Source organism: Lepisosteus oculatus, chromosome 1, assembly GCF_040954835.1.
Source record: "Lepisosteus oculatus isolate fLepOcu1 chromosome 1, fLepOcu1.hap2, whole genome shotgun sequence".
NCBI classification, from domain to species: Eukaryota; Metazoa; Chordata; class Actinopteri; order Semionotiformes; family Lepisosteidae; genus Lepisosteus; species Lepisosteus oculatus.
Window position 1 is genome coordinate 2,015,249 of NC_090696.1, and position 121,896 is coordinate 2,137,144.

The 121,896-nt window shown below is 44.1% G+C and overlaps 3 protein-coding genes and 1 long non-coding RNA gene across 10 annotated transcripts; 1 reads left to right on the forward strand and 3 right to left on the reverse strand.

Annotated features, from left to right (window-relative positions):
* Positions 1–14,479: 14,479 nt before the first annotated feature.
* ap5s1 (adaptor related protein complex 5 subunit sigma 1) lies at positions 14,480–21,072 on the reverse strand. 4 transcript variants are annotated; one of them, XM_069188862.1, is made up of 4 exons: positions 20,646–21,072; positions 18,312–18,506; positions 16,586–16,858; positions 14,480–15,250 (listed from the first exon to the last, which is right to left on the reverse strand). In XM_069188862.1, the coding sequence occupies exons 1-4, from the start codon at positions 20,829–20,831 to the stop codon at positions 15,122–15,124; spliced, it is 783 nt and encodes a 260-aa protein (XP_069044963.1). In that variant the 5' UTR covers positions 20,832–21,072; the 3' UTR covers positions 14,480–15,121. The 4 variants fall into 4 exon arrangements, with proteins under 4 accessions (XP_069044963.1, XP_015199286.1, XP_006629156.1 ...); XM_015343800.2 differs by having other exon boundaries at positions 16,586–16,886; positions 20,646–21,061; XM_006629093.3 differs by lacking the exon at positions 20,646–21,072 and adding an exon at positions 20,282–20,351 and having other exon boundaries at positions 16,586–16,886.
* Positions 21,073–26,114: 5,042 nt separating this feature from the next.
* cdc25b (cell division cycle 25B) lies at positions 26,115–36,565 on the reverse strand. Its single transcript, XM_015343880.2, has 15 exons — positions 36,016–36,565; positions 35,391–35,473; positions 35,129–35,183; positions 33,108–33,149; positions 32,588–32,624; positions 32,093–32,218; positions 31,562–31,681; positions 31,260–31,397; positions 30,560–30,643; positions 29,968–30,159; positions 29,709–29,807; positions 29,245–29,307; positions 28,949–29,047; positions 28,261–28,506; positions 26,115–28,178 (listed from the first exon to the last, which is right to left on the reverse strand). The coding sequence occupies exons 1-15, from the start codon at positions 36,213–36,215 to the stop codon at positions 28,038–28,040; spliced, it is 1,725 nt and encodes a 574-aa protein (XP_015199366.2). The 5' UTR covers positions 36,216–36,565; the 3' UTR covers positions 26,115–28,037.
* A 7,149-nt stretch (positions 36,566–43,714) lies between these two features.
* LOC138239449 (uncharacterized) lies at positions 43,715–62,771 on the reverse strand. Its single transcript, XR_011189950.1, has 4 exons — positions 62,467–62,771; positions 54,700–54,930; positions 52,180–52,385; positions 43,715–44,240 (listed from the first exon to the last, which is right to left on the reverse strand). It is a non-coding gene; the product is annotated as an uncharacterized lncRNA (long non-coding RNA).
* On the forward strand, positions 59,705–118,093 carry znf638 (zinc finger protein 638). Of its 4 annotated transcripts, none has more exons than XM_069190362.1 (26): positions 59,705–61,023; positions 93,931–95,473; positions 97,632–97,693; positions 99,305–99,343; positions 99,985–100,388; positions 100,767–101,104; positions 101,328–101,480; positions 102,023–102,133; positions 102,364–102,407; positions 102,711–102,766; positions 103,589–103,641; positions 103,757–103,876; positions 104,822–104,953; positions 105,523–105,564; positions 106,245–106,376; positions 107,259–107,387; positions 107,662–107,699; positions 108,170–109,856; positions 110,016–110,081; positions 110,659–111,795; positions 112,434–112,548; positions 113,016–113,207; positions 115,400–115,813; positions 116,171–116,293; positions 117,338–117,459; positions 117,869–118,093. In XM_069190362.1, exons 1-26 carry the CDS (start codon positions 60,911–60,913, stop codon positions 117,914–117,916), a joined length of 7,413 nt encoding a protein of 2,470 aa, XP_069046463.1. In that variant the 5' UTR covers positions 59,705–60,910; the 3' UTR covers positions 117,917–118,093. The 4 variants fall into 4 exon arrangements, with proteins under 4 accessions (XP_069046463.1, XP_069046919.1, XP_069046704.1 ...); XM_069190818.1 differs by having other exon boundaries at positions 113,019–113,207; XM_069190603.1 differs by having other exon boundaries at positions 112,437–112,548.
* Positions 118,094–121,896: the final 3,803 nt, after the last annotated feature.

The following is a 121,896-nucleotide window of genomic DNA, read 5'->3' on the forward strand; positions in this document are numbered from 1 at the left end:
ATCTCAGTATTTTTATTGTGATTACAGTATGTATGATTACAGTATGTATGCTGTATATACATCACCATGGTGTATATACATATTTGAGGGATTTTAATACTGACTTCGGTTCCCCTAACCCCTATTTTTCCATGAAGTCTTAAATTTGCCAGCAGTAAATTTATTTACCATGGGAGTTTTCAGGAACGTAACCCTTTAAGTTTCTTGATGGTCACAAGCACTCACTCAGCCCATACCCTTGTAAGACTACCTGAATTGGTTCTCACACTGAATTAATTTGCTTTCAACAACTTTTTCTACCATCAGGTCAGCAGATTTGCCACAGGTTCTGGAACAGGACCAAGTTATACCAACATCTTTGTCTGCTGGGAAGAAGAATGCTTCTTCTCCTCCTATTCCAGCTTTGCTTCTGAGCTCCACAAGTGTACATTGATGACAGTGTCAGTGCTGCAGCCTGGTCAAACAATCCAGCAGTCCCTCATCATCTCATCAACCTCCATCCAGCTCTCAGATTCACTGGGAACGTGATTTTGACAACACACTAGACCTTAAACATACCAGATCTAGAACATATTAGACCTAAGACTACCAGACCTACAACACACTGCACTCACAATAAACCACACCTATTACACAGTAGATTAACAATATATCACAACTACAACACAGTAGATTTACAATACACCACACCTACAACACGCTAGATTTAAAATATAACAAACCTACAACACACTAGGTTAACAATATACCACCCCTACAGTAGATTTACAATATATCATACCTACAATTAATTCATTTCACATGAACCTCAGAAAGGTCCTAATGCTGAGGTTTCAGAAGTTTAAGCATTTTAAATCAGGATTTCTGAGTTTAATTAGCATAATGGTCTTGTCTATATTCACCCATTCACTGCCTTGGAAAAACATAATTTTTCAATTACCACTTTAAAATTGAATTACTGGTGTCCTTTTGGGAGCCCGGAGACCCTGGAGACGAGAACTGGTATAAAAGAGTTCTAATAACCATCAAAATCACTCTCCAGGCAACATACTCCCACATCTTGTTTCTCGGAAAAGTGATCATAGCTCTGCATTAAGCTGAAACAGAGCTCCACATGACATTCACCCAACACCTCAGTGAATGTGAAAATTATTTCCATTGCTCATCGTATCCAACACCTCAGTGAACGTGCAAATTAGTTCCCTTACTCAACATATCATATCAAAATCAGCTGTCTTTTTCAACTGCTGTCATGAAACATCGCTTATAATTACAGCAGAAAAACGACTGGCGATCTCATGCTCTATACATTGTGAACTAATGCCTCTCATACATCAGGAAGCTCAATTGTTTTGTTTATCTGTTATTTTATAGGCAATGTTATTTCCATGGCCTAAAGAGAATCACATTTCCCTCAGTCAAAGAGTTATATAACTGAACATAACTTTAAAGGCAACTGAACTAAACAGAATTTCTGGTTCAGTGTAGGTCAGTGTGTGTTTGTTATTCTTATCAACCTAAAAATGATGAACAAATCAACTGTAGCAAAAAAAGCTAACTGTTATTTTGAAATGATTTTAAAGCCAATTAAACCATTTAATTTGGTTCATAATGCATTATTGTTAAACAACAGAAGGTCCACTGCCTTGATATTTGTTAGTATAGAACTGCCACATAATCGCCATATTTTGTCCCTCTTTATGACCACAATGGCTCTCAATCACCAATGTGAATCACTATGACTCCCACTGATCCTCCATTGTCATGGCAAGGAGCTGGGGACACATACAAGCATCTGTCTCAGAGGAGAAACAGGCCTGATCAGACAGGGTCACACAAGGGTGAATTAGAGGAACAAGCAGAGGTTTAGTCCAGCTGAAAAGAGAAGAAAAGAAACTAAATGTTCCCAGCTGTGGAGCCGAAATCTGGATTTCCCTCTCTTTCTCACACCTGAAGAAGGCTCCACAGCTGAAACATTGTGTTTCTTTTCTTCTCTTTTCAGCTGGAATAAACCTTTACTTGTTCCTTAGCAGCCTACGCATGCTGACGCAGCTCCCTACTTGAACTACAAGGGTGAATTAGCTGCTTATTAGGAAATTAAAACCCCCAAAACTCGACCTAGTGCAGCCCATCCCTGTAGTACTTGGCCAGTTTGCAGTTTTATGTTTTCCCAGGTAAAGTGAGTTGAGCAGAAATAGTTGAATATCAAGATATATAGTATGAGTCATAAATTTTCTTTTAAAAAAATCCTATAACTTTTTTATCCTTCCAATAATTTACCAGGCAAGTCAACTGAGAACAAATATAATTTCTGGTGAGGAGCTGGAGACTCAGTCGAAATTTCTTGTTTGAGGGTGTATTAGCAAGGCTTCATCCGGGCTCAGAGCTAATAGCTTTCAATTTTAAATGCACTTCCATTTAGTTTCTCTTGTGTCCTCTGGTTCATGTTTCAGTATGCAGTGACTTTGTCCATGCCTTTGAGGATTTGAAATACTTTTATCAGGTCCCCTTGTAGTTTTCTCTGTTAAAAAGTAAAAAGATTCAGCTACTTCAGGCTGTCAGTGTGGGACACTCCCTTCAGACTAAAGAGACTCAGTTCCTTCAGCCTGTCAGTGTGGGACACTCCCTTCAGACTAAAGAGGCTATGAAAATATTTTAGTCATGTTTTGTCCTTTAAGTCCTGAAACACTATGTTTCGTAATTATTCTTCCACACAAAAATGTAGGTTCCTCAAATAACATCTGAGCCTTAATGCTTTTCCTACCCCTGCAAGAGACTTCCCTGGGATAAGAGATTAATGTACTAATTGCTTCAGTCACTTTCCAAACTGTGTTTCAGGCCTGGAATCTGTTTTAATTAACTCATACACAAAGTGCTGTTAAAGACAAATTAAATTTATTATATTTTACACTAAGTTGTTTCTGTTTTCTCACATATACATGAATGTGCCAAAATTGGCTTAGTATTAAATTCTCCTCAGGCTGGATTCTATTTTCCCTTAGGTAATAAGTTAGACTAAAAAGGACCAAATGAAAATGAGAGCCTCATTTGGTTTTCTAACAGTATTTAACTTTAAAGCAAGGATTCATTTTGTGTCATAATCAGGGTGTCTATCTTCCTACATGCTGTTAAATGTATTTTGTATTCACATAACTTGCTTCTCAACTACTTTCCTGTCCATACTACATGATTGATCTAAGGAGCTATGCTATAATCACTAAGTACTGCAAGAAACGTTGCAGGAGAAACCCACTGATCTCACACTCAAAAAGAAAGGGGCTCTTCTCCCCTGGGACAGGCAGGTCTGTGTTCAGGCAAGTTATCGTTTTCAAACTTGAATTTGTCTTTACTACCTGAGAGAATAAGTGTAAAAGGAGGAGGGCAGAACTAACAATACATGGTGTGCATGTAGTTGCAAACAGCATGTCGATCTCAGGACCCTCAAGAGGTTTGTGTTACACCTGGGTGGGTCCGAGATCTCAGCTCCCTGTCTCCTCACTGCCGCCCATGAACTCTGATGGGCACGGTATCTGACAACACCACTGCTCGGGGCTCGGTAACTGAGCTGCTCTCAGTCACGCTCGGACTCCGGCTTCCCATCTCATTCCCACTCCGGCTTCGCGTCTCCTCCTGTTCCTGCTTCCCACCTCATTTCTAGTCTGGTTTCCCATCTCCTCCTGCTTCGGCTTCCCGTCTCATTCCCACTCTGGCTTCCCATCTCGTCCTGCTGCTGGTGGTCTTGTTCAAGTCCACTTCTGTCCCCGTCTCCAACCAGCACATCTCCAGCTGCCTCTACCTGCCTGTCAGCTTCAGCAGACCAGCTAGGATGAGCTCTTCCCTCTGGACCACAGTTTCCATACCAAAGCACCATTGTGGTTCTAACTGTGTTCCCAGACTTTCTATGCTCTTATTCCATTGAGATTGATCATGACTGCACATGTGGTTTTCACCATAGGAAGGATTCCAGTGGTCGAAAGCTGACGTCTGTCGTCAGCCATGTGCTGTGTTGAAAGATTTCCATTTCCAGGTGTTCACACTCGCATAGTGCAGGAAGGATTCTGACTGAGTCCTGCCCTTCAGTGCTTTTGCCACTGTCATTTAATGCTTCTCATTTGCAGTGTTGTGATTATAGAATCTGTGTGTCCACAATCTGGCCTTCCTAATGGTCCCTTAATCATAAGAAATGACTGGAAGTCATTTGACACATCTAGCCCATTTGACAGTTAATTGAATCAAGGCTCTCATCCAGGCATTCCCTGAAAGACGCCAGGATATCAAATTCAACAGCATGGCTAGGCAGCTTGTTCCAGAGTCCCACTGAGTGACTCGGCTGCCTTGTGTCCCTGTGTCAGCAGGTAGGGCTACACTTTAGGAGAAGTGGCTCCTCTCCTGAGTGTGAAGCTCTTTAGGATCCTTTAGAATGGAGAGCCATTTCGAGTGCAAATGTAACCAGTGAATTAGTATTAGTGCAATATCATACATACACACTCATTTGCATATACGCTCCACAGCCCTGTCATGCTCAGCGCTATAGTCCCAATAGGGACCCATTGGCAGCACTCAGCGCTGAAGCAGTGCACTTCCTAAGCATTTGATTTTCTTCATATTAAAGATATTCAAGCAAGATATTACTGAAGGGAATGTTTGTCTTAAACACAGCATGCCCAAATATTTTCAAATCTTTTGCAGAACTTCACTATTTTCAAACTCACAGGGTTTTTTTCAATCTAATATGCTTAAATGTTTTCTCGATACTGAATATTTGTTTATTCAATATTTTGTGAGAACACAAGTCATTGATTTTGCCATGGCTCTGGAAGTGATCAAACTTTCCTAAACAGTTGGGTCTGAGCGAAGAAAGAACAGCACTCAGCCTGCAAGATCGTGAGCACAGCACAGAAGCCATAAGGAGTAGGGGATGCACCAAATAAATACCATAAAAGTTTATCATTAAAAAACAATCTGTGTTGCAAAGAAAGATTATCTTAAATCTAATGTTGAAGGGATAAAAATGTGTGGCATTAATGAATATTGTGTTAAGGTCGGAGGAAACATCAGAAGGCTTGTGCTTTTACAATCTCATTAATAGGATTACTGCTTGGGTCCTATGAAACCATATGACATTTATTTTTTATATACATTAGAATTACCAGTTATTTTTGTCATATCACCTGATTTTGGAGTTGTGTGTTTTTCAACTGTGGCTTGTAGTTACTTATCCATTAAATGCACCTTCCAGCCTCTTGGCCTTGGTGGAATCATAGCCCTGTAGCGGCGAGGCTTAATAATAAGACAGAATTAAGTGTTTCTGAGCTTTCCCAAATTAGGCCTCATTTCTCTGTTCATCTCTGTGGTGCAGCCACAGAGAAACCATTCATGCAAGGTGATTTAAGGTCCAAGGACAGCTCCCAAAGGGGGATGCACTTAGCTAAGCCTGGCTATCATGATCAATGGTCACCCATTGGCGCCTATCTGTCTAGGGAGTGCCAGTTGGACATCTGGACTGCATTACTAAGTGTCAGGACTAAGTGACTCATATCACACCTTGATCAACCAATCAGGGATTGGTAGGGCCGAGTAACCCACGTGGGACTCTGATGCCCATGGAACTTTCAGCCAATCAATGAGCTGAAGTTCCTCCAGGTAAAAACAGGCAACACAGAGAGCCTGGGAGATTCAGACAAGATTCAGAAGGAATTCAAAGGAGAATCCCAAGGGCAGGACATTCTCGCAGTGCGCCTCCTGACCATCCTGAGACTCAGCCCGGACAACCACGGAACGGCCAGTGTGTCCGAGTGCCAGAACTTTCCTTTGTTCTAAGAGTCTAGAGTGGAGGTTGCCAGAGAGTAACCAGCAGCAGGCCTCGTGAACAGGTCGGAACTGTGGACAGCTGAATTACTATTCAGAACTAGCTCTTCATCAGGAACGAACCGGTCCTCTTCCTGACTTGCTGGGACCCACAGTCATCTTTTCTCCTGTGCACAAACTTTGCTAGTTAAAGCCAACAAATGAGCATCAGCAGCGCACCGTCGCAAGCCGCACAGCACAGCCTGGCACCGAGCCAGAGAGCGCGGATTGGACAGCAACAGCCTGCAACTGTTCCTTTGTGCCCGCAGGAGATCTGAATCCCCAAAGATTGGATGAGTATTCAACTTCAATGCATTACAGCTCAAGAATTCAATTGTTATCCCAACCAGTTGATATCAATTTAATTCCTAAGAGTTATGTACTTGTTTCGAGTATCTAATGTAGAAGTTATAACCAAGTTCATTTATGAAACGGTCTTAATGAATGATATACTGAACGTATGTCCTCTTGATATATGTAACACTTCGTAACTGATTGAATATATATCTTTTGTATTCTGATAACCCTCTCGATAAGATCTGTTAGTTTAAGGCATATTCTATGTATTAATAAATGTATCCTCGTGTATTGGTACCTGTGTGTGTGCGTTGTTTGAGTTATGTCGCATGGTTGGACTCTAAAGCCATCAAAAGAATCAACTTTGTGATTTACTGCTACAATTAATAATTGTCTCAGTAAATGCCCAAACCCTACAGAACTGGTGCCTTCAGAGAGCCACTAACATTACATATTTGGCGTCCCTGAACCGGCTTAATCTACAGCCCCTTACCCAGACTCAAACCCGTGTTCCTAGAGCTCGCCCTGCACTCAGGCAAGTGTCACTGCTGGTTGAGCCAGCTGGGCAGCCACTACACATGACATTGTAACGATGCCTCAGGCCTGGATTAATCTCTTTATAAACTGTGGATCGATTTGCAATCAATCTGTTTGTAGTTATTGAATACAGCATCTTTATATAACAGGCATTGGTTGAAAGTGTTTTACAGCCCAGTATTTCTAGATAACATACATTCAATACTAGATTACAAGAGCACAAGGCTGATATATTAGTGTTTATTACATATTACATTAATGTAGCAAACAAAGGCACTAGGACTCCATGATTATCTTCAGACCAATGCAGATTCTAGAAGCAGGACCAGAAGCATCCTGTAAAATGAAGTTTGCAGCCTTATATACTGTAACCAGAATGTTATTATGTATGACAGAACTTGCTGAGTGGACCTATGTCAGTTCATTTCCTAACACCGTAGGAATGTAGGAATGCTAAAAGTCACTGTGCTGCTCAGTGAAGTTTTGAAAAGACTGAATTTTTTAATGAAAATGGCCCTTTGGAGTGGTTAAAAAGTGGCTAAAATAGTCACTCTGGCTGAACATTTAAAACAGTTTTTATACCTCAGAACGTCCTTCTTAGTTACATTGTGTTTAGGAGAGGAATGCCTTTGCACATGTCTTTAGGACCAACATACTCATCTCCATAGAACATAATACAATAGTATTGATGGAACGGAAGTGGAAACAGTCACCAGCTTTAGGTTTTTGGGAATTCACATTTCCAAAGATCTTACCTGAACTGTGAACACTGACTCTATCTTGAAGAAGGCTCAGCAGCGCCTTTATTTCTTGAGGTGCCTCAAGTGATGGTGGATGCCAGTACCTGTGTTGGTGAACTTCTACCGCTGCACCATCGAGAGCATCTCCACCAACGGGATCACCGTGTGGTACACCAACACCTCTTCTCGAGAAAGAAAGGCACTGCAGAGAATGGTGAATGTGGCCCAGAACAAGATCGGCTGTGGTCTCAATGAGATTAAACAGCTCTATGAGGACCACTGCCGTGGTAGAATTCTGGCCATCACAGAGGACAGTCACCACCCCGGGCCTGAGCTCTTCACCCCACTGCCCTCAGGCAGGAGATACAAGAGCATATGGACACTTACCACCAGATTCCTCAATAGCTTCTATCAACAAGCAGTGTGATTGGCGAACACATTTAGCCATGCCCCTCGGACCACACCTACACCCTCTACCTCATTATGATTTCTTATTTATTGTACATCTCCAGTCGTTGTTTACACGTCTGCATTGTTTACATTCAAACTGTTTACTTGTTTACTTGTACATTGTCTACTGTTTGTTTGTATATTGTCTTGATGCATTGTCATAACTTTGTGTTTTTACACTTGTTTTAACAATCGAGAGACTTTGTGTCAGTAAGAATTCCATTGTACCAGTACATGTACCGGTTACATATGGCAATAAAGTTCAAGTTCAAGTTCAAGTATTTTTGATACAGCTTATTTCCCAGCTTCCAGTTGCTCTGAAATGCTGCAAAGTTCCAAACATTGCACACAACCAGTGTCTGTCATCCTCTGCATGTACAGAGCTCATTCAAATTAAGAGCAAACCCTACAGAAAGAAAATGATTTGTTGTGTTCTGAAAGATGATGGCGTTTGTAATGTAATGCTGTCTTAACTGTGTGGGTCACTGTTTGAAATCTAAGTTCATTCTGCTGTTGCAGTTACTGTATGTTGTAGGTCTTTACTTGATCTCCAATCGAGGTTGGAGACCCTCTGATTCAGGAATAAGTGGTTTTGGGCCCTTCAGGGTAACATGGCTCCCTTTCCTAACAGTGCTGCTGCTGAGTACTGCCACCCTAGTCACAACAGGGAGTTCCAGGAGCAACACCCTGGGAACCCCCAGATATAGGACTGTTTTCAGCCGACCTCTCAGTTTATCATTTAGATAGAAGATGTACATGCAAGAAAGATATACAGGTTGCCTCCTCTTATTTCTTGCCTTTCATGAGCTTCCATCATTTACCATCTAGTAAACACAAAAAGCACATCAGAAAGGCTATTTCAGATGTGTGCTGGAGAGTTCTTGCTAAAAAAGTGTTAACTTGTAGTGGTTCTATAAATTGCTCATTGACAGTGTGTCTTAGTCTTAGGATGCTGAATGAAAAATGTGCCTTTGAAGACAGGAATGAAGAGAAAATTTGCTTCTTACCACCAAGAGTTTCCATTCCACATGCTGCAAACACTTTGTTCTTAAGTTACATGTCCCAAAATAATAGTGTCATTTTTCTGTACACTTACGGCACAGATAGATGAAACATTATCCTTCCTAACATTTCAGAGGCAATTTCAGACTCCTGTTTGAAATTCAAAGGGCCAGACAAAAATGGCAGAGGGAATTGAAATTATATCCAATTCATGTTAACACAGGACTTTTGGGCATAATGTTAGCTGTAAAAATGATCAGAGGTTGTCCCTGCTGATGGAGTGGGACATTAAGTTTTATGGCACCTTATCAGAAGAGAAAAGACAAAATGAGAGTCCGATCACATTACTGCGAAACCAGAGAGGAGTGTGTTTGCACAATAATCACACTATTCAGTAACTCTGCAAATCATTGGTTCAGTTTAAAAAACATCCATGTTTTCAGTTCTAATTTTTCAAGTCTTTATTTTTAAATTTGATTCAGACTCAGTTCAGCATGTTTTTGTCTTCTAACTGGGCCCACCACAGGAAGAAAGCTGAGTCTACAGCAGAAATTTTCACTCAATAGAAAATACACATTGAAAACAAATACACAAGTAAATACACATTAAAAAAAACAATAGTCCAAGACATGCAACAATACATACAGTATATATCCACACACACATATTTCTCTCTGCACATATTATATTATCATTACACTAACGCAATAGCTTCAGACAGCGAACAGTCACTTTACTGCATTTAATATACAGATTGTACAAGGAACAAAAGAGTCGTGTAGACATTTGTCTTGGCCACAGGCTTTCTAAACTGTCTCCCCGAAGGTAACACTTGGAAATGGGAATGAAGAGGGTGGGAGAAATCACCAACAGTAAGCTGACCTTTCCTTTGAACTGCAGTATAATAAGCTCTTTAAGCTGTTTCAGTCGGTGGTCAGTTGATTTTCTTGCAGTATTAACAATTCTGGCCAATTTTCCTTTTCTCTTGATGCTGAGGTTAAAATACCATACCATAATACCCAAAGTAAGGATGCTTTCTAGCAACACTCTATCACCCTAAACACTTTCACCTTCGTGATCAAAATATACTCTGACTACCGTTATTTAAAATGCAATTGGTATTCTCTGCAAAGTTTAAATGTTCTTCCATTACTGTTTCTAGGTATTTGAAACACCTCCAGAGTCTGATTAATAAGAGAGAGAGGTTGAAAATCTAACAGAGTACTATCACAAGTAGCCCTTGGTTTTATCAACATTAATGTCAACCATGCTTGACTGACACCACCTTTCCAGTATAGTTATCTTTAGTAATTCTTTAAATAGATCATTCTAAAAAATAGATAATTCTTTAAATTCTTTAAATAGATCAACAGAAGTTCCCTGCATTTTCATTTCATTTTTATGGATGGCAAATAGCAAAGTTGACAAAACACAGCCCAATCTTCCCACAGAACAGGAACTGTGTTTGAGTCTTTTCTTATGAAAACAGACTGAAACACATCTGTAGGAGCTCTTTTTTTTGCAGTGCAAGAAAATTATACAAAAAAAAAACTAATCCTAACCTGTTCTTTGCTTTTTTAACTAACGTCTCTGTAGTCCCTCAGTAGGACAGCAACAGGCAGGTGAACTTCTTACAAGCCTCTAAACAACAGGATTTCACCTAAAACTCATGTCATGAGTAGGGCTAATTTCAGGAATAACTTTTACTTTTTAGACAACTACGCCTACCAGTAATTATAAAGGGTGTGAACGCTGCCACAGGTTTTATTGATCTCCCAGAATCACCAGTGAACGCAAAGACCAGCAACAGACTCTAGTATTGTTTAAGTCCTTCGGCTGAGACATCCTTCGGATGAGACGTAAAACCGAGGTCCTGACTCTCTGTGGTCATTAAAAATCCCAGGGCGTTTCTCGAAAAGAGTAGGGGTGTAACCCCGGCGTCCTGACCAAATTTCCCATTGGCCCTTACCAATCATGGCCCCCTAACAATCCCCCTCTATGAATTGGCTTCATTACTCTGCTCTCCTCCCCACTGATTGCTGGTGTGTGGGGAGCGTTCTGGCGCACTATGGCTGCCGTCGCATCATCCAGGTGGATGCTGCACATTGGTGGTGGAGGGGGGTCCCCATTACCTGTAAAGCGCTTTGAGTGGAGTGTCCAGAAAAAGCACTATAAGTGTAAGCAATTATTATTATTAAATTATTATTATTAAGTGTCCTTTTTATTAACACTTTCTATCCAACACCAAGAGCACATTATACAAAACCAACTCCAAACAAAACACATTCTGAACCAACACGAGTACCCCACTGGACCCCCGCTATCGAATACATATCCCAATGTACTGCAGCCCGGCAGTTCTGTCCTCTGCTCTGGTCCTGGTCGGCCCAAACAACCTGGTTCCCTCATGCTCTCCCCCTCCCTGATTTCTCTGAGCACAGCGTCAGGTAGGGGGAGAGGAAGATGATGCCAGACTCTTCTTCAGCTGCCTGCCTGGGGCTTTTGAGAATGAAGAGCAAGACCTGAAACTGCATCAGCCCAGGGTGCCACTCGCCCATCAATGCAACTTAACTCCCCACAGCCCTCGAGACCTGGCGCCCCCCACACCCATTCCTGCAGTCAGACACCTCACACAGACCCAGCGGCACACAGGCTTCACCAAGACTTTACCCCTCGGTCACGGCTCCAAACATCACCACTGAATCTAGATCATTGTTTACATTATGGATTTGACACCTCATGTTATGGGTTTGACTCCTCATTAAATTGGGGAGGATCTGTGACATTGTAATCCCCTCTTTTGAGGTTTGCAGGTGAATGATGTGTAAAGATATAAACGCAAATCCTTGCACCAGAGAACTGCCTGGTACTTTGCTTCACATTTCTTAAAGTGACAAGCACAACACTTTAAATGTAATTTTCAAGAGAGATACTTATAGCACCAAGCACGCCAGAGTAAATTCCTTGTACATGAAATCCACTTGGCTGAATAAAGGCGATTCTTTTTCCCGCACTCATTCCGACTGGAAGGTTTTCTTCAGCCCACAATGACAAACTGGCTCACACTGTCCTGTTCTGCAGTCTCATCTCTGCGGCCCAACTGTTGCACCAGACTCTTCCAGTTTTTGACCTGCTAAGTCACCAGACTGCCAGCATAATTAAGAGTGTGTGTGTTTTCAGAGGGTCTCAGTGAACTTTGCACATAATTTTTCTGCTAATGCTGCAGTATTTTATAAGGAGGACATTCAGAAATAGTTTGAACTTGACTGGAAGAATTCTAGACACAAGCGCTACTATGTAATTGTATACTGTGTTATACAGAAACGTGTGCCACGAGACTATGTAACCAATTGTGCTAAAAGAGATTATCTCTGGGAAATAGGGAAGAGGAAGATGAGCGTAATCCTGGAATGCTGCCCATCTGATCAGCACAGGGACGTGTGACAAATAACAGAAAACTTTAACGCACTGAGTGACTTTTCCCTGCTCGCTGGCAGAAACTGAAAGCCCAGCTGAGGAGCAAGACCTGTGTGTGAACCAATGAAGAGCAAAGCCTTCGAGGAGAGGGGGATGGTCTTCAGTAGCTGGAACAGAATCACAGAGCTCATCCCCTGTGCAAACACACTGCCGGCCTCATCGAGCCTCTGGCGCAGGGAGTCATTGCGCAGCTAGCTGGGCTGCTTCCTCAGTGAGGAGATATCTGGATCTCTTGACCTTTCACAGGAGGCAGGAGAGCACAGCTGTGTAAACATTTGTGCACATCTTCTCCCTGGCAAACCACTAGAGCTCTGCTTTCTCCTCTTCGTTCACTGACCTGCCTTCCAACAGTTTTTAAACCAACACCGTTTTCTTGAGTAAAACAGTCAATAAGTAATGTTCAACCCAGTTAAGTGGGAAAGCAATAATAAAGGCAAACAGAATGAGAGTGAATTTAAATCAAGGGATGTTGATTTAACAATGCATTAGTAAGACCACTATCAGAACACTGTGCACTATTTTGATCCTCACGAAACTAAATGATATTGCCGTTCTGTCCCGAGAAGAGCAACTGGATGCAATCCTAAGCTCAAAGAAATGACCAACACTGACAGAATAAAAGAACTGAATCTTTTAAGTCTTAAACAGAGAAGACTATGAGGAGACCTGATTCAACATCCTCAAAGGCCCCAACTAAGTCAACCAAGGGGGTTTCTTCAGACCAATAAACCACAAACCAGAGGATACAAGGAGAAACTACACATGCGGAGACACTTGTTTACACAAAGGGTTGTTGGAGTCTGGAGCAAGCTCCCCAGGCGATACCCTGGCTTCTTTTAAGGTACAGCTGCATGAGATCTTTGGATGAATTTGTTACTAATTCCGAAACAAGCTAGACGAACAAAACAGCCTCCTGTTGTTAGCAAACATTCTTGTGTTTCTACGCTGGATCACTCTAGATTGTGAAAAAAATCGGATCCGAGTGTTGACATCCCAAGTGTCTCAGGACCACCACTCCCTGCCATGTGAAAAGAGCACAACATGGCTTCTGGGAAGGGTTTTGTCATAGTACTCACTACATTAAAAAAGGAAAGTAACTCCACAGCTCGGTAGGAAGACTGATATTACAAAAATAAACAGCTTATTTTATGAGCTTTCCAATTCAAGGGCTGGTTCAAGGTCTGGGAAAGACAGTAAGCAAGGTTTTAATACATTTCATGAAACACAGTTCAGTTTTTGTGTGGTTCAGTCTGGCCCATATAGATGAGGTCAGGACAAACATCACATAGCTAACAGACACAAGCACGCAAGTCCAGCCTCAAGGATCTCCACGTGAGCATGCTGATTAGCCGAGCCACAGGGCAGGCCCTCTCCTCCTGTTATATATAGGCTTTTGGAGGGTATGTAAACTGCTATTTTTGCTTTACTGTAAAACAATTTGTAGTATTGATCATAAGATCAATATGGATGAAAATAACAATATACATAAGCAGACAAAATGTTTGTATAGAGTTCAGAATTCATTCTGCTGCTGTGATCATTAGTCACATCATCAATACAGATGAGTGAGCCAGTTCCAGAGGTGGCCATGCATGTCCGGGCCATGACACTGTCTCCATCAAGCTTCTGAATTCGCTTGGAAGTTTGATGTTTTTATGGTATCTGGTAACATGAAGAAAAATCATGGATCCATTTAGTATGAATCTCAAGATACAATAAGAAAAACGTGATTCAAAGAATTTACACAAGGAATAAAATTCAGGCCAATCTGGTTATTTCTGCATCCACAGCTCCCATTTCAGGAAAGACCACCTAATTTCCTAAAAATTCATGGTCAAACACTGGCCTCTTGTGGCCACTTTGTATGAAGACGTTCACTGAGAAATTTAACTTCACATATTAATCTGCAAAGTTCAGACTTTGCAGAAAGGCCAATTCTGCCAAAATCGACTTACTATCTTCCAAATCAAAGTTTCTTAAAATATTATATAACAAAAAGATGGAAATTCTTGTTTTGAAACAGAGTCAGTGTCTCTCTGGGGACAAGGCTCACATAGAGCCAACCTGTTTCACTCAGACATGATGGCTCAATGGATCTGAGTGCATGAAAACTCACAAGGATGACACTGTACAGTGTGGGAGGATTTATTGTAGACATCAAGCCATAAAGAAAAGCTCTCTTCTCTCCACTAGAAACAGAAATCACCTCAACCTGCCTGCTTCCCTAAAGCCATTCACTTCTTACACTACGAAAGCCCCTTTTATACCAACACACATCGCTCATTAACACCCGTGTGTAAATGTGTGATCTACACCTCTCCAATAATACTAGAATTAAGTGACACCCCATGTAAAGATTTCCAGGTGCTGGAGGCTAGCGGCAGGTTGGCTGTTCCTACAGTCCCCCCAGAGACCAGCCTGTCCCTCGCTGGTCTAGAGGCTCGGCCCTTTCTCGCATGGCTGTGGGCTGCAGGGATATCGGGGTTCAGGTATGAGATATACATTTCTTCAGTTACAGCTGTAATTTGTTAATGTTAATAGAGAAGTTGTGAACGCAATAAGGCCAACACTTTGAATCGTTTAAGCTAATATTTCTAACGTGGGAAAAAAAAAACAGTAAATGGCAGAAGGGTTTTATTCAGAATAGGGCAGTTCAGTTAATTTTATTTTTGTTGAGTCGACCCTTAGCTGATAAGATTCCATTAAGATCAGAGATCGGAGATCGGGTCCCTGGCCGACGTCGCCGGTCCTGGAGGCTGTGGGCAGCAGCCTCACCGGGCCAGGCAGGCGCCGAGCTCCTTGTCCAAGCTGTGCTTGAAGCGGTGGTTCAGGAACAGCAGCTGGCCGTGGGGCAGCAGCCGGTGCAGCAGGACCTCGATGCGGTCGGCCTTCAGCAGCACCTGGAACGAGGTTCTGTCCTCAGCTACAGCGACATCCGCCTCCGCCGTTTGAAGGTTCACGCGGTTAACAACTCGTTTACATTTACATAAATAAATCCACCCTTCACCGGAGTTCACCGGCTTAATACTGGTTAATACTTAATACAGACTTAATACTCCCCAGCACTCCCCTTGTCTCTCAGCAGTGTCTGACCTGTGAAACTATTTGCATCTTCAGGACTTCAGTTCTGTCCCTAGCGATTAGCTGGGTCAGCTCAGACTTCCACCTGAAGCCTTCTTAAAACTGAACGTCAAAGACTGAAGTGGGTCACAGACAGCGCCCACAGCGCTGCACAATTCCACGCCGGTGACAAGGACCTTACAAAGAACCAGAGGGACCACCACATCGCTACAGTGATTACTCCTTTCTCAAGTGTCACATAATATCTGCATATTTAATTACGGTGATATTGTTAGACGAGAAGGACAGCAATTTCAGACTGATGCTTTTCTTTCTGTTATTAACCAGACTTAACAAGAGTCACTAAATATTTTCAACAGACGACTACATTTTATATGCAAATTCCTTGTACTTGATCTGTAAACAAAGGACTCACAGCCCTTAAGATGTAGTATTTATAATAAGCAGTAAAAGCAGTGGTATTATTATTTTAATCAGTTATTATTTCTATCATCCCAAAATCCAAAAAATAGGTGGAGTCAGAACTGAAACACATTTCTTGGAATCATTTAAGAATGTGAACACTTTTAATTTTAAAAAACATTTCTTTTCAAAGGATATAGCTACTTGGCTTGGTAGGATAGGGTTTCCCAAAATATGAATAAACCCCGTAATTCTAATATCATTCAATTCTGTAAATTAATGTTGGATTATAGAAAAATTATGGTGTGAAATTTTAGAAAAGGTCCCCAGTACATCTTAGGAAACCAACTGGAAGAATGGGACTAAATTTACTTAGCTAATGAAACATTTTTTCCCTGGAGAAATAAGACTCTAATACACAAATGCACACACAGTCAGCATTTCCTTAACTGCTGTATGTGGTATACAGCAGTAAAATCTGCCTTTTTAATGTTCTTTGCAGTTGAATCATAGTATAACATAACAGTGTATGTTATAACCCCCCCCACCTCGTTAGAGAACTTCAGAAGTGCTCAAAGTCATGTGAGAAATGTGTGCTGTGTATTATTTTTAAAAACACTGAATATAATTTTAATGAAAATGCTACAACTCCCTGGATGGAGGTCAGCTCATATTGCCCAAGAACACTAAAAGCACGTTTTCTGAAACACCTGTCCCTTTACAGAGCAGAACGCTATGGGTCCAGTACCTACCTCACTTCCTGTGCCCAGCAGGCGTAAGTGCTCCAGGCAGTGCCGTGCCAGGCTGCGCAGGGTGCCCTCTGCAAGCAGCAGGTTTTCATGGGCTTCACAGACCAGCACGAAGCCCAGCGCCTGCACGCCCAGCCACACCACGGTGTGCTCGCGAGGAAAGGGGTCCCCTTCTGCCAGCCGCAGAACCCCACTGTCCGCCTCTTGAAGTGCCGCCTCCTCCTCCCCCAGAACTGCGCCCGTCTCATGCAAACCTGGCCGTCCTGCTGCCTCGCGCTGCAGAGCACACACACTCCTCACCTGTCTGAGAGACACAGAGCCCAGGTGAGCTCTTCCCTGCTGCACAGAACACACACACTCCTCACCTGTCTAAGAGACACAGAGCCCAGGTGAGCTCTTCCCTGCTGCACAGAGCACACACACTCCTCACCTGTCTAAGAGACACAGAGCCCAGGTGAGCTCTTCCCTGCTGCACAGAGCACACACACTCCTCACCTGTATGAGATATAGAGCCCAGGTGAGCTCCACCCTGCTGCACAGAGCACACACACTCCTCACCCGTCTGTCTGGTGAGCTCTGTCCTGCTTGTACCAAGCAGTACAAATTATACCTTTTTACATTTTTATTTAATGTAAAGACTGGAAAAACCTAAGACACCCATCTGGAAATAATCCTTCCATTTATAAAAAATAAATTACAATTTATTGTATTAACTATTTTCTAACTGCTTGATGCAACTGAAGGTTGTAGGCAAGCCAGAGTCTACCTCGGAAAGTAATGGAACAAGGTAGAGCACACCCTGAACAGAAAACCAGTCCCAGAAGCTAATAACATATCAGTACAGTATGTCTGTGGGAGGAAACCAAAGCCAACAGAGGAACCCCATGGGTACAAAAAAGGAACATACAAACTCCACACAGACAGCACCTTAGGTTTGGATTTGAACACAGGGACACATTGCTGTGAGACAGCAATGGTAACCAGTGCGTCTATATTGAAATAGTATCCCAGGAAATAATCAGGCATGGATTTGTTAAGAGTTCTTTGAATGTGCAACAAACAGTGGACATGATATGGTATATTGAGATTCTCAGGAGGCCTTTGATAAAGTTCATCATAAATTATTATTTTGTATACTGAAGGTCATAGGCATTCGGTGAAATGTGAGAGTTTGTATTGACAATTTGTTATTAAACAGAAAACAGGGGTACAGATAAAGGATGATGTAATTAGTGGAGTACCATCGGGATCAGTGAATCCTAATTTATATCAATGTTGTAGATTCCAGTATCGTTAGAAAACAAGTCAATTTTGATACCAAGGAGGTCAGGATTAGGAGGATTTCTACAGCAGCAAACAATATTATAAATAATGATAAAAATACATGTAGCAAAACATATACAGTGCCTATGTCATTGTAACATACAACCTCCAAGTGAAAAATGAATGCTCAAACATTCTGAGTAATTACAAATGAAAATCTAGAGAAATGGGTCAGGCAAATGTACATACACCTGCAGCCTCAAATTGTGCTACGCTGGACAGGATGTGCAGACTTTCTATAGGCAGTGTAGGCTCACATTGGGAAACGCTGAGCTAATAGAAGGTACTTATGAAAGAGACTCGGGTCTTTGTGTCAACGTGTCATTAACCTCTTCACCACGATGTGAGAACTCGATCAAGCAGGAAAAGAAAATGCTGGGATTCAGAGGTCCGAGCCCGGTCTCACCGCGCCACAACCGCCAGCTGCTCCTTCTGCAGCAGTCGCCTGGCCTCCGACTCCTGCTCCCGGTCCCCAGCCGGCCCCGTCTGCGTCAGATCTGCACCGAAAACCCGGGAGTACAGCACGCGGCTCTCCGTGCACGAGAGCGCCCCCACCGGGCACAGAGTGTGGATCAGGAAGCTGTGCACCATGGCCTCTCGTCTGGAAATCGATCAAAAGAAAGGGCCGAGCATCAGTTACCACACAAGTGCATTTTCATTATCATGAAACAGTCATGATAATTACTGTTCATGAAACAGCACAGTAAGAATCCCACTGTGCTGCTCTCTCATCCATTTCCAGGTTTTACAAGTTGCAGGCTTTTGCACAGCTGTATCACAAAAGCAGTTCTCAGCTTCCAGTTTAGAAAAAATGACAAACCAACTTCAAGGTGTCCAGGTTCAAGAGAATTTTGATTTTCAATGCCTTGCAAAAGTATTCAAACCCTTTCTCTGGTCTCCCATTTTGTGAAATTACAAATGCTTCATGCACATTTTAACATTTAATATTTGATTCAAAACCTGAGTGCTCAAACTCAAGACTTTTAAGGGTCAGCAAAAACTAAAGAGAAGAAGCTGAAATCAGTTGATTGCATATCAGTATTTGGTGGAAGCACCTCTGGCAGCAAATACAACTGCAATTTAGACAAATAAGTTCCAATTTTATCTTGTCTGACTATAATACATTTTGCCACATGTATGTGAGCATCACTCAGGTACTTTGGCAAACTCTATGTGGGATTTGAGATGAGTTTTCCCATTCTGCCATGAGGATCTAGTTTTGTGGAGAGACCAGAATAATGTTGACACCTTTGGGCATTTTCTCCTATCTCAGCCATTGAACTCTGTAGTCACCTCTGGCCTTACAGCTGCACCCCGGCCAGCCCTGCCCGGCTGCTCAGTATGGTCAGGCTGGTCTGGGTGAATTCCACTTCTTAATGATTGACTTCACCATGCTCAAAGAGATATTAAGGCATTTTGAAATGCTTTTATACCCTTTTCCTGATCTGATTTAACAAATTCCCATACACAGAGTCAAATTATGCTTGTTCTTATTTATCACAAGTAACAAGCAGAGTCCTCCAGGAAGCTGCACTGGGATTTATGCTGGCTTCCACACGTGTTTCCACTAGGATATCATCTGGAAACACAATGGAAACTTCCACTGTCTTACTGATGACATACAGCTGTATGCCTGTGAATCCTCATGACCCCTCAGCCATAATCTATTCTCCCGCCTTCCTGGCATCAAACAACGAATGTCTAGTCTAATCATTTTTTTCTCTTTAATTCAGGGGAAATAACATTAGGAAAAAAGAACCCTGGACTTTCTGATCTTAATACAGGACAGCCTCAGCACCCAGTGCCTCTATGTGTAATTGGAGTGTATTGTATGATCAAGAGCTCTCATTTGATTTACTTGTAAAAAAAAAAGTAGAATGTTCTCTTTTCTCCATCTTAGAAATACTTCCACGATACTGTGATTTCTTTAAACAAATGAGAATCAAGAATCAGAATCAAATCAGAAAAATACCGATAGGCTAATGTGTTGTAAACTCAAATGTAGTGCAGAATATCCAGACTTCAGCTCGTTCAAACTACGGAACAAAAAAAAACAACAAGCCTATATCTCCAAATGTATCATCCTGAAACTTTCTCCTAGTTCTAGGACTGACTTGAAGTACTCCAACTGCTGCTGTTGACAGAGCCTTTAGTTACAGGTGCTCTAATTTGTGGAGAGACGTCTGAAAAGATGAGAGTCATGATATTACCCTGGTTTGTCCCTGGAGTCCAGATAAGTAGGCTGGCGGGGGAAACACAGAAACTACATACTAGAATTGCCTTAGAGAAAAGAAATGTGACCGTCCTTATCCCTTTTTAAAAATATATAATTTCAGATTTTCCTTAATGTTTTTCTTTTGAAGGAATTCGTCTTACCAAACAAAATCATTCTATGCGCCGCAGTCTGATGACGAATGACATCATTGCTGACGAGACTGGCGCATTTATGATTGCGTCATCATAATGAAGACGCCAATAAGATTTATATTACAAAAGCAGGACGCAATGAAACACGGTGATGCCGTTTATGGAGCAGAAGAGACACAGGGCTCCCTAAAACCACAGGACATCACATTATCGTTGCCAACTATTTCCTTTGAAGTTAAATGACTTTCCGATAGTTGAAGAGTGGGTAGATAAATGCACTAGTCACGTCGAATATCGATTTGTACTGGTTCATAACAAAATTGAACCAGATTTTAAACATGGAACCTTTTATATGCCAAGAAAATGCACTTACCGAGTCGCCTTTAACAAGGAAGAATTTCAGTGCGTAGTTGAAGTTGATGAAGTCATTTACATTCGGGAAATACAGGATCTCGTTGAAGTATAAAATACTATTCCCAGAAAACAACGGGAAAATCGCTTGTTTTAAAGGAAATATGTTGGCGGTACCCTCCAGTGCACAGGCGAATGTATTAAGCATAAAAATATAAAAATATATAGAATATTACAATTTGAAATAATGTATAACGATATTTTAAATGCTTAAGGAAATTTTACATACAAAAACATCCGTTTATGATTCCGAAATGCGTGAGTGAAACGTTGTGTGTATGAAAGTATCTTCTTTAGTTTAAGAACAAGTAATAGGTTTATTCCATGCTGAAAAGAAAGAAAACGCAACGTTTCGGGTGTAAGCTTACACTTACTACTTGTTCTTTTCCAGCCTACGCGTGCTGACGCAGCTCCCCACCTGAACTACTTTTTTAGTTTATATGCTATGTTAACATATAAATTGCCTCTAGAGGGCAGCCACATATCATGTATCTATATTGTTCCCATTTTTTAAGTTTTATTGAACATTTACATAATGCAAATAAAGGAGAAAAGATATCCAAATATTACGAGTGAACAACAAAAGAAAACAACTATATGATAATTACATCATCTGAAGACGGTGTCTATTTTACTGCACAGAGAACAGCGCAAATATGAATAATAAAAAGTTTAACATTTCATTTCCACCTCATTTTATTTGTTCCCAAATTTTATTGTTTCTAAATAGACAATGAAGTTTACTTAAAAGCAAGATATAAAAAACACATGTAAGAATAATTTTAAAACATCAAAGTAAAAACCAAGTACATGTAAAAGATAATCACAGAGATGCCTTTCAAAAAAGGAGATTTTCAGCCCACATCTGAAAGCTCCCAGTGTGGCCTAGTCTCTGATTTATTTGGGGGTGGTGATACACAAGGCTCACAGAGTGAGGACACACAGTGCACCAGAGCCAGAAGAGGGCGGGTCAGGTGGAGAGGGACTGAGGGCTCACACCCTGCAGAGCATGAAGCACGCAGCAGGGTTCTGCACCAGCAAACTCTCCAGTGTAGACATGGGTGCAAAGGTAAGTTACTAGGAATATAATTATATAGAGTATACATAAATCTACAGCCACATATTTCAGGGAACATTTGTCTAAATTATCTGTCCAAATGAACTTTAATTGGTATCATTCATAAAGCAGAGTAGAAAGTGATACAAAGCAGGTAATGCAGCAGGTTCCGATGTCCAGTATGTCTTCTGGGGGAACTGGAGAACTCAGAGAAATCCACATGAGCACAGGGAGATCACGCACATTCCACAGTAAAGGTGCTTCAGGCTTTGAATCCCACAAGGAATCGAACCTGGGACCTAATCAAAATGAGGCAGCAGCACGGGCTTCCTCTCCTTGTACACGTATACAGAAACGGTAGAACCCTCAAGAACCCTTGACATCCGAAGAAGCTCCACAGCTGAAACGTGTCTCTTTTCTTCTGTTTTCAACTGGAATAAACCTTGACTTGTTCCTATATAGAGAAAATACACTTTTAACAAAATGTCCCGTCAAACAATGCTCTTACAAACCTGCCGAGACTCGTCACAGAGGTCAGAGCCGGCCACCAGCTTGGTGATCACGCGCTGGAAGACTGCGTGGGGGTGCATCAGGCAGCTGTGTGCACTCGAGCTGGGGGCTGAGCAGTCCCAGTGTCTCAGGGTAACGACACCTGCTCAGTCCAGAGACAACTGTTACAAGACAGCTGCAGGTCTCGGTGACTTCACAGGAGAAACAGAACCTCCAGCTCAGGCACCCTCGGCCACGACTTTGGAAAAATCGCTAGTTCAGTTCAGTTTTATACTGAGAAAACCCCAGTCATGTGGGCTGCAAGGCAGTTTTTACTGTATACTTGCTTCTAGTTTTTATTATGTATCAGGTATAGAATATAACACTGCAGTGCAGGTGCGGGTAAGACGCTCCAGATCAAGAATCTTCATTTCAGTCTGTTGTACCAGTATTGCAGCACTTTTTCCCTGCAATGACTCAGAGCCCGAGTGGCTCGAGAAACTGTAGTGGCGTCACATTTTGGTGAATTGCAATTCATTTTTTCCATGATTCATCTTTAAGATTCAAACAGAAGAAAGAAAAGCACTGACAGGAACAGGAAATTGCCTCAGTGCCACCCAGCTTGCAACTGAAAAATCGGTGATATCTCATAATTAAAACCATGAAAAATAAGACAACTGCTTTCATGCAGCTTCTCAGCTTTACAGGTCGATGCTGGATAAGTCAGAGATGCAACACTCCTGTGTTAAACTGCTACATCGAGTGTGGTTTTTGAGACAGGTGACATTGCATGTTCACCACAAAGCAAACTCTTCCTCCAGGATGCAGCCTGTTGAAAGGAATGTATAGACAAATGAGGAAAGTAAGGCAGATTGAGTTTTTGATGACGTGTGGAACTACACCATATTTCGCTATTATTTAAGGTAACTGAAGAGAGTAAGAAATGTGGGAGTGAAAGAAGGAGCCTGGACATTCCCAGGATGAGCAAACACCACCACACAACACAGAGAGACTCCGGAGCTGCAGAGCCCTGCACTGTCTGTGCTCCTGGACCCAGCCTCCCCTCTCCGGAGCACTGCAGGACTGAGCCCAGGTGATTCACCACCAAACCAGACTTCATTGTCTATAAATCGTGTTCATGACTAATAATTTAATTTAGTTTTTTAATCTGAAATGGAAATATCCAGCTGTTGCACGTGTAGTTTTCATCCGAGGCCTAGAAGGGTTGAATATATGGGAATTCCACAGTGAAATCACAGGACGTTTTTAAAGCTGCACCACTTTTCAAAATCATGTTAATGGGCATTAAAAGTTTTACATGATCATCTGTGCTCTACAGTGTTAATATGGGGCATGTGACAGTCAGGTCAGACTCACATTCGTAGTTTGGGTCACTTCAACAGAAGGGAAATCTATTTTCTCTGCATATGCTCTGCGACATGCGAGAGCTGTGAAACTCGTTGTTGGCGTGGCAGCAGGGCAGGAGAACCCCCTGGGGCTGCTACACCGCCGAGAGAGAGCGCCTCCCAGCGCCCCGACTCTCCGGTCGCTCCACACCTCCAGAGAGAGAGCGCCTCCCGGCGCCCCGACTCTCCGGTCGCTCCACACCTCCAGAGAGAGAGCGCCTCCCAGCGCCCCGACTCTCCGGTCGCTCCACACCTCCAGAGAGAGAGCGCCTCCCGGCGCCCCGACTCTCCTGTCGCTCCACACCTCCAGAGAGAGAGAGAGCGCCTCCCGGCGCCCCGACTCTCCGGTCGCTCCACACCTCCAGAGAGAGAGCGCCTCCCGGCGCCCCGACTCTCCGGTCGCTCCACACCTCCAGAGAGAGAGCGCCTCCCAGCGCCCCGACTCTCCGGTCGCTCCACACCTCCAGAGAGAGAGCGCCTCCCGGCGCCCCGACTCTCCGGTCGCTCCACACCTCCAGAGAGAGAGCGCCTCCCGGCGCCCCGACTCTCCGGTCGCTCCACACCTCCAGAGAGAGAGCGCCTCCCGGCGCCCCGACTCTCCGGTCGCTCCACACCTCCAGAGAGAGAGCGTGAAAGTAGCCCCTACGTCTGCTTATACACTCCGCTACGTCCCCCGAGCTCCCTTCAGCAGTGCTTGATGGCCCTGCCTTGTTCTGGCTGCTGTAGTTAGTGCAGTCTTGTCACTTGGCACAGAGACGTACCGCACAGTATCTTTTATCAACTTTTTAAGTTCCAGCTATTTATGAAAAAAAGTTGTAATCGCAAATCTTAAAAAAAAAATCATTTTAAACTATCCAAGGCAGGAAATGGTTCTGTTTTCCTCCGGGTCTCCCAGGACCAATGGCATTCCTGTGCGGAATTTGAAAAACGTTTGGACGCGCGTGTTGACACTGGGAACAGCCTCACGTGCAGCGCGCACGTGCTTTTCCAACAGACTGTGCGCCGCGCGCTGCCGTGTTTGCCCGGTCCTGCCCGAACACGCCGCGCACGGACAGGTGAAAGACACCCCGAAACCTTTGTACTGCGGATCTCATCTTTTCAGAAGATCAGCCGCCTTCTCTGCTTTGCATACATGTTGCGTTTGGCTTCTCGCCTCTGCATCTCTCTTCAAAGGGAAATAATGGCCGATGTGGTTTAGCACGCAAATCCGTAAAGGTTACGATGAGGCCGCTGAAACTATTTAAACTGGGGCGTTCAGCCTCCGTTTAAGGAGCAGCAACAGCAGTGAGAAAACGCCCTCTGTATCCTCCCCCACTGTAATAATTTAGAACCCAGGTAACTGGATTAAAAGGTTCAGTTCAGTTTGTCATAGGCACAAGTGCAACGAAATGAGTATTGCATGTATGCTCCAATACAAAGACATTAAGGAAACACCCCCAAAAAAACACTGAACAGCAGCAGCGACAAGTTAAATAATTGACAACTTAAAAACCCCCACAGTGAGCCAGTGGCAGTAGAGTTCAGTAGTCTGACAGCCTGTGGGAAGAAACGGTCTCTGAATCTGGAAGGTCATACTTTTATGCTCCTATAACAATTACCAGAGGGAAGAAAAAGGAGAAAACAGGATACTACAGCGATACTTCCAGCCTTCCTGAGAGAGCAAGATGTAAAAATGTCCACAATAGAGAGCAGCTGTAGTCCAATGCCAGACTGGTTTCACCCATCTCTGCTTTCCAGCTCTCTCAAAAGCCAAGTCCGGCTCCCCTGCCCTTTTTAAGTGTGATCAGCACTCAAAACTGGCAGGCCGCACGATGCCTTGTACAGCAGGTAATGGCTACAGCACTGGCCCGTGGGCTCCTACATCCCGAGCTCGACACCAGACTGGGGCTCTCTGTGCAGAGTCTACTCGTTCTGCCAAGTCTGAGTTCCTCCTTCCTTCCCTAAAACATGATGCCAGGTAACCTAACCAGCATAACCATCCCTACCATTGACCCTCGCTTCTCCAGCCACTGGGACAGGTTACAGAACACCACCACCTTCCTGAGCTCAGAGGAATGTCATATCCCACAGGCCTAAGGGGCTACTGCTGCAGAAGACAAGACAAACCAGTGTCTGTGAGCAGAGACGCCAAGCTTCCCAGGTGTCCTACTACAGAGATGAAAGAGAGCACCTTATCCGAGTACGAATGGGCCATTTTTATCTGCAATAAGGACTACAGGCTGAACATGAGCAGTGGACTCTCCTCTTCCACCATAACCACAAGACCGTGTGCTCTGGTTGATTCGAGTCCTCCCAATCAGCACATCCTGCATTCCTGGCCTTGTGGGTACACACGCTTGGCAACCAGATAAATTGCTTTTACAGTGTGGAGAGGTTCCCACAACAGTTTGGCAGAAGTTAGTATTTCTTTGGAGACACACAGACACCAATGTTATGCAGGCTCATATACACTCAAAAAAAAATTCCAGACCCAAAAAGATAAAAGTTCAGATGTTTATTTATCCCTGCCAAAATGACGAGGCAAGTATGAAAATACAACCAGTTTCACACAAACAGCAAACCAGCAACAAAAGCACGTTCACACATGGATAGTCACTCAATGCCTGGACACCCAACCTGGTGGGGAGAGGTCACAGTGCCACTCATTATTTGCTGTACAACTTTAATAAAATACAAGGTTAACAACAAAACAGAATCCCCTCGTCATCGCTTCTACCAGAGTAAGACCTGAAACTCATTTTTTGCTGACCGGCAGCACTTCTCTTCTCCCCTTGCAAAGCTCATTTCAGTCCTGAGCCAGGAGAGAGGGGCATTGTGCCAAGGCTGAGGGGGGAAATGAGGATGTCCAAGCTCAAGGAGGCAACATTTCATAAATGGTCTCCCAGCTGTTTTGCTGGTTTACAAACAGCCGTCATCAATGCTGGACTTTAAACATCTCAGGTCTACCAGACCCGGTAGCAGCAGTTAAAACCCAGGAACAAACCAGAGCCTCTTCTGCTACCAGCACATTTTAAAAAGTTTTCAAGGTCACAAACCAGCTCTTAAGCCGGTATAAATGAGGTGTATGCAACAAGCACAAACGGCTCATCTGTGTTCTGTGAATACAGCCCTCGGTGCCTTAGACTTAAAGATGGAGCGAAGCCAGATTACAAACCGTTCACTTTGAAGTTGCTAAAAAGCAAAACTTTAAAAGTGAATACCAGCAGGTCAAAAGCCTTGCAGAAAATTTGTAAGTAAGGCCCATTAATTGAAAGACATTAATTCTACTATAGAAGTAGTGGAAATATGGTATTAAAAAGAAACATTGCTTTTACAAAACACATTCCATACAAAACTGCCTCTGTAGTAAATTCAGGATTCTAACAGTGCAGGTCAGTGTCAAGTATGCAGGAGGAGTCCATGGATATTGACAAATTCAGAATTTCTTCCGGAAAATCTGGAGTTAAATGCCATCCATTAACCCACAGTTCAGTTGCTGTCAAGAATGGAAGTTCAGAAGGAGATCTTTATCTTGGTTTCTCCTGGTGCAGGATAAAAACATCCAGACAGGAGATATTGCACTTCAGAGGTAAAAGCACCAACTCAGTTCCAAGAGCCTTCCAGTCTGGGGCAAGAAAAAACCCTCGACTGAGGCAAACTTTTTCCTCACAATGGAAATTATCCACAGGTCTCCACACTGCCATGGTCAAAGTTTTATTAAAATGGACAAAACCTTTAAAAGGAAAAAACTCACCTTGCACCAAAACAGGCTTGGGTAAGAGGGAATCAAGAAAACCATTTTTAAAATTCAACAAATTAGGAAAATCGACCGTTTAAGATGAAGACTAAGCACCACTTGGATGGTCCGAGAGGGAAGTTAAAAACTTTCTCCAGAACAGTGACAAGAACCTGTAGTTTTGAGTCCTTAATCTGAGAGGACTAACAAGGGTCAGGTCTGTTTACATAATTCCAGGGAATCTGTCCAAACTAGAGCCCCAATTAAAGAGCTGGAGGAAGGGAGCAGGTGCCAATTCAAGTGAACGACACTGTTTGTTGTGCACAGTAACGGATACGGACTCCTAATGGCAGGCAGGACCACCGGGATGAGGGGGCAGGAGGTGTTGTCTGTGGCGAGCTGGCCTGCTGCTGTGCAAACAAGGTCAGGGCGTCAAGCAGGCACCCGATCCAGCCAGTGGGAAAGGCCCCCAAACGTCCAGCTCAAAGCAGGACGTCCGGGCAGCCACAGCAGAGACACTGGGCCACTTGCAGGTTCCAGAACACATGACCCTGCCTTCAGCTTAAAGATGTCCGACAACAAAAGACCCAGCCAGCCCACAGGGCAGATTGAGGAGCAAACGAGGCAACAAGCACCCTCTGGTCCGGGTGGAACTGTTCAAACCCGCGACTCCGAGCCCGAGGGGCCTCAAAGCTTCTTCAGCCGGCTGTACAGGTCTCTCTTGCTGCGCTCCCCCGCCCACGTGCGGCTCCGCAGCCGGCACTTGCGCAGGTGCTCTCTGAAGTCCTCGTGGTGCATCGGCCGGTACCCCTGCGGCTCGCAGTGCGCCTGCGGGGAGAGAGCGGGCGTGAGCCGAGCTGCGGGGCCGAGCGCACGGCAGGGCGGGGTGGGGCGGGTCTTCGGGACTCACCTCGTAGCGGGGAAAGAACTCCTTGTAGCCGCCCTTGAGCACGTAAAGCTCGGGGTAGTGCAGGTTGGGGTACTCGTTCATCATGCGGTCACGCTCCCGCACAAAGCGGCACATGCGGGGGCCGCGCTCCGAGGAGAACTCGCAGTGGAAGATGAGCAGCACCCTCTTGTCAGGCGAGGAGGGCATGATGGGGGTCTTCAGCAGGTGCTTCTCCACCTCCTCCTCCAGGTGCAGGTTCAGGGCGCCCTGCAAGGACAGATTGAACCCCTTTAAACCCCCCTAATGTTCTCCAGGGCCACCGTCCTCCTGTTTCTACTCAGGATTCATTTAGCCAAAATAAGAAACTTCATTAGTTTAAGGAGCTCAGGACGTACAATTACACATCAAAACTAGACGTGTAAACAGGACCCAGTTTTAGAACTGGAAAGACCTGCTTGTGCAGAACAGAGCTGCAAGTGTGCACACATCCAATCTCTCCTAGTGATCAGGAAAAAAAAAAACTCTGGACAAACAGAAATCTGCACTGTCTGCCGGAAGAAAATTAATTCTCCTGGCGAGGTTTGCAGCAAACCAGTAGATGGCAACAGGGCAGGTGGCTCTACCTGCCAAACTGACACAGGTCCTCTACCAGGCCAACTTAAAACAGTCCACACATCTGGGAGTGACGCAAGAGAAACACCAAACTCACCTTAATGTGTCCTCCTTCAAACTCGTATGGGTAGCGACAGTCGATGACCAGGATCTGCTCCACCAAGTGATTAAACTCCCCTTTCAAAGCGGCCATCATCTGAGCAGCAGGACCACGGTTCACCACAGGGGGAAGAGAGAAGGAATGGGTCTTGTGTGAAAAGGAACCTTTGTCCAATTATGTTCAATGCTCAGGTTGATGGCTAGTTTAAGAGCTGAACTGGAATGACACTGGACAGACAGCATCTCCCCACCCCACACCCTCTGGAAAATCAGATCCATATTAGGACTTTTTACCATGTCAGAAGTGATGTATTTCAGATCCTGGTGCTTCCCTTCCACCGTGGGCAGGACGAAGGGCTGTAGGGCGACAGCACAGCAGTGAGAAGCATGAGCAAGACAGCAGAGCAGATCTGCAAACCTCACCACACAATCACCTCGTACTGCACCCCCCTTCAGCACACTGAAGCGCTTGTCCCTCCAGGAAGACTCAAGTTCACAGTTGTGGCTTCTTCATGTGCCCTTTCTGTCAAGGCAGGGCCTAGTGACATTTTTCTGCTATTGTTCTGCAAAAGTGCAGCACAACCTCACCTGCCTGCAAGCCACTCAGATTTGAGACAAGCCGACCACCTGTTTCAGACCTGTGCATTCACGTTTAACAACAGACATGAAAACACTCCATAAAAGGTGTCCGTCCATAACACTGTCCCGCACAACATTGTAGTTGGGTGTACACACACATACCTGCTCCAATTCCTTACCTTAGTGAAGTCTCCAATCAGCTCCTTGACATCACTGTCCAGCAGCTTCTCAATGTCCTGATCACAGAAGGACTTGGACCTCTGCACCAACCGGCACGACTGGGGGGAAAAAAAAAGATGAGCCAATTAACACCAAAGTACAAGGGCAACAGTCAGGGTTTCAAAGTATTTTTCTACCATATCCACAATACCCAGCACATTTCTTCACTGCTGCAAACTGACTTTAGGATGCAGGTGAAGAACTGGGAGGGGTACTGACCATGCCAGGTGTGCCCTCCTCCACCTCCGTGTCCTCGGGCCGGACGGTCCCGGCCACACTGCGCCGCCGCTTCACCCGGACCGGCGTGTGCTCGTCCCGCGGGCACTCCGGCCGCTTCAGGTGGGCGCGGCCGGCCGAGGCGGGCAGCGAGGGCGAGCGGAACAGGCCGCGGGGACGGCACCGGATTATGGGCTGCAGGGAAGAGAGACAGCGTTACCACGACGAGCCAGCAGGTCACCCTACTGCACAGCGCTGCTCAGCCGCGGACTTCTGGAAATGGGCCACGTTACGTTGCACGCTCAGTGTAAGAGACTTTGCTGCAGAGAAGCAGGAAGCCAACGAGGACGCAGAGAGGAGACTGGAGAAAGGCAGGCAGGCAAGAGAGGAAGAGGCACGAGACAGCAGTGGGCAGCATTCCCACTATGTTAACATAGCAGTGCAGTGGGATGGAATGGGTTGTGAAACACTGCCCTACAACACAAACTAGTGGCCGCATGTCCAAGCTTTGCATCTAGAAAGGCCAGTTAAAATCTCTTAAAAGCTTTGCAGTTCTACATGTCTGAGTTCAAACTCACCATGCAAGTGCACTTACCGAGTCCAAGCTCTGCTCTTCCTTCTCCTGGACTAAGGGAGCAGTCAGCAGACTGGCTATGCCCAGGGGCATTTCTGCATTACTCTGCAGGGGCACAGAGGGAACGACACCAGTTACACTAAATCAACACTTCTCACACTCTCCTAGTGACAAATCTTCCCATTCACAAACTCTTTCTGCTTATCAGCTACAGATAAAGGTAGGGGAGGTTATCTTGTTTTCTGTAATAAATTGGGAATTGTAGTAAATTAAAAAGGCAAACCAAATACTAGTCTGTAGTTATCTATATGGGTAAAACAGAGTTTAAGGGATATCGTGGGCAAATTGTATGACGTATTACACCGTATACTACTAGATTCACTGATTTTTTTTAACAAGATTGCCCTTCTAGAATACGACCAGAATAAAAAACTTCAGGGCTGAAGGAACTGAACCTAAACTTAGTCTTGAGCAGAGAAGATTGAGAGGGACTGGATACAAGTATTTCAAAACCCTCACAGGATCCGGCTTCTACAGAATCAGTGAAACACGAACCCGAGCGCACAGGTGGGACGTGCTCTTGCACACAGTTAACGAAGAGAGCAGGAGGTACTTCTGTACCTCCTCAGATTACTACCTCCTCCTACTCATAACCTTCACATATATAAGCTACGCATCGCCGTCTTGCCCACCAGCCCTGCAAAATCAGCGCCAGCCTCACCTCCATGTCGCTGTCCAGGACGTCGAGGAAGCCGTCATCGCTGTCGTCGTCGAGGGAGGAGGTGAGAGAGGAGCGCCGCAGCACGACGGGACTCCCATCCTCCAAGGAGCACAGCCGCGCCACAGGAGGGGGGGACAGCTGCCAAGAGAAACCACGGCGCAGGGTTACAAAAGCTCCTTTCCCTTAACCAAGGACACCGCGCCTCAAAAAGAGGCGCTGGCCTGCTCAAACCCTGCACCCCTGACGGCAGGACCCGTCCAGCGAGGGGCGGTCGGGGGCCGAGGGGCAGGGCGCCAGCTCACCATGAGGGCAGGAGCGGAGCTGGGCCGGCGAGCGGAGGGGTCATGCGCCTCAGTGCTGTGGAAAGAGCGCAGGCGGCAGCGGGACATGGGCACGGCCGGCTTCTTGAACTCAAACGCCCCCTGCAGGTGGAGAGAAGAGTCAGTAGGGACAAAACAGTCTCGGGGGGGAAGACAGGGTATCGGCTTCAACAAGCACAGCGGGGAAGATTACAAAATGCGTACAACCCTTTTAAATCCTCTTGTGTTTACTGGTTTGTTTTACCACCAATTCTGAAGCCACCCAATGATTCCCCAATACCTGGATCAGGTCCTCAGCCCCCCCCCCCGTCAAGACGAGCGTCTGCCTTCAGTGTAGGACATTTCCCTACATTAACACTCCCTTTGACCCATTTGGTTAAGCTGATGCAGCACGTACAAGAAATGACTAGAGCTGTCTGAGTTATTAGCAGCAGCAAACACCCATCCATTTCAAAGATGTACATTGTTTGAACAGCTGATGTTGCTTTCTAACAGACTTTAAAAGATCCTCACTTCATGCAAGTTCTCTTTCCCACTCCTGTTTCCTGAAGACTCAGACCCTCCTCGGCTGAAAATGCCAAAGCTTCTGCCATCAGGGTCCTTCTGTTTGAGCGCAGGACTGGAACCCAAGAGCCGCACCTAAAATACAGGCAAGGAGAGGTCCCACGTCACTGCCAGGGGCAAGGAAGTCAGAAAAGCCAGTGTCCTTGAGGGGTACAGTGTGGACATTAGCAAAAACTGGGATCCCCACTCAACCAACTTTTAAAATGAAAGTAAACCATGACAGGTCCACACTTCATTAGAAAAATTCTGGGTATTGGTTAGAAACATTTCCTGCCACCGCATCATTTGCTAGGGGAACTAAAACCAGAACAACTTACGAAATTAACATTTGTCACAGTTTCATACAAGCATCCGCTTCTTCGTGGCGAACAGGAAGTCTTTAAATAACTACTGCTAAACTGCGAGGTGGGACAAAATAGGAAACCTCCTTTTAAAGCAACTTACCGGTAAGGAATTAATTCTTCGGATTGGGATCTTGTCACTACAGAAAGAAAAAAGTGCAAAACTTATTAAAATAATAAGGTTTGTTTTGATGTCCTATACAGATGGGTCAAGGTGAATTTTAAGCATCATATCCAAGTCTGTGCTTAAAGCAACAGCTCTGTGTGAATTGGCACCCATCTGCAGGATCTTCCTAGTAACTAGAGGTAACCTAGCACTACCATCTGCCTGCGTTTCCCCCCCAATGCATACTTCCGCCACATCTTGTAACCAGACACTGTGGAATGCAGACGGGGCTCTACTCTCAGCTTCATTCATAAATATAAACAGTGGGCAGGTTTGGGTTTTTCAACCTTTCACTTGATCAGGAATGCAAGGGGGAGATTCATCACAATGCAAAATAAGAGTTAAGTCTTTTACATAAGCCTAACAGATCAAAAGATAGATTGCACAAAAATAACATGAGCTTGCCTCAAGCACGCAATATTTAATTGCTTCACCGGAAATATTAAAAAATACTTACTCCCTTAGAATGGCACCAGACTCCAGTAAAGCTTTTTCAAACCTGTAGGAACAGCAACCAGTAACAACCCATCAGAACCCATGTTCATGTTGGTGACAATCCTAGCACCAATACTGAAGGCAAATAAAACCAGGTGCGACGTGCTCTAGTAAGTCTTTACGTGCAGAAACGAAAAGGGTGGAGGAGGCCAGGAGGCACAGTGTCAGAACCACCGACTGTACTCTTACAGGCTACATTTTAGATTGGGGTCAATTACTCAAATAAGAGCAGCCCAGATGTCCTCCCAGACGTAAAGCCCTTCACAGCCTTTAGCCACAGTTCCAGAGCAGCCCCGCTGAACCAATTAGACCTCGACCCACATTCGGACGAGAAAGAGGCCAAAAAAAAAAACAGACAAAGAGACCCCCAGGAGTGAGGGTGGCCTCCTTTTGTGCGGAGACTGGATCATGCATCCCCCAAGTCCACCTGTATGCAAAATAGATTGTGTGTGTGGGGGGGGGAGGGGTCTTTTAATCTGCCATATGCCTCCTTCAAGGCATCACGCCAACCCCCACAGCATGAGCCTTTTGTTAGGGCAGCAGGGAGATAAGAGAGCTGGGGTGCCTTTTACAATAGGAAGCAGGGCTTGGCTGGGCTGGCTCGGGCCTCTATTCAGCACGTGGATTATACAGCACCCCCGTTCTCCGACGGCATCAATCAACAGGACGCAGGGAAAGCGTGCCAGATGCCACTGACTGGAGGGGGGCAGGGCGAGTTAATTGAAGCCTCGCTGTCTGGTACAGGCACCTGTGGGTGCAGAGGAATCCAGCTTGCAAGCCAAAATAAAACGAGAGAGACAGCTGTGCAGCCACTAAGCTGGAGACTCCACCACACTGCGGAGACAAACCTGCACATCAACAGACAGACTGTGGCAAGATCAGATGTCTGAGTCCTCTCAAAGAGCAGTCCTTTAATTAAAACACAGGCACCGGGCCACCCACATTCAATTCAGAGAAGGACACTTTAAACCCCAAGCTTTCCACTTGCAGCTTGCGATTCATAGCTCAAGGTCTTCTTTGCAAGCCAAGAAATTGGCCCACAAAGAGCAAAAGGGCCATTATAAAAAAGTCCCCCTATTGCAAGAAGGCAACATGCTTGTAGCTACATAGCAAAGTCACTTCAGCTGTCACCTTGCTTCAGAAAACCGAACATGAACCACGTCTGTTGCTGGAATAAACGGTAGGCACACGGTAGATTAGAATCAACTAAAAAGTCAAGACCGCTGCTAATCGGCAGCTAGAACTTTGTCTTCCACAGCACGGATGACCAGGGCTAGGAAGAAAGGACAAGTTTACTTCCTGAAAGGCGCTCAGCAACACAGGGCCCGTCTGCTCTGCTGCCCCACAGACAGGCCACAAGTATCCCTCTCAAGTACACCAACACGCAAACCGTGAACCAGAGTCCATTCCCAGTTGCAGTTGTGCAAAGACCATCAGCACCATATTCCACACCGCAGACAAACCCGCACTGTTCAAGACGGGCACGACGGGAGGTTGCCAGGGCGCGGAACGGGCTCAGCCGGGGCACTGAAAAACAGGAAGCCCAGCCCGTCCCTGCCGCCACAGAGACGGACAGGCCCCCTGTCACCCCCGGCCCCGATGCACGACGAGCTGGCGGTTTTGCACCGGCGACCCGCAGGCGAGAGACACACCCGGCAGGAAATAACAAACCAACCGCTGATCGCAGCAAAATGCCAACTCCTCTGCTTCAAACGGGCCTCCTGTCTCTATCCTGCAATGCCGCTCTAGAGCACTCCTGATTTACTGAGTACAGGAACACGGAGGGAGACTGTAGAAACAGCTGCAATCTAACCCGTCACCCAGAGTCCAACAGAGCTGTACCCCCCAGCTCTCTCCATGTGAATCCAGAACCGGCCCCCCACAGGCCTGCGGGCCAGCGAGCCCCCAGCGGCGCCGACCCCCAAAACCTTAACCTCAAGGCTCCCTTCCCTTTGCGAGACAGCCGAGGGCCCCGGGACTCACCGTTCCTCGACGGCAGCGGGGTCCAGGGGGCTGGCGGGGGAGTCCATCCCGAGACCTGCAATCACAAGCAGCGGTGAGGCCGGGGTCCGGCAGTGGGGAGCCCCCGCCCCCAGACCCCGGCACCCCGACACTGCGCGCGCCGGCGGCGGAACAAGCTCCCCAGGCAGGCAAGAGAGGGCAGCTGAGCCCGGGTAGCGAATAAAGTAGCGAATGACGAGCAGGAGCTCCAGCTCAAGCGCTCAGACCGAGCCGCTTAACTCACCGGCGTCCGAGGAGGCGTCCGACGCGAAGGAGGGGATCTTGAGCAGCGGGACCGGGGCTCTGCGCTTCGGGGTGTCGCACTGGCTGCGGGCGGGGAGAGAGACAACACTGATTGTACCCATCGGTCACGCCAACAAAGCACCTTGAATTGAATTGGCAGGGTTACAGCCCGCAGCGCCAGACCCACCGGGCCGGCGTGCTGGCACGCAGCTGGCGAGGCTGCATGAGCACCGCGGCCGCTCGGCCAGATCAGCCGAGCACAGAGCACCAAGAGACCACGAACCACAGCGATCGGCAATTCAATTTCAGATTCTCATGCGAGAGAAAAAAAAAGTTAGCAGTGCCATGACAACACGACTGTGCCTCCACGATCAAGCTGATCCCCACTCCCAGCCGGGACACCAGCACTGGGAATAAACGAGAATACGGTTTGATGCCGACTCATCTGGTCTCGGGGACCAGGCCGGGACACCCCTCTCCACCCCGCGTCTCCTAGCTATTCGGGCGGCTGCAGCGTCACCAGCTCAGACAGACGCTGCAGCTGCAGAAGCGCCCGCTGCCCATGTGCCCCCCCGGCCCTCGCCATGAGGGCGGCCGGGGCGCCCCCGCCGGGGTCGGGCTCCTACCTGCCGAGCACGGCGAGGTGCGTCATGTTGAGCGCCAGGTTGGTGACGGGGGAGAGCACGGCCGGGGGCTCCGGGGAGAAGAGGGTCCGGGTGCAGGGCGAGTCGCGGGAGCCGAGCCCCGGGAGAGACAGCGCGCCGCCGCGGGCCTGCGGGACGCGGGGGCTGAAGTCGCTGAAGAAGACCTCGCTGTACTCCATCATCCGTGCCTGCAAGGGGGCAGATCGAGGAAGAGGGGGCGGCTGCGGGCCTCCGGCTGTTTCGAAGGCGCGATAGTCGGCCCCTCGGCGGAGGGCTGAGCGTACAGGATGGACGCACACTTTAAAAAACACTAGCTGCAGGGCGCATAGCAAGCCGTTTTCCCAGGGACAGAAAGAAGACGCTAAACAGCTGAGGAAAGCATTCTTGCAGATGTTGCAGGCCAGAGAACAGCCTCCACTTCCTCCTCTGACCTCCCCTTGAAATCTAAGTGCTGTAATTCGCCCGCATCCTCTATTTATGTTCAAAAAGAAAAGGCACACGCGCGGCAATCCTCCCGGCCAATCAGGAGCGCTTTTACATTTCCCCTCTCCCGTTCTGGCAAATCACAAAAAAGCTTTCTTTTTCTCGCGGCATTCGCGAGCTCTAAGCCAATAGAAAAAACCATATACAAATCTGACCTGACAACGAGTTCGACCGAGAGCCAATCAGATCCATCCTTCTGGCGTGCGCCCTTCCAAAGTTAGCCAATCACACGCTGAGACTTGAATTGCTGGGGCGTGGAACTATCGAACATAGCTTTATTTTTTTCCCGCGGAACATTTCAAGGGCTTCAGCCAATGAAATCACAGGTTTACGAACTCCAAAACGGAATGTGCTATTACACTTTTCTCACGATTAAAGGGGTGGAGTGATTTTTAAAATAACAAAAAGGCATATTTATTTCAATATAAAAGATAACATATCGATATATTAGTTATAAGATCTGTATCATAGGTTCGTTTTGCGTACACCGAGTCTTTTTCTGAGTAATATATTTTTTTCATAATATTTAACGTAGATTCTCCCCTCCTTCTTAAAGTGTTTCAGAGAAACAGCTGTTTATTCAAAAAAGGAGAGGGAGTTTTAAATTTGTAACACGCAACACAAAAGAAGTGTTTTATTAACTCTTCATTTCATCCATTGCTTGGAATCTAAAAAATATTACACACTCACAGCGGAATGAATACTTCCCATGCCAATCAGTTACTGAACTTTATTCCAAAGCACGAATTATCTCCTTCCTCAGACAGAAGTGGCTTCTTAATTGACATTTTTATGCGAATTTCTGCTGTAAAAAGAATTCCAATGCATTTTAATAAGATTACTTTTTAAGGATTTATAGTTGATCAAATTACAATATGTTAAAACATTTTCCATTCTTAAAGGAAAGACTATTTATAGGCCTTCGCCATTTGTTCTTCTTGCACAGCTAATTCTCCACAGCGAGGATTGTCAACTGTACCATTTTATTTGCATTTCACGTATTGGCACCCTTCAGGAAACTTAAGGCACCGTACAATTTGCACACAAGAGACAACAGAGGAAATAAGAAAGAAAATTGGGAGATTTATAAAGTGGAGCTAGTGCAGTCAGGAGTTGGACTAAATGCTACATTAAAGAGTCTCGGTATCAGTCCGGTGTTTAATGCTGGCAGCAGTAAAGGCTCGGACGGGTTTGGGCCCTGAGCTCCTGAGACGTGCGGCTCCACGCGAGATGTGTGTGTGTGTGTGTGTGTGTGTGTGTGTGTGTGTGTGTGTGTGTGTGTGTGTTGTGTTGTGTGTGCGTGGCTTCACCCAGCAGAGCTCACATTAACAGCTGTCCCAGAGTCCTGCATGAAAACCGGATAAAAACATCTATGTGGAGAGCAGAGCCTTTGTTTACACCCCGGGTAGCGCCGGGAGCCAGTGCAGCTCGGTTCTTGTAAAAAACGAAGCTCATTCTCCCTCTGCAGTGTTTTTCCCCCACGTTCAGAAAATGCGGCCGCGATTGTGGAGAGCGTCACCATCTCTTTACCCATCAGACATGTTTCGATTTGTTTCCTGGGTCTATGGTTCAGCTACAACGAGGTCTTTCACGTTTTGTTCAGTCTCTTCCTCGGAGATTAGATAAATTAAATCCTTTATGAAGCTTATTGACGTTAAATTGATTTGTCTCCAAATAGTGCCTTACAGAAGGACAAGTTCGGAAATTAGCACGATCACTGCGCCAGGTGATAAGAATCAGATCTCATTTCATTTAGCATTTTTATTTACATGACCAGGTGGAATTTAACTTGTGTCACTAAGATTGTTTTGGGAGAGTTTAATTGATAATCAGTTAGCAGTTGTTTAGGAATCAGCAAAATTTTAAAAGATACCCGGTTTAAATAGAAATCGATTTGTTACATTTCATGAAAATATACATCTACATGCCAAATTAATGTAGATTCTTCTAAAAATAAATATATAAATATTAACAAGGTAACTGACTATGAGTATGTATGTTAATCAATGTTAACGCTAACGCTGATTTGGATTGTCGTTATCGGAGAAGTGTTGAAAAAACTCAGTAAATCTCATAAAGGAACCCACTGGCTGTGGAACACACATGGGCTTTAAGATGTGTAAGTAAAGTTCATTGTGATGATTTATTCTCAGAACAATTGTTTAGACTACCTAAAAAAGTTTCAAAACGCACAACACTGTAGTCTGGGGGTGGGCACACTATTCTATACAAATCGGAATAAAAAAGTGCTCTTCTATTATTTTATTCTTTAGAATGTTTTTGCTCAAACTGGTTTTTCTTGCGAAAGTGTTTCACAGGACAAGACTGTAAGGTGGATGGGGAAACCACAAATTAAGACGTCGACTTCAGTTATAAAGCTTCCAGTTTGTGAGAAGTCGCCGGTTCCGCGGGGATGCGGTGACCCAGCCGCTCGCCGGTCGCGCCGCAGTTGTCGCCGGGAATGGCGTGTCCCCCGGGGTCAGTGCTTCTGGGGCATCCTAATACCATTAGTAAAGAGCCAGGGGCGGGGTGTCGCTGTCACACAGCTGCCAGCAGTGTAGATGGCCTGTTCATAACCGCTTTTCACCGGGACCCTGATTGGCTTTTCTCTTATAACAAGCCCGTCCTTCCACCTCACAAATTATTGTGGCATTGCCCTCCATCCTGATGTTACTGTTGGTGGAGGGCTGTAGTACAGTACGTGCAGTTTCAGTTTATGTTTAGTTTACAGAGCAAGGACAGTACACAACTCTTGAGCTGCTCCTCATGTCTATTTTGCATGTGTGCAAAATAAAAACATTTTAAACAAAAGAAACCCAAAGTCAATGCAACTTGGAAAAAAAAGTGTTTCCTTTTCCGTGCTTTTTGGGTCATTACTCACATAGAAAACTTCAAGACAGCCTCAGAACAAATACAAATACATATTACACGGTGCAACATCCTCAGAAACATTAATTATAAAGAAAGAAAAGGTGATTAGGGTAAGATTCCTGTCCTTGATGGGTCTGTCTTTAGATTTGTTAACGAGAAAATGAGAAGTACAAGTCTCCATGTCTTGTCATGCTGGGAAGCAGTGAGCACCTGCAGTTACAGGCTAAAGAGAAGATTTCTTTGCTCAGCGTGGACTATCTGTTTGGTCAACAAGAAGGACAAAGAAAAACAACCAATTTCAAAGCCTTTGCCTCAAAATCTAAACAGGACCAAGGTGGGTATTCTGTGTTGTATCATCCAGTAACTGCATTTCTAATGTCTTATCAGACTGGTTTAGTTTTAGCTCAGGCTCACTAGCACTGATGACTCATTGCCATCCAAAGGCAATTGTACTTAACTGTTAAACTAGCTCTGAAACTGGCTGCTGATCCAGGACTGTGCACAACAGCTGGAACAGCAGCTGCATTATTAAAGTGTAATTTTCCATGGCTATACTTCACCATTAATCCGTTTTCTTATTTTCCTATTCATATATTCTTTTGTTTTATTTATCATAAAGCTACTTATCCTGTTCTGTCAAAAGTTTAACTGGCACCGGAGAGCTTTGTATTTTAAGGCCAATATAGAAATCAGCCTTCGTTTTAGGATTTCTGCTGCTGTTTTCGAAGGTGGTGTTTATACAGCTCTTGTATACAGCTCTCATAAAAGGTTTGATTAAATCATCTGATTAACTCATAACTTCATCCTAGTGGCCAGGTACAAATTACTCTTGATATTTTATGTCTGATATTTTATTAATAATAATTAATAATAATTGCTTACACTTATATAGCACTTTTCTGGACACTCCACTCAAAGCGCTTTACAGGTAATGGGGATCCCCTCCACCACCACCAATGTGCAGCCCCACCTGGATGATGCGACGGCAGCCATAGTGCGCCAGAACGCTCACCACACATCAGATATCAGTGGGGAGGAGAGCAGTGTAAGGAAGCCAATTCATAGAGGTACTTATGGTACTTATGATCATAAATTCCTCTCGATACTAATTATGGTTTTTATGTCTGTCTTAGTTTGTAAAACTTATAGAAATAAGTAATAGATTTGGAAGTGACATTTAATGTATGTGACAAAATCTTTTATTTTTACCCTGGTGTAAGTTTAAATAACCAATTTAAGTCAATCAGAAAAACTAATCTTTGGTGACTTAGGAAGACCAGAGAAACACAAATTCTATTTAAAATACATTTTACATTTGCATTGCAAAAATTCCCCAAAAGAACTCCATCACAACAGGGTCATTTTCCAGAGGGCCTGAGTCAACAACTGTCCTGCCAGACCTGTCAGATAGATTTGTCACCCCTTAGTTTAGGAATTTCAAAATTGCACTAAATTGCACTTCTGAAAAATGGATAATAATCCATTGGTTGATACCTATCTAAAGTATTACTGGTGGAACTAGCTACCTTCTGCACACTGTCCTATTGTTAGTGTTGTGGTTGAGGCTGTTGTCAAGATCAGGGCACTTATCCACCTTATTCACACCGATAGCTGGCTTCTATCACTGTTAATTCTGCTTGCATCACTGTTAATTCTGGTTACTGTATCACATGTAGACAACATGGCGCTGGTAGCTCCTCACCTAAAACATTACCTGCAGATCACTGTGATTGACCGGCGGGGGCGTTTGACAGGGTCCAGCAGCACCTCCTGTCCCCTCGTCTGCACAGGCCAGTCAGGACTGCTCCTGGGCTGAGCTGCACAGGCATCTCCTGACGGTGTTTCTTAACCAATCAGGTCAACTTATTAGTCTACATTGGGACCCCTTTTTAAGTTTTGGAGAAAATAATCATTTAGTGCTAACCCAGTTAGTTCTATCCCCCTCAACACCAGGACAAATATTTTGGCAACTGAATAGATATTATGATTAGGAGAATTTTGAAAGATTGTGCAAAGGGGCACTTGAGCTACATGCCTGTTATGATCAAGGACATGGAATTCAGGATTAACCACATTTTTAGCATGTAAATCATTTTCTAGCACGACCTGAAAAAGCATGCACAACTCGATAAACTGGCGCACGCAGCCTGATCGTGCCAGCAGTTTTCTATTCACCTTTTCCCTGAGAGAAAATCAGTTTGCCCCTGGATTATAATGAGACGTGGTACACTTGCAGCAACAATACAAATGAAATTAGAAACAGTCCAGGTCTCACAGTATTACGGGGACTCAGTGCTGGATCCTGAGTGAAGGAAGATGGGGCTTCTGGAGGGGGGTTGTGTTCCCACAGCGACAGAGGGAAAACACTCTGGGGGGTCCATTTCATGACCCCTCTCAGGTCTGCTATGATTTGTTGTGGAGCCCACTCCCCCAGGCCATTATCACCCACTGGAACATTATCACCCGCTGGAGCAGTTTCACTGAGCTGAAGCCAGGAATTTGTTTTGTTTGAGACTGCAGACTCCAGCAGTGGCCTGACTGCTCGGCTGTGAGCACACACCAGGACAGACATGGAAGTCATGAGATAACTTATGTGTGGCAGATTTATGATGACAAAACAATCACTAAAAAGAGCTAAAATAACACAAAAATCATGGGTTTACTCATAAAAATATGCAAATGGACAGAATTCAGTTGGAGGGGTGTGTGTTTTATTCTTCTGCATAAAGTCAGCAGTGGTTACAAGCTGTAAACCTCAGGAGTCAAGAAGAATGAGGCCTCACTTTCCTGCGATGTCAATAACAAAGAGAATGGAGGAAGCCCTATTTCCTATATTGTTTAGGCTAGTATGAACGATAGGAGTACATTTTATAACAGTTCTTTTGAAGAGGTTTTAGGCAATATGCAACACTGGAGTAATTAAAACTCTCTTTCCTGAAAGAAGTTGAAACCCAATCAATACCACATAAATGTTATCTCTCCATCTTTTGATCTGCTTTCAAAGAATCTGTCTCCCGCTGAAAAAACATCTCCCCTTTCTCACTCTCCAAATTGAGCCCTTAATAAGTTCAAGCAAAAACATATTAATATTTTATTCATTTTCTTAATTAAATTAAATTGAAGTTAATCATAAATCCCCAGCACCCTATAATTAAGCAGGAATGTCAGCAGCCAAAACTGAAATGGTCAATGTGACTGATGAATGGTTTCCTGCTCAGTTCGAGTCCTTGTATTGATCTAGACTTTTCAATTAATCAAGGTGTGAGAACAACTAGGGAACTATGGTTATAATGTGGTGTGGTTTGAAGTGTATTTTGAAACGATACAGGTTGAATTTAAATTTTAAAAGTTGACCATTTTAGGGAAGCAGACCTTGGAGGAATGAGAAGTTAGAGGTTTGACTTACACTTTACTGAAGGGCAATAGATTGGGACAGGATGAAAATAGAGTCAGTAGAGAATGGAAGGTAAAAGCTTAAAGAGATTGTACTTCAAGAACAGAACAGATTAATCACAGTTTAACAACTCCAAAAATCACTTTTATCAGAAATGCTTAAAAAGAACAGGATCTACAGTACTTAAAGTAAAAGAGTGCAATGAACTGCAAGCAGAGGTAAAACAGATATTAGAAAGGCCAAGAAACATTGAACAGAATAATGCAACGAAGGCTGAAATAAATAAAAAGAAGTTCATTCAGATCTTTTTTACCTCACCTTAGCAGGGATACAAATTTAGTATATTTGCAAATTTTAAAAGTTTAATGGTCTATTAAGAGAAGAGGCATAGAAGAAATAGAGAACTTTTCAGGAGATTAGATGGATGATATTGTCTGGGACTGTGGAGAAAAGGGCATTAAAACTGTACTTTTCTGTTTATTTATTTTTTCCACATGAAATAATTTGTTAAGCAGTTTTCCAGTCAAGGCTGGTCAAACACTAGAACCCTCTGGTTGCCTCAGTTTTTACATTTCCCTTTCTCTTCCTGGGGGAATGGAGTGATCATGTTATGGGACGTGGTGTAAAATATTTGCCATCCAATTGTAACGTTGTACAATTGTATAAACAATTACAGGAAATATAAGCAAGCAAAAACAACCTCTAAGAATGTCCCAGACTCTAACGTCAACTCACAAAATAGTCTACCAAGCTAAATTTGCTTGTGAAGGGCATAGAAAATTATCTTTAATTTTGTTATTTTCCTGTGTTGTTCTGTTACAACAGAGTTATATTTTCTGTTTTTAAAAAAACTGTTCCACTAACAAACTGATTTCCTACTGTACATTCTAATACCTTCCAGGAAAAGATAGCAGTAACAGTTCATTATCATTATTATGTTGAATAACAGATTGGCACCCCAACAGAATGTCATTATGTTTGAAACATTACAGTTCATTGGTCATGTCACTAAAGCTCTTTGAATTTGAATTTTAAAATTTCAATAACAAGGATAGATGACATTCAAATGTTTGGAGTTCATGGTTGCAGCTCTCTCTCTGGGGATGTGAAGAATTCCTTCATCCAGCACAATTAGACAGCTGACGCACAGAGGCAGAGCTATTAACATACCTCTTCGGGATTTCAGGATTCCTTTATCACAACGTAGGAAGGTTTCAAAGTAGCACCCAGACAGGGAAGTTGAGAAACTGGGAGTGCAGGTCTCTCCTGCTCTCTATAGACCTGTTATCTTTTGTCAGTTCAGTTGTTCAGAGATGCTGACATTTAAAATATGCTCCTCAGCTGCAGGCAGTGAGCCAGCCAGGTGTTCTTGGACTGACATGGCGTGTGATAACCTCGCTGTGCACTTTGTAAGGCAGAGTTCTTGCTTATCTCTTCCAATCACTGTCCAGTTTTTTGACTGTGAAGAAAAACAAGTACGCACAAACTCTGACTTTGCATGACTTGCCTCAGTGATTTTGTTCTACTGTGTATTTTAATAATTGCTACCAACTACATAATTTATAGCCATTTGAAACCAAGTGACACAAACTATTACCTTGGTGCTTCACTTACCCATTCATACTGTAAGTAAACAGTACTACACATTTCAAGCACAAAACTGAACAAGCAGCACCTACAATTAACAAAACTCTAACATTACGGGACTACGTACAAGCACTATTACGACATACATTGCATAGCACAAGGATACAGAAGAGTATTTAACACAGCTCAATTTATTCACACATAATACTTGTGAATAACAGTGAGCAGCATCGCAGTGCAGGACAGACAGCGAGTCTTCTGTATCACAGGAAAAAGGCTTTGACAGAATGCGCCAGGCCTGAGCTGCTCGATGAGGCGAGGTGTTAGTTTCAAAAAGGAAAGCCTGGTCTTCCAGGTGTGTGTCCTCACTAGGGCAGCTTGGTCTGACTCAGCCCAGATTACAAGAATGCAAAGGAACAAGTAATAGGTTTATTACTATTACTTGACACCTGAAGAAGGCTTCAAAGCCGACACGTCGTGTTTTCTCTCTTCTCTTTTCAGCATTGAATAAACCTATTACTTGTTCCTTTGCAGCCTACGTATGCTGACGCAGCTCCCCAACTGAACTACTTCTGATTACAAGATTTATTTGAAATCATAGTTTTTCAATGGAGGCATGGGACAGGCCAGCACGTTGTTGCATCTTTACTAATTCTGTTTTCTGGCCTCAGTGATCTAGTGCTATGTCAAAGTGCACACCTCTTCTTTTACTAAAGCTCTTCTGGCCCTGCACACTTGAAGGAGGCAATAAAAGTCAATAAAAGTCAGAGAATGCTGAAATGGCTTCAAAAACAGTTACTATATGTGCAGATCCTTCAGAATATATGAATAAGTTTAACACAGAGTCTGTCTCTTTTAATGCAACCATTGATTCTTTCATTGACATAAAGTCTTTGATTGACCTTAAAGATAGATACATGTTTCCTATAATTTCTTTGAAAACAGACATTTCTGGTTATAAATGGTGAATATTGGTTGAAATTCTCTCTCATTCAAATGCTATATTCTCTCTCATTCAAGTGTTAAATGTGCTATATCACACACCTGCATAGGATGAGACGGAATAGTTTTAGCAATTAGACATTTATAAACAGCTGTCAGGCTTGTTATTCATTTTCCCTGCTAAAATCAATAAAGCACCTTTCCTTTCTCCAGATAATTCCATGCTTTCATATTTGTAAATGTTTCTCTTTATTTCTAGTTGACACAAAGCAGTGATGTCTTAGTGTGAGTGTGAAGAAGGGGATCACTAATTCTCCTGTTATTGTCCCACGTGGCTCGGGGCTCTCCCCTCAGACCAGGGGCATGTCTGCCCGCTCCTGGCAGGAAAGGCCAGCGGACACCCTGTAGCGCTCCAGAGAGGCCAGTGCCCTTGACATTTCCATATCAATTTCCCCAGCGATTGTGCACAATAGCTGCACAGACCTCAGCCCCGCCATGTGCTGTCAGAGCTGCTGCAGCTGCTGCCCGTTCTCTGTGGGAACAGCTGGCTGGGGCCCCTGCTGGCTGCTTTGTGCTTTGAGACGCAGTACAGCCGGCTGAAGGAACACCCAGCACACTGAGAGACCTGCTCCCTTTCAGAACACAGCCCTCCTCCTCCTTGCCCGAGCCCCATACTGGCTGTCCCACTGTTGAGTCACATTTCTCAGCAACTCCTTGTCCAGAGTAGAAACTGTAGGAAAGATCCCCAGGGGACTGGAGAAAAGTGTCGCTGATAGACCCTTTACTTCCAGGCACGTGTTTGCCATTTCATTTGAGTCCCTACTAAGTATAAAGGCTATTTTGTTCATTACAGCACTAGATAATGTTCTTTTGAGTTAGCAAAAAGGACAACTGACAATGTCATGGAAATGGCAGTTTTGCAATTTTTCTTTAATCAATACAATACAAAGAAGCTTCGTTGGCAGACCATGTCACACAGGTATCGCTAAAGCATTATGCACAATTACACAGTATGTTGGCAGTGTGTACAATATGCTCCCCTGAGTAATAAAACCAACCAGCTACATATTTTTTTGGCAAATACAATCTTTCATGAACAATATAAAACAAATAATGTGTGAAGTCTGGCTCTATGGTGCAGTTGTCCTGGGGTAACTGTGTCTGCTGCTTTCCATTCCAGTTGAGCTCTGATCTATTTGATTTGTTTGCTTGCTTGTTTAGACTTTTGGCTAACTTGTTTATTTCTATGCTAGGGTATTCAAAAATACCCTTCAAGCATATTGTGTCACACAGCTTCTGTATACTGAGCTTTAAACACCCTCTCCTGAACTTAGTCATGCTGATTCCTTATCAAACATGATGAGCAGACACAGGTGGGGGTAAAGTTGCATGAAAAACACCCACAATGAGCTCTTTCTGCCTTCTGCAGAATCTGCAACGGTCCAACAGTTTTGGAACTCGGAGACTGGTACAGGTTTGATACCAATTATAAATCCCTTTCAACACATTGACAGCAGCAAACAGACTTTGCAGAATGATAATGTAAAAAGTAGTTTACAGAAAGTAGTTCAAATAGGTAGCTGTGTCAGCTTGAGTAGGCTCCAAAGCAAAAGGACTGGTACTCTGACTACATCTGCTATGAAAAAAAATCTTCAGCACTCTCTGCACCTAAGATTAAAAAATCACCACAGCTCTTCATTCTGGATCACAGCTCAAGCACAGCGCCACAAGGCTACTGAATAGTTCACAGAACCGCTCTAAAAAATCATAATAAAAGACCCAGTCTTCTCACAAGATGCAAAAAAAGCCATTCAAGCTTTTAGACCAGAAAAGCAAATAGCGAGGACTGAAGATATGACCATAGTGCCTTCCACATAGAAACAAAGATTGAAAAAAATTGTAGGGAATATTCCCTGGAGTATATTGCACTGAGCTACTTTTCCTTATGCAGAGATTCAGTTAGCAAAGATCAAATTTAGTTTGTGATCAAAAAGAAACATGCATTTTGTGATTCATTCATATACAGTGTCTTTCATCTCAGGTGGGGTCCCACTCCACCTCCCACTGTAGTGCAGCTTTCACCTGGTAGTCAGGATCAGCAGAAACACCCACAGGACAGCTGGGGGAAGAGCAGCACCAGCGTATCTGAAGGGGTTTTAATATTAAAATGCCTGTGCTTTGTCTGCAGGCAGCGCAAGGGCAGGCTGTCCAGTAGAACGAATGAGCTGCATGCAGAAAGACAGGGGTCAGAGGTGCAACAGCGTGGAGCTGGGCAGAGCAGATGGCCTGGGCAGCACAGAGCGAGCAGCCATTCAGGCGAGGATTACAAAGGCAGGCGGGGGAAAATGAATGAGAGGCCGGGAAGCCTTTCAATGACAATGGCAGGGAGACTAGGGAATGGTTGTACACGAGCAGAGCAACAATAACTGCAGTTAACTGCAGTTCACAGAACGGTCTATTAAACAGCATGAAGGAGCAGCTCTGACTAACAAAAGTCTCTGTGCAGAATAGCAAAGGACCTCACACTTGTAGGACTAGTTTGCGCTCTATGCCCTGTGACTGTTGGAATTTATGTATATTTTAAATAAATTACTCCAGAGCCAGTTTCTTGAATCTCATCGTGTTGAACTCCAGTCCTGCAAAGTTAGCGCTCTTTAAAATCACCTGTCAACTGTACAATGTGAATAAATGGTCCTTCTGACCAGTCAAGCATAAAAGTTAATTATTTACAGGCCTGAAGCTCCCAGGGAGGGCCTGCTCTGCTCCAGACCTGAGGCTCTGCTCCCGAGTGCAGAGCTCCACCTCCTGGTGGATGTGAGAACAGCAAGGGGAAGACATTCTCGGCCGGTGACATTCCTGCCCTTTCCCACCACTAGCCGGTGTCGAAGGAAGCAAGATGACACGAGCTGCTGTTCACTCTCTGGGGCAGAAAGGAGAAAAACAGCTGCCAGTGCCAGTAATAGAACAGATCTCAGCTTCACAGACATCCCACTGGTGGGTGAGACAGAGTAAGAGCTGCACTGGATACTGAGCAGACTGCACTTTGGCCTCGTGCCTCATCATCAGGGATTGTGTTGCTGGTGCTACTGCGTGCACTGAGCAGTAGGGTGGAGCAGCGGTTCGGGCTCTGGACTTGTACCTGGACTGTTCTGGGTGGGGCACTGTGCTTGTGCTCTTGAGCGAGGTGCTTGACTTGAATTTCGCCAGTAAAAGACCCATCAGTAATAGGTACATGCGGCAGCCTAGAAGTGCATGACTGCATCCTGGACTGGTACTTGCTCATTACAGGGAACACAACGTTTCGGCTGTGGAGCCTTGACACCACAATAAGGCTGGTGGCTATCAGGAGCGTGTCTCAGGAGCAAGGGATCACACCTTGGACAGAAAGCCAGTCCATCACAAGACTCACACAGACACACACAGACTGGAACAATTCGGAGGCAACAAAAAGCCTAATCAGTTTGTCTTTGGAAGATTGAAGGGACTGTAGCACCTTGTATAAACTCATACAGGGGCACTAGGACACCCTAAACACCATGCCTTCCTTCTGCCCTGTCTCCTCTATTCCTCCCTTGTTGTTACTAGAAGTGTTAAACTTTAAAAGTTCTTAGTGAGAATCCTCACCCCCTTTAAGTTCTGTCCCTCAGACAAGAAGTTAAAGCTGTTCTGATATCTCTCTCAGTTAGGCCACTAATTAAATAAACGTCTAGCACAAACTTATTGACTGAACCCTGAGAGATATTTCACACAGACAAAGACAGGACACCATTTGTTAATCACAACTATCCTGTCCGGAACTGTTGTGGGTAGAGAAACATCTACATTCATAGCTTTCAGAATTTCCTTAACCAATAACATGTTATTGATCAAGAAATTCTACTCTTTTTCAAGCACCTCAGATACCACATATATCAATTCCTAATGACACATGACAACTATAAAATTAAGTTTTTATTTACTTATTTCTTGTTTACCACTACCATGCTGCATTGTACATCTGTGGTTTCAAAGTAGCAGCCCTAGAGTCTGTTTATTCTGCCTGTTGCCTGACTTGTCCTCATACCTAGAGCCCAACTGTCACCTCTTGTGCTTTGTGTTTCTTCAAACTGAGGTCTTGCTGTGAAATCTATGCCGTTAGTGAAAGGCTCTTGTAGTTGAGACTGCTGGGGTGTTGTGAGAATCTGTGAGTCCTCTGAGAGCTGTTAAGTCATCAGTTCCCCGGAGAGGAGAGGTGTAAACTAGAGGAGGCCTTTCAGCTCTCCCAGCTCTCCCAGCTCGTCAGCACCGTCTCCTCGTGTCTGAGACCACATCCGCCCTGCGTTCCCTCCCGCCCCCTGAGCCCTGGGCACTTTGGCACGGCCCTGTAGTGTGGCCACTTCATTACGTCTTAGTTAGCGTCAAAGACAAGACATACAAAACTGATAGCAGGAGACACATCTTTACACAATGAGTTGTGTGAGTATGGAACAAGCCATCCAGACATAGATAGATACTTTATTGATCCCGTGAGGGAAATCAATACATGGGACATGTTGCTGAAACAACATTTCAGCATTGTTTTTTTTTTCAAGAAACTGGATGGGATGAGATTCTCTTATCTTTCTTATGTTATTTAACCTGCCTTTGGATTAGCATGGGACCATGGAAACATGGAAACATGACACTGAACACTGAAATGATCTGGCCTTGTTTTAGAGTTGAGGCACAAGATAAAATCAATTAGATCCTTACATAATAACATCACTTCATTAGCCCTATACAATTTCTTGCATTAGGAATTTGTCTTTTCGCATACCCCAGCTTGCTCTCCATGAGACCCACAGATAGGGAGAGAGCCTGGGGTCAGAGCGCAGGGTCAGCCATTGTACAGCGCCCCTGGAGCAGCTGGGGTTAAGGGCCTTGCTCAGGGGCCCAACGGAGTAGGATTCCTCTGCCAGCTGTGTACAGACACTGACTGACTGATGGCAGTGTTGTAAATAGTTTGGTAACTAATATGTTTTGTCAGTGATACTATGCTGATATCATTGACAAAACGTGTATTGCCATGTTAATAAAGGATGTTCCCCATATTGTTCAGCCCTAACGCAAACACAGATACCTCTCAACAGCAAAACATCTTACTTAAAATACAATTTAGTTTTCTATTTCTGTATTTTACAAATACATTTTCCTGGATCCAGAGTATTTCTTCCACCGTTTTACTTTCTTAATCCATCTTCACCTAAAACTTTCCTTTCCAGGTCTGTGTTTGTGTATACAATTCAACACACACAGGTAGAAACTGTGTTCTTGATTTTGTGTTGTTGGACCTACCTGCTATCACCAAAGAGATTCAAATAGCTGTACCTAGAAAGACTGCAATTTTAAAACTCAGAGACTAGCTCTGAGTTATTTTTGTCTTTTTGTTTCTGTTTTGCTAAGTAGTTACTTTGGTAATATTGTAAACAGTCACTTGCATTGAATCGAGCCCAGTGGATCACCTGCATCTTTCATGGACTGCTGTTAACACAAAGGTCTTACTGCCAGGCTCTCTGTCCTCTGCTAATGTCTTCAGACCATCTGTTAGGAAACATCACCTGTCTTTAATGACCTGACTTCTTTAACATAAGTACATCTAAACTTAAAAAGATCACTTGCTGGGAGGCGAAGGGGGGAGGGGGGTTTGTAGGAGAGGAGGAGGGGCTGTTTCCCCTGAGCCAGCTGGTCCTGAGGCTCACCGACCTGAGCCACACCAACACTAACCAGCCTCAGGACAGCACTGCTAGAGCACCACAACCCAGACTCAACCACATCACAGCACAGATCAAACAGCAATGTCTCACACACTGGGAGACACACACACAAACACAACATAAACTGGAATGCTACAGAACCTTAAACAGACAATACACACTAGCTGAATATTTGACCAAAATAAAAAATAACAAACAGAAACAGACCCTGACGAAGTACAGGCTCAGTGACCACAACCTGGCCATAGAAACTGGGCGACACAGGCAGACCTGGCTCCCACTGCCAGCAGGGAGAAATAGAGACAGAGGTGCACTTCCTTCTGCACTGTGACAGATACTCTGGGATTAGAGAAACATTCTTCCCGAAATTCAGAAATCTAATCCCAGAGTTCCCACACCTGCCAAAACCACAACAGGTCCCAATCCTACTGGGAGAGGGAGGAGGGAACTCAGTTGATCTGGCAGCCCAGTATGTGATCTCCTGTCACAGCCTGAGGAACAGTGAGTCCGTCTCCCAATAATGCTCCAGCCGCCTACAGTATATGTCGATATTATATAATATGTCTTTGTTGTAAATGTCTGTAACATGTCTGTAGATTTTATTTTACTTCTATTTTTTGTTTTGTTCTATGTTAATTTTATTATTTTTATTTGCTTTGGCAACACTGATTGTACCTATCGGTCATGCTAATAAAGCACCTTGAATTGAATTGAATTGAATTATAACTTTAACTTAAAACACTTCAGGTAATGATGACTCCCCTCCACCACACCTGGATGATGCGACGGCAGTACGCTCCCCACACACCAGCTCTCAGTGCCAATTCATAGAATAAAGGATTCAAGATCAATAGGATACTGTATTGATCCCGTGAGGGAAATTGCAGTGCAACAGCAGCTTTACACAGACAACACAGCCACAGTGTAACGAATGACACAATAATAATAGTACTACTACATACAATACAATCAGTACAGTGAGGGGTGCACTAAAAGAGTTACTCGCAGTCCGGACACACAAAGAACAAACTAGAACAGAACAGTACGCAGAAAAATCGTATCACACATATGAATATAAATATAAATGTAAATATAGATATAGATTTAGATATAAATATAAATATAAGTAAGAATTACCTCCTGTAGCGCTCCTGTCGCACCGTGGATGGATCAGCCGATTGCTGAACGTGCTCTTCATTTCTGCAAGCCTGTCATAGAGGGGATGGGAGACCTTGTCCATGATGGCCTCTAGTTTGGACACCATTCTCCTCTCAGCCACTACCTCCAAGGGGTCCAGGTCAGACTCAATGACAGAACTTGTTCTCCTGATGAGCTTGTTCAGCCTTTTAGATAATCAGTTTAATTTCAAATCAGAGAAAATCAAACTTTAATTATTTTCTAGCAGGTTTGCATTTTGCATTTCTGGTACGACAGAAATACATTTCTCTGTTGTGCCCTACACATTATAAAATTATATTATCCACCTGAAAAATATCACAGCTCTGGGAACAAAAGCCTGCAATAATTCTGTAATTATTAAATTGACATGAAAACAACACAATGGAAAGTGTGAAAATGCAGAGTTGAGCAGCAGGAGAGGCTGTAATTAGTGCTGTCAGACACACCCCTCTCGCTAGTGGCAGCAGCAGCCTGTCACTGCAGAGGAGGCAGGGCTCAGCATGAGACTCAGACTTGTGAAATGTGGTAACAGTCATCTCATCTGCAACTGTTTTTTTACAAGGAGCTTTTGGGACGAGGATAAAGATGTGTGACTTGTTGAAATATGAAAATTAAGTGATTAAGGTCCAAGTAAATGTGAGCTAGGCATCTTCCTTTGAGCTGGCTGTGCCCCCCACTTGGTGTGATGGGACGTGTGAGTGATGCCAGACTAATCAGTAGCATTTTGTGCAGTAAAGCGATGTAACTCCTTATCAAAGCAGCAAAGGATTTATCCTGCAGCCCAGGTCCCATCCCTGTCCTGTTGATCATCAGCTATTGACAGGCTTTTGCAAAACTCACAGTAGGTTTCTGCTGTTTCCTGGCTGAACCTTAATGTTTCAGGTCAAACCAGATGAAAAGTCAGATGAAAAGTCATTATCTACTACCGTTTAACTATTACTGGGACAAACCATCTGAGCTGGTTTTATGCCGTATTTTATTTTACAGTACTGTTCTATTTTTTATGGAATCCCGTATAAAAAAAATAGTTATTTAAAAAAATGAACAATAAACCGTCGACAGCAGGAAACCTAAGCGTGTACATCGATGGCGCCCCTTGCAGGAGAGAATTTTATTCATAAAATTCTCAAACGCCGTCTGGGTGCTGGTCACCACAGGAACTCGTCACCCTCACAACTCTCAAGCAGCTTCCGACATCCAGGATACAGTACAGGCGGGGATGGTCATTGTTAATTGTTGTAAAGCAGCATTAGAGAGCAAAGATACATCTTGCTCTGTAAAAGTCAATATGAAGAGTAATTTACTGGAGCGTCTGTCGGAGCTGCAGAGATCCCGTTTGAGTAGTGTTTTGCAGTATGTGCCGATTTACAAACAGTAATCTGGTGGATGCTGCACATTGGTGGTGGTGGAAGGGAGTCCCCATTACCTGTAAAGCGCTTTGAGTGGAGTGTCCAGAAAACCGCTATACAAGTGTAAGCAATTATTATTATTATTATTAATCTCCAGGGAACGCACGAACCAACCCTTGAGAAAAAATCTTTACCGTCCTGAATGGAGGGAACCAGCGGCTCGTTGGAGCCACTAGATGGCGCCACGGCTATTCCCAGTGCCCGTGGCTGCAGCACAGGGTGGAGTGTAATGAGCGGTAATCACCTTGCGCTTTGGGGCACCGTACTAACAAGTAATGCTTTAAGGTTGCAAGTTGCTGTTGTAGGAATGACTATTTCAAATTGACAATTTGGAGAAACAAATATTAATTGACGTAGTGCGTAGTTACAATGTAATGTAATACCATTAAAAATCAATCCCCCTTATTAATGTAAAAAAAAATGCTTTACTTTTCAGACGTTTCTTTCCCCTAAACTGCACGTGCTACTGTGGAATTACAGTAGTGTGCCTAACAAAAATCTTTGTCTTTCTTATCCTAACAATCGTACTCTTGTTTCAAGATATCTTCAAAAAGTTGAATTGGTGTTAAATGGAGGTGGAATAATTCAAATTGAAGTTAGATTCAGCCCTCTGTGAACCCTGTCTGGTGACACTAGGGAACACTTACAGGCCTTGATCCAGGTGATCTTTAACGTTTAACTACTTGACAACCTAACTTATTGGAACGAGTAAAAGTTTATTCCCCCTCTGGAAAATAGAAAGGAGAAATGCACTGTTTTAGCTGCTGAGTCTTTTTCAGGGTCTCATCTTGGAAAAATACTTCTGTCGCCAGTCTGATTGTTCTTAGAATCTGAGCTCTGCGGTGTCAACAGAAGAAGCCGAACAGCCAGCCCATGTGCTTCTCCTTCCAGTCTCCAGAGAGGCGCTCAGCTTAATGTGTTCCTCTGACACAGCTCCCCACTGGAACAAGCCCTGGCCTGTCGATCACTGAAGACCAGCATTGCTGGGCCAGCTGAGCATGTGGATGAGGGGGGTCATCAGGCTGTTGATGGAAGCAGTGTTCAGGGACGAGACCCTGGTAATACTCACTTGTCCAGGAGCATCGGTGATATAACCCTGTTGCTGTACGTTGGCCAAAACATAGAAATCTGGTTTGTCTGAGGCCTTGGGATGTCAGTTCATGTCAATGTCACCATAGCTTTAGACAGGGAAGCTCCTTGAAGTCAGAAGAGTGCCCCCTCTTCTGTGCAGGATTAGTGTCTCAGTTGGGTCTTTGCGGTAAAGTTCTCTGGACACCTGTGGAAACTGCTCCAGCGCCCTCTGGGACAAGAGAAACAAAAGTGTTAGCCCGTGCCAGGTTATGCAGGATATAGACACAGGACACCATTGGACATCAGTACATTCAAGATGCTTTGCTTGTGCCTGTGGAATATAAGAGGCTCTTCCGACACCGAGCTGAATTCATCCGTAAAACACAGATAAAGGATGGAATCTTGAACAAACTGGGGCTCTTTTGTGTCGTAAACAGAGTGACAGAACTGGAACAGAAAGCATAAACAGAAACACCATTCTTCAAGGCGCGTTTATAATGCGAGTCCTTGTTCTAATCCCCTATCGTGAACACTGGGCTCTTGATGGCAGAGGACAGCGGACTCCTTGTCCAGTGGCTCTCAGGCACGGGGCCTGCAGTCCCTATCGGACCAAGCACCACTGCGGCCTGAGGCCCTTCATTACCCCAGAGCTCAAGACATGTCAGTAAGACTCAAGGACTGAGGGACAGGCTCAAGAGTCCTGAAGCACTCTGCAGATCCAGAGTGTGAGAGGCAAGTGTGCAACAGAGAGGAGTGAAATAAACAAGTGCCCTGATGTGTTTAGATAAACAGATAGATAGATATGAGATGTGTGCAGTCAAATTCACATATTTGTGTCACAGAATTACAGGTACACTATGTAAAGTGTCTGTCAGTGGCTGGAGTTGAATAATTGAAGCTGGACTTGAAAATCAGTTTATTAACTGGAATCCTTGGTGAAGATATCACAACTATGCTGGAAACTAACCTACTGAAATTTCCTCCTTTCATCCAATATGTGCAGCAATTTCTTACTTTCGTAAGAACAGTTAACTATCAAGAACTTAACAAGCTAGCTCCTCTCATTCGCAGAGTTTCTTGTACTCTTGTATTCCTTCATGTGTCAATGCAGCTCCATATTTGCGAGCTGCTGCACCTACACATGTGACCAGCAGGTGTCGCTTGAGCTCTGAGTCCAGTTTGGGCCTAAATTCTCTGAAGAGTTTGATGATGTTATCACATTGCATTCCGGCAATTCGCACAGCAATTAGCAGCATTCCAGGCTTCCCTCGCGCAGGAACACAATCACGCACATCCACCTCATAGGCCTTTGTTGTGTGTGCTCTCAGATGCGTCAGTAATCTGAGCACACATCAATGACTTCATTGTTGCGGCTATCAGAACCGCGCTTTGTTTCAACACAGTTGTAACTATAAATGAAATGCTCAATGCCTGAGGCAGGAGAGTAGGCCAGTGATGCATGTGAAAAGCTCATGAACTTCAAAAAGACATGTTTACTCTGTGGAGGTGTGACAAGTGCTCCAGCCAGCAGCCCAGGGAATCATGGGTTCAAATCCTGATTCTGATGCTGGTGGCAGTTGTACCTTGAAGCCAGGTACTTTAATAATAATAATTCCTTACACTTATATAGCACTTTTCCAGACACTCCACTCAAAGCACTTTACAGGTAATGGGGATCCCCTCCATCACCACCAATGGTAGCCCCACCTGGCTGATGTGACAACAGCCATACTGTGCCAGTATGCTCTCCACACACCAGCTCTCAGTGGGGAGGAGAGCAGAATGATGAAGCCAGGTCATAGATGGGGACTATTAGGAGGCCATGACTGGTAAAGGCCAATGGGTGGGGTTACCCCTACTCTTTTCGAGAAACACCCTGGGATTTTTGTAATGACAACAGAGAGACCACTTTACTCGGAAAGCTCTAATAAACGTACAATAAATGGGTCTTCAGGATGTTAAAGTAAATGAGAATTTGTCTTTGATTTACATACATTAGTCCAATAATTCTGTATGTTTGTATTGTAAATGTCTGTAAATGCTTTGTTAAGTGTATCATGCCATTTAGGTTTTTTTAATTTGAATTTAGAGGATTCAGTAAGTGATAGGCTCAGTGGCACAGTGGTTAGCATTGTCATCTTCATGGTGCTCTGGTTTCCTCCTACAGTCCAAAAACAGGTAATTGGCTTCTGGGAACATTGGCCAGCAAGTTCAGTCTGCTGCAAGGCCAGGTTCAATTTAAACACACAACAGGAACACATTTCTGTGGATCTGCTCGGCCGACACAAGGCACAAGCCACTCAAACCAAACAGATAGAGCTTCTCCCCGTGTCATCCTCAACAAGCCCATAGAAAACTGCTGCTGGACCTGGCACCCCCTGCTCGTGCGCTGGGGCGTCACTGTGACCCCCCCACTCTTCAGGCTCAGGTGAGAGGAAATGGCAGCTCTGAGTGGCCTTCTCATGTCCAATTTACATTGACATGCGATGCATGTAGATGTCTGTAAATGTTGTTTTAATTGTTCCCGCTTTTGTAACACTGTAACTCATCGGTCACACAGATCAAGCCCTGAGAATTTGAAAGTCCTTGTGAAAACAGTTTACCCCTTCTGTCGTTTGAAGTTGCAATCAAACAGCTGCTGTAAGACACTGAAGGGAAACGCAATCGATCAGCTGCAGGGAGCTGTAAATCTCCCCCGTCACTCCCTCCAGACACTCCCCAAAAGCGCGGGAGGCTCAGCTTCGCAGGAGAAACTTCATCTCGGATCGCAGGGCTCTGGGGTTTCGTCTCCGAGGTGAACCCTGATCCGCCCAGCACCTCTGCCTGTCCGAAATCAAACTGCGCTGACACGGTGTCAGCTCCACATCGTTCACAGTCGATTGACAGTGAGGTCTCTTCCATCGGTGATTGAATATTCAAGTGCTCCTAGCAAGCTGGTGTTACAATTTCAGGTGAATTAACAACATAGACACTGTTAGAATACTTTCCCTCACCAAGAGATTTATATTCAGGGGACCCCAGTTATTTAAAGTGAGCTTTGGGGTGTACAGTCACTCTGATCAGTGGGACCAGGGAATGCTGGAGGTCCTGAAGAGCTGTGAGCTGTTAAAGCTGATGCAGGCTGCTGTGAGCCCAGCTGGGCATCAAACCTGCAGACCCACTGATCCTCCAGTGTGAGGACAGGGAGCCTCTGATCTACACCTGCAGCTGAACTCTTTTATTAGATACATCCTTTTCTTTCTACTCAGAGCCTGGAGGTTTTAATCAAGATAGGGAAAGCTACAACTAAAAAGCAGACTCCTGCAAGTTTAGGAATCGAAAGCAATTAAAAAGATAATTAAAAAGTCAGTTGATCTCTGTAACTGAACTACATGCTAGGTTAAATATTTTTTAACCTGCTTCTGCACTTGTCTGTGTTTTAAAAACGTCTCCACTGCAGTTTTCTGCTGCCAAGATATTGAGGTGTTAAATCCATAAATTGAGAATTGATGCACATTTTGAACCCTTCAACTTATTTACTCAGCTTCTTGTTGGCTGAATAAAGGCTGAATAATCAACAGGTCAGAGTTCAGATGGTCCAGAGCAGAAGACCATTGCTCTCGTTTCGGAGTCATTCCTCGCTCATGTCTGCCAGGGTGTCAGTGTGTTGTTTGTCATGCAGAGTTGCCTTGTGTAAAAGTCAAAAGAAACAAAGACATATTCTTAGATTTGATGAATGACAGAGCACTTGAAACAATCAGAAAGCATTAATGCATTAGAACTAAATTCCAAAGGCAGAGAATTCTAACAAGCTTTGCTAGAAGAGAGTATTTAATACCCTTTTGTCCCTAAATCATGTATAAAAATGAATAAATCTCTGAAAAATAATACCAACAATTTAAAATATTTATAAAGAAGACCTTGTTGATATCTTAGTTGTTTACTACTCCCTGTGTGGCTGTCAGATTGCTGCACAACAATACTGACCAAACATTCCTCACAGTACACATCTTGTTATATGCAGGCCTAGTAGCACTCTGAAGAAAGAAAGCTTTGTGCTGTGTGACTAACAGACTGGTCATTTGCTTTGTTATTTAATTGCACATGGTCAGATTCCATTATGTTTTATATTATGATTATGATGCTAAGGATTCTCTGTGTTAGCTCTCAGGCTGTGAGCGAGCCCTTGTCACTGAACTGTGCATACATTTCTCAACACTGCAGTGTCAGAGAGAACCTTTTATCACATCAAAGAGGACAGAGCAAAGAGGTCAGGTAGGATATCACTGAGGTGCATCTCGGTGACCCCCTGAGCCACCCTGATTCTAACACAACAGGGGGCATTGATACAGCTCTGTGACAGCTCCCCAAGTCCTGATGGGTTGAAAATAGCCTCACAAGTGGTTTCTTTGAGTGGAGCAAAAAAGTCTTGATTGTGAGAACTGGTGCTATATATAAATGTACTGTTGTTGTTTCAAACACAGGCATGGTGGCACAATGGTTAGCATTACTGTATGACAGTGCTGGGGCTCTGGGTTCAATTCCTGGGGTGCTGTTTGTGTGTTCTCTCTCTATGTTCACCCCATCCTGAGAGGATCAATAGCTCTGCAGGAGACACAGGTTTTACTTTGCGTAAAAGCATTTCATTTCAAACTTCAAATGAAAAAGTACAAAACATGCCAAACATTTACATTCTGCAATTAAAGAGCAGAGGCGTTCCATAAAGTGTTTGCACAAAGATAGAAACACTCATTTCCCCTTTTCAAATTCTCCATTGAATCTTTAAATTGTTAAAGTGCAATGTTGGCCATTCCCAGGAAGCACAGCTCCCTGGCTCATAGCTTTGTCTCAGGATAGAAAGCAGAGCAGGGAGCTGCCTTTGCAGTGACAGAGGGGAGTTTAATTAGGACATAGAGACCCTGAGCTCTCAATGACAGCTGCTTAACCCCTGTCGAGTGAAGCACATTCCTGTGCTGATTAAGAGAATGTTTGGAGCCTCTGGACAACAGACTGTGCTGAAGGGGCTGGTAGGCAGCTTGTGGGGATAGACTTCACAGCAGCTCTGGCCTCTCCCACTCGGATCTGTTTCCTGGGCATCCCTGAAGACCATCAGACACGCAGGCTCAGCCCTCGCAGCAGCAATACCACCCTGCTGAGTGCATCTGTCCCCAGAGAGAGGGAGGGCACAGGCAGCACCCACAGAGTGCAGGGGGAGGGGGAGTCACTGTTCGTCCAGCAAGGGGAAAGGAACTGGGCTTGCTCTTCACAGAGAGAGACAGAAGACGTGAGAGCGTGGAGGAAGAAAAGCACGGTGAGAGAGAGAGAAAAGAAGGAGAGCTTGGTTGTTCTCTTGTGGATCTTAAGTATGCTCTGAACTGTGGAATGGCTTTGACTGGAGATCAATGGAACTCTGAAGACAGGTCCTTTTCCTTGGATTAGCTATTTAGTGTCTTAAGTCTGTGGTGCAGAGATTTCAATTCAGTAGCAGACACAGTCCATTCCTTGGGTAACACGTGGTTCGGCGATGTGAAATGACCTGGACACAACATGGCAATTACAGATTAACAAAGTTATTCTCCTTCATGGCTCCAGAAACTGCTAGCCGTAGCCAGTAATTTTAAATTGGATGTTGACATGCCAAGACGCTTCACAATGGAAATGAACACAATCACTGTGGAGTCAAAAACCAGCACCGGGATTTCCCAATCACCCGCTCTCACAGGACTGCTCATAGGGTAACATCTCCACCTTGGATTTCACGCCACTCAGAGTTTTATTGGAATACTTTACAACGTCTATTTTTTATTGTAGATATTCTTTGATTAAATTGCACTTCACTGAGGAAAATCCTTGGAGCCAGGAGGATCTACCCAGTGTAGTACTTTCACTGAAAACCTGGATTAGTCTGCAATTCCCTGCTCTCTGCTCAGCCCCTGTGCTGATGCATCACCTCACTCCCACCAGGGGTCCTGCGAGTGACGCTGAGCTGCAGCCACAAGGAGGAGGCAGAACCTCTGACAGAGTGCAGGAGCAGCCGTCCCTGGGTCTTCTTCTCCCTTGAGCTCTGAAAGAAGGAGAGCCGGGAGACACCAGCCCCGTTTGCAAAGACGCTTCTCTGGTTTAGCCTGGGCAGACGCTTGATCGCCAGGTTTTTATCTCCAGAGTTTCTTCCTTCTACTTCACGGGCACTTTATTTAAAGTCTCCGGGGAAGGTCTGGAGTGGGGAACCGATGGCATCCCTGGCAGGAGAGATGCCCAAATCCAGCAGAAAATTCAGTGCCCAGGAAGGAGTTCCTAGTGCCATCAGCAGTCCCTGCCCAGCCTTGCCAGACCCGGCCAACCGGTGAGTAGACCGCGCTGTGGGTTGGGGCGTCATCGTGCTGGCTGACCTGCTCAAGCTTCAGTAACGTGAGCGAGAATCGGTCCTGAAGGCAGGTAGCGCAGGAAGAGAAACTAACTGGTTTCTGCGAGCATATAACTTTATAACCTTTCACTCTGAAGATTTCTTTGAAATACAATTGCAGACAATATTGATAAAAAATGAAAAGCAATATCATTAGTTATTTTTTTTTTTAAATTCTAAATATAGTTAGCAATATTCTCCAATTGTATTGAGCTGGGGCCCTCTGGCATTTTTGTAGAGTATTTATATGACTGACAGAAATCTGGAAAGGATTACTTCTCCAGTTTAATGTAGATTTGAAATTGTCAGATAAATGAGTTACTTTTTATTATACTTCCATTTCTTGATTACTTGAAAAATATGATTTGATTTTTCATTATTATAGCTGAACTGTTGAAATGCTGATTGTTGCAATACTCTTTTCTTTGAAACATTAGGGCATTGAATCAGTCAGGATTGTACTTAAGATTTTTACACCTGCTAAGGAGCTAACAACGCAGATGAGGAATTCCCAGTATATTTAACAGATTGCGAGTTTCAGAAATGGTATAGTACAAATCACATTGTGTACATTTGTAGCTATTTCCTAAATGCTTTTGCCTGACTCTAATTGTTCTGAGTCTGGAGATTTGTCTGTGATATTGGGTGTTTGTGTATTACTGTTTGTCCTGCTGCTTTAGAGATCACACCTGAGTGTGTGTCCTTGCTCATCAGACTGGGGCTTTGCTGTTCTATGGAAAGAATTCCTCTGCCAATCTAGCAACACCGCCTAAAGCAGTAGTCTAGTGACAGGTTTCCTCAGAGGTCTCCCACCTCAATACTGTCCAGGCACAGCCTTGCTTATATTCTGTGATCTCAAATGTGTTGAGATGGGAATTTAAGTGTCTCTTTCACAAAGTGTAAATGTTTTTCAATAATATAACATAAGGATTTAGGGATTTAATGGGTTTCTTAGGCATTAGGAGGGTGAGAGAGGGACAAACACAAGACACACACTTCTAACACAGCATTATTAGACACACAATTTCACTGTATTAGAAATACACGGTGACATCACGTTGCATTATTAATACACTCATCCTTGCTGCCCTAGTAACATGCACATGTAACATACAGTAGCATTATGAACATGCCAATCTTGCTGTATTAGAAACATACACAACAGTGCATCGTTAACACACACATTATCACTGCATTAGATTCACTCAACTGAAACACATTTCACCATTAACACACACAACCTCGCTGCATTAGAAACAGAGCTACTCTGCATTCATAACATCAGCTGAGCTCCTCTCAGCTACAAGGCAAGTGGCTTAATGTTTGTTTCAAATATTTTTTTTAAACTATTACATATCATGTAACACGAGCTATATTTCTTACCCAGATTCTTGCTTTATACAGTCACAGGTCACATGCTCAAAAGAAAATAAAACCACTTCTGCAATGACTCCTTTGAGCACAGTGAGGAGAAATCTGTGCTGCACCAGTTTAAGCACATAGTCCTCTGTCTCTGGGCTCCCCAGCACTGCTTTTTCCCCTAGTTCCACTAGTGTGTTTCCCATGAGTACATTGTTGAATCAGCTCTGAGGCATCTTTGCAAACAGTTTTTTGGAAGAATTTATTGGAGCTAGTGTGGTGAAGCCGAAGAGCAGCAGAAAATTCTGCAGTATCTTTTTAATAGGCAGGGTGGCCGGCCCTGTCTGTATTTCAATGTGTACCCCTAAAATAGTGGAGCCGTCCAGTTCTCCTATGACACGTGTGCACTTTCAGAGCTCTGCATGCCATGCTCACGAGCAAGGCCAGGCTGCAGGACACGGCCGCTTGTGCCTGCGTCTGCTCTTGCTTGTTTTCACGGCACTTGTATTCTCAGCCTGTCAAGGCTGCTTAATTAAGGCAAGCTAATGGAGCCAGAGCTCTCTGTAGAAACGAAATCAGAATAGGAAACGCCCATCATATACCTCTGTGTGAGCTGGTCTGGCAGTTGTTTGTTAAAGAGCTGGTGCCTGACCCACCCTCCCTAACGGCCTCTTTGCCAGAGCGTGTTTACAGAGCAGCGCTGTGCTCCAGTGCTGTGTTTGTTTTTCCTGTTGGTGTTGTCTGGAGTGTTGGTGGGCCTCCGTCCCGCAGAGCTGAATGACTGCAGTGTTGTGCAGGGAGACAGCCAGCCTCGCCCACGGTGGGCAGCCGGAGTGCCAGGCCCTGGCATCTCGGTGCAGAGGAGGAGCAGTCCACTGGACGTCTCTGTGGCCTTGTTCCCATCCCTTGGACAGGGGGCTTGTGTCTGCAGATCAGCTCACAGTGGAGGCAGTGGAGTGAACATCTCAGCCTGCAGGTCTATCTTCAGTTATTGCAAGGGAGACACAATGAAAAACACCTTATCTAGCAATGCTGTGTGGCGAAGAGACAACACACCTACAGCGTATTACTGAGAGGCTTTTGACAAGACCGAAATGCTGGGACTGTAAGTAGTGTATGCGTGTCATTCCAGAAGATGAGACTTTGTTACCTGTTACCTTTGCGTTTTGGTGCTGACATTTAACACGGACTGGTGGCACACAGAAGAACGAAAGACAGTTCTGAGAAGGGGGAGGTCGGCTGGGGCCATGGGGGACAGCACAGAGACATGTGTCTGGAGAACTGCAGCTCAGTGGACTCTCCAACCCCACGCTGGTGCTCAGAGTCTGTGGGCTTTACTGCACAGACAGAGCCACATTCAGGCCATTCCTGCTGCCCACTCACAAGGGTCTCACTCACTGCAGGCCTGCTCAAGGCTGCATCTCATTATGCCACTTTAACACAAAGTGGAGTAAATTCTTACAGAAGCTCACAGTTTTGGACCTCATGAGGTAGCTGATGTGCTCCTGCTGGTCTCCCTGTCCCCCACTCGCACTGCTGTTTCCTGATGATCGTGTTCTTCAATTGCTGGGAGCGTTGAGGTTAAAATTTAAAATTGATTATTAAGACATAGCTGTTAATCGGATTTCAGACTACTTTTGGGATATAAGACAAACAATAGCAGCATTAAAAGTGTATGAAATACAGTGTATATAAATACACTCAGCCTGTCAAGGCACACATATATATAAGTACTATATACAGCATTGTTGCATAGTAGTTAGTGCCGTTGTCTCAACACTTCGATCGTGAGTCTGATTCTGGGCTTATTCGTTGAGTTTGCATGTTCTCCCTGGATCGAAGTTAAGTTTTGCCAGGCACTCTGGTTTTCTTTTACCTTCCAAAGCCATGCTTAAACTCTGGCTTTATAACTTGAACCTATGTGCTTGTGTGTGTGCAACCTGCTATGCACTTGGGTCATGTCCTGGGCATAGCCTCTTCTTGCATCTTAGGAACAAGTACAGTAAAGGATAATTCCATGCTGAAAAGAAAAAAGACAACATTTCGACTGTGGAGCATTCTCCAGTGTACCTTTCTTCACACCTGAAGAAGGCTCCACAGCTGAAACGTTAAGTATTGTTTTTTTTTCAGCAGGGATAAACCTTTACGTGTTTCTTTACAGCCTGTGCATGCTGATGCAGCTCCCTACTTGAACTTTTTGCATCTTATGCATTCAGGATAAGTTTCAGGTTTCCAATACCTGAACCAGGAATAATGGCTTCCTGATAATGGATATCATTGAATTCAGATGCAGTTTGTCAAGGAAATTTCGAGGACCAGTCATCAGATTTTCCCTGTTTTCACTCCTATAAGTTTCACCTCCCTGCTGTTGGGCTCATGTTTTTACAGACTCAGGCAGGAGCTGCCCCTGTGCTGTTTAATGGGACAGGACATCTGTCACTCTGGCCACCTGTTGATGTATGGCCCAATGAAATGCTCAGACTTAAAATAAGCATTTAAAAAAGGTCAAATATTTCAGAAGTAAAAAAAGGACATACTGTAATAAATTTGACAATGTACAAACAGCAGGCTGTTCCTAAGGCCAGCGAGGTTAAAAATAAAAACTGAGCACAAGTACCGCAAAAGTGCAAGACAGAGACTAGCTTGGACACAGTGTCTGTCTTTAAGTAACTTTTTAGTTTATTAAATTGCCTTTTTCATTGTGAGCACCACAGCTTTCATCAGGTCAAATCTACAGATTTGATCATGTCAGAGATTTATTCTGTGAAATCTGTATATTCAGTAGCTGAACGTCAGACGTCGCAGTTCTGGAGGGATTCTCCCAGAGCACTCGCTGGGGCTGTGGGTATGACAGACCTGATGTAGCCGGACCTTTCTCTCTGTTTCCTCTTGTGCCACCTGAGACTCGTCAGCTGCCCCTGAGCTTCCACTGAAGTCAGTGATTCATCCTTTTTCTAGCCTGTTTGATCAGTAGTAGTTAGTTGATCCCTGGATACCTGGATAGGAACTACTGACCAGGAGGGCACATCACATGGCCTCCTGGTGTCTGTAAGCATTCGCTGTTCTGTTCTTCCTGTTGTAGTTGATGTTCCATAGAGGCATCAGCCGAGTAAATTAGTCCCAGTTTTAGGAGACCTGCATAGCACTTCAGCCAGGAGAACTAGAAAGAGCAGAATCTAGAAAGCGAGGCTCCCTCAGGGGTGGGCAGGTCAAGTGCTTCTCCGATACTTCCCTTCAATTAGACATCGAAATGTTAGATTTTAATTCATCTATTGACCTAATGGATTACATAAATAAAGCAATGAAGGCTTGTGATGGAAGAGGAACACGCTGCTTGGGCAGGTTCAGAACCAGAACCGGCTCTCACGACACAGTGAGGTGGAGAGGAGGGCTGGAGTGGGTTACGTGTCAGAGCTGCAGGGCCCAAACAGAGCAGAGCTAATGAATCAGAGGAAATGAAACATGAGCACAGTGTTCCCCCATTCTGCAGAGACTGTGGCAAGCTCTGTGCAAGGCCCGGACACTGAGGCTGGCCCGGCTCTAAGCTCTTGGCACGTCAGTAAGCCCAGTTTTCAGTGGAGGGGAGATTGTCAAGTTTGAGCCAGCCTGAGTTTGTTTGTCCTGATCCTCCTAAATAGTTTTATTATTTTTTCTCAGCAACATGATTACAGTTGCCTGAATTTAGCTCCTGCTTGGAATGAAATATTTATGAGGGTGTGACAGAATGTGAGCTATCTTTAAATATTGCATACTGCAATCTGGAACAACATTACTTCATATCGCTTTAAATGTCAGGTTCTCCAGAATGTAAAAGTAATTGTTTTCTGACATCAACGTTTGTGTCTGTAAAGTGTAACTTTGCAAGATTATAAACTACAGAGCACTAATGTGCACTGCTGCAGACAGGGACAGTAATAAGTCACAATATGGCTCAACCCAGCTGGTCAGCTCAAATACAGCTCACCTCTTCTGAATTATAATGTAATTTCAAACATATTGTTTTGGAAAGACACATACAGTAATCTATAGGAACCCCAAGAAAGTGCCTAGTTAGCATTTACTGTAAAACATCTCTGCCTCTAAAAGACAGGATGCTGTCTGCTCTGAAATACAAGCCATTTAAGCTCCAGCTATACCACAGCCTGTTCCTCTTTGTTTGGGATTATTTGCTGGGCCAACTGGCCTCACAGTTTAAAGATATCAATCAGTACTAAGTAACAATCAGTTTTTCCCTTTATCAGGAATATGTTCTATCTGTAGTCTATATGAAGGTTTGGTTTAATAATCTGTGTAACAGTAATAAATGATTGTGGTGCAACAGTGGTCTTTTATAGTCTGGAGGGTTGCAAAACTCCTTAGTAAGAAAATATATCAGGTGTTATACAAATGCATATAATGCGAAACAAAATATCAATTTCTCAAAACATGATATCAATTAAATACAGGAAACATAACGCATTATCAGCCAGTTTACTATTCTGAGCCAGCTGTTTCAGCTACCGAGAGATGCAGATCCTTTGACTAAGATGTAACACACTTGCTTTGGAATTGGCGACTGGGGTTCGGTGTCTACAGATCGTATCTGTGGGATGCACAACTGGGCAGAGCAAGTCTGTAAGTCTGTAAGTGTAAGTCTGTCAGTGCAATGTGAGATATCCCGAGCATTTACACAAAAGATACCCTCGCCGCAGAAGCGATGCTTATCTGGTACTTTCACACACCCTGTTGATAGGTTGGTCAGGGTGAAACAAGCACTCTAAGCAGCAGAAAGGGAAAGAGAAAACAGTGCTCTTTTTATTCACCGTGTGAAGTCCAGCTGCTCTTGTCCCAGCACAGACAGACACAGCCCGCTGCAGGAAGGGGGCTAAAATGAGGGGTAAAAATAGTTTTAATAGGGCTGTTATCTGCCCGATGGAAGCACCAGTTGCCATGTATGGTGAAGATGCTGTGGCGCCATATTCTGGGCTATTGATAAAAGAGAAGCCAAATTAAACAAGTTACGCCGCCTCCCATAAGGGCCAAGACCTTTAACTCACACTACAGTGGGATTTTTCATTCACCAAATTAGATGTGTTAATTGTACAATATGCTGCAGAGGGCAACTTCTCACTGGCACTCAAGACCAGTTTAATAGAACCACGAGTGATGTGTAAATGCATGCATGTCTGATATCTTTCTTTATAAAGAAACACAAGGCAATGCCTTCCACCAAGAGAAATTTGAACCATTTGAAAGCTCATTTAAAAAAAATAAGGTTTTTTGTTATATATTGTGAACCAGGAGTGCTCAGCTGAGTTTAAGTGCTGGTGTTGAATGAATATTTAAACAGAACAGACACAGTTTTGTTTTCTTGTCTTGACTTATAAACATAGTGGACTCCAACCCTAGCAAGTCACTATTAAATCACCAGTTTTCACAGGTTAGAAACAATTTCCACTTAGAGATTGTTGAGGTCCAGGACTGAAGTACTCTTCTTCAGCACACAAGGACCAGAGTTTTCTTAATTGCTTAATCTGTTTCATGTGTTTAATGTGTTTGTTTGCTTCATTTGTTTAAGATCAGCGCAGGCTGTGCTCAGGGGGAGTGGGCAGTGGTCAGGGCTCAGATCTTGTCATTGGAAGGTTGTGGGTTCAAATTTCCAGTAGGACTCTGCTGTTGCAATTGCAGATAAAATGTCCAGTTGTGTAAATGGGTAAAAATTGAATTACTTTGGATAAAAGTGTCAGACAACTGAATTTATAGAAGTTATAGAATATCCTAGAATGGCCTTTCCTCAGTTGTTTCCTCTCTTATGTTCTTTATTCATCAGTAACTTACAGGTGTTGTCAAACTGTAGGAAAGGCGACCTACAGCTATTCCAGGTATTGTAATATGATTTGGGCTCTTCAGGGCTGCTGTAGGACAGGGCTGTTCAAACCTCGCTCTGCAAAGCCGATGAGTCTGTGTAAAGAGCAGTCTTATAGATTTCTCATCAGCTTTTAATACCATCCACACTTAGTGGTGGAGAGTTTGCTTTCAAACTTTATTTAGATTTTAATATTGAAGGTTGGATTTTAAACTTTTTGACCAACAGATCACAAAGAAATGGTCTTACATCAGAGCAGCTTTGTTCTCCCACTGGGTCTCCTCTGGGCCATGTGCTGTCTCCTGTCCTGTACTTTCCATATTCAGACAGGTGTAGGAGCCCTTTTGAGTGCAGACACATTGGGGTTTCTGGTGGCTCATACCTTAAACTCTACATGTCGAAAAAAAAAAATATGGAAAAAGTAACCACCAGCTGCAAAACCAGCAGTCACAGAGGGACAAGAAGTTGAAATAGCCAACAGTTACAAATATCTCAGGAGTATTGTTGAGGAAAACAGAGATGCCATATGTAAGAACAGCAATTGTTCTTCCTGAGAAAACTCTGCTTTTCTAATGTTTGTACCACATTGATGACTTTATTCTATAGAACTTTAATGTATCCCAGCATTCACTGTGTAGCCTGGTGAACACACACAATAAAAACTGACTGAGCAGGATTGTCAAGGTAGCCAGCAAAGTAATTGGTGCACAACAGCTACACCTGTACCAAACATACAGTGAGGAAAGAATTCTTCCATCAGGGTTAGACTACCCAGATTTAAGTGCAAAAGAACTAAGTTGGCCTTTATTCCCACAGCTACTAACCTGCTTAATTTGGACTACTGATTATTATATTTGACATTATTTATTTTATCACCATGCATGTATCTTGTATGTCTATTGTACACACTGATGACTCAACTTCTTTATTTGTCTTTCTAAATTTTGAGGATTACTTAAAAATGCTAACTTTTTTTTCTAATCTTCTGCATGTATATATACTGTATGTTACTTTTTTGAGTCCATGTTGTGTTAAATGTGTTGTGTATTGTGTCATTTCTTTTACCTGCCTGCAAAGCAAATTTCCTATCTGGGACAATAAAGTATTCATTCTAACTTAGCTCTTGACAAACTAAGTCAGCCTTTATCAGTTTAATTGAACATAATAGTACTAGTTTAACAGCTTCTCTCAGCTTTTCAGCTGCTGCTTCAAAGAGATCTTAAAAACCTGCTGACACAGTGGCCCGCAGTGGAATATTACTGACGTTGTCCTTCGGAAATCATATGATGTTAAATGTTAATGATAATGTTAAACCTCTTTAAATTCGCACCATGTTTAACTAGATGTCTTCAAATGTAACCTGACTCAGAAGGCAGTCCACCTGTTGGCAGTTAAACTTTACTGTGCTTCAGTTAACTACACTGAAATGAAAGCCAGGCTTTGTGACAGCTATAGCAGACATGTCGTATTTTAGAATGAAAGATTTATTTTCTGGGTGAGCACAGTGTGAATCTCACTAAAGCCAAATTTAAACACAGCAAATTTGTATGTCAGGATGTTGAACCTGAACCCATCCCAATTAAGAGTTTAACTTTAAAATAACTGCAGCAGTTGTGACAGACTGAGGAGAAAGACGTAAAACATTTGTGTATGTTTGAAATTCTAAAAATTAAATCATAATAAGGCAGTTGAGGCTATTCACTTTAAGCAGAGGATGGTAGGCAGAGGTACATCATTCACACTTTCAGGAGCATCTGTTGAAATATGCAGTACTTGCTGGAGGACTAATTGCAAAGAGGAGACACACAGCTTCATTCAATGACTATTTCAAAATCCTTGGATTAGTGCTCTTCTGCCCGACCAGATTTAACAAAAAACCTTTATTGTCCTTTAGTGTTGGGAGGATAAGGTTAGTTCAGTGTCATTATCTGGACGAAGGACTTAGAACCATGACTGTGATTGTTTTTTGGGTACATTATGATCCCTATGATCATCTGGGCACAGGTTCAGGGTGACAGGCCTGAAGCGGGCCAAGCTGGTGCGATAGGGCCTGGCTATCTCAGCTGCAGTGTCTGGGACTTTCTCAGTCTTAAATAGAGGCCACATCCATACAAGGCCTGGCGCTGTTGCTGATGCAATGCAGTGTCAGACGTCTGTAGAGGAACCAGGCCGTGTGGGAGAGTGAGGGGGGATTCTTGTAGTGGTCAGGTGCTGTCTGAACTGCAGGACAGAGTCCAGGCAGTAATGTGACAATCCTCCCTCTGTTTACCCAAGAGTCCTGGAAATCCTACCCACTTAAATTCTTGTCAGGGCCACTGCAACCACTGTCCCTGCACACACTAATAATAATAATAATAATAATAATAATAATAATAATAATAATAATAATAATAATGATTTTAATAACTGACCCTGCCCAGGTACGGCCATCATAATCCCACCCAATCAGTCCTCATTCACACTGTGACATTTTTATAACGGCGGTGAGTCAGTTTGTCTCCCGCACGAGGACAGTAGCCACCTGGACACCGGCTGGCCCTGCGCAAGCTGGAAACCAGACCTCGTGTGCTGTGTGAAAACATTTCCTCGTGACTGACGCACCATCTATTTATAAACCATTCAGAGCTGAACCCTGGAATATGCCTTACGCAGGAAACAAATAAAGAAACAGAGACTAAATTAGTATTAGAAATACTAGGTTACTAAACCGAGTTTTTGTTAGGTGGGGATTTTAAGCCCAGGGGCATTTGAAGTGTTGCAGGGCAGGTTGCCTGTTACCCAGCGGTTGCTGAAGTGGCTGCGGTGTCTGTCGAGAGCAGGTCTCTCTCCTGGCCTGACAGCCAATCCCAGGAGAAGCCTGCGCCGCTCAGCAACCGGCATCACTTTCCAGTGAGGTCACTGACTGCTGACACGGAGATTCATTCGGCTGCGGAGCCCCTCCAGGGCGAGGGGGAGAGAGGAGGAATCTGGTGGGATCGTGCGCAGCTATGTCCTCTGGCACCTCACATCTTCGTCTCCCGTCCCTGCCTCCTCACCCCCTCACACACTTCTACAATACTTTACAGTAATTAAACAGAGACTGAAGATTAGGTATTCAACTTGCCAGAAAACAAAACATACATTGTGTGTAGTATGAAGTAGTTCAGGTAGGTAGCTGCAGAGGAACAGGTAAAAGTTTAGTCAATGCTGAAAAGAGAAGCAATAAAACAACTTTTCAGCTGTGGAGCCTTCTTCAGGTCTATAATACAGTTTAAGAATAAACCTTTACTTTTTCCTGTATGTAGTATGTTATATATGTTTTAACAAACATTGAGAGAAAGGGTGTATCCAACCAGCCGCTACCAGAGCATGGTGTCTCAGCTGCGTTTCCTTCCTCCAGCAGTTGTCGAATTGTTTCGGTCAAACCTTTGGAGACGCGATTATCTAGGTCAGCTCGTCCTGCTATTAAAACGATATAAATGGTCCCGACACATCAGTGAAGGTTGTTTTTATCCTGATGCATGCTTTCATTAGAGTGACGCCTTGTCACAGCCCGTGTCTGTGATGAATCCCAGTGCTCAGAGAACGGAAGCTGAAATGCCTTTCTCTGAATCCCTGGCCAGGAAAGCCTGGGATTGATTTTTGAATGCTGCCTTCTTTTACCGAAGAGATGGCTCTATTTTTGCTCAGTTAAGATCAATCTTGGGGCCCAGACAGCAGTTCTGACTGTGAACCTTCATCATGAATCCTTTCCAATCAGTCGAGGAAAGATTCTCCTCCCCTTGCCTTTCGACCACATGAAGGACAGGAGCCCTGGCATTTGGTCCTGAACCCACAGAGCTGTTTGGAAAAAAAGGAGTCACTTCTGTAAATTTTTATTTTTAAATGTGTTGGCTACCGATTACAGGACAAGCCTGCAAGATGAGCAACCACAGTTCCTGTGATATTTAAAATCTGTCTGGAATAGCAGAAGACATTCCCTCCATTATGCAAACTGTTTACTCTCCAGTTTCCTTCCTCGGTTCTTTAGCAAACAAATGACATCATATAGAAATATCCAAAATAAAGAAGTTCACTATTTTGTTTCGTCCTATTGGGAAACAAAGGTTTATGTATTCCTTTCTAGTTTTCTTCGCTTTTCCACAAAAATACCATGCCTGACATTTTATAGAGTCAATATTTCAGAAAGATTTGTGTTCCTGAATTCGCTGTTTTATTACAGGCGACAAGTAAAACCGAACTAGAAAAAGGACAAAAGAGGAACATATACCAGATGGCCCTCTGCATTTCATACTACCAAAGGAAAACAGCCCAGCATTCCGCTGTCCTGCAGCAATGCTGTCATACAGACACGGGATAAAAACAATAAATACCGAGTGAAAGCCTGGCGTGGCTCTGGAGCTGACTGTGTAAGAGAAGAGTGTGTCCCAGTGTCGGGCATTTCGGACACACTGTGTTTTCTCCAGAACCACTGGCGGGTTGCAGGCCAGTGACATGAGCAGGACAGGTCCGGGACAAAAACTCGAAATAAAGTAACAATAAGAGCAAAACGCTGAGACAAGGGGAACAGCAGAGCGAGGATCCCCGAATAGCGCCGGTCTGCCCCGGAACGCGATCAGGGGCGGAGCCGAGGGCTGACGAGCTGCACGCAGCCCGCTGTCTTCCTCCCGGTTAAACAGCATCAATACTTCAGGGCAGGGTCCGGGTTTTGAGGAGCAGTCTTTTATGTGGGGTTTTATTATAAACGTCCGTAAAAAGCGAATATGCCACAGCACACACTGCAGAGTGGAGACTGACTAGGGCCCAGGAAGGATGTGGGTTCCAAGCACTGGGCGGAGAACTACTGCTGTATCTCTGAGAACTGTCTGTACTAAGACTGCTGCAGTAAAACGCCGTGCTGTACAAACAAGTGCAGAACTCACTTTGGTTCAGAGTGTTAACCAAATCCATGAATATTATCCTGGTCCATGTTGTACCCCTGATTACTGCTGCTTGCTCAAAGAAGCCTAACGTTTTCTAACCAAGACCTTCCTTGGATATTACAGGAGTACAGACAACTCTGTAGTTTAGTTCCAATTATTGTTTCCATAACATTACACGTAATAGTATTTAGCTGTATTTACTTGGTTCAGTTGTCATCCATTACAAAATGTGTTAAGGAATGAGGAATGGCGCTGCGTAAGAAAGGGACTGTTTCACAGGGATAGGACCTGTATGTCAGGTTTCCTAACTGTACAGCCCCTTGGTTTTCATCACTTGGCAGAGACGGGGAAAATGTGTCAGCAGCACCTAGTCAGTATCCCAGTCAGTCAGCTGTATCCCAGTCCCTCCACACTGGGGACCTCTATGACAGAATAACAAAAGCACATCTCAAATCCCTCATGGAGTCCAAAACAAAGCATTTACATGTAAGTGACAAACATGTGGCAAAAGGATTTGAAGGTTTCGTGGTCATTCAAGAGAAAAATGGGATCTTTTTGGTCTAAATGCAAAATAATAAACAAACACAACAGTGCATATGCCAGTCATACTTTCTCTACAGTCAAGCACGGCTGGATTAAGAAAAAGAGAGTGAAAGTCCTTGAGTGGTCCAAAATCCTGACTTCAATCCTATTGTGAACCTGCGGCAAGACCCGAAAACCTTTGTCCATAAGTGGTCCCTGAGCCAAGAAAGGGTAAAACTGCACTGAGCCAACAAGGAAAGTTAGTAGAAATTTCCCCAAAATACAGGTTTAGACAATAAGAAGTTTGTGGAGATGAATACAGTCAACACATTTTTTCTGTTTTTGCTGACATTTACTGTAAAGTATATTACCCTTAAACATCTTGAGCTAGAGCAGGGAAGTTTTGAATAAATTATCATTTGTGCATTATTTTCATGAAATGGGAGACCATAGGAAGGAATACCTTTGCAAGGCACTGAAAACTAAAATTATCTGGGAAGACAGGACGTTTCTAGAAGGTTTTCCAATCTGAAAACCTGCCAGGTGGTTTGCCATTTCTTCTAAGCCGGAAGCTGCGAAGGTCCAGTATGGGTTGTTTGCTGTGTTCGGACTGCCGGGTCCATCCTCTCCCCGGCCCTGCTGGTGCCAACTGGCTGGTGAGGGCTGTTCAGATCCCTGAGCGGGCAACCTGAGCATGCAGCAATGAGTAACATCTGACCTCTGGAGACCAGGGGGTTGTTTATATTCATTATCCAATTAATGTCCCCATAACCAGGCCCCAGAGCCCCTCATATCTCACTGCACCTGCCAGATGTTGACAAATGGTGTTACTCGATCTTTCGGCTTGAATCCCTTCCGCTAACAACAGGAGGGATACCATGTTTGGCAAGTAGGTGTCATCTATTACACCCTGTGTTTTATTTTTACTACTCTCTCCTGTAACATGAGCCGATATAAAGAAAACACAGAGAAGCTCCTACTAATAACACACACATTACTCAAATGAAAAAAGACTGGGATTGCTGATTGATTTTCTGTGATTGAGGTTAATTATAAAACCATTTTTTTTGGTCATGTTGCAACCTTGGATTTTTTCCTTCACTTTTCATGAAATATTTGTTGTTGTTGCAATGGAAAAAAGAAGAGCCTGACCTATGTTGCTGTGTCTGTGAGTTAGTTCTGGCAGTTAAACCCACTGGCTTTCAGTGTAGGTGAATCTTTGCATTTGAAACTCTCTCCTGTGAATACCTGTATCAAGTCCCCCCAGAGAAGATGATGAGGGGACCTGATACAAGTATTCAAAACCCTCAAAAGCAGTGACAAAGAGGACTGAACACGAACATGAGGATAGAAGGACAGTAATATGTCTTCTCATAAAGTAATAGGAGAGAGATCATACAGTATTAAAAGTATTTTTACAATTATTTTCTTTTTTCGTAACTTGTGTTCTGTGTTTCCTGTGATTCTCTGTTGTTCTTTTTTTATTTACTGGGTGTTTGCATGAATTACTGTAACAAGCAAAATTGGTTTTTAGCACCAGGAGGAAGGTATGATGGGGAATTATATCAGTGGTGCACACCACCTATTCCCTGTGGAGTGATGCGAAGCTACCGATTCCCCTGGACACTTCCTGGCTCAACCACATAGATAACTAAACAAACCTGCAGACAGTACAGTCTCTTCTGCCCTGAAGATTATATACTTGCCCAATTTGGAATTACAGTACCAAGTGAGTCTTGACATCTTGGATCAGTGCAACAGCTCCCAGACCCCTCTCTGCGATCACTGCGAGCTCCTGTGCACCCAGAGGGCTGCAGTCATGTCTGATTTGCAGGAGGCACTCAGGAAAATTCACTCACAGCTGGCTACTGGCATGAATTTGGGTATTAGCCATTTTTGTTCTCACTATGGTACTTCCATCCATTACAATGTATTCTGGGACTGGGAGGGATAAGATAGATCTGTAGCCTGAGGTGACTGATGAGAGGAGATTGTGAAAATCCTCTCAGTACAAGACATAGTACTGAATTGCAGACCTGCTCTTCCCCCCGTGTGCCAGTGCTGAACCCTGAGGCATTACAGCATGCACTGTACAGTGCCTGCATATGAATGTTTAAACAAAATAGTTTTTAGGTTCAGGTGGGTAGCTGCGTCAGCATGCATAGGCTGCAAAGGAACAAGTAATAGGCTTATTCCAGCTGAAAAAAAGAAGAAAGAAAACACAACGTTTCGGCCGTGGAGCCTTCTTCAGGTGTAAGCACACCTGAAGCCTGATAAGCACACCCTCACACCTGAAGCACACCCTGTGAGCACACCCTCACACCTGAAGAAGGCTCCACGGCCAAAATGTTGTGTTTTCTTTCTTCTTTTTTCAGCATGGAATAAACCTATTACTTGTTATTTTTTAAGTTTATTATTCTTATTTTTTCTATTCTATTATTCTTATTTTTTGTGTTGCATGAGTCTTGAAACATGATCACTATTTCATTTTCTTAAAGTTTAGTTAGCTGAAAGGAATGGTTTTGGATCACAAATATGTGTTTCAATAAGGAGCTAGTTTATTACTAATCCTAATTCATCTAAAGCAATTTAGATTTTCATTCATTTGCACAGCTGGGTATTTTAACTGGAGCAATTCAGGTGGAGCACTGGTGATCCTGGGATTAATTAACAACTGATTAGCAGTGATGATTAGCAGTGTCTCAGCAACAGACTTGAACCCACAGTCTTCCAGTTACAAGTCCAGAACCCTGACCAGTGCTGTGGTCATTTATTACCCTGAGCCAACTGGCTATCCATTTTATACCTCAAACACTCATGTCCTCTTGGGAATCGCACTACAACTCCCTTTCAGTTTGCTTTCATTTGGGTGGAATAAAATATTGGTATCATGTCATCCATCCATCCATTATCGTTCTGCTTCATCCAGTGCAGGGTCACAGGGGAGTCTGTCCGAGCAAGGCAGGATACACCCTGGATGGGACACTAGTCCATCTCAGCACACACACTGACAAACACATGCACAAACACATCAGGTCAATTAATTTAGCCAATTAACACACCAGTATGTCTTTAGATTGTGGAAAGAAACCCACATGAAACAGGAGAGCATACAGACTCCACCTAGAGAGCTCCCCAGGTCCAGAATCAGCCCAGGGCCCTAGTGCAGTGAGGCAGCAATGCTAACCACTACAACACTTCGCAACATTTACATCTTGTCCAATTATTAGATGGGAAATGCTGGGCTTGAAGCAGTGGCCTACAAAACAGACTTATAGCTTACAGCTTCTCAATGATGTGTAGATGAGTAGATAGGAACAAAAAGGCAAACTGTGTTTGAATATAATCCAGGAATGTTACAGTATGGTAAAATTGCAAAGTGCACTAGTAAGGCCTCATTATGTACAATAAGTCTTCAAAATCCTCAAACCCACTGAAAAGCAGATTACTTTAGAACCAACACTGAAATCAACAGTGAAGCCAAAGGTAAAAAATATAAACGAAAGGGAAGTATGTTTAAAACAGAGAACAGAAGGCACTTCTTTACACACAGGGCTTTGGGAGTGTGGAACAAGTTACCCAGCCATGTTGTTGAAGCTGGTACCCTGACTTCTCTCAATGAGATCCTGGGATTAATTAGCTACTAAATACCTAATGAGGTAGATGGACCAAATGAACTCCTCTCTTTTGTCACCATTCTTATATTACTCATTAGAATTTTAGTCTTCTGGTGACAGTAATTTGGAAAATATTGAAAGAAACCATAATGGTTAAACTGTAATGTGGCCAGTTTTTTTTCTAATTAATGTCTGTATGATTTCTGCTGCTTCTAGTGATCAATGTCCATTTTTAACTGCATTATCCAAAACAGGACTGCAAGGGTGCCGAAGCCTAGCCCAGCAAGCAACAAGTGCAATATGGGATACACCCTGGGCAGAACCCCAGTCCATCCCAGGGCTGACATACACACAAACTCACACCAGGGCCAGTTTTCCCAGAAGCCAATTAACCCACGAGCATGTTTTTGGACTGTGGGAGGAAACCAGAGCACTCCTGATGTGGTTACTCAGCTATGGCCAGGAAGAAGGAGTGTGGTCTGACATTGCAGTGCTCACAAAATAAGCATGTACCCGTTAAACCATCAGTGTTTGTGGAAAACAGTTACTGTCCAGGTTCCTCTATCGCTCTCAGCCAATGCTGAGGTATCCTGGCTGTTCAGTAACTGGCAGGACGCAGGAGTCTGGTGAGATAGGCTGAACAGCAACTGGACATTCTGGATTAGACAGACTACAATCACATAATAACATCTTATATTTCTACAAGCTGTCCTTTTCATCTAGTTTCCTGCTACTCTCTGAAACGGCCTCTGCACAGAGTTCTAGTTACAAGATGTCTTTCAGACAGCAGCCCTCAGTGGCAGGAACCGAGAGTCCCTGGTAAACAGGAATTTAAAGCCAGGGAAAAGCCAGACTACTGTAGGATGTAGGTTAAAAAAAAAGAAATACATCACTTTGCGATACTACTTAATATGCTTAATCTTTCATATCTCTAATCTTTTAATGCAGTCTTGTCTATTTCAAGGAGCTGTTTCTGAAAGGTAAAACCTCAAAGTGAAATGAAATCCAAGAGTCACAAGTGAGGGCCTTCAGCAGCTCCTGCCTGGTAATGTTTTAGCAGTTTTAAATAGCAGGGGGACTGGACTGCCATCAGAGCTGTTCAAGCGAGACGTCGGCTCATGTGAAACTCTGTAATAGCTCTGCTGTAATGTCCTTTTTCCAGGCCAGCTATTCTGTTGTGTGTGTAATGTTAGACCAGAGCAGTTTAACAGCTTTGCTCCTCCAGTGAGCCAGCCTCTTGGCTGAAACCCTGTCTGGCGTACATCTGAACACACTTTGTTCCGGTGTGCTGGTATGTCAGCTCAGCCACTTCAGAGCAGTTCGGGTTGCTGCTCTGTCGCCAACTCATCTAAGTGGTTATGGGCAATTTTCACCCTGGCCGTCCCTTGTTAGGACTTTATCTGTTAGCGTGCTGTGTCCCCTGCTGACTGGGCGCAGAGGCACAGAAAGAGAACAGCACCCCCATGTGTCTGGGGAGAGCAGAGAACACCTGTGTCACAAGAAGCATCACACTCGATCACAGCTCTCAGACAAGCTCATTACAGGCCACCCAACACAACATTCTTAAGAGAATAAGAACATTAAAATGTGAATGGACAGTGAGTGGATTATCTCCCTGATTTTGCTGCTACTACCTAATTAATTCACAGTCATATTCACTTTCCTGAAGGGTCTCTTGGAGACTTTACTTCTGCTTTTCTGTTTCCCTTGAACTGCCAGAGTTCTAGAAAGTAGTCTACATTTTTTACCAACTGTAGTGCTGTGATGCAGATTTAAACAACTCATGTCCTGTCATTTGAGCAGAAAAGTACATGTGAGAAGTCTTCTGATTGGCTGTGGGTTCAAATCCCAGGTAAGGGACTGCTGTTGTACCATTGAGAGACTTCTGTAAAATATATGGCTGTTTAAATGGATACAACATCCAGGTGCTTTAATGAAAAACATCTTCTCAAAAAACCTAGAAGTAGTTATAATAATAATAATAATAATAATAATAATAATAATAATAATAATAATCATCATCATCATCATCATCATCATCATCATCATCATCTATCTGTGTGGAGTTTGTATGTTCACCCCTTGAGTGCTCTGATTAGGGTTAGGGTTTTCACCCACGGTCCAAAAGCAGACTGGTTGTCATACTGCTGTCGGTATTGGAGTAAAACCGCAGCCTGTGCTCGTGAGGTTCCGAGGGTAACAGGCAGTGCAGTGAATATGGGCAGACAGGGGGTACAGGCAAACAGTCCAGAGTCCTGGTCTTGAGAATCTAGGATCTAGGATCAGATCCAAGCAGACACTGGAGCGAAGCACAGGGGGACCAAGATGAGGTTGAGACAAAGCTAGGTCAAGAGGAACACAAGACAGGCAACACAAAGCCTGGGAACTCAGCTGAAGCTCAGAGCTAAACTCTATACCAGAGCCTTAAGCAAAGCCAAGGTTAATATTAAACAGTCTGCTCCACCTGGGATGGATGTGGTCATAAACAGCTCACAGGTGGAACAGGGTTCCTGTCTGATCACGTAACCATGGCAGCACACAATTGAATCTCCACTTGTTGCCAGATATACACTATTTTTTCATGGTACACCAACAGGGGAGAGCTTGACACTGGTAGGTTAATTGGCTCCTAGGAAAATTGCGTGAGTGTCCGTGTGTGCCCTGCAATGGACTGGCGGCCAGTCCTGGGCGTATCCCACCTGTGTCTGTTGTTTGCTAGGATAGGCACTGTCTCTTCCACGACCCCCTGAAGGGCACCGTCAGAAGGGCACCATCAGAGTATTGACACCAAGGACAGCTCAGAGTCACAGAGAGAGGCTTTCCTTTTTGAAAAACAGTTGAGCATGTGAAAAGACAGGCTGCAATAAACACGGGGCCAGCTGTCAGTTTGTCGCAATAATGACCTTTGCAAGTAAACCCCACCCTCCTCTCCCATCACCACTGCCACCGAGAGGAGGATTAGATGTCATGGCTTGCCAGCGACTGTAAACTTCAGCACATTTATTGCTGGTTCAGATTACACACAGTCCATGGCTTCAAGAGATTCATTCCACCCCATTGGCTTAATTTAGTCTAATCGTTCAGACACCCATACCACTGCATCCCCAGAGAAAATCATGTCTATTCAGATTTTTGGGAGGAGTTTTTCCTTTGATTGCGAGCTTCAGGGCAACACTCTCCTTTTATTTCCCTCTGATTCAGCATCGGGGATGGGACGTGGCTCAGTGAGCCTGCAGGAATCTCGGAGCATCTCAGAGGGTATCAGAAGCTTCACAACGTAGCTTGGGGCTTGCCTGCTGCTTCTTGGCTCACAGAATACCTGTGTTAAATCTGAGACTGTGCTGAAACTCTGCTCAGTCCCAATATCATCATGTTATCAGTTCCTTAGTAACTCTTTGTTGACTTCATGGTCTTCACAAGTTAATGGTGTTTATTTCCTGTGATCACTTCTGCAAACCTGATGTGCTGTTAAGGACATCTCAGTAATGGAGATGTCAATAATGAAGTTTGACAAAGAGCCTAATTACCTATAGAAGGATACCGAACATAGAAGAATTTACCATTCATTTTACATTATGCATTAATTAGCATGTAGTGTATTGAAAAGCATATCAGAAAGCAAATAACCAAATATCTTTATTATTTTGGGGGGCATTTCTGCTGTGTCAATTGAGAACAGTTGTAAAACGAAAAGAAGGTGAATTTTCTACAAATTAGCTTGTTGTTTTCACTGTCACTGATGTGGATGGGAATTTTAGGACCGATTTCAAAAAGAGACAAATGAAGATGAGTGACATACCCCAGAAGACTCTGAAGGGGTCACTATAATCTATCAGCACAAAAGACAAATAGTGGGGTGCTCATGACTGTGGCCCCATTTTGCCCTACATGGGAACTGAGGAACAGGAGTGGGGGAGGAGCTGCAGCAGCCCTGGGGGACACTCTGCACCCCTGCTGCCATCTGCGCATGACCAGCTTGGCCTTGTTTTTAAATGAATGAGGCTGAACCTCCAAGTGTCTGCACTTGGACAACCAGCAGCGTGCCTGACATCCTCCGCAAGCTTGTATCTCATCGCAGGCTGCTAATTCAGGCTGGAGCACTGCCTCCGATCCAACCCTCTCCCCTGACACACAGGCAGGTCAGCAGAGCAGAGCCACACAGCCCCTGCTCCTCCATCCCTGCTCCACTCGCAGGCCCATGGTCATTCGAACCCAGCTGTCCTGCTGTTGCTCAGAACCTTCAGTGTGTGAAAGGTCATCTCACAGGGGTCGGTTTGTCATGGACGGTCTCTCTCCAGGACAGGAGCTGTGCGGCCAGTAAAAGTACAGGACCAGCAGGGACAGTTGGCCAGCAGTGTGGGTATCATGGTGCACGATACTGCTTCGTTTGAAGGCTTCTCTTCATCACATTACGTTTTAATTTAAACAATTCCCTGTTTCATTCAAATTCAATGAAAATTGAGGAACATGTTTTGGCCAAATTAATATCACATACATTAATGAGGTGAATGATAGGGAAGCTCAGCAGCGTGGCTGCTGACTCACAGCTTTTAGGTTCTGGGTTTGAATCCAGGCTGGGGAACCTTCTGTGTGGGGTTTACTTATTGACTCAGGATCTGTGTGAATTATTTCGTGGTGCACTGCTTTCCCCAAAACTTGCAGACTGTTGCCGGCTGTACTAATCTGTGTTTCTTTTATCCCATAATCAATAGAATAGAATAGAATCTACTTACAGTGGATCATTTTCCGTAAGTCTCACACAGCCAACAATAAAAACAATGTCATGCAAAATACATAAACCATCCAGTGCATTTTACAAGATGCATGCAATAAAATGCAACAAAATAGATTGATAGATACTTTATTGATCCCGTGAGGGAAATGGCAGTGCAACAGCAGCTTAACACACACAACACAGCCACAGTGTAACGAATTATATAATAATAGTACAATACATACAATACAATACAAGAGTTACTCACAGTCCGGACACACAAGAGGAAACTAGAACAGAACAGTACACAGAAAATCGTATCACACGTATGAATATAAATATAGATGTAACCATAGATATAAATATAAATATAAATGTATTGCACAGTTCCCTGGCATATATTGCACAAAAGTGGTTGTAAACGGGAAAAAGAAAAAGAAAAAGAAAGAGAACAGATGTAGCAGTAGATGTGTATATGCGTTTAGTCCAGAAACAGGTCACTGTCGCTGTTGCCTCTGCCAAGACGCAAGGTGGATGCGTTGTACAGTCTTACGGCAGACGGCAAGAATGACCTCCTGTAGCGCTCCCTGTCGCACCGTGGATGAATCAGTCTATTGCTGAACGTGCTCTTCATTCCTGCAAGCCTGTCATAGAGGGGATGGGAGAAGTTGTCCATGATGGCTTCTAGTTTGGACATCATTCTCCTCTCAGCCACTACCTCCAAGGGGTCCAGGTCAGACCCAATGACAGAGCTTGCTCTCCTGATGAGCTTGTTCAGCCTTTTGGAATCTACTGCTCTAATCCCAGAGCCCCAGCACACCACTGCGTAGAAAATGGCACTCGCTACCACCGACTGATAAAACATGTGTAGCATCTTACTACACACATTGAAGGACCTGAGCCTCCTCAAGAAGTAAAGTCGGCTCTGTCCGTTCTTATAGATGGCCTCGATGTTCTTAGACCATTCCAGTCTATCGTCGATGTGCACTCCCAGGTACTTGTACGAGTCCACCATCTCCACGCCACTCCCATGGATGCAGACAGGAGTAGGTTTGACCTTTTTCCTCCTGAAATCTACCACCAGTTCCTTTGTCTTTGTAACATTCAGTTCCAAGTGGTTCACCCCACACCACTCCACAAAGCTGCTGACCAGTCCTCTGTACTCCTCCTCCTGCTCACCCTTGATACATCCCACAATTGCAGAGTCATCTGAGAACTTTTGCAGGTGGCATGACTTTGAGTTGTACTTAAAGTCCGAAGTATAGAGGGTGAAGAGGAATGGAGAAAGAACTGTCCCTTGAGGTGCCCCTGTGTTACTCACTACCAGTTCAGACACACAGTTCTGAAGTCTCACAGACTGTGGTCTGCCCGTCAGGTAGTCAGTGATCCACGAGGTCATGGAGGCATCGACTTGCATCTCCTCCAGAATACATTAAGACAAACAAAAGATTCAATCAAACTATTCAACCATTAACTATGTGCACAGTAAGGGAGTATTGGTTTATGTCAGTGATCACGTGCAGAGATGGAGGAGTGGTGTGCAGTTACAGGGGCTCGGGGTGATTGTGAGGCAGTGAACCTACAGGTTCTGAAAAACTGTGGATTCCTGCAGGAGAGTTGAGAAATGACTCTGAATGGGTTGATGTCTTTAATGTAATGTCATATTTATTTTTAATGTAGCTTTACTTGTAAGGTTCAAATGTTTTTGTAGGTTTGCGTGTGTAAAACAAAGCTTCTTTGATGCAAGACAAATTTCTGAGAAGTCAGACATTGAAGTATTATTGTTTATTATCGCATCTCTGAACTGCACCTGTGTGTATGTTTGTGTCTCCTGCGCTGGGCTCGTGTCCTCTCCAGGGTGCAGTCCTACCTGTCCCGGACTGGCTCTGGGCTGGTCTGACCTCCACCAGAAATGAAAGTGCTTCTGCTCAAAGATAGAGTCAGCATAGATGGACTGACTGTAATAATGCTGATGTTGTGCCTTGGTCCCCAGACAAATAATAATAATTAATAATTGCTTACACTTATATAGCGCTTTGCTGGACACTCCACTCAAAGCTCTTTAGAGGTAATGGGGACTCCCCTCAACCACCACAAGTGTGCAGCCCCACCTGGATGATGCGCCAGTACACTCCCCACACACCAGCTCTCAGTGGGGAGGAGAGCAGAGTGATGAAGCCAGTTCAGAGATGGGGATTATTAAGAGGCCATGATTGCTAAGGGCCAATGGGAAATTTGGCCAGGACACCCCTACTCTACTAGAAACACCCTGGGATTTTTAATGACCACAATGAGTCAGGACCTCGGTTTTACATCTCATCCGAAGGACGGCGCCTGTTTACAGTATAGTGTCCCGTCACTATACTGGGGCATTAGGACCCACATGGACCGCAGGGTGAGTTATCCAATCCAGGTATTGACCAGGCTCACACCTGCTGAGCTTCAGTGGGCTGCCTGTTGTGAGTTGCAGAGTGATATGACTGCTGGCTAAATACGAAGTACTGTGCTCCTGGTTTGTGCTGGCTGTGTGCACACACCACTGCATGCGACCGCATCTAGACACTGGTGATTATGCCCGGTACCTGCCCTGACCAAGACTCTCAAGCCTTTTCATCACGGAGACGAGCAAAAGGAGAGAATGCATATACAATAATATAAGAACCAATGAAAATTGACAATAGTTCAGTAAAAAACAGTTGACATTACTATGTATGTCGGTTTAGTGGAAAGTATCGTCCAAAATTCTAAGATTTCGCGGTACGTAACAGGACTTTGTAAAAAAACAACAATCTGGTGGCGACATCTGGTGGTCAAATCGGCACATGGCTTTCCCCTATTCAGTTCTTGACACTATAAAACACAAATACAAATTAAACAGAAAGGCAACCTCTGAGGGGATTCAGTTCTGTGAGCATCACGGATCACTGCTCTAAGAGTGCAAACGACACAGACACTGAGGAGGTTGTCCAACTACATAGGTGGTTAGATTTCAGGTAACACACCTCAATGTGGACATTCCGAACTCAGAAGTTAGAAGAGGGTAGATCCCCATTTGACCATTTAAGAGCTGAAAGCAAAATTAAAATGAACAAAACAGAAAACTTTAAGAACAGTTACGAATGATAGGCTGAATGTAATCAAAATCTAGCCCATTATTATTATTATTAAATTGTATAATCGTGCACCCTGCCTTGTGCCTGTTGCATACCAGGATAGGCTCAGGCTCATGTAAGTAGAAGAAAACGGATGGATGATATGTGGAGTAATATTTATTTGTTTCTAGGAAGACTGGCCCCGGTGTAAGTGTGTGTCTGTGTCTGACTTTGATGGACAAAGCCTTGGGCCCGCTGCTGCCTGGATTAGGCTATCTGTCTTATCTGGCTCCCCTGCAGCCCTATAGCGTTAATGTGTTAATTTAATAGGTTGGTAAGATTTAGAAAAAAAAAACACATGAGTATGCTAAAACAATCATGTATGTTAGAGCAACTTCCCAGAATGAATTCGGACAGATTCTTTCTTTTAATAAGTATAAAATATTATGCTTTACAGTTTTTTAAATCTGTATTTTAAATTGCAGATTCTAACGATTATGCGGATAGTAAATAACCATCTGGTTCTACTTCAACATTTGTATATACATATGTTCCGGTGGGTAGCAGCGTCAACTGCAAAGAAACAAGTAAAGAATTATTCCGTGCTGAAAAGAGAAGAAAGAAAACACAAAGTTTTGGCCGTGGAGCCTTCTTGTCATATATTGACATATATTTGGTAGATATTTGTATATATACACCCTCCAAACATCTACTTCCAAGAGCTGACTTTATTATATGATAAGACTGTGCTATCCGTCATTGAGCTGCTGTGGTTGGAATCACAATAAGATACAGAAATCACGTATGGGGAATGTATTTATCGTAGCATTAATACACACTAAAAAACCGTTTCCCCGAATGTAACACTTTGAAATGGGAATGAAGAGGGTGGGTGAAATCATCAACAATAAGCTGAACTTTCCTTTGAACTGCAGTATAATAAGCTCTTTAAGCTGTTTTAGTCGGTGGTCAGTTAATTTTCTTGCAGTAACAATTCTGGCCAATTTTCCTTTCCTCTTGATGCTGAGGTTAAAATACCATACCATAATACCCAAAGTAAGGATGCTTTCTAGCAACACTCTATAAATCCTCTCTAAAACGGTTTAACTCACCTCAAACCCTTGCAGCTTCCTGATAAAAAATACAGGCTGACTAGCCTTCTTAAAAATGCAATTGGTATTCTTTGCAAAGTTTAAATGTTCATCTATCCGAAACAACAAGCAACGTTCACAGACTGGTTAATAAAGGAGAGAGGTTGAAAACATAACGTATAAATATGACATGCAGCTTACACCACCTTCGCAGTTTACTTATTTAAGTGGCAGAATCAATATAACACAGGCTTAACGCTCAATTTATAGGTTACCTGAATTTATTTCAGTGCAACGTTAAAGTGCAGCTCTGTGTCAAAGAGATTGTGCCTTTCTTACCTATATACAGAAGCTGAAGCGCAACTCCATCTACAGAGCACTTACACGGCAACTGCAATAAGGGCCGTGCAAAAATTCATAGATAACCGAGACGTACCACCCGTAAATTGTAAAATGAATATAATTTTTAAATTAATTCCGTGGCACAATCATCATTTATCTGAGAAGTTTAACCATCCCAATAAACACACCCCCTGCTATCTGTGTGTGTTTACAAGCCCTGCGCGTTTCAGCTCCCGGCGTGCACTGCGCCCCGCTCCGGATCTGGGGTCGATTGGCCGGGTCTGAGCGCCCCTTCGCGGCGAAGGAGCAGGAGAGACAGGCTGTGGATACGCGCTGTGCAACAAGCCGCCAAATTATACCGAGTACTGTACAAAACGTAATCCAAACGCTTCTAAGGTAAGACGCACAGCTGTGGCGGTGTGTCCTGAGTCCGTTCCCTGGGCAGGTGGAGCGCGTCACTCTTCGACAGGCTCTGCAGCACCGCCGGGCTGCGACGCGAAGGCAAGATGGCGGCGAGGCCTGAGGGGAGCTGGGGGAACCGGGCCGCGGTACCGCGGGGTGGCTGCCGTCGCCGACTGCTTCTGATAATTTACACAGCGCGAATCGTTAACTTTTATCTTTGGAAACTGTCAGCGGGCGGACCGTGGTAGTAGCTTTGAAACCCGAGAGATTCATGTCGCCTCCGGGTTTCGCGACGCGCTGGCGGAGGGGTCGGGGAGGCGACGGGCGCGCTCGCTCCCTGGGAATCCCAGCCAGATGCACCGCGTGAAAACCAGGCTTGTACGCGCTCTGCGAAGAGTCTGGGAAGTAAGGCAGGGAAGCCTTGTTAATCTTGGTTGACGAAGCCCGCCGGGGAGGGGTACCGGTCCAGACCCGTCTCTTACCGAATGGCTCGGTGTCGGGGTCCGGGTTCGCTGTCCCGGTTGTTGCGGCGGGACAGAGTTGCTCGGTCCTTACCAGACTCCCTGTCCATTGGTGTACCGTGCTGGGGGTCCGCTTTCAGACCCGAGCAGACACACGCAGTCAGACTCTGTATCTGACGGAAGTGGAAGATGCACTCGGGGCCGCCTTGCGTTTACTCCCAGTGCAAGATCGTGAACTCCAGCTCCTCTGGTCTTTCCGTTGGCATTGTTGGTGGGAGAAGTGCTCGGGTTCGCCCGTGGAGCCTGTCTGAAAGGGTGCAGTCTGGGCCTGGCTACCAGTCATGGAGTAATCAAGGCAAGGCTGTTGGTGGGGTGCGCTTGGGCCCGCTTGCGTTCTGCGGTTCGTGAAACTGCGGCACAGTACTGGACAAGTCCTATAGGCGACAGTGGCCTTTATTCACTAGACTTGGTTTCTTTTATTTTGGGAGGAGTTGTTTAGACTTGAGGAGTGCATGCTTCACAGTCTTGTGCTGGGACACTGTGGAGAAGATAATCCCAGCCTTTTCTCAACCAACCTTTTCCTTGTCAAAAAGTGTCAGAGGTATAATCCTAACAATATCTGCTAATATTTGCTGGTTCTCTTTGCCATCTCTCCGTCCTTTAAACCATGACGCCTTTGACACGCAGAGGTATGGTGGTACCAGTAGTTTTCATTTTACAGCAAGGCTTCAGAAATCTTAACTGAAGATAGGACTTTTTTTGTCTCCTAGAATGCTTTTTGCTCTTCCTGGCTGTTGGTTAAAACAGTTCAGTGCTGTGGTGTCTGACTATATAGTAATAATGGAAAGCTTTCTAAACAGAATTTCGCTGATTTCACTGCTTTCCATGGATTGTGCTGTGTTTTCATGTTGTAATGAGGAGAAAGCTTTTCTTTGAGCTTTTGTTTAGCTTAGTTTTTGTGACAATTGCTAATGTGTAAGGTATTAGAGATATGTGAAATTTTACATTGGAGTTTAAAAAAACTCCACCAAACCCAAGAAAATAGTTTAATAGAATTTTAAATCTCCGAATATCACAAAATTAAATGAACCTGTCACACATTGGATCCATTTTCTGGGAATGGAAAGCAATGTAACTGCTTAGATGAAAAGTATTGTTCAAAGTCCATGACCAGATTCTTTAATAAAATATTAACCACAGGTATGGCTCACCAGTTTTTCTTTTCAAAGTGAAAACAAGTGTACCAGAAATCTGCATGATTTGAATATCAGTTTATTAAGTCACACAATTTACAGCTGACCATGGAGGCAGGAAAGGAATTAAAAGAAAAACAAAGGACTACATTGCATTTGAAACAATAAAAAAGTTTGATTTTTTATGCTTCTACTGACACTGTGAAGAGCCAGTGGCTTTTATAAGTGTATGAAATCTTTTATTTCCTGTTATGAGAGGTAGGCCTTCATTAAGGGATGATACTGTCATTGATATTGTTCCTATTATGTTAGTTATACACACCAGTGGTGTGTCCTCCATGCACACAGACAGGGGAGAGTACTCTGACACTCAAACAGGTCCCACAGCTTGATGTCCCGCACCGGTTGGAGGAGGGGCTTGTCCCTCGCCTTCAGCTCCACACAGGCATCCAGGATGTTGCAGGCTGTCTGCCTGGGATCTGAGAGAGTTCTCCCTGAATAATGCCACCCCACCCCACCCCTGGTGGCTCCCAGCCAGCTAGGGGGAGTGATCCCAGTCACAGTCAGACTCGAACCCACGATGCCTGGGCGAGTTCCAGTTTTCACTAGCTTTTCTGTTTTTCCTAATTTCTGATTGCTGTAATACTGTGGAAGATGTTGGAGTTTCAAAATCTACCATTCGACCTTGCAAAATTACATCTGGATTAAACCAGATAACGTAAAAGTGTATGCATGCAGTTTTTGTAAGACAAGTTATTGGTCTTTTTCTGTCTTGTAGCAGGGGGTTGCTGATGCGACTGTGGAATCAGAAATGGTTGAAAACAGGAGAGTCTAATTCGATTTCTGCAGGACCACAGTCTTGTGCATTTATAGGCCTCTTTAAATCAGTAATGGCTTGAAATCTGGGAAGAACTCAAAGAACTCAGTTAAGCTAGTTATCAGTTGACTGGGGTCATTACAAATTGAGCTGGAATGACAACTTGCAGACATAGTTTTAGGCCAGCACTGGGCTTGGCTCATTCAGTCGTCAAGGGCTAGTCTGAGAATATATCCATAGTGTGCAAAATTATCAATCAGTCAGGGTTTTGGAACTTCAACACCTGAGTAGCTCTGTTTTTCCTTATTGTTTTTGAGGTTTGGTATATTGCTACATGTACAAATCTTCAGTTCCAAACATCTGCTTTCTTTTTGCTAATGACTTGAACTGTAGATTTGTCTCCTACTTCTGTCACGTCTTTTGACTTGTCTATGAAATAGGTTCCTGTAATAATTAAAGGCAGCTCTTTTCATGTTTTTTTATCAGTCCCGGCTTAATCATGAAAATTGCAGCTACCAAATCGAGACAACTGGTCATTGGAATAGTCTTTTTCTGGACAGGCATTCACAATGGAACCCTAGATATGAATGCTTCGTACAGCAGTCTCCCGTGTTTTGGCCACTGATAAATATACATGAAAACAGGTGTTTTTTAGAACCTACTTTGGTAAAAAGGATTCTTAACAGACCGAAGTGAAAATTTTGATCATACATTAAAGTGCTAGTTAGGATGGGTCTTCTTTAAACCTGTCCAAATGAATCGTGTTTAAAAAAAAAATCAGTTTCAAAAAGACAAAGATAGAAATTGGTGTTGTGGCAGATTTAACATTATATAGATTGAAACCCACAGCAGGACTCCTTCTGATTCCTGTGATGCGGTGCTGTGAAGGGGTGGGAGCTGAAAGTGTAGAACAGCTCTGCTGGTTTCTCATTTCTGTCTGTGACACTGCAAACAGTCAGTGGGCTTGGTTCTCACAAACTTGATATTTGAACTTTGTCTTCTGTCTGTAGATCTGTAGACAACTCATTAAGTGAATGCACATTAATTTAATTATGTGTAGCTTCTTCGATATCAGTTGAATGAATGCCAAGATCTTAAGATGATGCCCTTTTAAAGTTATTTAATTCTGTTAATGTATGCAAAGTCGATTAAACATCATGTATTGTGCCTTCAGAAAGTATTCAGACCCCTCCACTTTTTCCAAACTTTGTGTTGTAGACTTATTTCAAACTAGATTGAATTGATTCTTGAAATTAAAAATAAAAAACTGAAATCTCCCATTAACATAAGTATTCAGACCCTTTATTCAGTACTTTGTAGGGCTACCTTTAGCAGCGATTACAGCTGCGAGTCTTCTTGGGTATGCTTCTACCAGCTGTGCACACCTGGATTTGGGCAGTTTCTCCCATCCTTCCTTGCAGATCTTCTGAAGCTCTGTCAGGTTGGATGGGGAGCAGTGGTGAACTGCAATCTTCAGGTCTCTCCACAGATTTTGGATGGGGTTCAAGTCCGGGTTTTGGCTGGGCCACTCAAGGACATTCAGATACTTGTTCCAAAGCCACTTCAGCATTATCTTGACTGTGTGCTTCAGATTATTGTCATGCTAAAAGATTAATCTTTGCCCTAGTCTAAGGTTGTGTGTGCTCTGGAACAGGTGTTCTACAAGGACCACTCTGTATTTGGGTCTTTCCCTCAATCCTGACCAGTTTCCCAGTCCCTGCCGCTGAGAAGGATCCACACAGCATGATGCTGCAACCGATAGGGATGGTATGAGCCTGGTGATGTGTGCGACCTGGTTTCCGCTAGACATGGCATTTGGCATTCAGGCCAAAGAGTTCAATTTGTGTCTCATCAGACCAGAGAATCTTTGTCCTCACGCTCTCAGAGTCCTTTAGGTGCCGTTTGGCAAACTCCAGGCGGGCTGTCATATGCCTTTTACTCAGGAGCGGCTTCCGTCTAGCCACTCTACCACAGAGACCTGACTGATGGAGGGCTCAGAGATGGTTGTCCTTCCAGCAGGTTCCAATCTTTACACAGGAACTCTGAAGCTCTGTTAGAGTGGCCATTGGGTTCTTGGTCATCTCCCTGACCAAGGGCCTCTTGCCCGTATACCCAATTTAGCTGGACGGCCAGCTCTAGGAAGTGTTGTGGTGGTTCCAGACTTCTTCCATTTGACAATGATGGAGGCCACTGTGCTCCTGGGAACCTTCAATGCCTTGCCAATTTTTTTATACCCTTTTCCAGATCTATGCATTGGCACCAGGGGGTGAATGATGTATCGGAGGCCGATATATTCTTCTCCGATAAATAGGAAAATTTAATTATCTGTCTTATATTGGAATTACAGCCAATAATTACAGCTAATAAGGCGGCGCCCTGTTTCTGTTCGCGCAGCATGTGTTTTATGCGCGCGCTGACGCACCAGACTGGGTCCAGAACAGCTTCTGCAGAGTGAAAGTGTCGGCGGTGTGAAACTTCCTCACCATTTCAACAGAGGACAACAGAATCGCAATGTGCAACAAATGTTCAGCCGAAGTATGGCGAGGAGGAAACAAAGTAAAGAGCTTCAATACCACTGATCGAATTAGTCTAATTGAAAACTCGTCATTCCAGTGATTTATTTAAAGAATATGAGGCATTAGTGAGAAAGCCAAAACAGTATTAAGTGCAGCGATGCCTATCCAACAGGCATGTGAACATTGCAGAAAATTTGCCAAGGACAGTCCGAGGGCTAGAGCAGTCACAGACACAATCGTGGAGTTCACGGCACTTGATGACCAGCCCTTCTCGACTGGAGGATCGAGGATTCAATCAACTAATTGAGCTTTTGGAGCCCCGTTATACTCTCCCAAGCCACCGCTGCTCTTCTGATGTTGCCTTGCCGGCTCTGTTCAACTGACATATGGACTTAAGGCGTAAGTCGTTTTAGAATGCAGAAAAGTAAAATTATCGGTTATTGGTATCTGTATAGGCCACAACAAACTGTTAATTATTGGTAATCGTTATCAGCCCAGAAATTCCATATCGGTGCATGCCTAATTGACACAATCTCGGAGGTCTACAGAGAGTTCCTTGGACTTCATGGCTTGGTTTTTGCTCTGCCATGGACTGTGAGCTGTAGGACCTTATAAAGACAGGTGTGTGCCTTTCTAAATCCTGTCCAATGTGAATTTTCCACAAGTGGACTACGGTCGTGTTGTAGAGACATCTCAAAGATGATCAAAAGAAATAGGATGCATCTGAGCTCAATGTGGAGTGTCATAATGAAGGTTCTGAATACTTATGTAAATGAGAGATCTCAGTTTTTTATTTTTTATACATTTGCAAACATTCCTAAAAACGTGTTTTCACTTTGTCATTATGGGATATTGTGAGTCGACACAATATGGCAAAAAAGAATCAATTCAATCCATTTTGAAATAAGTGTACAACACAAAGTTTGGAGAAAGTGGAGGGGTCTGAATACTTTCTGAAGGCACTGTATGTTTTTTGAGGAGTGATTCCATAGTCACTACTACTCTTTAGGACAAAATGGGATTATAAATGTGTTTTCTTGCATGGTAAAATCTACTTTCTTTTGATTAATATTCACCGTAGTCATTTAATATTAACTAGCAATGTAAAAATTGGAATATTCTGTTCAGAGTTAATGTGTAACTTTTACAAACTGTTCATGTTGCAGGAGCTGTGAGAATGATCTTTGTAGCCACATGCCAAAATATTAATGAGAATAATTCCAATAACTTTGCATCCTGAGGCAGTTTATCTGAAAGTAGTTCTCCTGCAGGTTTCTATAAAAAGTACCACAGTACTGTATCCTATCAACCCTTGTCATTTTTCCACAAGATCTCCTCACTTCAGCCATGCTTGGAAAAAGCTCTGAAATAGTTTTTTTTCCCTGGCTGGGTGCAGAGCCAGGCCCTAGTCACAGCAGCAGTGGAATTGGAAGTATAAGCTGGAAGGTACTGAGTTTTATGAACTCGCAGTGTTTCAAAAACAACATGCTGGCCTACAAACAGAAGACAGCACTAAGGAATACAGAGTCTGACATGAGCAAGCTAGTCTCTCTACTCCTTTGGTTTCAGTATAGTTGTGGCAAATTGAAAAAGGCTTATGAAGTGGCCTATATCGTTTTTGTAAATGCCCTTTAGTATAAGATGTCTTTCTTAGTGCTTTTTCTGCACGGGAAGCTAAGAGTCCTGTGAATTAGGTTGCTTATTAAGCATTGCTAACATTTCTCTGGACTTCAGATACATTCACGATTTTGGTCGTTTTGGCTACATAAGCTGTGTCTATGAAATACTTTTTTTTTTCTTTTCCAACAAGGGCAATGTCACCTGTCTTTTTTTTTTTGTTGTTGTTCTCCAATTAAAAGCAGAAATTATTCTTTTTTTTTTGTAAGTGAATCCTGACTCGAATCGGAGCGCCTGTGATAGCTGGGAGATGAGAGGAGGGGAAATTCAATAATCCTGTTTGTTTTTTAACTTTCAGCTTTGCGTTGTTCTTGGAAAGTTGTGTGCCTGTTGCGAATTCCTTGAACTTTGGCATTGGGAGCCCACTACTGTTGGGCCCCCCATCTTTGCAGCTGGCCCAGCTTAAGACACAGCTGGCCTTGCACCAGTTGAACGCGGTCACCTCTGGTAACCACACTTCTCCTGCCTTGTCACTGCTCAACCTGCTGAAGGTCACCATGTCTCACCCAATGTACAATCCCAGAGGCCCCTTCCCTAGCCAGAGACCCTTGGTTTCCACCCAGTTTGGCATGAGCAACCCCCCTGGGATGGACATGAGTGGTGGGTGCGTTGGACCTCAGGGTATGGGGGCCACAGGAATGATGTCCCAGATGATGCCTCAGCAGATGGGTTTCCAGTTGCCCCAGCGCAACGCACCAGTGTCTCAGGACTTGGAATCCTCTATAGACATGCACATCCGTGGGGCCAGAGAGGAGGTCCGAATGCTTAACCAAATGCTGCAGCAGCAGAAAATGGATCCCCGCCTGCGGAAGAAGACAAGAGAAGATATCTTGCCAGCAGGGCCGGGCTTTGTTGGGCAGAGTGTGGCTAACAGAGCAGACGACCAAGGCCCAGACTGGTCCGTCTATCAGAATTCGCAAACAAAGCTCTTTTCATCGCAGATGCTGACGCAGCCAGCTCCGTCTACTAAGGTTTTCCCATCCTCTGGGTTTGGAGGTCCACCTGAGAGGATGCAAGGAGAGAGAGGAGGTTCGGAGAACCAGCCAGTACTGATTCCCGGAGAGAGACAGCAACACAGGTACACCACAGAGAGTGCTACGAGCATCCTGGCCAGTTTTGGGCTGTCAAACGAGGACCTGGAATTGCTGAGCCACTACCCGGATGAACAGCTTACTCCAGACAATCTGCCATTCATTTTACGGGACATCAGGGTCAGGAAGTCGAAGATAAATTTTCCTGAGGTCGAGCAGTCACAAGCTAGATCTGGTACCCAAGAGCGCCTAGGCAGCGAGCCTCGCCAGAGCAAGGTCATTGACTATGGACACTCGAGCAAGTTCGGCTACTCCGAGGGCGGCCGGGACGGCTTCAAACGGGAGCACTTGGCTAAAGAAATGGCGAAGGCAGATTTTGCTTCCTCTGGAGCATCCTCGAAATTTCCGATGGAGGGGTCAAGCTCTTCTTTCTCGAGCGGGAAGGGTCGCGGTCTGCCTCTGCCTAAGAAGCTGCCGATGGACGCGAGTAAGAAACAGCCCGGCGGTGAAGTGGAGCAATCGAGGAGAGCGAGAGACCCTGCCTCACAAAAGCCAGCGGCGCCCGGCATGGCCACTCCTTCTTCCAGCATGTCCAGAAGCAATCCCATCGGCCTGGTGGAAGGCAGTGGAGTGGTGAAGCCGGGTTACCTCGCGCAGAAAACGGCCTGGGCCCCACCCTTCCCCCTGAGTGACTCTTCAGCTGCCAAGAGACTGCCTACTCCAACCATGATGAATGATTACTACGCTGCCTCCCCGAGAATCTTTCCCCATACTTGTTCTCTGTGTAACGTAGAATGTATGGTGATGAAGGTGAGTGTCTGCTTTCCTTTGTTTTAGCTTTGTTTCCCTGTTTAGTTGTCAATGACACTGACATTGTATGGCGTTTTCAAATTAGGAAGTTGAACTTTGTTTCTCTCTATGGGGGAAAGTCAGTGTTGTTAGATTGAGCATTTGTGAGTCTCCTCTGTATGTTAATTGACATGCGATGCTGGAACTTTCAGTGGTAAAATTAGTCCCCCCCCGCACCCCCGAGCTGGGTATTGACACGTTTAGATCAAGCGTTCAGTAGCAGCTCAGTGTATACTAATAAAGACCTAAAAAAACAAAAAGGTGTAATTACGTTATTGCGATTCAATTGATTTTTTAAATGGAAAAATTATCAAAGAACCAGTAAAGCATTATCCCAGGAAAAAAGTTTTCTGTAGATTCCTGTGGTTTTGAAAGCTGCAAGCAAGTAACTTTCAGATGTCCGCTTGGGAAGAAAGAAGAACAGCATATCGGAAGAGAAGCTAAAGGACAACCTGCTGTCTACAAATTCTGCAGAAATTGTTACATGAGATTTGGAAACATGTTTTAAACTCTGATGTATGCAAGCAGGTTCAGAGTTGTCATAGCCTAGATAATTATTGACATTTTTCTTACGGTTGTCCCAACAAATAAAAAGCAGTCGTGACAGAGCTCCATAAGCTGTGCAGGCCTGCCAGCTTGTGTGTTCTGGATATGAGCGCTGGAGAAAACTGAAGCTGGAGGTCGTCTTCTCGCCAGGGAGTCCAGACAAGGAAGAAGGAAGATGTGGACCGGCAGTCATGAAAAGAATTGGACTTGGTTCTCGATGATTTTGGTAGCAGGAATCGTGTGTTCACGCTGAATTATTTCAACTTTTTTTACGTGAACACAGGTCCTGCACAAAGTGTAATCAAAACCCCCCGTTCTCTATAATTTAGGGGGAAAACACCCTGAGATCCTTGTAACTCTGGGAGCTGTGCACTGCCTATATTGCTGTCAGGTCCCTGGCGTTTGCTGGCTAAAGAAGAGCACTGCAGGCAGTGCAGGTTCTCTCTCTGAGGACCAGATGATGAATGGATGAAAAAACTGCTTGTAGAGGAAGAAAGCGAAAAAATACATAGTAGTAAAATGGAGGATCCTGATGACTAAAGGAAAAGCACACCTTTTTTTTTTGCAGACTCTTTGCAAAAAAAATTCCAAACAGTTGCCAGTAAATTCACTGCTGTCCAATGTTTATTTTTAAGAAACAAAACTCAAGAATGTGTTGATGTGACAGATTAAAAAGTTTTGTTGTTGACAACATGACAAAGTCATACATCTCTAATGAAACATTAGCTGGACACTTGGATGAGAATTGAAGATTGACATTATCTGTGCCCCTTTGAGTTAAAGAAATCTTGTGGTCTCCCTGTTTTTCAGAAAACAGTGAGCAGTTTTTTATGATGAATTCTGGGATTTCCTAATATGTGTTGTGTATTTTGTTTGCAGTATTTTGAAAAATGAAAGTATGGAAGAAAGTAACTGCAGATTGTTTTCCCCTACAACTATCAGAAAATCTGTAGTAAGAATTGAAATTGGCTGTTTGAATAGGAATCAGGAATGCTCCCTGGATAAAATATGATGTAATCTGAGCAGGAGCGGTGTCATATGTCCCATATGAAGGAATCGTTTCCTGTTATGTTTTGTGTACCTTATGTATGGGGCTTTTTTTAACATTGAATGGTAAGATGCCTTTTTCAAAGTGGTTTCTGCTCCTGTAGAACTGCCAGAGTTATTAGATTGAATGTCAAACATATTGCAGAATTTAATGGACAGCTGTTTATGCTTTGAAGCAGCCCTCAGACAAAGGTGCAAGGTATTTCATTACAGTGCATGATGGGTATAAACACCATAGCATTTCCTAGAATATGTTAAAAGTCTGTAAAGCTACATTGCAAATTATTTTTTGTCGTTTTGTTGGTTTGTCAGTGTGTATGTGTGTTAGCAGCATGTTTCTTTTTTAAAAGTTGACTTTAATGTTCACTGAATCAAGTGTTTCAAGAGATATTAGAAATCGAGGTATTAAAATGTTGAGGATTATCTCCTTCCTTTGAAGTACAAGTGCAAATGATCTGATCCTGGTGCGTTGGTCCAGCTGACCCTGGCGAGTAACATCATGTGTCCACATGTTCTTGGTTCACAGGATTGGATTGAGCACCAGAACAACAGCCTTCATATTGACAGCTGCAGACACTTGCGCAAACAGTAAGTATATCAAACTTCTATGTGCTAAGTTTTGGTGAGTTCTACCTTGTAATTTGAGCCAAAGTTGCATTTCCATAACCATACAGACAATAATTGCCTAAGGGTGAGTGTCACAGTGAGTGTCACAGAAAAAACAGATTTTCTTTCCTGCTTTACACCAAATAATAGCACATGAATGCTTTAAAACCTTTTGTGTTCTGTCTCTTCACTGTTACAGTCTACAGTTATTTGTTGTTTCCTGTGGACTCTGCAGTTCTAATTTGAGCCAGGATTTGATTAATCATTAGCAAACTGTTTCTGTCTTGTAAGTGTGCACTGCCTTGCAAAATAATTCCTCCCCTTCCAATTATGTCCCATTTCATTGAAATATAAATGATGTAAACAGTTTTTAAAGTGAATATTTTTTATCAAACGTGAATGCTCAAACTACATTTTTGTGAGTGAAAAGTCGGCAAAAGCTGCAAAAAAAAAAATGTTCTATGGCAAACTTTGTTCAGGTGCATAAAACTACTTTTGACAAGGAACACAATTTATGATTTTAGAACAAATACACCTGTCATTGTAACGTTCTTCAATTACGTAGTGAATTTTGAGCATGGTTAACCACGAAGAAATGGAACTTTCAGAAGAGCTTGGGGACAAATTTGTAGAACGGCACAGATCAGGAGGAGAATATAAAAGCCTTTCAAAAACACTCAGCCTATCCCTTTAGTCATGGTGAAAGGTGATAATGATAAGTGGAAGGTATATCGTACCACCCAGACTGACCAGCAGAGTAGGCAGGAAATGGGCGGGACACCACTGTAAGGCCAGTGGCAGCTTTGAAAGAGCCACAAAGTTCAGTGGCTGGGAAGGGAGAAGACTCCCGGACACCTGAGTGGCAATATCGAGTTCACTCTACCAAGTGAGAGCAAACCCTTTTCAGGAGTTGGTAATGAAGTATTTAAGCGATACTGCAAACATGGCGAAAGAATGTATGGTCAAATGAGACCATGAAATTCTGGTATAAATACACACCCGATAGTCAACCCGATTCAGCTTAGTTGACATTGTTACTATCAAGCATGGTGCTGGTAACATAGTCATTGTGCTACTTCTCATCAGCAGAGACTGGGCAGTTAGCCAAATTTAAGGGGAAATGGAGGAAAACCCTGCTTCAGACCTAAAGCTGGGATAAAAATTCACCTTTTAGCATAACTATGACTGATAGGCCATTCCAAAATGTACATGAAGAGGTTTAAAGAGAAGAAAGCGAATGTTCTTCAGTGTCACAGTCAGAGTACTGACCTGCATCGGGTAGAAAGTTTGTGGCAAGACTTGACCATTTCTGTGCGTCTGTGATCGATATCGACTTGGGATAAATACATAAGCAGTTCCTGCTGACATTTAGCTTTTCACCCAGAAAAAATCTGTTTGAACATCAAAGCTGTTGAACATCAAAACTGTACATACACATTAGTAATTTACTGCTACTGGTGCATGTAATGTTTTGCTGTTTTGTGAGAAGTCATTTAGTTTGTATTTTAAGGGCAGAACGTGCCTTTTTTGGTAACCATTTTTTTTGTTTGCAATATAAAGTATATTTTTAATAAGTTGTTTTTCCCTTTTCAGGTACCCCGACTGGAACCCGGAGGCCATTTCCAATCTGAGGCAAGTGTCCTGCTAGTCCAATTATCAGTAACCAAGTTTTTATGTTGCCGTTTGTCTCCTGTGGGGCAGCTAAGCCTTTCCTGGAAATTGTAAGAGGATGCACTACCAGCCTGTATTGTAAGGGCTGCTTTTTGATACTGTTCACTGAAGGAGAGTAGCAACGTGAAAGAGTACAGCACTCCAAAAGAGGATTCATGGTTTTTAGAGGGAAAATTTAGAACTGTAAATTCCGAACGCAGCAGGGTGGTACCCTGAGAACTTGTTATAGTCAGAATGATGTGGGTGCTGGTGGGGTTAGAAGAATTATTTACCACACTTGCTTTATTGCCTCTTCCTGGGCTATCGAACAGCTGCAGGAGATTTAGAACAGTATTCGCCGATTGCCGTAGAAAAATATTAAATTATTATTAAACCATTGCATTTCAGTCACAAAAAAACCCACACCCAATTGAATTGAATCCATTGTGGATTCCAGATTCCAGAGGGGAAAAAGAGTGTGTGTGTTGAGGGTTTAATGTCCACATTAATGAACTAATTAACATTTACTAATTAGCACTGATGTGCTCTTGACCCTAATGACTTGTCATGCAGGCTGAGCACAGTCGTATGGTTCTGACTGCAGGCGTCTGTGTCCCCTGCAGGAATGAGTCCCGCGGCTCTCCCGAGCGCCGGTGCGCGAAGCGCCGGACCCGATCCAGCAGCCGGTCATGGTCCCGCTCCCTCAGCCCGTGGCGGTACCGGGGGCGCTCGGGGTCGAGGGGCCGGGGGCGGCGGTCGCGCTCCCGCTCGCTGTCGCGCAGCCCGCGCCGGTACCGGCGCAGCCGAACGCGCAGCCGGTCCCGCAGCCCCCGCAGCCCGCGCCGCGGCTCCCGGCTCAGCCCCCTGCACCCCCGCCGTCGCTCTCGCAGCCCCCCGCCCCGCCGCTCCCCGTCCCCTCGCTACTTGCGCCGCTCGCCCGCCCGCGGCCCGCGCCGGCTGAGCCCCCGCCGGCGGCACCGGTCCTCCAGCAGCGAGAGGCTGGCCAAGAAGCTCATCGAGTCCACCGGTAAGCCTCCTCTGACGTCGGGCATCGCCGGGCCAGGTCCTGCTGGAGCCTGGCGTGCTCAGTACTGCTCTGAAAGGGGATGGAGAAACAAGCCTTTGGAGCGAAACGGGTCAGCGCACTGTCAAGTGGCTGTCTCTGTAGACCACCAGTTTTCAGTTCATCTCAATGTCCACTGACCTTCTGCCACTTAACCATCTCAAAGTATCACACATTTAAGAAACTATTGTCTTGTCTTTTACCGTTTGGTCCATTCCTTTTGTTATTGTTTGAGTTCTGTTGGTGCAGACTACCATTTCGTATTTCCTGATATTTCTGTTTAAATTCAGACATGGGTCAAGCATGTGTACAAGTATGTGGGTGTTTATTTCTTCCCTGCAGGATTGTCTGTCTCTGAGAACACAACGCTGGAGGCTATGATGCAGTCTCTGGCCCCAGCCATTCTAGCAGAGCTGGCCAAGAAGAAGGTGGTGAGCTCTTCCTCCTCCAGATCTAATGTTGCTGGCATCAAGAGCTCCAAGACCCTCTCCTCTCCCTCTGCCAAGAAGAGTGAGGCCGTAGGAAAATCCAGCTCAGTATCTATGGCAAAATTCGGCTCCTTGGCAAAACACGGGCCTTCAGTAGCCAAATCCAGCTCTTTTTCAGCAGGCAAATCCAGCTCTTCTTCATCAAAGGGACCAGCAGCATCCTCTAACAAGGAAGGGGAGGTGACTCCCAAAGTAGGTTCACACTGACATATGTACAATTTCTGATTTCATGTGTTAAATTAATGATTCAATTTTAGTCACAAATGTTTTTTGTGTAGTTTTGCTTGTCTGGGTGTATACAATTCCTTCATATTTGCAGGGAGCGCTAAGAATAGGAAACTGTGGGTGTTGTATGTATTTGCACTGTTTAACAGACTGATGCTTCATCTTTTACTGTGGGTTTCCTGTTGTGCAGATGGTGAAAGTCAAGAAGAAAAGTGCTCTGCCTGCCAATACAGTCATTCGCCTCAAGGATTTGCCTTTTGGCGTCAGTCAGCCGGACATTTTAGAAGTGATGAAGCCCTATGGAAAAGTCACTTCAGCTGTGGTCTCGAAGGATTCCGAGCAGGTAGGAAAAACTATTCAAATAGCTTTTGGAGAAAGTAGGGTACCAGGCAGTCCAGTATAAGATTTTAATCTGACCTTTCAATTGTAGATGAATGGAGATTAATTCCAACAACACTCACATTTCGGAATAATTAGATGGCCAAGGATTGCCGAAGCTTGGGTAAACGGAAAATACTACTGACTTACAGGCCATAGCATTTTTTATTAATTATAAAAGTCTCGACAGTTATTCTGAACTTAAAAAACTTAATATGCTTAATAAGGTTATTTTAGGTACATTCCCCTCTTTTGTATCTTGGACAATTTTAGATTCTTTATTTCCCACATCTCATCCATCCATTTAAATAATATCTCCAGTGTCCATCCTTGTTTCCATTATCTTGTTTGTTTTGCCTGGTGATCCCTCTTTGGGATACAAAGAGCTCGGTAAAAGCACATTTTCTTGGAGAAGTGCTGTGTTTTTGGTCCTGCTCATATACTGCCAACAGGGTCTGATGTGCAGAAGAGGAGTCGATTCATTCCCCCCCCCCTCCCGTTTTCCAGGCTACTGTGGTGATGGAGAAGGAGGAGGAGGCCAAAGCCTTCATGGAGACGATTAAGCGCGCACCCTTTTTCATCCAAGGGAAATCGGTCAGGATCTTCTTGGAGAAGAGTGTACGTCAGAAATCTTCTCGATGATGTTCTTCTGCCTCACACACATGCTCGTCTTCCCTCTCTTTGCATGGTCGTCTCCGTTTACCATTCAACTTTAATTCTAAAGGAATAAAATTTGCTTTTCTGTTCTGTAGTCTGTGTGTAACTTGAGTATTTTACTTAAAAGCTAATTAGCCCCTTGTGTGAAGGAGGCCTGCTTAAGTCACATTTTGTTATCTTTCTGTTTGCAGGAGGCAGTTGTAAAGGAAACAAAGAAGCTGTCCAACACTAAAAAGTGAGCATTTTCCTGTTTTTGTTTTGTCTTCTTAGCCAGAAATAGAAAGCCAAATGAGTTTATGGGTGTTTTTTGTAAGACATTAGTAAGTTCAGTGAAATAAGAGGTGTCCAAGATGAGCTGTCTGTTTTATGACTAGGAACATTTCGTTTTTCTGTTTAGCCTAAAGAAGTTGAGAATTGTTATGACAGGGTCCTTATTGCAAATGGTTTGGGATGCCCATGAGATATTTCCCTTATATTTTAGCAATGTACATATTAACATTTAGGTTTGTTGAATATTTATTTTTTCCTTATTTCATAGGAAAGAAATGCCCAAAACCTCCACACAAACAAAAGTTCCAGCTGTTAAAAAAACAGGTAAACTACACCCTTCCTCCTGGTACTGCTCAGGTCTTGTCCACCAGATTCTATGTCACTAAAATCTGTAAGGCAGAAACAAACTCCGTCACCGCCCACAGCTAGCAGAATTTTAAATAGTTGCAGAAATGCTGTCGGCTGGTATTTTCTCCCCTGTAACCTGCAGTATTATATCTTAATGCTCCAAAATATGAAATAACTGCAAAGCATCGCTTTTGTGTTGTATTAGATTTGCTTTGCTGCGTTTTTTCACACATCTTTACAGATACAAACATTCATTTGTTCCACTACTCATTAAAGCTGTCAGCGCAAATGTCAAGGATAAACACAATTTTGACTCTTACCACCCTTTTGGCTGCAATATGTTTTGTGTCATAAATGTTACATTATGTGTTATACTGTACAAGTGCAATAGAGTGATGCACAATGTTTTTCTTATTTTTTGTACTAGTATAATGTGCAATGTTTTTCTTTTCTTCTTTTTTTGTTTGCATTCTATTTAAATGTACAGGAGTGCTGGGTGTCGATAAAAAACTTTCCCTCGGGGGACAATTAAATTTTATCTTTAAAGTGTTTTTTTTTTACATTTTGCCTAATGGATTTACAGATTTGTACAGAAATACATTATTTTTGCTTTTTACACAGTATATGTATTTATAAGTGCCAGACTGTGTAGATGTTTCATCACATGTTACTTTTCCAAGGTGATTGAAGTACAATGTACGCTACTAAATACTGAAACTGTAAAGTCACAGATTTATGGACCTGAAGTTGCACAGTGCAGTAAATACATTTTGTTTGCAATCGTTTTCTGTTTTTCAGATGTTCTTATTTACTGTACAGGTAACCCTCCTGTGAAGGCAAAGGATAAAAAAGTGAGTAATTTGTTACACATGAACTTTCTAATTCTGATAAATGAGTGATTTTGTACCTTAAATGTTTCATAAAAATTCAAACTTTCTTTTTCTTCATTTGCATGATGGTGGGAAGAAATGTGTCATTCAGATCTCTGGTCTTCCTGAAAGTGACTACACCGAAGAAGAAATCACTAAGCTTGCTGTACCATTTGGGTTTACCTCAGAGCTTATTATATCACCTTCACATGGCAAGGTATTGTTTACCCTGTGTGACCTTTTCTAGCTCAAACTTTTGTCAGTGAACCTGATGTAGTACGTTTATTTCAAATAGACCGTACATCAGGAAATCACTAGTAGCAGGCTGTCGGTTCCAAGAGTTCCTGCCCGCAAAAGGTTACACTGATCAGTGTCTACGGGCTTGGACAGTAATATCTTAGAATGCCTCTCTTCTTGTCTGTCATATGTTGCACCCTCACAGCAACACGATGTAGCAAGTTTTCCTACATTGGAATGTAATGCTTAAAGAAAATGTTGGTGGTGATAGTTGAAGTACTTTGCTGAGCCATGTGTTCAAACACATTAGTTTTTCTAGTCTTTTTATTTCATTGTTGCTTCTGTAGTAGCTTTCAAGCAAAAATTATGAAATATTTATATGAGTTCTGACATCATTGCAGTTAGTTCGCATCACCATCCAGAGACTAATATTTCTAGATCCAACTGATTTTAAGATAAAATGTGTGTGCTGTGCACGCAATTCTCAGCCTTTTCAGATCCCCCCAGAAGGATTAGGGATCTGTTTTACTCAAAGTGGACCCTTGTATACTTTGGTTGGCTAACCTGACTCAGTTTGCTAGCTATATTCATAACTGTAAAGTGTTGGAAAGTGTTGCATTCTTCTGGTATTGGCAATATAAAGTGAAATAAAAAGAACAAAATGATGAACTGGCAAGCTAAGTAAATATTCTTTAATGTCCATTCTTTCAACAAGGAATCAGAAAAGGAAAAGTATAGTCCTATCATCGATGAAATGTTATGTTTCCGTGCACATTTTGCATTATGCGTTGAGATTGACCATGACCAAGATATTGAGATCTTGTTTGATGAATGAGCAGCTGTGGTATACTCGTGCTTAGCACTGACATGAGGGAAGGATTTATGTTTTGGGGTCACAATGCTTCTTTCGAACAATCTAATTCAGGCTTTCATGGAGCTGCCAGATGTGGAGTCAGGGGAAGCTATGGTCAACACTTACAAGTCCGCCCCTGTGAAGATCAAGGAGAGTGAGCTGACCATTACTCTGATAAAAAGACCTGTGGATCTGCAGTGTTCGGTAAGGAGCCACATCTTGTCTCTTGCAGTATGAGCTGGAGAGTTAGCATTGTGAAAGTTAAAAAGGAAAAAGGTTAAATTATCTTTGAATCAGTACCATTGTGTTTGCTGTCAGGTTCAGTGAGTCTATTGCAAGTTTTTTCTGGATTTTTTTTTAATCTGTACTTTGGCCATTTAAAGAAAACACTGTTGACATGGAAATATCTGGCTTTAATGTGCTTAATGAGCTGAATTTACTTTGCATTTGTGCATACAATACACCATATGTTTTTATTTATATGTTTTAATTGTTAAAGTTGAACATGTTCTGTAAAAGGGTTTGCTGATTGAAATTCCAAAAAGTACTTAAGTTGTCAGGAAACAAAATTCACAATTTGAACCTGAAAGTTAAATATGACATTGAATGTAACCAGGTTGTACATTAATTAAGAAAGATCTGGAGCCTTTATTTCCCAATACTGTAAAGTCTGTTTTATGTGCAGCAATGCGTTTTGAATTGTACCACTTTTGCAGCTGCGGTCTAGACATAGTGGGCATTTTTTAAAAACTTCACCTTCATGTTTGTTTTAGGAGGTGCAGTTCCGAGAGGTTCTTGGACTGGACAAATCTGCGGTGAGTAGTGCCATAAACTGAGTGTGGAGGCCATCCGCTTGCTTGCTCTGCGCCGGGGCAGTTAATGGCAATCTGCATAAGAAAGTACCATGTTCAGATGGCCCACAGTTTACCAAAACTATTTAGTTTGGCTTGAGACTTTAACCTTAAAATCCCTCATTTTAAGTTTAATTAATTAATTTAAATATAAGAGCACCAGGTGTGATAAACATTTGCCTAAGGCCCGGACAGTGCTGCTGTCTTGTTTTACTGTGTAAACACTGTTAATCCAAAGTCACCATGTTCATTATGGCAAAATGGAACAATCGTAGTCTGGCTTTTTACTTTTCCATATCGCCCCATATAAATTTAAACCAGCCTTTCCTATTCAGATTTGTTTTGCATAGTAAATGACCACCTTATCCTTTTCCCTTGTAAAGAAGGTCTAAACGGTATCTTAACTGATTGATCCACGGTCGAGTGTGTTCTTGTTGTTTCCTGCATGTGACAGGTCAGGGCATCAGGGACCTCGTAGTTTCATCCCTCTGGCTCTCGAGGACGGCTTCCTGCAGGGCAAATGAAAACCTGAGTGCAGTCTGTTTCTATAAGCATTTGTTAGTTTACCTTTTCCTCAAGGAGAAGTTGTGTGAACCTGGTGTGAATTCCTGAATAACCCTGGCTGTGTCCTCTGTCTCGGACAGGACGCCACTGGTCTGGCCGAGAGGCTGGTCATTGTCAGCAATGTGCCGAGGAGCACCCGAGCTGGTAAAGAGGTGCAGGACCTGGTGAAGAAGTTTGGCACCTGGAAGCACTGTGTCATTGTCAACAACAAGGTGAAGAGCCCTTTTCCTGAAGACAGAGAAGTGCTGAAGATTTGTTTGAAAAGCTAAAGGTCTTGAGCGGCCTTTTTTGTATGTGACCGAGAGTATTTTAGCTTTTATCACATTCCTTTTCAAAACTTCCTCAAAACAAATTAATTTTGAATGACAATACTGTGAACTCCCTCGTATCCGAAAGAAACAGCGGGAAGGGGCTCCGAATGCGAGGATTGCCTGGCTGGATGAGATCAGGACAACATCACAACACCACAGTGATGAAAATTGAAATTAAGTCATGTAATATAATTATTTCATATGATACTCGCCATCCCCTGACTGAAGTAATACCAGACACTTTATTATTATATTAATTCACTTCTAACTTTTAAACCTAACAAGAAAGGTAAAAAATAATCTTTAACATAACTAGGTTTTAACTTAATCAACTGAGTTATGTTAGATTCTGCACATTTGTGCTTGAGCTCAGGTCCAGATAATGAGCGTGAAGGCAGAAGTGAAACGTGTCCAGCAGATGGCACTGGAGGAGAAGTTTGAAGGGAGGTCGAGGGTAATACCGCTACTAAGCAAAACACTGCAGTGTGTGGGATTCAGACTTTCCCTATTGCTGAGAAATCTTTTAGATTTTTATCTTAATGTTGTTTCTTTTAGTTTTTAATTTCTATGATTTTTTTCTGGTTGTTGAGGTTTCTGGATGCATGCCTATCAGAAATAAGGGAGTTTGCTGTAGTAGCATTTTGTGAAATAACGCGATGTCGAGCTGCAGAGCTGAGCTCCTTTTAAGTATCCTGTTCCAGCAGATGATTTTGTGTTATCTTATTTTTTGGTTGAAACGTTTGTTTGCTTTTCAACTTTTTTTTTGTTTTGTTTTTTAATTAGATCACTTTTGAAATGCAGACTGCAGCTTCTGCCAAGGCAGTATATCAGTGGTTCACGAAGTTCCCCTGCATTATTCAGAACAACCCTCTCACTTTCTCACTGTCTGCAAAGGTTCCTGTTAAAGAAGAGGTTAGTTCTGTCTACTGTCTTTTAATTGTAGTAAGTCCATCTGTGATCCGGCAGAACTGTGAAAAGTAGTTTATTCAAACTCGTTTGCTCACGTGGTATCCTGGAACTTTGTAATTCAATTTTCATTAGTTAGTTTCTATATTCGTATACATTTAGCTCATGGCATCTGTGCTTTGGGCCCAATAAATTACAGGATTGTGTGAAGAACGTTTGGGCATTGTATGTGAATTAGATGTCTGCAAAGAGCTGAAGTAACTTGTCGTCTACCTTGCAGGTTAAAAAGGAGAAAAAAGAAAAACCGGAATTAAAAAGGTATTTTTTATCTTCCTCGGACATCTCAATCTCTGCTCAGTTCTGCGTGTGATCGTCCTTATAATATAATGCTTAGTTGCCAGCAGTGGCTTTTATATCAAATCGAAGATTATTCATCTTGGAAATAAATGGATGAACTTCATATATGATGTGAAGCAGAGAATCAGAAGTGCACTTTCTGTTGGAATTTCTTTTAATCAGAGACTGAAGTAACGTGTTAATTTTGTTTTTCATGCTGTTATCTAATGGTTACTTCAAGGCGCGAATCCGCTTCTACATGGAAATTCATGTTTTTTAAGAACCAGCAGCTGCTTTTCACTGCATAGAATCCATAAGCCATCTGGAAAATTTTGTTTTACAGTGCTAGTGCACATACAGGTGAAATTCCATTTAAATGTGTTGACAAAAAGGGGTGTCAAATGTAAAATAATTAGATATTCAATTAAATGTGAATATTAATGCCTTTACAGTACCAAAGGAGGAGGCAGACCTATGCAAGCAATGAAGAAAGCTGCTGCTGGCACAAAGCCTTCTGCCTCGGCCACAGCCAGAGCCAAAACTGCAGTCCAGGCAAAGGCTCAGACAACCACCATGGCTTCCACAGACACCGCAAAACCCGCCGCGTCCACCACCACGAGCAACACTGCCCCAACTCCCGGACACTCTGCTAGTCTTGCCGCAGGCCCTGCTGTGCCCACTTCGGGCCCCAGCACACCTGCCGCTGCCGAGCCTGCTGTGAAAGTCGAGAGCACGGCCTCAGCGCTGCCTGCAGCCGTGGCTGAAGCCTGCAGTGCGTCAGCCTCCTCCCGCCAGCCATCTGCAATCGAAACCCAGCCTCAGCCCGTGGCTTCGGCTTCGCAGCTCTTTGACACAGCCAAGCCTGGTGAAGCCACAGGCCTGAAGGCGGGAAGCGAAGAGCCCACTGCTTCTCAGGGCGGAGCTGAGGACAAGCTGCGTGCCAGCTCTGGGACAGAAGACCAGCATGATCAGCCTAAAGCTGGTGGTCCAACAACAGAAGATGAGAGCAGCCCAGCAACTGGCAAAGCAAGGAAAGAGGCAACATCTGTTGAAGATGTCTCTGCTCAGGCTGCGTCTTGTGGCGAAACTGAAAAAGGTCCCAGCATTTTGAATGAAGCCAGTACAACAATGGGAGGGACAGAATTTTTTCCAGCTCAGGTTGTGAATTCCACTGGGCAAGCAATGCATCATACAAATTCGGGTAAGTCAGAATTGGTAGGTGCATCAGCAGCTCCCACATGTCAAGCTTCCTCTGATCCATTTATTTCAAGCAATACAGCAACATTCAATGAAGGCGATGCAAGACCAAGTAGCACAGTTAAAACAGAGTTGCCACCTCCTGTAGATTCCTTAACCCCCACTGAGCAGACTGTATCAGTTAAGGAACCTGCCGATTCCAGGCTTCCTGTGGACAGTGGTGGCCACAAACCAGCACTCACAGTGAGCACAAGGAACGCACAGTCCGCTGAATCTGAGGACAGCTCTGTTCCAGCAAAGACTGCTGCAGAAACTGGCCTGAGCACGATGAAAGTGATGGCTGCTGACCCCAGAGCTGCTAAAGCTGAGGATCACAGGCAGACCAAGGACAGCGTCACTCTGGAGTCTGGAGCTTTGGTGGGCTCTGCGGCACCCGGTGTCCCAGAACAAAGAACGGTGCAAACGCCAAAGCAGGCTAAGAGCCCATCCAGCTTGACCCCTGTCAGAGTGAAGGAAGAGGGAGCTTTTGAATTTCCTCAAGATGAGGACACCAAGTGCCTTGAGTTCCCCCCCGTGACAGAGGAAATCCTCAGGGCTCTGGAGGCAGCGGTTCACGAGTGCCGCATGCGGTCATCGATGAGGCGTGGCGGCGGCGTGAGCTCAGAGCAGCTCTCGCACAGAGAGAGCGACGCCAAGGCTGCCCCGAGCAAGGGAAGCTCCAGGCCAGGGGCCCGGAGGGGAGACCCGGGCTCGGACAGGGAGCCCCGGGGCCAGGAGGACGAACCGCTGGGGGACAGGCCCGGCACAGCAGTGCGCAAGGCGGGCTCCGCCAAGGGGCACAGGGGGGTGCAGGCCGGCAGCCCCAGCTCCGGCACCAAAAGGGGAAGGGAACTGGAGGACCAGGACAGGAGGTCTTCCAGCCACGAGGAGAGCAAGCGCAAGGTGAGAGAGGCACCGAAAGAAAGGTAGCTGTGTCTAGTCTCCCATTAGCACCTGCCACCGGAATGTTCCCCTTGCAAAACTACAGTCACAGATTGTTTTGTTAGTCTCTCGGCCAGTCCTGAAAACCGGTTATAGTTTTTTTTTGTTTTTGTTTTGTAGAGCTACAGCTCTGGCAAATCTACCCGGTCGTCGCGGAGCAGCACCAAATCACGGCACAACAAACCAGTAAGAGAACCTTCTTCTAAACCTCCAAGTGTCTTTTAAGATGCTTCATTAAGAAGAGCTTCCTTTAGAAAGGCCGCATTGCTGTTCACATCTTTGTGATATCTTTATTACCTGGATTTTTGTTTTTGTATGACAAAAGAAGTACTCACTTATTGTAGGAGTGCTTCCTTTTGAGTGAGGAAAATAAAAGGCCAGACAGGCCTCCTTGGCCCAGCACCTACGTTCAGTATAATCCTGTTGAGTATTCAGATCTTATTGATTTGTCAGATGATTGTTTTCATACAGGAGGATGTACGTGTATCGCTGTAATAGATACGTAAAATAGAATTTTAGACTATTTTGTAAGGATGAAGAGTATGATACATTCATACAGTAATGACTCAGCTATAAATATGACTTGATTAAAATTCAAAAGTGAAAGTGTTGAGATTTTTTTTAGTGGGACACAATTCATCACATCTGGCTCATGGAGAGGCGACCTAAAATCTCACTTATGTTTTAAAATCTGAAATGTTTTAGAGGTATTTGGGGTTTTATCTAAGTAAACTAAACTAATGCTTTGGACTTACTGTCTCAGACAGAGGAATGGATGGAAGATTCGTCACCGTTTACCGAAGAGACGGTGGGCATGTTTCCATTTGACCTGGACGAGTTCGTCACGGTGGATGAGGTGGGAGACGAGGGAGAGGGGGAGCCCAGGAAAGAGCAGGAGCCAGACCCCGAGCTGCCCGTGGAAGAAGGGGTGTTGTCCAGGCACCACTCTCCTCCTGCCCCTGAGCCTCCTGGCAAGCGCAGGAGGCCTGGGTCCGCGGACGCCAAACAGAAGAAACTTGCTCCGAAAACCCACAAGCTGCAGAAAAAATCGCCCAAAGTTTCAGCTGCCAAAGCAAAGCTGCAGAAGAAAGGTGCGAAAGCAGGGGGCTGCAAGGTGCAAGCTAAAGGCAAGGCAGTACCTCCCGCTGCTGTGGAAGAAGCCCCACAGCCGGCCGACAGGGCTGCGGAGCCAGACAGCCAGCAGGAGGACTCGGCCAGTCCCCTAGGCAAGGGAGAAGAGGTGGAGAAGGAACCACAGACGGAAACGCAATCCTTTCCTGCTGCAGACAGCCCCCACGAGCCTGCAACACAACCTTCAGCACCCGCAACAGCAGGAGAAAGCACAGCCAAGGACAAGCCTCAGAAATGTAAACAGGCAGCGAAGGAGCTACAGAAGGCAGCAGCGGCAGCAGAGGATAAAGCTCAGGATGTCTCTGCAGTCACAACAGCGGAAGGAGAAGTGAAGAAAACTGCTGCTGCTATTGCCAGACAGCCAGACAAGTCTCTGGAACCCGCCACGGCTGGAGAGGCTGGGCAGGGAGCTCCAGAGCCCGAGACCGATGCCTCACCGGAGGAGGACAGCTCGGAAGTGGCTGCTGTGGTGCGTAAGGCACCTGCAATGGTGACGCTGGATGAGGTGAGCGAGGAGGAGGAGGATTACCCTGAGGATGATGAGGAGGAGCGGCTACAGCGGGGCTTGGTTGGTGTCTGTGACTCGGAGGCTCTGGTGACCGTTGACGAGATCGGGGGTGAGGATGACCCCTTCCTGCACGCAGTGAGGGACCTGCAGGCCCTTGTCACGCTGGACGAGATCGTGGAGGAGGAGGGCAGCGGGAGTCCCAACCCCGAGTCCTTCCCATTTGGCCTAGGGGATGAGTCCGAGGATGCCTTCCTGCCAGAGGTGTGCTTGACCTGACGAGCTCCCTTGTATTGGGAGTTCAGTTAAAGCACGATCTTACACAGTTGATGCTGAAGTGACACTACTGGTGCACTTGTCTGCAAGGAGCACTCTTGGTGCTGTTGTCTTGGTTTTCCAGAAGTTCCTTAGTACTTTTTTAAAAAGTGTATAAGACAGGATTTAACTGGCACTTCTGTTCACAACTTTGGTGCGGACTAAGATCTGTTTGTGGGATTGGAGCAGTTGTGCAATTTGAATTAAATTTAAATTGAAGTTTTAAATTTAATTATCCTATGCTGAAATATAAGACCTATGAGAAGTGCTTGCACAGAAAATATTTTGTTAAATTGGATGTGCTGAAACATCACCAAAGCATTTTTCTATTTTTAAAAAACTTGTTTACCATGTGGGTGATTGGCCCACTAGGTAGTAAATTAATTACATCTGCAGTTTGACCACAAGAATAACTGAACCTGCAGTTTCTTGATCAGTGAGGATCTAGATTCAGCTTTCATTAGACATCAGCATTAGGTGAATTCTTGTCTCTTACGAAATGTAATGAAAACTGCGACAAGACAGAAATGCAGTTTTTGGATGATGATTGTTTTAATTGACCGATTCTGTGTGATGTCCCGTTTCAGCAGATTCTGGTGACCCTGGATGAGACAAAGGGTGATGATGAAGAGGCAGCAGAGGAAAATGGGAAGTGTCTTGAGCCAATGGAGGAGCTCAAGCCACAGTCCCCAGGCCCCCCAGGTGAGCAGGAGCATTGAGGGAAGGGACAGGGAACACTGGCAACCGCAAAGGGTCTAGGTTGGCCTCAGCAAGTGATATTCCATAGTGATGGCTTGCAAATGCCATCTTGCAACTATGGTTTATATTTCCATTGCACAGAAGGTGTTCACGTGCAGTGATTTGAATCAAAATGAGCTGGGCTGAACTGCTGCTTGTAAGTGGTATTTAAGTCATACTTAACCTTAAATGTCACACACCGTAGGTGTGGATGAAACCCAGGCCTGGCCGCCTTCACTCCAGGTAACTGCACCAGATGTTTCAGGGAAATATCATGCCCTGCCTGACATGGTGCTGGGGTACCAGTAGCTAACTGAACTGCCAGGCAGATTCCTCCTCTCAGCGCTCCGGTGTGTAGCGCTTCGATGCCTTTGCAGCTCCACGAATGCATCTGCCGGAGCTCTGACGCGGCGTGTGCTTGTCCCCCGAAGCAGAGACCAGCAAGCAGGTGGAGGAGTGGCTGTGTGAGGAAGAGGAGGAGCTTCCTGAGTTGAGCTTTGTCACTGTGGATGAGGTTGTGGAGGAAGAGGAAGAGACTGAGAAGCGGCAGCTATTGGAAGAGCTGCCGTGTCCCCTCCAGAAGGGAGCAGGCCGGCCCAAGAAGAGGCGCCGTCAGGCCGCTGGTAGGACAACTTGTGGCTTTCAGGCTATTTCTTGTTTGTTTTAAAAACTTATCTTTTTGCTTGGCAGCAATCTTGAATCTTTATTACCTTGGCCCAACATGGAGCCTACACACACAGGGTGGGAATTTACCCTTGTTTGTGATTTAGGTTCCTTAGCTGTAGCTTTTTTGATGAAGGGATCCCGAGTTTTTGGAAGTAACTGAGGATGCGGAAACAAGTTGCAAGAACACCCGAGTATCGGAGCTGTAAAGGGGAAAGGGGATTGCCATTCCGCATCTGTAGTCCCCCTGCACAGCGGATCAGGGAGTGTAGAACAAGCGACCAGCCATGCTGAAGCCGATACCTTGGTTTGATTCAAGCTGTAAAGATGTTCTGCTTGAAGCACGCAGCTAAGTAAATAAAACAAAATAGCCCTTTCTTCCCCATGTTTTCTACTCCCCCACCCCCAACCCCAACGGCAGCCTGCCCCTAGAGAGGAAATGAAACGATGATGGGGACAGAAGTAAAATAATGATTTAAAGAGGGACCACAGTCCCAGTTTCTCAGACCGGTTATTAATTCTTCGTAGCAAATTAATTGACAGTAAAGTTTTACCAATCCCGAATTAAGCACCAAATTGTGAACATCACCATGTTGTTGCAAACTCCTGGTCTCGCCACTGGTGAGAGAAAGGGTTTACGAGAGTTTTGATGTGAAGCAACCCTTCCTGCTCACTGTAAGGATTCATGTAATGTGATGTACGAGCGAATAAGTACAGGTTGTACAGCAGACATTTCACCACAGAAATGTTCCATCGTGATCTGCAGAGTTATCAAGTACGTTGTGTTTGTTGCTTAAACTGTCTCAAAGTTGAGTGCAGTATTTCTACTGGATTAAAAGAGATGTATTCACAAGCCTGCTTGTTTCCAGTGTAAAAGGTTTGCTTCACCTCAGCAGAAGTTTAGTTGTCTCGTTGTGAATAACTGACGGTGATGATAATATGGCATTCCGCATGCCTGGAAATTTAGTCTATTTTGTGGTGTAAATTGGAGGCTTTACACGTTAGTGTGTACATATTGCTTTCATTGTGGCTTAAAATGCACTCATCAATGCTGATTCTTTCTAACCCCGAAATATAAAGATGGCCTTGCAGCTCCCATTTAACTAAGACAATTGCTGACACCTGTGGTCTAATTGTCTGTATCTTGGCACCGTGGATATGAGCTGTAGGAAAAATTTGTCTTTAAAGTAAATCAGAGACCAGAAAGTAGTGATCCCAACAGTTTAATAAATAAGAGAAAGTATTTTTGTATCATTAGAAAATAATAGGATATTGTGAAACAAATGTAATATAATGAATTACAATTTCAGGTAAATTACATAGCGAGAGGGGGATATTGTATATTGATATGTTACGAAAATGGTGAATTTCAGGAATTGAAAATACAAACACTACATTCCACTACTTTTCACACAACAAAATGTACAACACACAAGTTACTACATTTACTGTATGTACAAACAAGGTGTTTCAGAGGCCTAACTTTCTAATCAACCAGAAAACATCAGACTGCTACTAGGTATTGAACTCTTAAATGATGCCCACAGTGGCCACAATAAGAGATAAGCTGCCTTTTGTAATAAATGGAATACATCCTGCACTTAGATCTCTCTCTGTGCCCCCTGGATGCCACAAAATAAATGGGAGCCTACCTCCCTGTTCTAAAAGTGCACCCACAAGCAGGAAGGACGTCCCTAACTGAAGTATCTTTTACCCAAGAAACCCAAGTTCCCTAAAAACGCAGATTAGCAAGTTCTCTCTAGCAAGGTTCGGATACTCGGATACTCGGCTCTCTGCACGGACTCAGTACTGTTAGTACAATATTTTTTTTCCTTCTTCAGGTTAATCCCAAGTAGTAGTTAATTTCAATTTCTTTTCAGCAAGTGTAAGTTAGTTCAGCAGCTGCAGTGTTCTAAATGTTTATGAATGTAACTAAAACACACATTAAAAGTCCAGGTCTTGTTGCTCCTTACCTTCTGATCATTTATTTTTCCCCCTGGCTGACCTGACAGACAGAACGGCTGTAATTTGTTGTGACTGAATAAATTTGAGGAATTGTTTGCGATTGGAGGGGATCGTCCCTTCCTTGACTGTGTGATTCGATGCTCCACTGGAAACCCCTGTGTGAAGAATGACTGCTCTGTCTCCGCAGCCACTCTGGTGAGGAAGCCTGGGCGAGGGCGACAGCAAGCCAGCTGGACAGCGGCTGAAGTGAAGGAGGAGGAGCCCGAAACCCAGGCAGAAGCGGATTTTAACCCTGTGGATGCAGCTCCCCGTCCTTCTGTGCCACAGGACCCAGCCTTTGATGCTACAGGATCCCTGTCACTCAGAGACACTCTGCAGGAGCCCAGTCCAGGAGCAGTGAAACAGGAACCTGAACCTAGTAGAGAAACTGAACATGAGCCCTCAAGGACTCCTCAGCTGAGGACTGGTCCCAGTGAACTCCCTGCATCAGCGGAGCTCTCCAAGGTCAAGCTGGAGCCCTTTGACCCCACTTACCTAGTGGACAGCAAAGCAGACAGGAGTCTTGTGGTGAACCAAGAGCGCCCAGACACCAGAGTCAAAGGTACGAGAGACAGAACTGGGAAGCTTTCACTGTAAATCTTGCTGAAATTTCCTTGTCTATAAGGTTCTATAATGTCCTCTGAATGACCATTGTTTTTGTCTTGTAGTCTTAAGTTGTTTTTTATGTTGAGTAGTGCGATAATTTTCCCTTTCACCAGAATCTGGGCACCCATATGGATGGGAAGTTCACATAACCAGCACAAACCGCGTTTATAAGTTGACTCTTTTTTACAATTTGGGTCACAGTTGTTAACGGTGCACTTTGTGAACTACGGCACATGAGACTGCTGTTTCTGGATGGCAAATGCCCCCTCATATTCCAGAGAGAAAGTGCTAATGATTTCTTTGTTGGCTTTAGAAGAGTCCAAACTGCGACAGGACACGGTTGAACTGGAGGAGCCCCAGCTGAAGAAACCGCGATCTGCCTTTCCCTTATCCAGCAACTTCAAGATGCCTCCCTTCAACCCCCAGAGCCCTATTGGCAAGTATCAATATGAGCGGCACTGTATTGACATGATTCTTTCTGTTGGAGACGGTAGCTGGAAAGATGACACCCAATTCCCTTATTTCAGATGACACGCAGGTTACTGTTTACCAAAAGGGAAAAACAAGAAATAGTTTGCAAAGTGAATTTTTTGTAAACTGCTCTGTAAACTGAATCATATAGGAATTCAGAGAGTTATCCGTGACGTAGTTCCTGTGTTTTGCTTTTGAATAATAAGATGACACAAGATCACTTTATTAGCCATATACAATTCTTGCATTAGGAATTAGTCTTTTCGTATACCCCAGCTTGCTCTCCATGAGGCACACAGACAGGGAGAGATGCTTGGGGTCAGAGCGCAGGGTCAGCCATTGTACAGCACCCCTGGAGCAGCTGGGATTAAGGGCCTTGCTCAGGAGCCCAACAGAGTAGGATTCCTCTGCCGGCTGCAGGATTTGAACTAGCAACCTTCCAGCCACAGGTTCAGATCCTGAGCCACAGTGCCAGCCTCCGCCCCCAATTGTTCTGGATCTATCCTGACACAGAGATTGTTTTCAAGGTTGACATTCTACATCACTCCATGATGCTGGCAATACCAGTCACTCCACATAAAGCCGAAGACAGATAGCACACTCTGAACTACAAGGATGGAATGGGATTTTGCTTTTCTCTGACGATAGACAAATGTTTTAAATTAATCTGTTCATACTCAGGGATTCTTTCAAGGTTCATGCAAGATACAATTTTCTTTTGGTTTTGAGGCTCTGTAGCTTCAGCTTTTGATTCGTAGGTCACTCAATTCTGGTTTAACTCACTGGCATTCATTGAGATTTTTGTAGTATATATGTTAAGTTGGTAGTAGTTTTTTTCAGGTCTTGTGGGATGAAATGCATCACTTGTAAGTGAAGGTGTCTCCATTGAAACATGCATTCTTGCTATGTGAGTGTGTGTGTGCTCCTGCACAGCACTTCTGTTAATGCAGGAGAAACTTAGATGATGCTGACTTTCTGACTTGGGTTCTCTCCGCTGCTGTGCTTGCAGGATTGGAATTCGTGGTTCCAAAGACGGGTTTCTTTTGCAAGCTGTGCTCCTTGTTCTATGGTAGTGAGGAGGCAGCCAAGAAGATGCACTGCAGCAGCCTGAAACACTACCAGAACATGGAGGTATGAGAGTGGGCTGCCTCACTAGCCCAGAAACCTAAAATACTGGGGCTCAGTCCAATTTCCCTATTAAGTATGACAGCTATTTTAAAATAATGTAATTAAGTCCCCATGATCTATATAAAAAATAGTCCAGTCCATCTGTCCATACATCTGCTAGGGATCAAGTAGTAGGTTTATTCCATGCTGAAAGGAGAAGAAAACACATTTTGGCTTTTCTTTATTCTCTTTTCAGCATGGATTAGACCTAATACTTGTTCCTTTGCAGTCTACAGATGCTGAAGCAGCTAGCTACCCACCTGAACTACCTCATATATCAGCTAGTCCATCAAGAAACTGGATCCGTGTTTTACCAGAAAATAACTTTGGGAATTTCCAGAAAGAATGACGCTCTCTCTTGTTTTGTCTGCAGAAATTCCTTTCTAAGCTGAGAGCACAGCAAGCTGATGACACGACATAAGGATCAAGAGTCATAGCAGCATCCAGCTGACTCTCCCTGTCTTGTCTGATCTTGGTTCATGGGTCCACTTCACCGCTGTACATTCTTCTTTTGTTTTCATTTTAGAATTCACGATTTTATGAAAAATGAGAAATGCAGAACTGTGTACAATAATAAAACAAAACTGTTTTACTGTCAGATCCCTTTGATGCTTTTCATGAATCTTGGTCCAGATATGAGCTCTTTTTCACAATCTTATTTAACTTTAGTCCAAAACATCCATGAAATTACCAGGCCACCAGACTGCTATCTTTGTTCTCACATTCTTCTGAAAATCTGCATAAATTAATACACTTTCTTTTATGGGGGGAAAGAAAGGTGCAAGAATGTCCATTTGCTGTTAACCAAATTGGTTACAGCTTTAGACATATAACTGTAAACTGTTTTTTCTGTGAAGGAACTGTTGTTTTCAGTCTTACGTATTTTTCCTTAGTTTCTCTACATGATAGTTCTGCTGTTGTAAAATTGAATTCTATTCCTATTGATACCGGCTTCATTATTCCAGCAGTGTTCGACTTGGGGATCATTGCGGTCCTGTGTTCATTTTTATGCCTGCCTTTGACTGCAAAATATGTATTTAAGCACATTAAATTTACCAATGGTGGCAAAGTTTTAACATTTTCTAGAATCCAGTATCTTTCTGCTTTTGTCACTGCTGTAATTTCGCCCATTTGCCCTTTGTGTGCACTCTCAGCATCACATGGTTCTTTGTGTTATTTTCAAATGTGTGTAGGACCATATGGTTATTCCTCCTCTGCAACTCGGGCAGCAACAATTCAGCCCTTCACAACAACTGTACTCAAAAGGATTACATCAGAAATCTAATGAGATGCCAGTGGTATCACAAGGAAGAGAGAAGCCACCTCTACCTAATTAACCAATTTATTTTCCAGTGGAACAGCTGCTTTCGTTTTTGCCATTTGACAAGTGTTGCAGTGAAATTTCATATGGTTAACAAAGAGTTAAAAAATAAGGTTCACCAAAGACAGTTACTTAAATAAAAATTAAAAGTGATAAAGGATCCAAAAAAACACAAGAGCATTTTGATGATCACAGAGTGTGAACACTTCCAGGTCTCACCCTCAGACCATTGTGAAGGTTTATACTCGGACACCAATTCCGACGACCACTCCATTCCATTTACAGATGTCGCATTCAGCATTCCCAGGACTTTACTTTCATCGAGTTCAGCCTGAGGCAGGGTCCTTCTTGCCTCTTAAGTCTTGATGTTTCTATTGAAAGGACTGCAGCTCTGCACCTTCGTACTGTCTGCATTATTCTTTCAGGCCTACTGATGTCAACTAGCCTCCAGAATCTCCCTGCAATGACTCCCTCTCTACTCTCTGCTCTCTCCCACTCCATTCTCCTCCCCTGCCTCTTCTCCGTTTCTGGTCAAGCGGTCAACCTGCCACACCTACAGCCCCAGCCTGTGTTGCTTGGTCTCCCCCTCACCCCCATGCTTCTTTTCCCTGTCCAGTGCAGAAGCCCCTGGTCCCTGGCTCCCACTAGGCCCCGCAGGTGTGAGCACCCTGAGGGGGTTTGCTCTGGTCCCGGGATTCCTCGTTCATCCCCGTGCTGTCCCTAGCACTCAGGCCTAGGCAGCTACAGCGATGGGTTCTCTCCACCATTCGCCCATTCCTTCTTCGGCGTCCAGCGGGTTGGTACCAGCCTTCATCTCTCCCCCGTCCCATGCCTTCAGCCACATGTTACTATTACTACTTCCCATTTTGGGGGTTCAACTCGAAATTCACTCCTATGAAGTTGAATTCTGAAAGCAGCAGCTCTTTTCCACGTTCTGCATCAGTCTAATCTGCAGCAGCTTTTCCAGCTGACAGCAGGTTCCACAGCCCAGTGTTCTGGCTTACCGGTAGCCTTCCTCCTACCTGCCATCAAGCTTCTCTTCAGGTTCTCCAGAGCCTTCTGCTGCTTACCACTTCCTCTTCCTCAGGTACAGTAGCTCCGTGTCGGCAGAGCAACAGACATAAACGCAGTGATGACATTGTCGTAACTTGCTTATACAAACTGGAAAACTAAGGAAATAATATTCTGCTCACCGGCGTACATCAGCAAGTGGATCCTGTTCCATCTCTACTTTGTTGCGTGTTAATCTGCTCGGTTCCAGCGAAACCATAGCCCGAACAGACTTGCTCTTATCTTAGTGTTTTCAACTCTGATCATGTTTTAGGGGATTCTGGGCCAAATTCCCTCAGCCAGGCGAGCTACACCAAATGTAATCTGCTTATGTCGCCTCTCTCTTGCATTTATTAGGACCTAACAAAAGTACTAAAATGGAATGATATGAAGTTACAATAGCTATTCGGGAAGATGGTTTGATCGTAATCTTGCACATTTCTGCTCACCTGTGTATTTAAGTCTCACACCTGGAAATTCCTTTCATGTATCTCTGTCACATTCCCACTGCTTCCCCATCCACACCCCCACAGTAGCTCCCTGGCTCATCCCTTGCAATCTGAGGGGGGTTTGGGCTGCCAGGTACCTCCTGTCAGGCACGCTACACAAGACATTCTCTGTATATGTCATCTCTTACATCCGTTTCCATTGTAATTTCCTCAATTATGAAGGGAGTTCACAAGTTCCTTTGGATAAGTATCCAACGAATGAATGTTCATAGATGTAATTAAGACTCTCGGAGTGGAAACTGGAGAGTGGGAAAGATCATGTATCCTAGGGGTCATTGGCTCTGCTTCACGATGACCACAGCGTTTCCTGCTCTCAGGGCAGCTGAGCTCATAGCCACCTGTTTACCCTCAGGAGCTGGTAAATACAGGAGGTGGGATTTCACGTCAGTTTGGATTCATAAGGTTGGGTACCATCCAGTTTCTCCCTAAAGGATCACTGCTGGGAGTTTTTATCATGAATAACTCAGCAGCAAGAGCAACATCTCAGCTGTGTGAAAGTTGAGAGGGATCATTCAAGGAGTTAAATGTAATACATAATCACATATATATAGTACTTTTCATCCCAAAGGATCCCACAGCACTTTATACATATAGGAGGGGACCCACTTCTTCCACCACTGCCATAAGACACACAACATCAGAGAAGGGCTCTCTTCTGCTGCGCAGGGGTGCTGCCTGCATGTTGGTTCCCTTTTGTGTTCTCTGGGTGACCTCTTGCTAAGGTGTTATTAACATCTCAGTTATTGAACAAACAAGGGATATGATGAGAGGAGGCTGGAGCCCTTGTGTTTGTAGTAGTTTATTGATCCAGGGATCTCATCCTGTGACCTAATTCTGAGGATTTCTGTTTTGTGAAAGAAGATGTTATCAGCTTCAACTAAACAGTTGGTGTTCTTGTCTCAGATCACAAGAGAGGTCACTTTATTGGCCATATACAATTTGTTGCATTAGGAGTTTGTCTTTTTCACATACCTCAACTTGGTCTCCATGAGACATACAGACAGGGAGAGAAGCTGGGGATCAGAGCGCAGGGTCAGCCATTTAAACAGCGCCCCTGGAGCAGTTGAGGTTAAAGATCCTCAGCCGCAGTGGGACCGCCCTGCCCTGCCCTGCCCCGCCCTCAACAACACTTTGTGTAAAGAAGGGCAAAGTGCGAAGTCCACTGGGCTGAATTGAATAGAGATGTGAAATTTACTTGTCAAAACTGCAACTCACAACTGGCAACCAACTGAAACTCAGGAGATATGAGCGTGGCCTGTACCTGGATGGGAGACCTCCTGGGAAAAACTAAGGTTGCTGCTGGAAGAGGTGTTAGTGGGGCCAGCAGGAGGCGCTTACCCTGCGGCCTGTGTGGGTCCTAATGCCCCAATCTAGCGACGGGGACATAAAATGTGTCGTCCTTCAAATGAGATGTAAAACAGAGGTCATGACTCTCTGTGGTCATTAAAAATCCTGGGGCATTTCTCGAAATGAGTAGGGGTGTTATCCTGGTGTCCTGGACAAATTTCCCATTGGCCCTTA

Bases quoted from the DNA above. Each gene is read 5' to 3' on its own strand.
- ap5s1 (XM_069188862.1), bottom strand. From the start codon at position 20,831: ATGCTTAATACATTCGCCTGTGCACTGGAGGGTACCGCCAACATATTT. The intron at 18,507-20,645 runs GTAAGTGCATTT...ATCGATTTCCAG, and splicing joins TCCTTGTTAAAGGCGACTCG to ACGAGAGGCCATGGTGCACA. The intron at 16,859-18,311 runs GTGAGACCGGGC...TGTGCTCTGCAG, and splicing joins CAGCTGGCGGTTGTGGCGCG to CGCGAGGCAGCAGGACGGCC.
- cdc25b (XM_015343880.2), bottom strand. From the start codon at position 36,215: ATGATGGAGTACAGCGAGGTCTTCTTCAGCGACTTCAGCCCCCGCGTC. The intron at 29,048-29,244 runs GTAAAAAGTCCT...CCTGCTGCTCAG, and splicing joins AATACATCACTTCTGACATG to ATGATGGCCGCTTTGAAAGG. The intron at 28,179-28,260 runs GTGAGTCCCGAA...CTCTCCCCGCAG, and splicing joins AGTTCTTTCCCCGCTACGAG to GCGCACTGCGAGCCGCAGGG.
- znf638 (XM_069190362.1), top strand. From the start codon at position 60,911: ATGGCATCCCTGGCAGGAGAGATGCCCAAATCCAGCAGAAAATTCAGT. The intron at 103,642-103,756 runs GTGAGTAATTTG...GATGGTGGGAAG, and splicing joins TGAAGGCAAAGGATAAAAAA to AAATGTGTCATTCAGATCTC. The intron at 107,388-107,661 runs GTTAGTTCTGTC...TCTACCTTGCAG, and splicing joins AGGTTCCTGTTAAAGAAGAG to GTTAAAAAGGAGAAAAAAGA.